This window comes from Pinus tabuliformis, chromosome X (genome assembly GCF_031772625.1).
Source record: "Pinus tabuliformis cultivar Carrire ecotype Pingquan chromosome X, CPIR1, whole genome shotgun sequence".
NCBI classification, from domain to species: domain Eukaryota; kingdom Viridiplantae; phylum Streptophyta; class Pinopsida; order Pinales; family Pinaceae; genus Pinus; species Pinus tabuliformis.
Window position 1 is genome coordinate 1,500,495,847 of NC_142308.1, and position 144,179 is coordinate 1,500,640,025.

At 39.5% G+C, this 144,179-nt stretch overlaps 2 protein-coding genes across 3 annotated transcripts; both read right to left on the bottom strand.

Moving 5' to 3' along the window:
- Positions 1-4,857: 4,857 nt before the first annotated feature.
- Positions 4,858-100,639, bottom strand: LOC149145724 (protein S-acyltransferase DHHC9-like). Of its 2 annotated transcripts, none has more exons than XM_089448008.1 (8): positions 100,531-100,639; positions 100,209-100,376; positions 100,022-100,083; positions 99,850-99,902; positions 5,862-5,953; positions 5,622-5,674; positions 5,372-5,497; positions 4,858-5,187 (listed from the first exon to the last, which is right to left on the bottom strand). In XM_089448008.1, exons 1-8 carry the CDS (start codon positions 100,547-100,549, stop codon positions 4,873-4,875), a joined length of 888 nt encoding a protein of 295 aa, XP_089304134.1. In that variant the 5' UTR covers positions 100,550-100,639; the 3' UTR covers positions 4,858-4,872. The 2 variants fall into 2 exon arrangements, with proteins under 2 accessions (XP_089304134.1, XP_089304135.1); XM_089448009.1 differs by having other exon boundaries at positions 4,953-5,187; positions 5,372-5,424.
- Positions 82,471-83,788, bottom strand: LOC149145725 (uncharacterized). Its single transcript, XM_089448682.1, has 3 exons — positions 82,968-83,788; positions 82,531-82,863; positions 82,471-82,483 (listed from the first exon to the last, which is right to left on the bottom strand). Exons 1-3 carry the CDS (start codon positions 83,759-83,761, stop codon positions 82,471-82,473), a joined length of 1,140 nt encoding a protein of 379 aa, XP_089304808.1. The 5' UTR covers positions 83,762-83,788.
- Positions 100,640-144,179: the final 43,540 nt, after the last annotated feature.

The following is a 144,179-nucleotide window of genomic DNA, read 5'->3' on the forward strand; positions in this document are numbered from 1 at the left end:
CAGTACGACTGCAGTGTTAGTAGTAGCAGTGCTAGCAGCATAGTAGATGTAGCATTTGAAAGGGAGTTTTAGTACAGATGCAGCAGTGGCAGTGGCAATGTCATGGGTAGTAGTACAGTTGTAGCAGAAGTACAGTGTTGGTGGCAGCAATAGTGCGGAAAGGAGATGCTTCAAAAACAGAGTAGCATGTAGTTGGACATTGTTGCTAGAGCACATTCCTTGCTAAGAGAGAGTGTTATTCTTTGGTAGCATTAGATGTGCTTTAGCAATGAAAATTGGTGGAGAGGCTAAGGCACATGAGTTCTAAAGAGCCCATAAACTATTTGGTGAAATTCCACTCGGATCATATTTTATTAAAATAATTGATATTTTTAATGGGGTTCCTAAGTCTAAACTTAGGAAAATTAAAATATTAATGGGCATTAATCAAAACATGGGTGAGAATGATCTAGAAGGCGGATCAAGTCATGTTTTAATCTTAGTCATTGATTAGAGACTTAATCTCAGTCGTTGAAGTCTCAACGAGAAAAGGATAAGGAGGCTTGGGGTTCATTTAGAAACACATAGAGAGAGAAGCACTTGAGCTAATTTGAAATTCTGGGGCATGGTTTGCTGAGAATTCCAGAGTGAGTTTTTAGTGCAAAGGAGTTGTTCGGCAGAGGGACTTCAGTCCAAGACTGAGAATACATAGCAGAGAGGCGGAGCAACACCAGGGAGAAATAGCACAACTCCAAAAAGGGTGACGCAGAGGCTAGAGGAGATGACGCAGTCACTTAGAGGTAGTGTTGGAGTTTCTGTGACGCAGATCGAGCAATAGTTCAACAAATCGATTTCTACGCCAGAAATGCTCACTGGGAGGGTGACGCAGCTCCTAGAAAAGGTGACACAGTTCCATCGTAGAGCTTGGAGCAGCCATCACTGCCCAGCACTGAGGACAACACAGTCACCTGTGGGGTTTGTTCATCCAATTGTTGGATTCGCCCAAATATTTGTCTCCATATAGAGATACTTCTGTCGGGTTTGTTCTTTGTTGGGTGAGCCAGATTTGGCATCCTAGTTGTATTCAGAAATCTGCTTAATAATAAAACGCTCATATCTGTTGCACCAGTTTTCCCACACTGGATTTTTCTAGGGAAATTTAGTCCAAAAATAAATGTGTCCTTTGTGTGGTTGTCTCATTTATTTTTCAGTACTTGATCTGTTTATTAGTGCGGGCTACAATGTATTTGCATTAATATTTTCTGAATAATTCTGAAAATAACTTGTTAAAATGAAGAGCACAAGTAAGTAATGCAAATCAATTTACTGCGGTGGGATTTCCAGTTTGTTAGATTCAGAAATTTTCACACCCCCTGGATGAAAACACCAGAGTCCATCCTAAATATGAAGCAAAAGTTTTTAACATTTTCCTACATGAAGAAAAAAATAACACTACAGGACATTACATTGAAATTAGTTTCAGTAACAACAGAAGACCTACGAGATATATCAATAGTATTTTTTTCAATTAAGTAAAAAAAACAATTCGAAATATACAAAGAAAAGTTGACAAAAATAAACACTGACAAAAATGAAAAAGTTTCTCAACTTAAAGACCATAGTGAAAAATTACTGACGCAAATTAAGAAGCTTAAGAAGGACAACAAGTTGGAAAACAAGTTACAACAGCTTATCGAGAAGGAAGTGTCAAAATCTTTAAATGTAGAAATTAAAATTGAAGAAAAATGAATGAATACCAATTTAGTGAATATCACAACTCAAGAAGACGACAAGCTAGTTGAAGTAAAAACATATTTCAATGTTGTAGTTCAGATAATGAAAAATCCAAATAAAGATTTTGTAACCAACTCAACAACATTGGTATTTGAAGTAAATCAAGAAATTGCCACAAACATGATAAGGGAAAATCAAACCACAAAAACTCCTTATCAACATCTGAATCACAAGAGAAGACAACTCAATCACTTTGCATACATGTATCACTGAGAACAAAAACTATGAACTTACGTGTTGAAGACTACTAATGTCAGTGCAATTTAGTCCTATGATAAAATATCACACGAAGTATCTCGTAATCGCAAGATTCCACAAAAGATCAATTTAGGATGGTCAGATCTCTTTTGACAATTTTATTTATCACTCCAAGAATCCTATCATCTAGTATCATCAAAGATGACTACTCAGACATTTCCAAAAGTTGCAAATAGATTACAAGACAAATAAACAAGATGACACACCTTGTTAGTTATAAGCTTTGAGGACAAAGCTTCTTTGAAGAGGAAGGCAATGTTATGAATATAAATTATTATTTTTAACTATGGTGAATCGTTAACTCCTTAGACTAATTTGGGTGAGGCCCAAGGTCAAACCTCGTGGCTACCTTATAACACCAAGAGTATATTGAGCAACCTACAAGCTAGATATACCAGATCTTATGATTTAGCAAGAGTCGTTACTCTCGGAAAGTGGGGAGTCTACTCCTTGAGCCGAGATCATAGCAAGGCATATACTCAATGGGATTTGAACCGCGGTCTCATTGGTTTCACCACCGGAACTTACCATTAAACAACATATCAATGTACGTTATGAATGTAAACTATTAATAATAAATAATTAACAATGATTAATACACTGCACAAACATGTCTCATAAGGACATGACCAATCATGAAGGGGCACCTGCCTAGGTATATAAACAAGCTCTCATTTGTAATAATTTCATCATCTCATACATTCTATATATTTCTATATAAATATATTACTTGTCCTATAATGAATATTTACATATTTCAGATCTTCTGAGTATTCTACTATATATATGAACTTTGTTAATAACATATAGCTATTTGTAAGTCATCCATCCTACATACGGCTACTGACTAGCAGACTGATCAATAGGAAAAAAGAAAATCTTGGGGGTTACCAACATGGATGGGTAACAACTCCCTCCAAATCACTAGATTCAATAGCTCGTTTCAAATTTATTTCTGCTCAACATTGAGAAATAAGATATAAGTTACATTATATATATCCTTCCATTTTTTAATATGCTTATATATATATATATATATATATATATATATATATAGCCAAGGGGAGACAACCTAGTGTCGTGCAATCTTGTAGTAAGTAATAAGAATGGCTCTACGGATATACTAGTGCAAAGTAGGATGATATGTGAACCTGTGTACGAATAGTTTCCTTATTTGAGTTTCAACTGGAACATCAACCTAAGGTTACTGGTAAAGAAAATTTTAAAGAATAATAATAACATAAAAAGACTATAAAATTGTCCCCTCTGGTATCATGTTTGTAGCTTCAGAATTAAAAGGTATTACAAAAGGAGAACCTAGTATCATGCAATCTTCGAGTAAGTAATAATAACGGCCCAACGGAAATACAAGAGCAAAGTATGGTGATATGTGAACCCAAGTATGAATAACTTCCACGTTCGAGTTTCAACTGGAATATCGACCTAAGGTTATTCGTAAAGAAAATTTGAAGAAAAAATAGTAATAACATAAAAAGATATATCACTGTGGTCATTCTGGTATCATGTTTGCAGCTTCGGAATTAAAAGGTGTTACGTGTGATTAACCATATGAGGTACTAGGTGTGATTAACCATGTATGGCTAAACTCACGTAGAAGTAATGAATCTAATACCTCATTCGTTAGAAGGAATATGTAGATTTATTGACTGCTGCCAGAATGTGTGAAATGCAAGGTGAAATACAGTAAAAATAAGGAAAATGAAGAAAATCATCAGTACAGGAAAAAGACTCTAATCATACTTGTAATGAATTAATCTTCACAGTAAAATCAGGATTTAAATGACAACAACTGTAAGATACAAAACCAAATCTGGAAGTTGAAAAGATTCATGCTGAGAAGTAGCAATTAAACAGATCAATTTCCTCGGATAATTATGAAAATATAATTCGCTCACCTCCACAAGAAAATATGGAATCAAACAAAAAAAATTGTAAAGGTGAGGTTTCAAGCTGAGAAGTACCAATCTATTTATTAGTACCCACAATCATGTTGCCATTTGTCATCAAATAGAATAATATGTTCTGACCGGAAGTGACCAGAAGGGTAAGGCGTTCACAGTCATAACAAAGCAAAAGAAAAAAGAAATGAACACCATTTTCTAGTTGTCATAAGAAAACCTAACCTGAAATAGATGTTTTATGACATAGAACGTAATGGTATATCCCACTTAAAAGTCTCAATCTTTACAAGTGCAATTACAAGCCTTTTTTCTTGCAAGAGAAAATCTGAATATTGAGACTGCCTTCTCAAATTCCACATAACTCTAAAAGCCAAGTAATTGGAGACAATTATTGAAATAAATATTAAATTCAATGAAATGGGCACATGTTAGAGTGCTCGCAATGCCAATGTTAATAAAGAAATGAAAAAGAACCTGCAACAGCTTCTCAATAGTAGACCAGTGGTTATGTTACAACAGCTACAAAAGGAGTTTAAATTACTTGTAAGGTCCCATGGGTTTTAATTCACATCATCGATGCATTACATTGTGACTAACACCAAATCTTCCAATTCTGATTACATATATGATATGATGCATTACATTGTGACTAACATCAAATCTTCCAATTCTGATTACATATATGATATGTCCAGTAACGACTTTGCCTTATTGGATCTCAAATATTCCTGCACCCCACCCATAGACCAGGTTTTGTGTGCCACCTATTCTGTGCAAGATATTTTTATGAAAAGAAATGGAACCTACGAATACAATACAACATCCTTTTGCTGATAAGTAATAGTAGCAGGGCAATCTTTCTACAAGCTTTAGATGATAATAAAGAACACATACAAGATACAGGTTAAATGGAGAGAGACTAATCTGATTTTGTCAAAGAAAAATATTTTCTACATGATAATGGATATATAGCTTCACTAATGTTATGGATCACTCCTCTATCATAAACATTGTTCTGCACAAAATCCTGCTTTTCTTTTCGCCACCTTGCAAATAATCCCTTGAAACTGAGGTAACAATTAAACAAACCACACTTTGAGTCATGGGTGTTTGCATCAGGGCTCATTTGCTTCCCTGCATAGTCAAGTTCAGCAGAGTGCTTCAGTGATTCACTAGCAGCTTTAACTTGAGCTAGACTAAGCTGCCACTTCTTGTAGCTGTCCCACTTGAAAGTCTGCAGATTCCAACATGATAAGGCATTATATTTCTTCCCACAAAAGTCACTTAACCTAGAAGAACCCAATCAAAATCCTAGGAAGAAAGAATGAGCAGTGAAACTACAAGAAAAGGATTTATTCAAGATGTGCAGAACCTCTCAAAATATAGCAGAAAATCTCCTGACATGCTTATAGCTTTACCTCATTGGTGGTGGTGTTAGTAATAACAAGGTAAACATGATAACCAAAGAATCCTGCTAGCAGTAAGGAAGTCACTATCATGAACAATATTAAAAGTACTTGGGTATTGTAGGAGTTTAAAAACCACTGCATAAAGAGAAAGTATCAGTCAAAACAAATTCAAACTCTCTCTCACATTTCACAGAGCATAAGTAAATAATTGCGTGGAAGAAAGACCACATTATATTCTACACCAAAACAATAATATTACCTGTACAATGTGGGGAGTCAATTTGGAAAATGAATTTTCAATACCATAGTAAACTGGAAAAATAGATCACAAAAAAATAATGAGATACATATCTGATATTCTTTGATTCACAACTATAAAAGGTAGCAATTTATTTATTTTCCAGATGACCAACAGTGAAAATCACTAGCTAAATAACACTAGTATATGCAAGACTATGGCATGAAGTCCTCAAATAAACCTCCACAAAATTTTCTGTACCAGTTAAAATACGAAACACCTTTCGTTCCTTTAATTCACCCGCTAGAATTGCAGCAAGGATAACCACTCCATATAAGCAAAGGAAAAAATGCCTACAACAAGCAATTATCACAGAAAAATGGCTATAGTGAGAGAACGTACAACAGTTTCAATGCACATATTGATCTGGTTGACAAAAACGATATGCTTTCTAAGAAGAAAATTTCAATGAGCTAAATGCATGAAACATTTTACATTAAAGCACAAAAATCATGCCAACAAGTGGTGCCATGATGGTATTTACGAACTTGTACTTTCAGCTTAACCAAATAGAACTCCAAATGTGTTAGGATGAAAAAAGGACATTATTAATGTCCAAAGATGGCCAAAAGCTCAAAGGTCAACAGAACCATTATGTACAGGATATGCAATATATCAAAGGATAGTGCATATGGCATCCATAACTAAAAGTAACAATAACACAGCAACAAACAAAGTAAAAAATATCTTACATGAAAGTACACTGTCAATATGATACAAATTTCACCTAAGTCGAATATTTTAACATGAACTTCTAAAATGCCTGTAAGATAATGTCATCTCACAAGGAGATGCCTACAGCAGGGCATCTGTTTCAGTCCCACTGTATGATACTCGAAGACCACCGACACCCTGCTTATCATTCTGCACTACATCTTATCTTTCAAAGTAAAATACCCCAAAGCCACTCTGGAAAAAACAGTGTCCCAAAGGATTAGAAATAGGAAAAGAAACAGCAGGAAACAAGCTTCCAAAACTGGAACAACTGGGATCCATTATGGATATAAAACTTGGCTAGAAACAACCAGGAAAAAGCAAAAATGCCAAGCATGTAAAGACAGAGAATGGCGCTGGTTGAGGAGGTGTCAGTCCATCTGGAAATCACATTCTTCTTTTAAGCACAAAGTTTAGCCCACAGGGGGTACTCAATTGGCAATTGCATCGCCTTGATAATGAAGTGCTATGTTCCTTGTGATTCCAGGTTCAAACCTCCCCGTGGTTCAGCCAACAAAAAAAAAAATTGGGGTTGGCTTCTGCTTCATCAAGGGTAGGCTGTCAAAGTATGCTTTATAAAACATGTGTGATAGATGCTACCTGTGTTTTTCTGTGGCAAGGATCAAACAGTTGAGCATGTCAGGCTGCTAAAGTGTTTTGGGCATGGTTTCAGGCTGAATTTCAGCCCCTCTTCACTGCCCCACTTTCATGGAAAGCTCCTCTGATAGGTGACATTTAAATGATTGGGGACAGCTGCAAAATTGCGTGGCACTCAGTACAGTTATCGTTATCGGCTTTTTTTAGAAGTGTCAATGTTTTAAAACATGGACAGAGTTGACTTGGGAATAATCAACTGGGACAAGTTGAGCCCTGACCACTTCAACTTGGCCAGCAGCTCAGTTTGGGGAGGCAGTTTCTTAATGAACTGGAAGGAATGACTTAGCCAGTTCAGTACTGTTGCCACAAAATCTAGCAGGACTTGTGAGGGTGTCTCACAAGGTAAGAGCTAGACCAGGGGACAACAATAGGAAGTGTGGCCCATTGTCACCATAGCCACTACCTCCTGCTCTTTTGTGGACTTTCACCACTAGGGAGCCTTCTCTATATTAGGTCACTTAAAGGATTTATCAAGAACTAGGGCTAAAGATGGCAAGGGTAGACCAAGGAGGGCTGTTCTTCTCAAGGACAAGGCTAAGCTAGCACAACAAGCCAATTCGCATCCTCCAAAAGGCCTAATTAGGGCACGCCGTATAACGTGACCTAGGGCTTGAGAATAATCAAGGTTATTAGGACCAATGTTGTCAAAATCGTGCTCAGGATTAAATCGGCGCGGGGAACAAATCGGAAAAAATCGGAATTATCGAGAAAAAATCGGAAAAAATGGGGAAAAAATCGTTTGGTACAAAAATATTCATTTTTTTCATTTTTTTTCAATTTTTTTAATATCTAAACCATCTACAACATAAAATAAATACATTGACACATAAATATGATAAAAAAAGCTAATATATAAGATGTTTAATATCATTTCTAGCGCTAAAATCACACATAACATTGAATCATGTCCTGAATAGTAAGTCCTGACTCCTGAGTCCCAACTCAGCCTCAAAATATCAACAAAAAATATGATAATGTATCTCATCATGTCATAATGTCATATACAATAAAATGAAAGTCTAATCCTATTGATTTCCTCTGCCCCTCTTGCGAGAAAATGCCACAGCTTTCCCTTTCCCTCTAGATGTAGATGCTGGTGCCTGTGCTGGTGGAGATGGCAGTGGAGTCTGATGTGCTCTAGAAGCTGAAGAACTAGAAGTAGGAGCTATAGGAGGTAGACCACGTCCTCTACTGGTGGCAGGGGTAGCCCGGGCAGGTGGTGTCACCTGGAAACATTACAATCTCCCAATCCTGAAAAACTGATAAGTCTGTTGGATTTTAAATGAAATCTAAAATTCTACTTTCTCCATATGAAATCCAATGAGGCTGGAACCACTCTCAAACATCCTGAGTCATTTCATGGTAATGTTAAAAATTTAAGTAAAAGGATGAAAATGAAGATTAAGGAGAATGTCACTTTTACTTTAAGAATTTAACATTACCATGAATAGCATATCCATACTAGGGCCTAGACTTGATCATTAAGCTGCCCCACTCAAAAATTATTTGTTTCTTTAAAAAAAATTGCATGAAAAAACCCAAAAAAACTTTATAAAACTACGCTATCGCGACCCCCGGCGATTTTTTAAGTTTTTATCGCGATTTTTTCGTTTTTATCGCAATTTTTTCATCAAATCGGGATTTTTTCATAAAATTGCGATTTTTTCAATAAAAATCGGCAAAAAAAAATCTGGCGATTTTTTCGTTTAATTATCGCGATTTTATCGGCAGAGGGAAAAAATCGCGATTTTCACAACACTGATTAGGACTACCTCGGATCACAAGGCCAAGAAAAGGCGTCCAATAGATGGATGCCTTCAATTTATGGAATAAGAAGCCTTCAACAAGCCCCAAGTTGAAGTCTAGCGCAAACTAGGGCATTTCTAGGGCACAATTTGTTGAGATACCAAGTGTTGAGTATATTAGGTTTGATTTCTCTTCTTGATAATTACTTGAGAATGTTATCAACTTTCTTATTACTTATTATGTTCTTCTTCATCAAGCAATTATAAAAATTTTCAAATCATAAAGATCACAAAGGGACAAGAGGCCCCAAAAATTAGGCTCCAAGCCAGGGCAAAACCCCACAAGGGGGAAAACCCAACAATCATTTTCTTATAGAATCAGATCAAAATGAGATATCCAAGACCAAGACCAAGACCAAAACTGCCACCAAAAATGCCAAGTCAAACCCTCCTCCAAGTCACCTCCAAGGTCAAAGTCAATGATGGTCAAACTGTCCCAAATCTGGTCACTCCTGAAATTTTGGTCCTGATATTTCGGCCCCTGAAATTTTGGGCCTACAGTAGCACAGAAAATTCAGCGTTCAAATCTGAAATTCGGTCAAGCAAAAAAAATATTCTTTTCTTCTTTGACTTCATTTCTCTCTCCTTTGACTTTTGTTTCTTGTCCTCTTTTGCATGGTTTAGATGTACATCTTGTGTGATAGAATGATCTCCAAGAGGGTCGAACTTCTTATATATAGTTGTCCAGGAGGTCGAACAAGTGTCTCTTGGAGGCCCAAGCCGACTTGACATTTTGTGGACTTATTGACTCAACATAAAATTCAAAATTCTTTTCTTACAAATGTCCAAATGGGACATGACTCAAGTACATTTTTTTTTGACTCATAATAGATTCTTTTTTACTCTATAAGCATGAAGAACATGCTTTGACCAAAAATAAATATAATAATGAATATAATAAATACATCAATGATAGTTTTACATTACATTATGAAGACCAACACTAGTTACAACTTCAACACAATTTACCTAGGGCACGGGACATTTGCCCTAAAATAGAGATACTAGCCACGGGAATGACTTGGTTTTGAGGAAAATACCTCACCTACACGTGTTGAATCCCTCTACCAAGGAACTTGTTGATTTGGGGTAGCATCAGATGTGCTCTAGCCATGAAAATTGGTGGAGAGGCTAAAGCACGTGAGATCTCCAATACCCAAAAATGGTTTGGGCAAATTCTAAATAGTTTGGGAGATATTAAAATAATTAATATTTTTTGGAATCCCTAAGTCTAACCTTAGGGAAAATAAAATATTAATGTGAATTAACATAAAATTGTGTTAGAAGGGTCCAAAATTCATGGATCAAGCCAGAGTTAATCTTAGCCATTGATTAGGGACTTAATCTCGGCCGTTGAATCGTCAACGAGAAAAGTATAAGAGGAGGCTTGAGGGTCACTTGGACAACACACCAAGTTGATCAAGAATTCGATTTTCTGGGGCAGGGCTTGCTGAGGAAATCAAACGAGTGATCAGAGTTGCAGCTGAGGGGCAGTGAATACAGAAGCAGAGAGGCAGAGAGGGTACCAGGAGCATCAGCGCAGAAGCCGGGAGAGAGGGACGCAGAGCTAGCTAGAGGCCACGCAAAGCCAGTCAGGGCCCACACAAAGGCAGCCAGGAGCTGTGCAGTGCCAGAGAGAGCCAGTGTGGGTGACGCAGAGGCTCTAGAGGCTGATGTAGTGCCTCCAGAGGCTGACGCAGGGCAAGTTGGGGTGACGTTGGGCTGATGCTAGGCCAGAGAGGCTGATGCAGTCCCTAGAGGCAGACGTTGGAGATTTCGTGGGGCAGATTGGAGCTGAGAGCTGTTGGATTATTCATCCAAGGGTTTAGCCGGAATATCTGTCTACGACTGAGAGGTACTACTACCGAGATCATTCTCTATTGGGTGAGCCGGTTTGGCACCCAGATTGTATTATGAAACTGCTTAATAATAAAACCCTCAGATAGCTACACCGGTTTTCCCGCATTGGGTTTTTCCGAGGATATTAGTCCAAAAACAATAGTGTCACTTGTGTGCTTGTTTTTTTCCTTCAGTTGATGATCTGTAATGTGTTGAGCATGTACTTGTAACTATTTTCAGTATTTACATGGTAAATAACTTGTTAATTAAATAGAACAAGTAGGCAGAAATAAATCAGAAAGTACATGAAGGATTTCTAACTGTTAGACTTAGAAATTCCAACATGGTATCAGAGCGTGGTTACAAATCATAGGAGAACTAAGGGCATCAGCCGAGCAGAGCAGCAACAGCAAAAAGAATTGTCCTAAGTGACAGAAGTTGTTCCTAGCGGAGAACCAGCAAGGGAGGGGTGATGCACTGCCTGCGTCATCAAGTTTGAGCCGAGAGGAGGATCAGCATAGTGGCAAAATGGAGCAGACCTGACCTACGCAGTGCCCGATCATCTTTCTCAGTCAGGAAGGATTGATGCCCGTGGCCAGGAGGTGCAGATTTTGCTGGCATCGAGATTGCACAAAGCCTAGAAGCTCTAACCTTTAGTTTGTTGAGGCATAGGAGGCTGTGGGTAAGTTGCGGAGTGAAGCTGGTGGGGTAATGTGGTTAGAACCAGTGTTGCACGAAGCGCCCCCCCCCCCCCCCCGGTTCCAAGCCCCGAAGCGCGTCCCGTACGGAAGCGCCTAGGAAGCTTGGCCGGAAGCGCGCTTCCGAAATTTTTAGACGCTTCCTGGAAATTTGGAAGCGTTGGCGCTTCCGAAGCGCCGAAGCGCGCTTCGTACGGCGCTTCCCAGACGCTTCCCGGACGCTTCCTGGACGCTTCCAGAAAAGCTTCCGGAAAAGCATTTAGAAAATCGTTTTTTTTTCAATTTTTTTTTAAATTTTAGGTGAGTTTGCTTGTTGGGGGTGGGTCCACCTTGGGTTAGGGTGACAAATGAAAGCAAAAAAGAATATAAATATAGCAGATGCTCCCTCATGGTAATGTTAAATTCTTAGATTACTCATTAGATTGTGAACTACTACTTTTTGTCATAGATTACTCATTAGACTTGTAGACTTGTGAATTTGAATTTTGAACCTTTTTGGCTTGGCGGTGACCAATCGACATATTTTGTAAACATTATTATTTGAATTTTGGACATGACAAATGTTGACAGTTGCTCACTTGCTAGATAAATCATAATATGCTCTATGTTTTATGTTTTATAATATGCTTAAATGTTTTATGTTTTATAATATGCTTAAAAATTTGATGTATGTTTGTAATAGCTAGAATATAGATGATTGTTGTACATACTAGTAACTACAATGGAATCATGGATGCCATATCTATCTTGATTTATGCAAAAATATGCATGTTTTCATGTCTTCTACAATTAATTTGGTATTTGGGATGTTTGTTTTGAGTATAAATGCAAAAAAATATAAAAATATATATATATATAGCAGACGCTTCCGCGGACGCTTCGCTTCCTAGATTTTTGGAAAATGACGCTTCCGCGCTTCCGCTTCGCTCCCGCTTCGTGCAACATTGGTTAGAACAATACCTAACAGGGCAAGACCAAGGAGGAGGGAGTTGCTCCCGAGGATTTCTAGCCAAGAAATCTGGATCAGTGGTGCAGCTACACTAACGATCGAAGTGGGGGCATCTCGACATTGGCAAAGGGGTTTCTAGGAGGGAAATCGAGGCTCAGAGGGAGTTACACCAAGAACTTCCAGAATGTTGAAGTTTCTAAGTCTACCAGTTAGAAACCCTCCATGCACTTTACTAATTTATTCCTACCTACTTGTTCTGTTAATTAACAAGTTATTTACCATATAAATACTGAAAATAAATACAAGTGCATGCTCAACACATTACAAATCATCAACTGAAGGAAACGGAAACAAGCATACAAATGACACTGTTGTTTTTGGACTAATGTCCCCGGAAAAACCCAATGCGGGAAAATCAATGCAGCTATCTAAGGGTTTTATTATTAAGCAGTTCTTTTTTGAGTACACTGGGTGCCAAACTGGCTATCCCGACAGAGATAAAAAATTTAGTAGCAATACCTCTCTTCAGAAACAGGTATTCAGGAAGCCTGCTCCATGAAATCCCTCTCTAGCACAATCTGAAGCTCAGCGTCTCCCTGAAACCCTCTGTGTCAGCCTACTAAGGCTTTGCGTAGCCTCTCTATCTCTCTGCGTCACTCCTGCAGCCTCTGCGTGGATGACGTAGGCCCTTCTGGCTCTGTGCAATCTCTGCTGCCTCTGTGTGGCTCCCTCTGGCTCTGCGCCTACCTCTCTCTGCTTCTGCATTGGTCTCTCGGCACTGTCCCTGCCTCTCTGCCTCGTACTCACTGCCCCTCGCTACAACTGATTACTAATTCTATCTCTCTGAGCAAACCCTGCTCTAGAGAATAGAATGATTGATCACTCTGGTGTATTCTCCAAGTGACCCTCAAGCCTCCTCTTATACTTTTCTCGTTGACAAATCAACGACCAAGATTAAGTCCCTAATCGACGGCTAAGATTAGTTCTGGCTTGATCCATGTCTTTTGGACCATTCAATAGTTTTATATTAATTCACATTAATATTTTGATTTCCCTAAGTTTAGACTTAGGGACTCCATTAAAAATAATTATTTTAATATCTCCCAAACTGTTTAGAATCTGCCCAAACCCTTTCTCGGTATTGGAGATCTCATGTGCCCTAACCTCTTCACCAAATTTCGTCGCTACAGCACATCCAATGCTACCCCAAATCAACACTCCCTCTTATCAAGGACTATGCTCTAGCAATACTCCTCACTGAGTATTACCCTGATCATCCAGCATTGGTCCCTGTGTTGATACTAGGTCTGCTGCCCAACATCCTCTGCACTGCTGCACAATGTTACTTGGGAGCGGGAGCGGGAGCGGGGAGCGGGAGCGAAAACGGGAGCGGGAGCGACCATTTTCAGAAGCTCCCGGTTTGGGAGCGAATCCCGGAGCGATTTTTTAAAAATATATATATTTTTATATTTTTTAATTTTTGATACATATATGTCAACAAAAACATGTAGAATGATGAATTAGATATAAAAAACATAAAAAAGCATAGATTGAACCATATAACAACAATCATCTAGAAGTTATAATCTTCATCAACCACGTCCGCAAGTTAGTAACATAGTAACATACAACATATTGAGTCTCATGATTCATCAATCTTAAAGTTTCAAGCTTTCAAAATTCAATATATAACATTTATCATCATTGATCACCAAAGTTGTACTTGTAAGCTAAGTGTAACCATTACAACAAATAATATCTAACATGAAATGAAATGTTATAAAATGAAATGAAATGAAACAACTTTCAACTTTCATGAAGCATCATATTCATAATTCATTACTAATGAGTTATAATTGCCAACTTCAAACTTAAATTGTCATATATTGTTTAAAAATATATCATAATAAATATGAAAGAGTCAATAGTTATAAAAGCTACTAGAAACTAGAAAAGAGAAGTAAATCTATTATCTATTTCTTATGCTTGGGCCTCTTGCCACCACGAGAAATGTCTAATTTTTTAGTCTTGTTGCAAAATCAGGATCTTTGTCATTAATATCACCCTCCAAGCATTAATATCCAGAGGTATCTTTGTCATTACCTTTGTATCTGTATAGGGATCTTTGTCATTAATATCACCCTCTAAGCATTAACATAAGATAGAAAAAGCATAGCATGTCAAGTCAAGATTTTGTTTGAGTGATGCGTACATTTTTAGAAGGGTCATGATAGAGGAGTTCGACAACCAATGTCACTAACATCAAGGTACATAGAGGGATTGGTACTCTTGATTAAATATGAGTTCCATACCCTAATACATGACAAAATTCAATGGAAACATTGCAATCCCCCAATCCTGAAATCCTGAAAAACTGATAAGTCTGCTGGATTTTGAATGAAATCTAAAATTCTACTTTCTCCATATGAAATCCAATGAGGACGAAACCACTCTCAAACATCCTGAGTCATTTCATGGTAATGTTAAAAATTTAAGTAAAAGGATGAAAATGAAAATTAAAGAAAATGTCACTTTTACTTTAAGAATTTAACATTACCATGAATAGCATATCAATACTAGGGCCTAGACTTGATCATTAAGTTGCCCCACTCAAAAACTATTTGTTTCTTTCAAAAAAAATTGCATTTCGAACATTACTACAAAAAAAAAATGCAAAAAAAGGCAAAACGCTCCCGAAAAGGCAGGGAGCGAAATTCTTTTTAGGGAGTGCGCTCCCGAAATCGCTCCCTTTTCGGGAGCGATTTCGGGAGCGCGCTCCCGACCCGCTCCCGAGTCGCTCCCGCCCGGAGCGCGGATCGGGAGCGGGAGCGAGAGGGGGGGGGGGCGCTCCCCCGCAACACTGCTGCTGCATCCTGTACTATTGCCCAAAGCTCTTCCACTGCCACTGCTACATCTATACGACAACTCCCTCTGCATTTGTGCTGCTGCCCATGGCCCTGCCACTACCACTACTGCGTCTGCACTGCGTCTCCTCTCATCATGCTGCATCGTGCTGCCCATAGCACCACCACTACTAACTGTTGCATTGCAACTCAGTTACTGAGAAGTATGTAACTGATCTCCCAACTCTGACCTCTCTGTCAGGCTAGAGTACTCCTAATGCTGAAGCTCCCTCTGCTGCTAACAAGTGCTCCCTCTTTGACCTCTGCGCTGCTGCAACAACTCCCTGCATCTCGCACCATTGCACACCTCTCTATGCCATCCTACACTGGAGCAACACTCTCGTGCCTCTCGCAATGTTGCAGCGTGCTAGCCTTGTGCTGTCTTAGGAGTCCTACACTGTAGCTCCCTCTGTTGCTCCATCCACATCCATCTCTACCAACATTCGCCAATCCTACTACTCCTCTTTGGGGCTCCCATAGCAAGGTCTAATCCAAGAGGTTGGGTACCTCGTAGATCCTACCCCTCATCATCTGTAGTCCGCCTGACTACAGCGCGATGTCTCCCCACTTCCGCTCAAGTGGCGTGTGTGCACTCATGGCACAGTCATCATCTGTCTCCACTTCCTTCTCTGGCCTTGCTGGCGCTGCCTTGGTCTCGGAGGCCTCTCCCTTGTTCTTCTTCCTTGGACACTGGGTCGCATAATGACTCAGCTCCCCACAATGGAAGAATTTGATCTTGGAGAGGTCCTTCTTCTTCCATTTCTCTTGCTTTCCCTCAGATGCTAGGGCAACATCCTCCTCCTCCTCCTTCTTGACTCTGATCCCCTTACCATTGCTTCTCGCCTTGCTTAGCCTTCTAATCCCTTCTTGGTGAAGAGGCACCCACATTTCCTCCCAATGTGGAAGGGTCACTTTGCCCATTATACTCTGGACAAATACCTCACAGTCTTCTAAGACTGTGTTCAGGGCTATTCTCACCATCAATTTCTGATTCGACGTGGCCCCTATGGAAGTCAGCTGATCCCGGATCTCATTCAGTCGACCAAGGAAGGTGTCGATCGATTCTCCCTTCTTCATCTGGTATAACCGCAACTGATTTTCTAGTAACATCCTTCTCTGCACAGAAGTATGTTGGTACAATTTCTTTAGGGCCTCCCACATCTCATTTGTCGTTTCCTTCTCGGCAATATGTGGTACTACATGGTCCTTGACCCCATCAAGGATGATGCTCTTGGCCCTCGCCATTGCCTCTTCGTACTTGTCGTTATCAGCTAGGTCAACTAGGATCGCTATCGTCCTCAAGGCAAAGTGCTTGACGCGATTTCTGTCAAGTACGGATAAGATTCTGGCCTTCCAAACTGCGAAGTTTGAGGCTCCATCTAGTCTATCCTGGTCTCTTACTCCGTGTAGTGCCATGCTGCGCTTCTATTTCCCTCCTGGAAGTTCTCAATTTGACTTCCTCTGAGCCTTGATTTCCCTCCTAGAAACCCCTTCTGTCAATGTCGAGATGCCTCCTACTCTGATCGTCTGCGCAACTGCACCACTGATCCAGATTTCTTGGCTATAAACCCTTAGTAGCAACTCCCTCCTCCTTGGCCCTGCCCTGTTAGGTACTATTCTGACTACAGCACCCCACCAGCTCCACTCTGCAACTTACCCACAGCCTCCTAAACCCTAGCAAGCTGAAAGTGAGATCTCCTAGGCTCTGCGCAGTTTAGGCACCAGCAAACTAGCTCCCTCAGCCAACTACGTCAGCCCTCCTGACCTTTGCGTGGCTCTGTGTGAGCCTATCTTTTCCTCCTTCAGCCTCTGCGGAACCTCTTCTTGGCTCGAACTTGATGACACAGGCACTGCGTCACCCCTTCCTTGCTGCTTTGCTGCTAGGAACAACTTCTGTCACTCGGGACAACTATTTTCTGTTGCTGTTGCTCTGCTCTGCTGATGTCCTCATTTCTCCTTTGAACTGCAACCACGCTCCGATACCATGTTGAAGTTTCTAAGTCTACCAATTAGAAACCCTCCATGCACTTTACTAATTTATTCCTACCTACTTGTTCTGTTAATTAACAAGTTATTTACCATATAAATAATGAAAATAAATACAAGTGCATGCTCAACACATTACAGATCATCAACTGAAGGAAACAGAAACAAGCACACAAATGACACCGTTGTTTTTGGACTAATGTCCCTGGAAAAACCCAATGCAAGAAAACTGGTGTAGCTATCTGAGGGTTTTATTATTAAGCAGTTCTTTTCTGAGTACACTGGATGCCAAATTGGCTAACCCAACAGAGATAAAAAAAACTGGCAGCAATACCTTTCTTCGAAAACACGTATTCGGAAAACCTGCGCCACGAAATCCCTCTCTAGCACAATCTGAAGCTCAGCGTCAGCCCTTCTGGCCTCTGCGTCAACCTGAAATCCTTTGTGCCAGCCTACCGAGGCTCTGCGTAGCCTCTCTGGCTCTCTACATCACTCCTGCAGCCTCTGCGTGGATGACGCAGGCCCTTCTGGCTCTGCACAGTCTCTGTTGCCTCTGCGTGGCTCCCTCTGGCTCTGCGTCTGCCTCTCTCTGCTTCTGCGCTGGTCTCTCAGCACTGTCCCTACCTCTCTACCTCGTACTCACTACCCCTCGCTGCAACTGATCACTAATTCTATCTCTCTTAGCAAACCCCGCTCTAGAGAATAGAATGACTGATCACTCTGGTGTATTCTCCAAGTGACCCTCAAGCCCAATGTTGCACGAAGCGGGAGCGAAGCGGAAGCGGGAGCGCGGAAGCGTCATTTTCCAAAAATCTAGGAAGCGAAGCGTCCGCGGAAGCGTCTGCTATATATATATATATATATTTTTATATTTTTTTGCATTTATACTCAAAACAAACATCCCAAATACCAAATTAATTGTAGAAGACATGAAAACATGCATATTTTTGCATAAATCAAGATAGATATGGCATCCATGATTCCATTGTAGTTACTAGTATGTACAACAATCATCTATATTCTAGCTATTACAAACATACATCAAATTTTTAAGCATATTATAAAACATAAAACATTTAAGCATATTATAAAACATAAAACATAGAGCATATTATGATTTATCTAGCAAGTGAGCAACTGTCAACATTTGTCATGTCCAAAATTCAAATAATAATGTTTACAAAATATGTCACTTGGTCACCGCCAAGCCAAAAAGGTTCAAAATTCAAATTCACAAGTCTACAAGTCTAATGAGTAATCTATGACAAAAAGTAGTAGATTGTGAATATATCTACTAATCTCTCCTCCTTCCACCACGAATAGAACGTGATGGCGGGCCTCCCCGTGGTGGCAATGAAGAAGATGGTCCCTGTGTAAGTCCTCCAAGCTCCTCCTCCTTCTCCTAGCTCCTCCTTCTTCACTCCTCCAAGCTCTCCTCTCTTCTCCTCTCCTTTCCTCTCTTCTCTTCTCCTCTCCTCTCTTCTCTTCTCCAACTCTCATAAACTCAAAGTGAGAAAATGAGGAATGAATGGGAGCTTTATGCTTTTCATTCCTCACCTAAACTCACCCTAAACTCACCCTAACCCACCCCCTCATTGCAAGTTAAGTTAACTTTTAAAAAAAATTAAAAAAAATTTAAGTTTAAAACCGAGCCCGCGCGGAAATTTCCGGAAGCGCTCCGAAGCGCTCGTGAAGCGTGCGCTTCCGGGCCCGAAGCGTGGCGCTTCCGGAGGCCCGAAGCGCCCTCCGAAGCGCGGATCGGGGGCAACGCAACCCAAAAACCAGGAATCGTTTTAAAAATTCGGAATCGCGCTTCATGAAAACTGGAATCGCGCTTCGGCTGGAGGTTCCGAAACGCTTCCGTACAGGACGCGATTCCGGCCTAGGATCCGGGGGGGGGGGGGGGTGCTTCCTGCAACCATAGTCACCAGGTTCGAGTTCGAGTTCGAGGACCATGAAATTCGAATAAAGTTCGACAACTCAAATTTTGTCGATAAAATTCGACATAAAATTCGACATATAGAAATTCGAAAAAAAAAATGTATATTAAAGATAGATATATCATATGCATATGAGAAATGGTATGGAGTGAATTTTATCATGATTATCCTTATAATCAGACTATTAAATGCTTAATATCAAATTTTATATCAGAATAGATCAATTTTTCAATAGCTGCACTCACCAATTGTTAGCTCAAAACCAAATATCAGACCTTTATGACTGCTGCAACCACAGTTTGTTAGCCCACATACACATGCCAATAACAGATCAGCCTTATAGAGAAATAACTAGCAGAGCTAGGGAATGAAAATTTGGAGATTTGACCACAAAAAAGTGATGTTTAATGCTTGATACTTGGTGACCAACCCTTGCAAGGTCTGAAAAACGCCGAATTTCGAATTTAATGCTTCAAATTCGGCGTATCTGGTGACTAAGCCTGCAACTATGCTCAAGCCTCTTCTTATACTTTTCTCGTTGACAAATCAATGGCCGCGATTAAGTCCCTAATAGACAGCTAAGATTAGATCTGGCTTGATCCATGTCTTTTAGACCATTCTAACACAGTTTTATATTAATTCACATTAATATTTTAATTTCCCTAAGTTTAGACTTAGGGACTCCATTAAAAATATTAATTATTTTACTATCTCCCAAACTATTTAGAATCTGCCCAAACCCTTTCTGGGTATTGGAGATCTCATGTGCCCTAACCTCTCCACCAAATTTCGTGTCTAGAGCACATCTGATGCTACCCCAAATCAACACAGAAGGGAAGTAGAGGAGCAGCGAAATGGCAGTGAATGGGGTAAGAGACCAGGACAGACTAGACGGAGCCTCAAACTTCATAGTCTAGAAGGCCAAAATCTTGTCTGTTCTAGACAAGAATCGTCTCAAGCACTTCGCCTTCAAGACGATAGCGATCCCAGTTGACCCAGTTGAGAATAAAAAGTACGAGGAGGCAATGGCGAGGGCCAAGAGCATCATCCTTGATGGGGTCAAGGACCATGTAGTACCACATATTGTCGAAAAGGAAATGGAAAATGCGATGTGGGAGGCCCTGACAAAATTGTATCAGCATACTACCATGTAGAGGAAGATGCTACTAGAAAATCAGTTGCGGTCATACCAGAGGCAAAAAGGAGAACAGATCGACACCTTCCTCAGTCGATTAAAGGAGATGTGGGATCAGCTGACTTCCAAAGGGGCCATGCCAGATCAAGAATTGATGGTGAGGACAACCCTGAACGCAGACTCATAAGACTGGGAGGTGTTTGTCCAGAGCATACTAGGCAGGTCGACCCTTCCAGAAAGGGAGGAACTGTGGGCGGCTCTTCACCAAGAAGAGATCAGAAGGCTGACCAAGGCGGGAAGCAGTGACAAGGGGGTTAGAATCAAGGAGGAAGAGGAGGATGCTACCCTAGCATCTGAGGGAAAGCAGGAGAAACGGAAGAAGGACCTCTCCAAGGTCAAATGCTTCCACTGTGGGGAACTGGGTCACTATGCAAGCCAGTGTTCGAGGAAGAAGAGCAAGGGAGAGGCTTTCGAGACCAAGGCTACGCCAACAAGGGCGGAGAAGGAAGTGGAGACAGATGATGACTAGGCCATGAGTGCTCACACACGACTTGAGAGGAAGTGGGGAGACATTGAGTTATAGTCAAATGGACTATAGGCGATGAGGGGCATGATCCTCCAGGTACCCAACCTCTTAGATTATACCTTTGCTACGGGAGCCCCGAAGAGGAGTAGTAGTATTGGTTGATGTCAATAGAGATAGATGCGAATGGAGTGACAGAGGAAGCTACAGTGCAAGATTCCCAGGACAGCGTGAGGCAGTAGTGCGAGATGCATGGAGTTGTTGCAGCAGTGCCGAGGTCAGAGAAGGGGCACTTGTCAGCAACAGAGGGAGTTTCAGCATTGAGGGTGTCTCTAGCCTGACAAAGATGTCAAAGGTGGGAGATCAGTTACTTACTTCTCAGTAACTGAGTTGCAGTGGTAGTGTTATGGGCAGCACGACGCAACATGATGAGAGGGGTTGCCATACGGATGCAGCAGTGGCAGTGGCAGGGCCATGGGTAGCAGTACATGATGTAGCAGTAGAGAGGTTGTTGGGTAGCAGACCTAGCATCAGCACCAGGACCGATGCCGGATGATTAGGGTGATGCTCAGTGAAGAGTATTACTAGAGCACAGTCCTCACTAAGAGGGAGTGTTGATTTGGGGTAGCATCAGATGTTCTCTAGCCACGAAAATTGGTGGAGGCTCAAGCACATGAGATCTCCAATACCCAGAAATGGTTTGGGCAGATTCTACATAGTTTGGGAGATATTAAAATAATTAATATTTTTTTAAGTCCTTATGTCTAAACTTAGGGAAAATAAAATATTAATGTGAACTAATATAAAACTGTGTTAGAAGGGTCCAAAATTCATGGATCAAGCCAGAGTTAATCTTAGTCGGTGATTAGGGACATAATCTCAGCGGTTGAATTGTCAATGAGAAAAGTATAAGAGGAGGCTTGAGGGTCACTTGGAGAACACACCGGGTTGATCAAGAATTTGATTTTCTGGGGCAGGGCTTGCTGAGGAAATCGAAGGAGTGATTAGAGTTGCAGCGGAGAGGCGGTGAATACAAAAGTAGAGAGGTAGAGAGGGTATCGGGAGCATCAGCGCAGAAGTGGGAGAGAGGGACGCAGAGCCAGCTAGAGGCCACGCAGAGCCAATCAAGGCCCACGCAGAGGCAGCCAAAAGTTGCGTAGTGCCAGAGAGAGCCAGCGTGGGTGACGCAGAGGCTCTAGAGGCCAATGCAGTGCCTCCAGAGGTTGACGCAGTGCCTCACGAGGCTGATGCAGGGCGAGTTGGGGTGACATTGGGCCAAAGAGGCTGACGCAGTCCCTAGAGGCAGACGCTAGAGATTTTGTGGGGTAGATTGGAGCTGAGAGCTGTGGGATTGTTCATCCAGGGTTTTAGTCGGAATATTTGTCTCTGACTAAGAGGTACTACTGTCGAGATCATTATCTGTTGGGTGAGCTGGTTTGGCACCCAGATTGTATTCTGAAACTGCTTAATAATAAAACCCTCAGATAGCTGCACCGGTTTTCCTGCATTGGGTTTTTCCAGGGACATTAGTCCAAAAACAACAGTGTCACTTGTGTGCTTGTTTTTTTCCTTCATTTGATGATCTGTAATGTGTTGAGAAGGTACTTGTATTTACTTTCAGTATTTACATGGTAAATAACTTGTTAATTAAACAGAACAAGTAGGCAGAAATAAATCAGAAAGTACATGAAGGATTTCTAACAGTTAGACTTAGAAATTCCAATAGAACTCTTCAAACCCGAGTCGAAAAAGATGCCCTAGCCCTCACAAGTGGCTTACCTTAAGAAGCTGAAATTCTAGGTTTAGGGTAGCGAAGAGTGATTTTATGAAATTTTTCAAGGTGATCAACCATGTAACCAGGGCCAGTGCCTTGACCTTGGGTGATGGAGTCTATGGGATGGTTAAAAATGACAAAACCTTGGTAAACAAGTAAGGGAAATATGAAACCCCAAGTATCAAACCCAACTATCACTTTTGTGAGGGACCAAAGTCAATGGGGAGAGCTAGTTGAAAGGCTCACCCATGAGATTTGTTGCCACAAAAGATAGTAAGCCTTGGAGAGGGGTATCCTACAAGGCTATTACTAGACCAAGAGACAACAACGGGGTAGTGGCCCACTGTCACCGCAGCCAAAACTCCCTGCTCTTTACGAAATTCCATCGATGGGAGGAGTCCCAGTATGTGTATGGTCACCTAATGGTATTCTAGATTTGAGGTGTGAGGTGACGGAAAAGGCCTCCGAGCGAAAGACTCAATTTTAGGTTCAAGGCCCCTTTATGAAGAGGAAGCAATTAGCTTTCCTTGTAGAGGCCTAGAATGGGGCACAAGACCTAGGGCTTGATTAGTAGGTTGAGTGTTGGGATGGCCAAAGGTCAAGGCAAGGAGAAAGGGTTTCCAACAATGATTTTCAACAAGAAAAAGGCACATGAAACCCTCAAATAAGCCCCCAAGTTGAAGCTAGAAACAAACTAGGGTTAGCTTAGGGCTAGTAACTAGGGCAAATAAATTTATGGATGAAATTGAAGTGAATGCCTACCAAAAGAAGGGATTTTGTGGCAACCACTATCCTCTTGGCATTTAGACTCTCCAACTCCAGAAATTCCTCTTCCCTAGGAATTCGCACCAAGCCCTAGCTTGACTACTTGGCCTTAAAGGGGCTAAATTAGGTAAGAGAGAAAGAAGAGAAAAAAATATGGATGAAGAATGATTTGATCACCACCAAAGGATGGCCAGTGCCTTGTTCCTTGGGAGAATGGAGTCTATGAGTTGATTGAATAGCTAAAAGTTGCTAAGGAGGAAGGATGATTGATGCCCTAGCATCAAAAACCCTAGTGATTACCTATGTAATGGATCAATAAGTTTCATGGGAGAGCTAATCAAAGTTCACCAATAAGATTATCATTCACATGTTATTCATGAGTAATGCATGCAATAATGATATCTAGAATCTACCAAATAGATTTTCAACAAGTTAGGGCACAATAGAAACCCTAGATATAATATATTCCATCCATTGGACACAAAGGAAAGATTTATCCTACAAAATGCTCACTTACAAGGTGACATGCATGAAATTCCATCCATTGATCCAAGACAATAGCTCCAAAGACAAACGACTAGCTCCAAATGTCAAAATGCATTCATAGATCCAATTTACTCCACAAGAGAAGGTCGAAATCTCAAGAGTTTGAAATTCCAAGTGTGTGTGATGATGATTTACAAATGATCCTCTCCTCTTATTTATATGAGGACTAATGTCTATTTTAGCCTAGAAGCCCATAAAACAACAAGTTATGCCATAATGACAACTTAGGTCACAAGCCAACCTACTAGCTTAGACAAAAAAAACATCAAACTTTGCCCACACGTTTGAGTCGTAGGGCTTATTACCCACCACCTGTGGGTAGTGTATATGGGAGAAAAAAAATTCTCCTAGATGGTCCTCAACCAGCTGCCCCTAGATAGCTCGATGTGCCATTTTCTTCGCCACCTAAGTCAGCCATGTGGTCCCTCGCCCATTTGTTATGAATGTATGTTTGAAGGTGGGCCTCCCGACCCCAAAGGTATGGCTTTTCATTGGTGTAGTTGAGTAGTTTTCCTTACTTGTCATGGGCACTTTCGGGCATGAATTGGTGGGGGGATTCGGCGGAAAGAGTGGGTTAGGTTTGTATTCTTGTCTCCATTGCTCGATTTCGTGGCTACCCTTGTATCCTAGTCCCATGGGATCTCCTTTACTGGCCATTAGCTTTAGGGTTGGCACTACATGGGAAATCTCGATTTTGGTTGCATGGTCCCGCCTCTCGACACCACCTACATTACTCCCTTTCCACTCATTTGAGCCCCATTCATCTCTTTTCCCGTTTGGGTCCACATGTGTCCACTAGGTCCACATAGGATTAGCCTCCCCCACCCCTTGTCCACACCTTGGATCGGGCCTGAAACGATGCCCCGAAGGTTGATGCAGCTAAAAAGAAAGTAAAAAGCATAATTTGGCAACTCTCAAGAGGAAATGTATCACAAAATGCAAAAGATGGTCAGGACATACAAATTTAGCACGTGGGAAAAAGTCAAACATGAGCTCTATCCCTTATGCATGGCCATCACCCGAATTCCTATGGGCCCTAGATGAGCCCCCTCCATCATTATGGAACCCATGATTGTCCCAACCCCTGGTGGGCGATGAACTGCCCCACCTCAAGGGGGTATCCTAGTGGGCGATGAACTGCCCCACCTCAAGGGGGTATCTATTGCTACATATTACACATCATGTTGTCCATCCCCTAGAGCGCCGAACAGTTATGAAGAAAAATCAATCAAAGGAAAAAGGCATATGAAGAAGGGTGGAAAAAAAAAGGTTGGGGTAGCTCATGTACCACGGATTTCCCCCTCCTACACTCATATTCCCAAGTGTGGGCTTCCCTTGTTATAGCTACCCAATGTACCTTGACATGTGGTCTGGATGATTCCCCTGATCCCCACTCCATTCCATCATTATATCATTTGCCACCTACCTCTTAAAGGATGTACTATGGACATGCCACCCCCTTTAGAGGTTGAAACCACCTAATAGGGTCCTTGGTTAACCCCCTTTTGAGCTTGGAGACACTTGTACTTGCCAAAGCCCACTATAGAAGGGCATGCCACCATGAAGTGCCCCATTGATCCCATAACTTGTAAGAATTATTACTTTATTATTCTAATAATTTGTTGTATTGGAGGGCAAGGGGACGCATTGGATCTTATGTAAGATTGCAGGTGGGTCTTCATTTAGGGCTTGGTCTTCCTATACGGGGTCCTAGCTCTCAGAGGGCCATATTAGCACTTGTAGGGTGAGCGTTGAGAGCCATGGCTCTCCACCATAGCAAATATTAATTCACGGATCCCTAGCAGTGTTCATTGATTATTTGTGTTCCACCTTTTGGATGAGGATGATGCACCTAGTCCACCATGCCCAGTCGGCTCCACAGTGCCACCATATACTTGGCAGATGTTCCAGGATGCCTCTCGCTACAAATGGAGGGTTTATGTCATCACTCCGACCCTTACAAATGGTTTACAGACATATTTGATCCATTTGGAAATCCATGAGGTTTTCCTTGTGCCCCCACACCCACTTGGGAGCACCACAGGTTCTTGATTGGATAACAAGGGGCCAAACCCTTGTCCACTATGTTTGGAGTCATTTTCTTCATCATGGCACCCCTTGGACTTCATCAAGCCTCTTCAAATGCTCAACGACATCACTTTGTTGATCATTTGAGCTTCGTGAGAGGCTTATCTTTATATTATTGAGTTATTTGGTGTGATTGTCACCAAATGTTATTGTTATTTTGCACATTATTTTATTATAGGGACCAATTAGGCCAAAATTAGCTAAGTCACCAAATGTTATTGTTATTTTGCACATTATTTTATTATAGGGGCCAATTAGGCCAAAATTAGCTAAATCGAATTCATTAGACATTGTATAAATAGATGATGAGTTGATTCATTCTCTCATCATCACTTGGATTGGATCAATCTCTCTTGTGAGATTTTTGCTATTCTTTTTGGAGGACGAAATTGGATGGAGGGATCAATTTTGATGTTTGGATCTCTTCACTTTTGTCTTGGAGCTTCTATATTTGCATATGATGATGATTGAATATACTTGTTCTCACATGTAAGTGCTCTTTCAATGCTATTTTGTCTTTTTCTTATGTCACTTGTATGTTGTTGGGGAATTTCGCTATACTAGGCTGAAATTTGCTGCTTTTCTTGTGTGAAATGGTGGAGAACTGTCTTTTTATAGTGTTGCATCATGTCATGGGCCATGTTTGAATAAGTGAATGTTCCTAGAAATATTTTGTTAAAATTTTATCTCGATAAGTCATCACATAAATTGCATATCGAAGTATAAAGGCCTTGAAGCAATTGTCCCATGCCCTAATTTCCATGCGAAATTGTTTTAGAGGCTGTTGAAAAAGCGTGACTAGGTTCAGTCTTCATAATGACATGTAATTGTGATTTTATGTATTTAATGTAAAGAAAAAAAATAAAATTATTATTGTAATGCTTGTCTCATGGGTTTCATGAGCAAGGAATTTTAGTTTTAGTTATGGCTCCCATTGTGAGCCCTAGGATTGGTCATAAATTCAAATTGAGTCAATGTCATATATGAAGGACCCTTCTTGGGCATGTTACATGTTTGTATCAGTCATTAAAAGAGTAATAAGGCCCTCCAAGACCAACCAAAAGCACCTCCAACAAGTCGGCCTTAAATTAAATAATGGAACTACACCAAAGGACGTGTCAGCTCACCCACAACTCAAGTCAACTTATTTGATGGAAAAACACTATATATAGGCAACTCCCCTCTCATTTGAACATAGAAGAATTCAGTCAAGCAAGTCTACAATAAGGAGTGCGAAAAACACTTGGAAAGGAACCTCATGACTAGCGAAGAGAAGGGAAGGAAGAGCAAAGTCTTTGGTGTTACTTTAGATCTGTTTTAGGGCTATTTCTTGTCACACATGCAAAGAAGAGAGGCATCATCTGTTGCAGGAAAGGCCGAGAGTGTTACTATCTGCTGCAAGGAAAGGTTGAGGTTGGTAACAATGTTGCACGACTCGTTATCATATAAGACTCAAGAACAACCCATATAAGACTTGTATAAGACTCGTCAAAATACAAAAATATGTTAAAATATGGTTAATTTTAAGCACAAAAAAGAAACTAATGAAAATTCCAATCCTTATAAGTTAAAAAAACCACAATATATGCAGTAATTCATAACATCATCTCATATCTATAAAAGTACAACATAACATATTCGATTTTTGTAAATAAAACATTTAGATACTGCATAAGAAAAGGACTCATGATTCCATAATTAAAATATAAAATGTTAGCAAGTTCAAAATTCAAATACATATGTCATAAATGATAAATGATTGTCTCATAACAATCTTGAGTCTCATCACTCATGGATGACTACGCTTACAATAAGCTCTTGTGGAGCTAGTGCTAACATCGGAACATTGAAGCAATTGTGAGGTAGGTGTATTTGGAGTCTCCATTTGAGATGACAAACTAGAGAGATCTTCGGTCTCTTTATCAAGCCAACTCAAATCAAGGGACTTCTCCACAACCCAATCAAACTCTAAATCAATAATATCAAATAAAATTGGATCTGTATCCTTTGGTTGCACTTGTTTTGTGAGCATTCGAAGGTTGTAGTAGATGAAAACCAACTTCGCCAACCTCTCATGCTCCAACATGTTTCTCGTTTTGCTATGGATGTGCTCAAACACTGACCAATTGTTCTCACAAGAAGAAGCACTGTAGGGTTGACTCAGAACTTTGATGGCAATCCTCTTCAGCCTGCAGGCCTTGTGGTTGAGTTTCTCAGCCATAGAGCGGCCCTGTGTCGCTGAGAAACTCAGCCACATGGCCAAAAAAAATTGCAAACTTCAAAAAAAATTGAAAAAAAAACTAAATTGAATACAAAAAATAAAAATAAAAAATACATGGAAAACATTCAAACAAGGTTCATGAAGCCTACCTAACGCTGGGTTTGATCTAATGAAGCCTCCTTTAGCCTCCTCCAAGAGCTTCTTCACTGTGAAATGGAGTCACTCAACACTCATAGAAATTAGCCAAACACTCAAATGACAAGTGAATGACAAATGAAAGGGAGAGAGGTGCTTATAGAGCATTTTCTTCCCTCCAATTTCCCTTTCCCTCCACCTCATTTCCAAAAAAGAAAAGAAAAAATTAAAAAAAAATTGCCTTTTGAGGGTCAACCAGTCTTATAAGGGTCCGATGCAGGTCTTTGTTGAAGAAAGTGTAACTAGGTTCGGTCTTCATAAATGTAATTTTGATCTTTGTACTTGTAAAAGAAAATAAATATTATTTTTGTAAATTAGGTCTAGCACATGTTAAAGTGCTATAGGAAAGTCAAAGAGTCAAAGTAAATGCTAAAGACCCTTAAGGGCATGTTACACCATGTAAATTTATGTATTAGAGTGCAAGAAAGACCTCCAAGCAAAGTCACAAGCCTCCTCCATATGTCGGCTTCATAAAAAGGACTAATTCAAATCTCCAAAGACAAGTCGGCCCAAAAAGAGGAGGACAGACCACTATATATAGGGTCACTCGTCCTCACCAAAGTGCAGCAAGTCACCTCTGAAATCAGCGAGGAAGAAGGAAGAGAAAAGGGTACGAAAAAGGACAAAGAAAGGTGTCTCTCTTACAGCGAAGGAGGGATAAAAGACCGAGTTCACAAAGCATATTTCAGGCCTAATTACAGTCACATGTGCAAAGAGAAGGAGGCTCAATCTGCTATCCTAGTACAGTCATGCGAAGAGGCTTGGTTGGGCTAGAAAAAGAGTGCCAATTAGGCCTTTTACTCAAGCGAAGGTAAGTGTTCAAATTGGCAACTAGGGCCAAACTTCATGTGGGTCATCTTATTCATGGCTGATAATATTTTTATTAGATTCCTCTCGTCGAGAGGTGTAGGATTGATATAAAGATCATCCGATTCCGATAAGTATTCATGGAGATATGAATTTATTTTGATTATGGAATTATTATCAAGCCGACCTACAACTCATGTAGGCTCAGAAGCCCAACAGTCGCATCTATTCAAACACCAACATTGTGTATAAATACAGGAGGACTTTTCCTCATTTGGACTCACTCATCTCATCACATCTCTCTCTCTCTACTGCACAAAAAAGAGTCTCTTCTCTACTGTGCAGAAAAGGGTCTCTCCCTCACACATGTGAAGCCAGAAGCTGCTGAAACTGAAGCTGCAACTGCAGAAGTAAAGATTGACTTGCGTGGACTAGAAGATCTCCTTATCTGAACTGCGTTGTAGGTTCATCTGAACCTCCTATGAAAGCCGCAACTTTTGGTGGTGAAATCAAGTCAATCTGACGGATGGTTTGCAAGATATCGACTACCCTAGTTTGAAGGAAGCTGCTGAAACTGCGATGTAGGTTCATCTGAACCTCCTCTGAACCTCCTCTGAAAGCCGCAACTTTTGGTGGTGGAATCAAGCCGATCCGACGTTCGGTTTGTGAGATATCCTCTGCCCTAGTTTGATGATGAAGCTGCTAATGCTAACACTGTTGATCTAGGGTTTGCTACTACTGATATGAATCAGATTTATTGTACTATTTCTCTCTGCTGAATTATTGAAGATAAAAGAAGATTTGATCAAAGGGTTTCCCCACACATTGTGGGGTTTGTCCCTGGCTAGCCGCCACATCTTGTGTCTCTTGTCTTGGCTTGTTTTCTGTCGATCGTTCAATGTTCTATCTGCACTTTACTTTATGTACATGTGATTGCTAATCTGTGGAATATAATAAGGAAAATAAGTAAACTGTTATAAGCATAGAACATACCATAACTTAACATGGTATAAGAGCTGAGGTGAAGACAAAGCCTGAGCAAGAGCATATGCAATCACCGAAGAGAAGATTGGCAAGGCTATCCTAAAAGAACGATGGGGTCCTCAACACTCTTTCCTGCCGAAGACAAGCTCTGTGAGAAAGCTGACTATCACGGATGGAAGATGTCTATCGATCTAACCCTTGAGAATCAAGGAGTGTTGGACCATGTAAGAGGCAATATTGTTGAGCCTCCATCAAATGCATTCGCTGATGCCTGAAACAAATGGAAAAACGGAGAAGTCAAAACAAAGAAGATCATTCGAGACTCGACAAGCACTTGGTGGCCACATCTCTGAACTGGACACCTCCAAGGAAATCTACGATACACTGGTGAGTTTATTTAAAGTTAATGATGCAAATCAAGTTTTGTTTCTTAGAAATAAGTTGAGGGAAATCAAGAAGGTTAAAGATGAGAGTATGCAAGCATACTTCTTAAGAATCACCGAGATCAAGAACGATCTCCTATCTATTGGGGAGACTATTACTGACAGAGAAATGGCACTCATGACTCTTGGAGGATTACCATCCGAATGGTACGTTTTCAGGACCGCTCTTCTGAACAATAATATAATTCCTGGTTTCAAGGAATTAAAGGCTAGATGCATTCAAGAAGAAACAAGGGTAGAAGAGCAAGAAATGCCCATACCTAAAGGTCCTCCTGCTGCCTTTTCTTCTCATGCTAAGAAAAGAAATAATTCCAGGACTAAATCGAAAAGAAAGACTGGACCTAAGGGTGGAAGAAAAGGACGATGTTACATTTGCAATAAAGCAGGTCACTATACTAGGGAGTGCCCAGATAGAAACAACTCTCACCGTGACGATGATCAAAATCCCTCTGATGGCAATCAAAGGAATGACAAATTCAATAGCAAAAGTAAAAGGAATGCTGGAAATCGAGGAAGAGGACAACCATTCAAGAAGGCTAGAAGTTCCAGGATGTATTAAATGCACCTGACCTCAAAAAGAACCTAGTGTCCATCTCGGCAAATGGAAGACAAAGGCTACAAGGTAACCTTCAGCAATGGCAAGGTACGTATATGGAAAGATAATGTTAAAGATGCCTTTACTCTTGGGTTTCCTGTTGATTCATTATATCGGGTCAGTGGAAGTCTGCTAGGTGTCATGTCTTATGACACATCTATTCAGTCCAAACTTTGGCATCAGAGGTTTTCCCACCTTCATTATAAAGCTCTACCTGATGTAAGACAGATGGTCACAGGGATGCCTGAATTCCGAGTAGAAAAAAAAGGTGTATGTTCGGGATGTGTCGAAGGAAAGCTCAAAACGGGCCCATTCCCCTCAAGCCAAAGCAAGACCTCCGATATATTATAGTTGGTTCACTCAGGCATACCTGAGGTTGGCATTAAGAGGGAGACTACTGCACCACATACTCCTGAGCAGAATGGTGTGGCACCGTAGGATTGTGGAAGCTATCTCTATGATGATGTAACAATGCCTGATGTGGAAGAACCGATGGATCCTATTTATCCACCTGAGCTTTCCTCTTCTAGGAAGAAGCCTTTATGGCTTAAGGGGCTACTTGATGATGCTGAAAGACATGCTGCACCCCGAGGAACCTTCCGTGAAAGTAAGAAACCTAACAAGTATCAGGGATACCTAACTATCATGAGCACGATTAGACAAAATGAGCCTTCATCATTCTCAGATGCCGTCAAGGATCAAGTATGGAAGGATGCTATGACGATTATGGAGAATGATGTCTGGGAAGTAGTTCCCAGACCCCAGGACAAGACAATTGTTACTTCAAAATCGCTTTACAAGATAAAGCTACAGTAGATGGAAGTACGGAATAGTATAAGGCTCGTTTTGTTGCTCGTGGTTTCTCCCAGAAGGAAGGTATAGACTATGATGTGATATTTGCACCTCTTGCCAGATATACAACCATCCGCTTGATCATAGCCCTTGTGGCTTCACAAGGGTGGAACCTACATTAGATGGATGACAAGACCGTGTTCTTGCACAGTTCGATCAAAGAAGAGGTCTATGTGGAGCAACCTGAAGGATTTGAGATTTATGATTGAAAATCTCATGTATGCAGGTTGAAGAAGGCTCCTTATCGGCTGAAGCAAGCACTCCGAGCATGGTATGAGAGGATCGATAGCTACTTGATGAAGATGGGATTCACTAGGAGTGAAGCCGATCCTAACCTTTACTTTAAGGTTGAAGATGACAAGCCTCTCATACTGGTGTTGTATGTAGATGACCTCTTTCTAACAGGTGCACACCCTCTCATTCAAAAATGTAAGAGGGAGTTGGCTTCTGAATTTGAAATGAAGGACCCAGGACTTGAAGTGTGGTAAAAGCCAAGGGAAATTTTCCTATCTCAAGGAAAATATGTGGTGAAGATTCTGGAAAGATTTGGTATGGTGGACTGCAAGCCTGTGACTACCTCGGGGATTTTAACTTTCAGAAGTTATATGGTAGTGACATCGGACCAGATTTGGGAAATGCCTCTGAGTCTCAAAAACTCATTCGCGTTGATGTTCTTGGTGAACCTCCGTCCGAACATATGTTTTGCAGTTAGCATTGTGAGCTCATATTTGGTTGAGCCTCACTAGATTGGTGTCAAGAATCTTCTAAGATGTCTTCAGGACACAATCTCTCATGGATTGAGATACACTGCCAGAAATATGAAATTGCATGATTATTCGAATGTTGATTAGGCAGGTAGTGTGGAGGATCACTGGAGCACTTTTTAGTGTTGTTTCTCTTTGGATTCTGCTTCGATATAATGAATGAGAAGGAAGCAGAAGTCGATTGCCATAAGCACCGCCGAGACCGGATACATATCTACGAGTATGATCTCGTTTGAAGCTGCCTGGTTGGGGAAGCTCTTCAGTGAGCTGTTTGAACACATACCACTGTGATCCTCTGTAACAACCAGAGGTGGGATTCGATTATTGAGGAATCCCGTATTCGTCGATTGATCCAGCAGAAAGACATCATCTAGGATATGGTAAGTCGATGAGCAAGGAGGCTCCATCGCATTAAGATGATGTACAGGTCGATACACCTTGTCAAAGCCCCGTGGAAAGATCTAATCTGTGATTTTCCCAAACGACTTGGAGTCGTCAAGAAACCCTTGTACAAGGGTCCTGCATGTTACATACATTGAGCTCTAGGATCTCTAAGGGCTTGCGGTTCTTACTGGAGCAACATACAACCACAGGGTGACTCACCCTCCCCTGGGGGTGCGCACTAGAACAAGATGATTCGCTCTCTTGTGGGACAAGATGATTCGCTCTCTTGTGGAACAGGATGATTCGCTCTCCTGTGTAGCAGGATGATTAGTTCTCCTGTGAGGCTTGGATTGATGTGTTCTCCATGGCGATTGTAGTAGGATTGATGTGTTCTCCTGTGAGGCCTGGATTGATTTGTTCTCCATGGTGGCTTGGATTGATGTGTTCTCCATGGTGATTGTAGCAGGATTGATTAGTTCTCCTGTTGAGGCATCCTACCCATGTAGTCTGGGACTCATGGGAAGTACCTCTCATCTGATCAATGAGCAGGAAAATGAAGCTAGGGACCATAGTAGTACCGATGGACGCATCGTTGTATCTACCGTACTCCCTACGCTAGGATGACCTCCATTGATCTGGGATCAATGAGACTAGTCTGGGACCAGTGGTACATACTCTGAGACTGACTTTGTGTCAATGCAGTACTGGTTTGGGACCAGTGAGAGTGGTACATACTATGATGCTGACTTCGGTCGGTTGAGACTGGTCTGGGACCAGTGGTACACTCTCTGAGACTGCAATACTGGTCTGGGACCAGCGGTATTTACTATGAAGCTGACTTCGGGTCGGTTGAGACTGGTCTGAGACCAATGGTACGCACTCTGAGACTGACTTTGAGTCGGTGGAGGATGATACTAGTCTGGGACCAGTGGAGTTGTACCATACTATGATGCTGACTTCGGGTTGGTTGAAACTAGTCTGGGACCAGTGGTACATACTCTAAGACTAACTTTGAGTCAGTATGATACATCCTCGATCATTTCTTCTTCTTCATAATTCGGACAAAAGCAGAGCAGAACAGAACAATGCAAGAGCAGAGCAGAACAGAGCAGATCAATACAGATCAGTACAGGGCAGAACAAGACAAAGCAGAACAGGCAGAATAGAGAAGAGCAGGGCAAGGTTCAGGCTGTACAGGGCAGTGCATTTGATGGATGAATAGTAGCGACCGATAGACAGATTGCAGATGAAGTTCTCCCTAGTTGAGAGGGAGTGAAAATTAGCAACTAGGGCCAAACTTCATGTGGGTCATCTTATTCATGGCTGATAATAATTTTATTAGATTCCTCTCGTCGAGAGGTGTAGGATTGATATAAAGATCATCCGATTCCGATAAGTATTTATGGAGATATGAATTTATTTTGATTATGGAATTATTAGCAAGCCGACCTACAACTCATGTAGGCTCAAAAGCCCAACAGTTGCATCTATTCAAATACCAACATTGTGTATAAATACAGGAGGACTTTTCCTCATTTGGACTCACTCATCTCATCACATCTCTCTCTCTCTACTGCGCAGAAAAGAGTCTCTTCTCTACTACGCAGAAAAGGGTCTCTCCCTCACACATGTGAAGCCGGAAGCTGTTGAAACTGAAGCTGCAACTGTAGAAGTAAAGATTGACCTGCGTGGACTAGCATATCTCCTCATCTGAACTGCATTGTAGGTTCATCTGAACCTCCTCTGAAAGCCGCAACTTTTGGTGGTGGAATCAAGTCAATCCGACAGACGGTTTGCAAGATATCGACTGCCCTAGTTTGAAGGAAGCTGCTGAAACTGAAGCTGTAACTACAGAAGTGAAGTTTGACCTGCGTGGACCAGAAGATCTCCTCATCTAAATTGCATTGTAGGTTCATCTGAACCTCCTCTGGAAGCCACAATTTTTGGTGGTGGAATCAAGCCGATCCGACGATCGATTTGTGAGATATCGTCTGCCCTAGTTTGATGATGAAGCTGTTAATGTTGATACTACTGATATGAATCAGATTTATTGTACTATTTCTCTCTACTGAATTATTGAAGATAAAAGAAGATTTGATCAAAGGGTTTCCCCACACATTGTGGGGTTTGTCCCTGGCTAGCCGCCACATCTTGTGTTTCTTGTCTTGGCTTGTTTTCTGTCGATTGTTTAATGTTCTATCTGCACTTTACTTTATGTACATGTGATTGCTAATTTGTGGAATATGATAAGGAAAATAAGTAAACTATTATAAGCATAGAACATACCATAACTTAACAGTAAGAGAGCATGCAAAGCTGCAATTCTTGAAGGTATCCTCCACACGTGCAAAGAAAGGGAAGACATACTGCTGTTGTTCCAGATTTGCAACCACAGTGAAGAAAAGAGAGCTCAGTTGGGTTAGTAACAAGGTCTTCTCCTTGATTAAGGAAGTCTCTATCTCAAGCAAAGGAAGAGAAGAAGTATATCTCTTCTAGGGCATACAAACTAGGGTTGTTGCAATAAAGTTGTCAGTTGCTGGAAGGAGGACGAGGTGCTGCAAGAGGAAGTGATCTCAGGAAAGGCTTGACTTGTGCTTGGAGGATCTTCTTGTCAAGGGTCTAGGGTTTGGCATTTCTCAATTGAAGCTTCAATAAGAGAAACTTGCAGAAGAGTTTTCCTCTCTAGGAGAGAGAGGTTTTGCCCTGGCTAAGAGCCAACATCTTGTGTTCTTGTCTCTTTTGTTTTGGTAACTATTTGATGAAGTAAGAGAACACACACTGATAATAATAAGACAAGATTGTGGTAATAAGAAAAATAAAAAGTACTTCACAAATTGTTATCATTACTAGAAGAATCTCATTATAACTCAAATGCCCTAGATTCTTCAACATGGTATCAGAGCTAAGGTGACACATCAAGGAAGGGCATCTCAAGAACACATAGAAGAGTGAAGCATCAAGATCAAGAAGCAAAGGCATACAAAGATTGAAGCATCAGATCTTCAAGCAAGGGTTCCAGATCCATCAAAGACAAGGAGAATTACCATCTCCTCTCCTAGATCCATCAAGAAGGACTACCATCCTGGGAACAAAGAAAGAAGAAAGCCTTCCATCTAAAGGCATCCACAAGAAGGCTCATTCAAGAAGAGTCTCCATCCTCGAAAAGAAAAGCACTCTAGATCAAGCTTCATCATTAAAGGCCTCTACACATTGGGAAGTCTTCATCACCAAGCAATCTCTCACAAGGCACCTTGAAGAAAGCATTTTGAAGATCTCTAAGATCCAAGAAGACAAATCATCAAATCCTCAAAGAAGTAGCAAGACCTCTTCATCACCAACACTCTCAAGTAAGTATTTGTATGTCCTCTTCTGAACATATCAAAATGTCTTTTTGCAAGGAAAGCAACAAATTGGTTGGGACTATTAATCTCCTTGCATGGAAAAAGAGGACTGATCTACTTCTCAAAGAAAATGAACTTTTGATGTAGGGAGTGTCACTGTTCCTCCTAAGGAACAAACTCAAGCCCTCAAAGCATGATAAGGATGAAACAAGGGCTCAAAGGATTCTGATAGAATCCATCAAAGACCCTCTCATTCCTTATGTTTCCAAACTTGAAACATATAAAGAAATCTATGATAAGCTGGTGGAGCTATTCTCAGTTAGTACAGCTGGAGAAGTGATATCATTGTGTAATGAATTGTATAAGATGAAGATATCCAAGGAAGAAGGAATAGCTCCCTACTTCATGAAAATCTTTGAGATGAGAGATCAACTACAAGAGCTAGGAGAAGTTATGTCTGACAAAGAAATGACAATTGTGGTACTCAATGCACTACCTGAGGAATGGGGCAACTTCACATCAAGTATATATGCCAAGAAGGAAGCTACCCCACTAAATGAACTTTGGTCTCTATGCAAAATTGAGGAGACTAGACTCAAAGCCAAAGATGATGTGGGATCAAAGGAGCAGGTATTTGCTACTATGGCCAAGAAAAGAGGGAAATTTGGCAAGTTTTGTCCACAGAGAAGGGGGTAAAAGAGATATGTCCACAATCCAATGCTTTGGCTATCAAGAGTATGGACACTATAAGAGGGATTGTCCCAAATTTAAGAAGGACAACAATAAGAGGAAACAAGAAGAAGCTCACATTACCCAAGAAGTGAAAGAAGAAGATAAGAAGCAGAAGAAGGAGGACCCTCTAGATCTCTACTATGATTGTAATCAACTTCTTCATAGGAACATGTAGTAGTAGGATAGAATGCATGGTTTATGAAAATGGCATCTTCAAGAATAGAGGAGCATTATGTAGAAATAACTCAGATAAAGATATTCATGTAGGAAGGATGTAGCCATTGAATGACCTCATCAATGCAGAAAGGAATGATCATGATCAAGAAGAATAATCTTAGAAGGCCACTATCATCAACAGGAAAGAGCATTTGCAGAATGAGGACTATAAGGATCCTCCAGTGGAATCTTCAATAAGAAGGTTCATGACTTTCACAAAAGGCAGATGTCTTGCTAGGAATCCCGCTTATGGGGATTCAAGAAAGGACAATAAGTAGGCTAAGAAAGATGTAGCAAAGCAAAGAAGATTGAGATTATCTCAATAAAGGAAGCTATCAAAGGAAGTTGAAATGATCAAAGAACTAAGATGAGGTATGTATGCATCTATGTTTTTAGTTTAAAAGGTCATGTCATCATATGTGTTAATGAGCATAGGGAATGGCTCTAAAAAGCATGGTCAAGAATAGGGAAGATCTCTTTCAATAAGGATATGCTCGAAGACATGATTCACACACAGATGAAGGTCAACATGAAGAAATGTCCTCATAAGGAGTATGAGGTGGTTGACTAAGCAATCTATAAAGAAGCATATGGGTAAAGAGATCAAAAATAAAAAGGACACCATGGACACTAGGAATCAACATCCGACAGATTTATTAGAGGCATCTCCTAGAAGAAGGCACAAGAACTCTGACAAAGGCGGAAAAAGATCAAAGGACCCTTGACACCTGAAAAAGCCTTGGAGATGTGAAAAAGCAGGATGTTGATGATTCAAGTCAACAAGATGTCATGATAGAAAGCCATCTCGCAAGGTACTATTTGATTTAATGTTATACTTCGAATTCTTGAACAATGTCTCGATAGGTTCATGCAGGGCTACTAGAACAAGAGTTGTAAGTACGAGAACAACTAAGCATTCATGTGATGGATGGAAACTCTTGAAAGAAACATGATGAGGAAGAAGTAGCCACATGATGAAGGTTCCAGACATTATCAAGAAGACCAATTTCCATAAAGATAAAATGACATGACAAACCAAGAAGGAAAGTGATCAATGGTTGCTGCCCTACAAGGAAGAAGCTTGAATGAACTTCATTCGGCCCAAAAAGAGGACATACCACTATATATAGGGTCACTCGTCCTCACCAAAGTGCAACAGGTCACCTCTGAAATCAACGAGGAAGAAGGAAGAGGAAGGGGTACGAAAAAGGACGAAGAAAGGTGTCTCTCTTACAGCAGAGGAGGGATAGAAGACCGAGTTCACAAGGCATATTTCAGGCCTAATTATAGTCACATGTGCAAAGAAAAGGAGGCTCAATCTGCTGTCATAACTAACCTCCTGGTACAGTCATATGAAGAGGCTTGGTTGGGCTAGAAAAAGTGCTAATTAGGCCTCTTACTCAAGCGAAGGAAGAGACTCTCAAGCGAAGGTAAGAGAGCATGCAAAGCTGTAATTCTTGAAGGTATCCTCCACACATGCGAAGAAAGGGAAGACATACAACTGTTGTTCCAGATTTCCAACCACAGTGAAGAAAAGAGAGCTCAGTTGGGTTAGGAACAAGGTCTTCTCCTTGATTAAGGAAGTCTCTATCTCAAGCAAAGGAAGAGAAGAAGTATATCTGTTCTAGGGCATACAAACTAGGGCTGTTGTAGTAAAGCTGTCAGTTGCAGGAAGGAGGAGGACGAAGTGTTGCAAGAGGAAGTGATCTCAGGAAAGGCTTGACTTGTGCTTGGAGGATCTTCTTGTCAAGGGTCTAGGGTTTGGCATTTCTCAATTGAAGCTTCAATAAGAGAAACTTCGAGAAGGGTTTTCCTCTCTAGGAGAGTGGTTTTTCCTTGGTTAAGAGCCAACATCTTGTGTTCTTGTCTCTTTTGTTTTGGTAACTGTTTGATGAAGTAAGAGAACACACATTGATAATAATAAGAGAAGATTGTGGTAATAAGAAAAATAAAAAGTACTTCACAAATTGTTATCATTGCTAGAAGAATCTCATTATAACTCAAATGCCCTAGATTCTTCAACAGTCTTATGGCAAACTCGTGAGTCTTATACAGGTAGTCGAGTTTAATAAAATACCCACAGAGTCTGGGTCTTAAGCACGGGTTCTATGCGAGTGACCCGGCTCGCTATAGAACCCACCAAGACCCGCAGGTACTCGTCGGTCATATACGGGTGGTGCTTCACTGGTTGGTAAGTCCACTCTAGAAGTCGAGTCAAGGAAAAGACATTACAACCATCAAGCCAAAGTGTAGAAGGAAGCCACCCTTTCAAGCAAAGTGGTAACAAGGTGTTGCAACTAGGGTTTCTGAAATAAGGCCAAGAATTGCAGTGTTGAAGCAAGAAACCAAAACACTTCAAGATAGCCGAGAAGGAGGAAGAAACAAGGAGTTTGACTATCGTTGACTTAAGGAAGAAGAGGAAGCTTTGTGTCTTGGTCTTGGAGAGGCAAATAGGTCAAGGGTCTTGGTCTTAGAATTTTCCAATTGAAGTCTCTATAAGAAGAACAATTTTTTTTGGGTTTTCCTCTCAAGTGGGAGAGGTTTTGGCCATGGTTGATCGCCTACATTCTATGTCTCTTGTCCCATTATTATTTATGCATTGGTAATTGTTTGATGAAGAAGAACACAATAATAATCTAAGTAAAGAAAAGATCTTAGTCTAAGAAGTAAAAATCAATGACTAACAATTATCTCTAGAAGAGAAATCTCCTATTTGCTATGCCCTAGATTTCTCAACATGGGATCAAAGGTAAGGTGACAATCTCAAGGAAGGGCATCTTAACAAGAGACACATAAGCACTCAAGGATCAAACCTCAAAGGACTTCAAAGCAAAGTCAAGATCTACAAAGAAGTGTCAAAGCCCTATATCGAAGAAGTCTTGGGATCATCATCAAGAAAAGAAGGCCATGACCCTACATCTACTCAAGTTGAAGAGATCTACAAATCCAAGCAACTTGAAATCTATTCATCCAAGAGAAGCACTTCAAGGACAAAGATCACATTATTATCTTGAAGAAAGTCAAAACCTTAATTCAATCAAAGAAGCATTCTTAGGATCCACACTCAATCATAACTTCAACAACTTTGAGTTGAAGTATCTTGAAGACTACTCATTCAGAGGAAGCAAGATCAAGGATGTCGTCATCATCGTCAAAAGGCAAATCTCCCTCTCATTGAAGTAAAAAATTCATCCTTGAAGAAGATCATCCAAGCATCAAGACATCATCAAGAAGTCATCATCATCAAAGGTCTAAGGTGATCTCTCTGCCTGTGGAGTCAAGGATCACTCTTGAAGATAATTGTCTTCATCAAGAAGAATCTTTCTATTATCTACCCCATCATCAAAGATCAAGGAGACAGCAAGTGGAAGAAGCATCTTCACAAGTAAGTATATTTATGTCTACATCTGAATCTGTCAAAATGTCTTTTTGCAAGGAAAACTTCTATTCCATCCTTTGAGAAAACGATTAACTCATCTAGATAAATTTCAATGATTTTCCCAATTAATCCCTTAAAGGCATAATCCATGGCCCTTTGAAATGCTCTCACATTTGACAAACCAAAAGGCATTCTTATATACTCAAATGTGCCCCATGGTGTCTTGAAAGTGGTTTTGTGTCAGTCTTCCTTCTTCACCATAACCCTAGGTTGCACGAAACGGGGAAACGGGTACGAGTTTCCGAAACGCGACCTCCCCAAATTTTGGAAACGGGAAAACGCGAATATATATATTAAGACATTTAAGAAATATGTGCAATCATAAAGCATATATGATACATTCTAATTTATTACATTATGATAAAATTGTCAATTGTCAATGCATAAACTATAAGTCTCTACATTTACATCACATTTACTCATGAATGTTCACATAATGAAAATAGAAATATCCAAAATAATCCACGAGAAATTTCTAATTTCTTGTCTCGTGCTTGATTGGGAGTCTCCTCCTACATAGTCAAACGACCTTAGTGCTCTCGATTAAATACAAGTTTCATACCCTAGTACCCTACATGCTCTTCATTATTGGGAGTCTCCCCTGCATAGAGGGATTGGTTCTCTTGATTAAATACAAGTTCCATACCCTAGTACATGATAAAATCCAATGGAAACATTACAATCCCCCCAATCTTGAAATCCTGAAAAACAGATAAGTCTGCTGGATTTTGAGTGAGATCTAAAATTCTACTTTCTCCATATGAAATCCAATGAGGGCAAAACCACTCTCAAACATCCTGAGTCATTTCATGGTAACGTTAAAAATTTAAGTAAAAGGAGGCAAAAGTTCACTTTTACAACTTTAGGCAGGCATCTAGAAGTAACTAGAAGTCACTAAGATAACCTAAAAATAAATTAGAAAACAAATTAAAAAAAAAAAAAAAACACAAATAAAAAGTTGAAACGTGAGTCGTACGGCCCTGAAACGTGTTTTAGGCCGTACTGTCACGAAAGTGAAACGTGGCAGTACGGCCTAAAACGTGTTTCAGGGCCGTACCATACGCGTTTTAGCATTTCGTACCCGTTTCTGTACAAAAATGCCCCCCTTGCCCTACGTTTCCTGCAACATAGCCATAACATAATTATACCCAGAGAAACCATCCAACATGGACAACATTCCTCACTTTGTTACCCTTTGCAGTGTTGAAGAATCTAGGGCAAATGAAGTTAATGAGGTTCTTCTCGCCGTGATAACTATTTGTAAGCTATTTTTAACTTTTCTTATTAACACAATCTTCTCTTGTTATTATTAGAGTGAGTCTTCTTAGTCCATCAAATAGTTACCACAACAAAAGAGACAAGAACACAAGAAGTTGGCTTTCTCCCAGGGCCAAAACCTCTCACTCTTTGAGAGTAAAACCTGCACAAAATTCTTCTTATAGAGATTCCAACTGACGAATACCAAGACCATGACCCTTGACCTATTAGGCCACTCCAAGACCAAGACACCAATCCTCTTCTTTGTCACTGTTGAGATCCTCATCATCGCTGCTGCTACACCGAGGCCATTACTAATGCACCATCGAGATCATTATTGTTGCAACACTGAGGCCATCACCAAGATTATCACTGATGCAATTCTATTTCACCTTCATCAAGATCTACACCAAAACAATGAGATTTGTGCACTAAGATATGTATGTATATATGAGAGCTGCACCTAGATTCACTGAGATTATGACCTTGTAGCTATGCCTCCATCAAGATCATGATTGAGTCTACATGATTACTTCTATGCCGAGATTATGACTGCATCTAGAATGTAGGCCGAGACAGAGAGTGTCACTTCAAGATCCTCCTCTTCACAAATATGTCGAGACTGTAATGCTGCTTCAGTGATGATTGTGATCACCGAAACTGTGAGGAGGCTGAGACTGTATTCATTAAGACAGTGAGTTGACCGAAAAAATCATCTCTGTGGTACCCATACAAAGAACAGAGATCTCTAAGATTTGCAAGGTCTTATGACTATAATTACTCACTGTAATTACCACCAAAGTTTCAAAGGCATCTGAGTTCCTGTTCTGCCTATAATGCGGATATTACACGCCTATTTATAGTGGTTAGTCATGCATATAAGCCGACATGAGAGAGTGAACTGTTATGTCTCCTTATATGAGCCGACATGACTTATTTTTATATCATTTGGAAACCAACTTCTTCAAGAGGGATTGTGCTTGTCTTTGGAGGGCTTCTACACATTTCTATACATTAAACATAGGCTCAAGAAGAGCTTCTTCATATGACATTGAGTCTTTGAATAAATCCTAAGGCTCTCAATGAGAGCCACTAACAAATAAACCTCTTGCTTATGAAGCCCATGTAGCAAGGCATACAAAAATAATTTTATTTCTTTTACTTCATCATTTACAAAGATCATGTCATTATGAAGACCGAACCTAGTTACACTTCTTCAACACTCCCTCTTAACTAGGAAGGTATTCATAATGGTACTTCGTCATTCTCAATCTAAAGAATTTCTCATAAGAAGAATCGGATTGGTAACCCATCTGTATAGCATCACAGTAACCAACATTGTTTCCACAGCAAGGCCTTCACTGACAGCTCTATCTCTCATCAGATCAGAGCACAATGTTGGCGAGACCAATGACTATAGACACCTTCATCATTGTCTCTCAAGGTACATACCCACTCGAGTGTTCACTGAGTATGATCTTCTAGGACTATTCTTATCTTGGGTTCCCAGCCTTCAAAGAATATCGGTCCTCTTCCCTACTATTATCTTGGATGCCCTACACATCCTCAAACAGCATCGGATGTCAGATGATTACCCAATCCTCCATTCTTTCTTCCCAAGTGAAGACAAGAATGTTGTATCTATCTCTCCCTCTCAACTAGGGAAGATATGCCCATTCTTGTAAAGGAATGTACCCAAGTTCCCTCTAACCAGGAACTTGCCCAAGCTCCCTCTCAATTAGGGACTTGTCAGAGCTCCCTCTTAACTAGGGACTCTCCTTTTCATCAGCAGCTTCTTCTTTGTGGGTCCTTCAGCTGCTTGATCAATTTCCTTCCTTGATGTCATGTAATTCAGTCGAGTTTCTTCCTTGTAGGGCATTAGTCATTGATCACTTTCCTTCTTGGTTCATCATGTCATTCCTTTCTTCATGGAAAGTGGCCTTCTTTATACATATTTGGAACCTTCGTCATATGGATACTTCTTCCTCATCATGTTTCTTTCAGGAATTTCCATCCACCACACGAATGCTAGTTGTACTTGTACTTACAACTTCTGTTCCAGTAGCCCTGCGTGAACTCATCGAGATATTATTCAAGAATCAAAACATAACATTAAATCAAATAGTACCTTACGAGGTGGCTCTTCATCATGACATCTTCCTGTGGGTATGAACATCCTGCATACATGTTAACACATCTCCAAAGATATCCATTGTCAAAGGTCTCCATCTTTTCTAGACTTCCATTAGAGTCTTCATATCTTTCCGAGAGATTTCCTAGTCAAATCTTCTTGGTCTTTTAGATGTTGATCGCCTTCATCATGGTTGCATATCTCACGATCTCTTCCTTCCTCACACATTCCATTCCCAGGAGCTTTGAATCAGAGTTTCTTAATTGTAGTCAACCACCTCATACTTCATATGAGAACATATTATGTTGACTTCATCTAGTGTGACTTATGCCTTCCTGCATTCTTTCAAAGGAGGAGATCCTTTTTCTCTTGATCATGCTTATCAAGATAGAAGTAGTGATCCATGTTACCTGCAACCATACGACATGACTTTGTATCCCCAGGGTGGAAATTATGGATTCCATAGAGGTGCGATGATTCTTCCAACAAACTTTATAATATTACATACAAGCATACATACCTCATTTTACCGTTAGGTCATCTAGGCTTCTTTTAGCAGTGTTGACCACTACGTGTCAATGACCCATAGCAATACACCCCCTTTTTTCGCAAAACGAATAGCACTTGATCGATCTGTCCGTGTCGTCCAGCTATCATCATTAGCTTGACTTCCCAGAGGTTATGTAAACCCTTTTTGCATGTGTATAATGTAAATAATCTCAGCAGATCCGTGTCATGTATGTAACAACCTAGGTAAACCTACTTTTCTAGTGACGATCTCCATTCTGGGAGGTTTTTTGTCTCACCAATCCATTCTCGGATGGTCAGCAGAGTTTTCCTCCAGTCTTACCCCAAAGTTGGAATGGATTTTGTCGCCAGGATTTTAGGCGAGTCCTAGTGTTCTATATCGAGTCTATGTAAACGTGATTTGGGAATAATCCTAACTATTTGGTTAGGTTATTTTATTACAAATTGCTTGGTCTGTAGGATTAATTGTGTCGCAGAAATGGGTAGTCTGTGAGGGTCTATTACAAATGGGTTTTCCCCCTTACGATGTAAAAAATATGAAAATCATGATGTAAGGTGTCTGGAGGGTTGGAAAAATAATTTATCCCCTCATATGTTAATTAATTAAATTTTCTAGCAAAAATTAATTAAAATCCTAGGCCAAAAATTTAATTAATTAAAGGTCCTAGGTAAATTTAAATTCTCCAAAGGCAAAATTCATTGGTACTAAAAAATTAAATTTTAAAAGGTCTCGAGACTAAGGTAAATTAATTATTTTGTTAAATTTTAAACCTTTGATCCCTAGGGGTTAAGTCTGTTGTCGCACAGATTGTCACGACAACGCTCAGACCGGGGGCTATCACCCTGATCCCCAATCTCTCAGTTTAAGCCTGTCTCCCGCGGCTAAGGGGGGTAGACCCTATGGAACAATGGATGACCAACTGTGGACCAGTTGGGTTGGGAGACATGAGAAAAAACAAACACTTATTTGATTTTATTAAGTTAATAGACCAGTGCCTTATAGAGTTAATGGCTGAATGATTATCTATCGAATGCTGCGGAAAGATGAACTCATTAACAATCATTTACCATCAGATAACTCAAGCAATGCAAGATATTCGATAAATGCACAATGCTTTAATAGTGATCCAACGATTAAAACTCAATAACGATATTCTAGCAATTAAAATTTCGAAAGATAAATGCTTTAAACAACCACATAACTCCAAATGTTAACCAGAGATTACATTCATATAGCTAACTTGTAAATAAACATTTAAGTGCATTTAGCTATAGAAAAATACCACAAAAAGACACCAAAATGATTTTTCAATTTTTAGCTAAGCTTTTTCAAAATATTTTTTAATTTATAATATATATATATATATATATATATTTTAAATGTTATTTGTTGAAGTCAAAATTCAAACCAAACAAAACTACCTAATCTATAAAACAATATAAAGTCTAAAAGTTAAATCTAAAAAAGAAACCTTTTATGGCATTTTTTAATTTTTAAATTTTTTATATTTTTAAAGGAAAACAAAAATTAAAAAAAAAAATTATGAAACCTAAATTAAAAAAAAAAAAAGCTAAACAAAAATATAACTAAACCTAAACTAAATAAAAACTAAAGATTAAACCTTTTTATATTTTTTATGAGATTTTTTTAATGTTAAAATCAAAATGAAACTAAACTTTAAAAAAAAAATTCTAATGGTCATAACTAAAAGCCTAACTAAGAAAAAACAAATATTAAACTAAACTAACTCAAATGAAAATCGAAATTTTTTATTTTTTATTTTTTTCAAATCTTTATATATTAACACATACAAAAAAAAAGGCTAACCTGAAACTAAATTAATCAAAAGCCAGACATAAATAAAATCTAACTTAACTAAAATCAAAATTTGAACCAAATCGAAATTTCTAAATGAACCTAATGAATCTTGAATATCATATTAATTTAACAAAAATTAAAACATGTATATCTAACACTAAATGAAAATAAAAAAATGAACTAGCCGTAAAAAAGGGAATACGCTAAACTAATTATACGCATACTTAACAAAGAAAAGAAAATCAGAAGTGTATTGCTGTTGTTTGCAGGTACGCTGGTGAGAATCATGCAAGAGCTGTGACGGTGGGGATTGCAGCGTTTTGTTTGCAAATGGAGCTGAACAATGGAATGCGGCGTGCAGAATGAAATCGCGTGGATGCTGGACGCTGCAGAGTTATAACGATGGACATTTACAGGTTTGGCAATGAGCAAGTGCGGATGAGGCAGCGTGAGGATGTGCAGCAGTAAGGGAAACGCAGAGGTGGGAAGAACAGCGTGGAAGGGTGAACAAGTTTGATGCGTTTTGCAGGTGGATTGGCTGCAGAAAACTGTACGCAGGGACAGCAGCGACAAGATTGCAAGTTAGCGTGGGGTCGGCTGCGTGAAGATGGAATGGATTGCAGCGGATGAGAGTGCCGGCCTTTTTTTTGTGTTTGCAGGTTTCTTTGTGTTTGCAGGTTTCTTTGTATTTGCAGGTGGAGATGAGGGAAGTGATGGCAAATTTAGAGTAAGGGATCGCTGAAGGCAGGGAAGGGAGCAGAGCTGCGGATGGCAGCAGTGTACAGGCAGTTGGCCAAGCGGCAAGGGCTTTGCCTAGGTCACAAAAATTTTCAAGAAATTTCTTCCTGCAATACAATTGAAACCCTCCAGATCTGAAAACAACTGAAATTTGAAACCCTTGGACAGCAAAAACAGAGACCCTGCAAAAACTAATTTTCCCACAAGATTTTATCTCAGACCTGCAACCTACAAATGGAAAACAAAAACCCAGAAAATATATGCAAGGATTAAAAATGAAACCCTACAAACCAGCTATGAATTTACAGATCTAAGGCTCTTTAGCAGCCAGATTTGTCAATAATCTATGGAGATATTATCAAAATATACTTCAAAAATTTCTCATGCAAATCAGAAAACAAACTTAAATGATAAACCCAGGATCGAAACTGGCTGGGCTCTGCAAGAGAATGCTTGCGGGAGTTGGCTGGTTCAGCTGAGAACTTCCCCAAACGCCCACTGATCTTCTTCAATAAGGGTTTCCAGCACAGCGCACTTCAACCATCAATAAAGAGAGAAAAACAGTACTAAATCTCAAATGCAATGGAGATACCTGCCATTACTTCAGAAATTCTAATACCATTCAATCCCTAGCAAGTGAACAAGATACCTGTGTTCAACAATACTCTACAATAAGCTGTTACTAATGGCTGAAAACTATGTTGCGGGGGAGCGCCCCCCCCCCCCCGAACCCGCTCCCGAATCGCGCTCCGGGCGGGAGCGCGCTCCCAAAATTGCTCCCGGACAGGAGCGATTTTCGGGAGCGCGCTCCCTCAAAAAAATTTGCACTCCCTGGTCTATTGGGAATCGTTATAGGGAGCGATCGCTCTGGCGCTCCCGGAGCAATTTTTAACGCCCGGGAGCGATCGCTCCCCGATCGCTCCCGGGCGTTAAAAATCGCTCCGGGAGCAGGTCGGCGGAAAAAAATTCCGCGGACCGGAAAAAATAAATTAAAAAAAAAAAAAATTGGTTTTAAAAGGCCAATGGGCCAAAAAAATATTCATTGTTACTTCATTGAGCTTGAGTTTGGAGCTGGAGCAAGAGCAAAGGAGCGAGGAGCAAGTGCTGAGGAGCGAGGAGCAAGTGCCAACGAGCGAGGAGCAAGCCTGCAGAGGTAATTAGCTTAGTAATTTAGTTAGTTTAGCTGATTAGGTAGTAATTTAGTTAATTTAATTTAGCTTATTGAGTTTAAAAATCATGTATTTAAATTAAATTAATAAACTAAATTAATTAATCCCAATAAATTAAATTAATTTGCAGATTCAAGAATCAAAACCCTACAAACATCAAACACCATGGACCTGGCTATATTTCTTGGCATTTTCCTCTTCCTGGTCCCTTTTATGGTTATTATGGTGCTGGAGAGTAGGAAACAGAGGGGCCAGCCCCAAACTGAAGAGGGGGATGAAGAAGCCGGAGAAAGTCAAATGGGTGAAAACCCCGGTGAGGAGCTGGAGGAGGGTGAACATGACCCTCAAAAAACTAAACAAGACCAAACTCCATTGTGGAAATATGTTAACAGGGCTGAAACAGGGAGAGGGGGTGGAACCACTAAATTTCATTGCCCCCATTGCAACACTGATTACACAGGTTCATACACCCGTGCTAGAAGACACCTCTGCGGGAAAAGGCCATGGGATGGAGAGAAACAAATAGGAATCAAAACTTGTACAGCGGTGTCAGCAGCGGAGAGAGCCAAATACATAAGGGAAGAGGAGGAAGCCCAATACAGAACAAAAAAATCAAGGGGATTCTTTGAACCAAGCTCACAATCACAAAGAACTCCTTCAGCATCCTCCCAAGGCAGTGGATATGGACATGGAGGCACAGGGTCATCATCTTTAAGGCGTAGAACCATATCAGATTTCCTTGATGAGGGGTGTAGGAATGATGTGGATTCAAAAGTTTACAGGTTTCTCTATGCATGTGGGATACCATTCAATGTTCTTCGCTCACCTTATTGGCACGAAATGGTTTCTGCCATAAATGATGCCCCTAAAGGATACAAGAGCCCTGGGTATGACAAGGCAAGAACCGTTGGCCTTGATCATGAAAAAGCAAAAATATCACATTCTTTGAATAAAATGACAAGTTCTTGGACTGACCATGGGGTGTCCATTGTATCTGATGGATGGACAAATGTAAAAGGCAAGCCATTGATAAGTGTTCTTGCTGTGTCTGTTAGTGGTCCCATCTTTCTAGCTGAACATGATTACTCAGACAAGTTCAATATTGCCATCAACATTGCAGAAGCATTACTTGAAACAATTGAGCGTATTGGCCCATACAATGTCATCCAAGTCATCACTGATAATGCTCCTAATTGTAAGGCAGCGGGAGCAATTATTGAGGATAAATACCCCAACATATTTTGGTCTGGATGTTTGGTTCACACATTGAACCTTCTGTTGCATGATATTGTCAAAAACAAAAATGAACAATACCAATGGATTGGTAATTTGTACAAGAAAGGCAAACAAATGATAAAATTTATTACAAATCATAGCAATACCCATGGCCTTTTCCGCAGTCACTCGAGATTGGAGTTGCTGAAGATTGCGAAGACTAGATTTGGTAGCTATTACCTCACCTTCAGGCGCCTTTTGAAGGTAAGAGAGGCATTAGCTAGCATGATATCAAGTCCACATTGGCAGGTGTTAAAGGAAAGGGCTACAAATGTCGCTGACATGGCAGGTTTTGAAATGGTGAAGGAGGCCGCTCTTGATGGGCAGTTTTGGACAAGTGTGAGGCAGGTATTGGATTTCACCAAGCCAATTTATCACATGATTCGGTTTGCAGATACAGACAAACCAGTGATTGGCGAGGTGTATGAGCAAATGGATACCATGTTGGGGGAAATAAAAGACATTGTTCATAATAGAGATCCCAACTTGTACAAACTGATTCATGATTGTGTGTGTGAATGGTGGAATAGGCTTAACCTTCCACTACATTGCTTGGCGTATATCCTTACGCCAAAATACTACTCTACATCTTGGTTGGGCCAACCTGCAGCAGGGGGTGGGGTTAGGACCAAACCCCATTTAGATCCAGAGGTAACTAAAGGATATTTGGAAGCATTAGAAAAGTTGGTACCTGACAGGGAGGAATGTGCAGCTGTGCGCCTTGAAATAGGCAGATACTTCAGTGGCACTGGTTTGTATGGTAACTTCCATGCAATGGATGACAAAGATAAATTTGAATCTCTCACATGGTGGGAAACATATGGCGGCCACGGACTTTTGCCAAAATTGGCAAAAAAAGTTCTTTCACAAGTTGTAAATTCTTCTTCTGCAGAGAGGTGTTGGAGCACCTACAGCTATATACATAATGTGAAAAGAAACAGACTCAATGAAAACCGAGCAGAAAGCTTGGTTTATGTGCACTACAACTTGAGGTTGTTGAGTCATTACTGTGATCGGGCTAATGAGGATCCCACATATAAAATTTAGGACAATCACCCAGAGGATGACAATTTGGAGGATGGCATTGTACATATTGAAGAACTAGAAGAGGAACTTGTAAGGGATGAAAATGAAGCAGCTGCAGCAGCCATGCCACCTCCACTTCCACCTCCACCATCCAGTAGCAGTGCTCAAGGTCCGAGTCTTGTTCCTTTGCTGTCGCCACCTCCATCTACACCCTCGCGTGGAGGTTCTAGTTCTGATCGTCAGTCTGTGCGGGAGACTCCTAGAAGACCACCACGACCTGCTTATACTCCTGGAGACTCTCGTGGCAAGGGCCACATGTAGATTTACAATTTACTTGTCTTTTTTAGTTTCTATTAGACTTTAGTTTTCACAACTGTTGAGTTTTGAGTCCTTGACTCTTGACTCTTGACTCTTTCATATCATAATGATATTTTTTGTAAACATTATATCACTGTGACAATGAAAATTTGAAGTTTGAAGTTGGGCCTTGGCAATTATAACTCATTGGTAATGATTGTGAATTATGAATATGATGCTTTGTGAAAGACTAAAGTTGTTTCATTTCATCTCATTATTTATGTTTCATTTTATAAATTTTTAACATTTCATATCATGTTAACAGTTAGAAGTTAGGACTTAGAAATATCTTCGATATTACTTCTTGTAATGGTTAAACTTAGCTTACAAGTACAACTTTGGTGATCAATGATGATAAATGTTATTGAATTTTCAATTCTGAAAGCTTGAAATTGAAACTTTAAGATTGAATTTGATGAATCATGATTTATAAGACTCAATATGTTGCAGTTGTAATATGTATTTTACTAACTTGTGGACATGGTTGATGACGATTATAATTTCTAGATGATTGATGTGATATGGTTCAATGATCAATCTATGTTTTTTTATGTTTTTTATGTCTAATTCATCATTCTACATGTTTTTGTTGACATATATGTATCAAAAATTAAAAAATATAAAAAAAATATATATATTTTTAAAAAATCGCTCCCGGATTCGCTCCCAAACCGGGAGCTTCTGAAAATGGTCGCTCCCGCTCCCGTTTTCACTCCCGCTCCCGCTCCCAAGTAACATTGGCTGAAAATCAAAATATGCAAAAAATAAAATATCTCACAGCACTTCAAGAGAGTAACACCAGCAAGATTTCAACCCCAAAGTCTTTCTTTATTAGCACCAGAAAAAAGTTTACAAGAGAGCTTCTTCAGCACAAGACTCACAAATCGAATCTGATCTCAAATGACCCCTAGCACCCTATTTAAAGGAAAAATTCCCAACGGCTAGTTCGAGTGATCCACGTCAAAATGATCTCGACCGTCGATGAGGATCAAGACATCTCTTAATCTCATCCATCGAATTTTTTAATGCATTAAAAATTGAAATTCTGCATTTATTTACTCAAAAATATTATTATTTTATTATTTTTAGGTTTTTACTTTATTTTATTATTTTTATTTAAATTTTTATTTATTTATTTTAATTTATTTTATAAATTTTATTATTTTTTATTTTTTTAAATTTTTATTTTTCAGTTATTTTTTTAATTTTTAATTTATTTTTAAATGGATCCTCGAACTTAGCCTTTGGAAAAATCACCTAGGACCTAGGACTTAGGACTTATGAGGGGATTAAAACATTTTCTAACCCTCAAGACACATGACTTTTACAATTTTACACCTCAAGGGGGAAAACCCATTTGACATAGACCCTCATAAACCATCCAGTTCTATGACACAACTATAATCTAGCATATCAACATACTAGGATTCTCCTAAGATTCTAATGACAAAATTCATTTCGGCTTTGGGGTTAGGCTGAAGGAAAACTCTGCCGATCATGGATCGGTGAGACAAAAAACCTTCCGAAACGTAGATTATCACTAGAAAATTAGGTTCACCTAGGCAATTTACATACATGACTCAACTCTGCTAAGATTATTTACAATTCACACATGCAGACTGGGTTTACAACATAAATTGATCAAGTCGACGATGATTGTCGAATGGCACGGACACGTCAATCAAGCGCTATCCCTTTTGCGAAGAAAATGGGGGGTACTGCTATGGGAAGTTGACACGTAGTGGTCAACAAAGTCAAGTCAAAATTTCGGGGAAATTAACTCAAAAATTTAATTTTTGAGTTAATTGAAATGCATTTAATTGAAAAAATCGAATTTCCTCAAGAAATAAATATGTCGACGGATTAAAAGTAATTTTAATCTTCATCAACGATCAAAATTGTTTTGACGAGGATCACTCAAACTAGCTGTTGGAGGATTTATCTTTAAATAGCAAGTCATTTGTCAGTCGATCCATCCAACCTTTGAGTCATGTGCTTAGCAAGAAGCTCTTGTGTAATCTTTTTTCTAGATAATAAAGAAAGACTTTGGGGTTAAATTTTGCTGGTGTTACTCTTCATGGGAATACTATACGATGTGTTGTTTTCATGCATAATTTTTTCTAAAACCATTGATGATAGCTTCTAAAGAGTGATTTGAGTACAAGTATCTTTCTCAGTCATTGGGGTTTGAATAATAATTTAAATTTTGAACGTAATAACCAATGTTCCACCAAGAGTCTGGGACGAGGAGACGCACAAGGGGGACGTGTGGGAGTACCCTCAAATTTTAGGGAAATTTAGGGGGGACAAGGGGACGTCAGGGTATATAATTTTTTTAATATATATATATATATATTTCAAATTCATATTCAATAATGAAAGCATAAATACAATGATACATACATAATTGAATTAAGTAATGAAATACATTGATCCATACTCATCACCTTACTAATACATAAATGATTCATCTGTAGACCACAAGATTCAATAATGAAATACTCTGATACATATTCATCATTCATTATTCACCATTCTAGAATCTACATTGATTTAAAAATTAAATTCATCCTTCATCATTCTAGATTCTAAATTGATATAAAATTAAAATTCATCATTCATCATTCATCATTCTAGAATCTAACTAGTACTAAGCAAAATAGACTATAATAGATACTGAAATCTAAAGACTAGAATAGTATTTTGATATAACTAAACTCAAAAACAGTGGAGTGATGAGTCTAAAAGTCACTCTAAAGTACACAGAGGGCTTGGTGCTCTTGATTAAGTACTAATTCCATACCCTTGTACATGACAAAATGCAATGGAAACATTGCAATCCATCAAATCCTAAATTCCTGAAAAACTGTTAAGTCTGCTGGATTTTGAGTGTGATCTAAAATTCTACTTTTTGCATATGAAATCCAAAGAGGTCGGAGCCACTCTCAAACATCCTGAGTCATTTCATGGTAATGTTAAAAATTTAAGTAAAAGGATGAAAATGAAAGATAAAGGAGAATGTCACTTTTACTTTAAGAATTTAACATTACCATGAATTGCATAGCATTAGTAGGGCAATATGATCAAATACTAGGTTTCCCCTGTCATAAATCATTGTTTACAAGCAAATTTAAGGGGCGTCCCCCCTTTTGGGGAGTCGCATCCCCCACACTGGGGAAACGTCCCCACTTGCGTCTCCCCATGTCTCCCCAAAAGGGGGAGGTGGGGAAACGTTTCCCCAGACGTCCCCCCATCCCGGGTGCGTGGGGTGCGAGGGGTGCGCGCACCCAACCCTGGGGGACGCGTCCCCGTGGAACACTGGTAATAACAGGTATCTCTATTTGTCTGAATTTTGTTATTATTTTCTCGCTCTATTTTTTATGGTTGGATTGCGTTTTGCAGGGAAATCTTGATTTTATAGATCCTCGAGCGTTAGGGGAAGTTTTTAGTTGAACCAGCCAATTCCTGATCTATGTTTTCTGAAGAGCCCAGCTAAATTAGCTCTGGGCTTATCATAAGATTTTGTTGGTGATACACAGAGGGTTTCGAGTTAGCACCTCTTTTTAAAATTTAAAAAATCTAATTTTTTGTGGAAATTTTGATAGATCTGACTATTAAGAACCTCAGATTATCAGATTTGGGAGCGGAGTTGGACTCATACTTCTTGGATCTGATAGATCCGTAAATTATTTGTATAGATTTGTAAATTATTTGTATAGATCTGTTATTTACTTATGTAGATCTAAAATTTTATAACATAATTTTGAATTTTAACACTTGGGTTTTTGGGATTTTCTCTATTTTTGTACATATTGGGTATTGAGTTTTTCTCTTTTCACTTGTGTAGAAATAGATCTGAAAAATTAGCCAAGGAAATATTCAGATCTGAGCCAGATCTAGAGCTCGGGGGGCAACATCTGGGCTCAAAGATTGTTTACAGGAATAGATCTGAGAAATCATCTAAGGAAATTTTCAGATCTGAGATTTTTTCAAGTTTTGGGGCTCCTAAGCCCAGATCTGTGTTCTCCTAACCCAACTCTAGCCTTATTGGGCTAGTGCTAGCCGTCATTGGCCCTAGATTCCCCTTGCACCATTTTTGATCTGAATATTTAATTTTCTGAAGTTGATCATTGGTGATTTTTTGCAAAAAAATTGGTAAAAATTTGTGTTTCAGGTATTGGAAATTTTTTTGGCAACTTGGGCAAGTGATCTTCAAGGCCTAAGGCCTAAGGGTTTGATCTTTAAACCCTCTTTTTCCTCACTGTTTGCTACAACAATCATATACCTTTCTAATGGTGACAAAATTTCATGTGGGTTAGCCTAAAATCATTTCCTAAGTTGTCTAATACATTAAGGAATTAATTTCTTGAGTTGGGAATCCATCATTAAGCCTATTTCATATTTTAATTGTTGACTGTAATAAGTATATCAGATCTGATATAATTTTGGAAATCACATCATAACAAGCTGAAATTTTTTGATAATTCATGTGGGCAAGTTTGGAAAATTTTCGGAAATTTTTTGGTATAAAGATAACATTGGTAGCTTATTGTTTTCATTTTCATATTGTTACTGTCATAACATTTGTTTGTTGCTGTCCTAAACAATTCACTGCTATCCTAAAAAACAATTCTCTGAAAGTTAGGAGTTTTAATATCGTTGTGGAAGTAACTACCATAAGAATCTAGAAGGGTGATCTTCTTGATTGCAGCAAGCATTTCCCTATTGTCATAAAGTCTTTTTTGCTACTCTTTTTTATCACTGAAACATATTGGCTGCCATAGATCAAATTCTGAAATTTCAAGTGATTTGAGTTCATAACACAATTCAGAATTTGTTTGACATGTTTGGCTTGGTTTGGCATTTTAATTTTACTGCTTTCATTAGAGAATTTGTTGCTGTCCTAAATCTAATCTTTGAAAATAAGTGTTTTTGGATGATTGTTTGCATAAGTTCAGGTCAACAAATTTTTGGTACAATTATTGGCAATAAAATCCAAGTTTAAACTCCTATTTTCTGAGTTTTTGAATCACATACACACAAGCTCATTGCCTAAAGGAAATTCATTTCACACACTTGGAACAAATAAGTCTAATATTTTAAATTGCCCAAAGGTTTTCTTGTTTGGTGAATGGTAAATATTTTGAAATCTATTGAGCTAAGTATCATTGAAAAGGTTTGCATTCGATTTGGATCTAATAGAAAACTTGGGCTATTTGAATATCTCTTAAGTAGTTTTGGAATTTTCAAGTAATTGTCATTGAAGCATAAATTGGATAAATGCTCTAGTTCTCTTTCTTGACATTAATATCATTATTGGCTTGTGGTTATTATAATTTTTTGGCGTATTAGTGATCTTTCTTTAAGAGCATATATCTTGTGTATCTTATTGGCACTTGAGATATTTGGCACTTTTTCTTGTATAAGATTGTCTCTTCATCTCATTAAGTACTCTTGTCATAAAGTTAATCAATACTAAGTACTTGAGTCTTAAACGATCTTACCTCAAGACTACTCACTCATCCCTTTGCTAATCGTATCTTGCATCTCTTTTCATCATAATAACATTTTCCTTAGCAGCAATTGTCCATCATGTACTTGGTCCTAAATTTCTTAGCAAGATAGTTGACTCCACAAGGCACTAGTATCAATTGTATAAATTGAATCATTTAAGTCTTGCTAGATCTAAACAAGTATTTGGTCGCTCAACTATGTCTCCCGAACTAGTTGGTTCCCAACTAGTCCTCCTTCATTCCATTTCCGTAGAGTCCAACCCCCTTAGTCTATTGTAGGGAGACAATTTAAAAGAAGAGATTGGGGATCAATGTGACAGCCCCCGATCTGAATTGTTGTCATGGTGCCTAGACATTCTGTGTGACAACAAGCAGCTTCCTTGATTGAAGTGTCTTCAACCCCTTGATCTACTTCTTCTATTATGTCACCATAACATCATCCATGAATTCCACAAGTTGGAGTTTCTGATGAAACACTTGCTTCCTCTCTAGATTAGTGAACCCTCCGATGAGAATTCCATCAGAGAATCTTGAGGATCTTGCATATCCCCATATGGCAAATGTTTCCTTTTTGACTTGATGTATGATGAGCCTTGTCCTGGATGACTTCTTCCTTTCCTTCAATGTCCAATGAGGTTCCCAAGAGCTATATCCTTCATGTTTGACTACCATGGATTTTGTCCTTCATGATTCCCATGGTGATGTCACGAGCTCTTGTTTCTAATGCTTCCATGATGCCACGATGCATCTTATTATCATGGCCATATCTAAAACAAAAGATTTAGGAGCTTATAATAAGACCCTTTTGTGAGGGATACCATCTCAATCATAGCATAGATCTGTTACTCCCTCTTTCCTTGGCCCTTTTCTTCAGCTTTCTCCATCTTTCCGGCGATATGAGCTTTCTTTTCATAATCTTTCTATAGCATTGAATCTTAGCTATATTGTTTTGTCTTGTTTGAGGACCAAATTTCCCTTTCCTTTCTGCAAATGTTTGAGTCCTTTAACCTTAACCACTTTTGCCCTCAACTTGTCTGTTTCTATCTAGCATAGAGACCACAAGTTGTCGAATGAGGCAACATTCTTGTTCATGGACATTTGTTACCTTGCTTATCAATTAGAACAATGATGATTATCTTCTTATCATTTCTCCCAGATCTCCCAATTGAGATCTCATGAAGATATTCCTTCATTCTTTGATACCTTCAATTTTGTGTAGATCAAGTCTAAGTGATATGACCTTCTTTATTGCATTTTCAGAGAATATATCTTCTAGTATTTTATATATCTCTATGATGTCTCCTCTCCTGCTACATAGGGATGAGAAGACCTTTTCATAAGAATTGTTAAATTGGCAACTAGGGCCAAACTCCATGTGGGTTATCTTATTTCTGGCAGCTGATATTTTTATTGGATCCCTCTCGTCGAGAGGTGTAGGATTGATCCAAAGATCATCCGATTCCGATAAGTATTTATGGAGATATGAATTTATTTTGTTTATGTAATTATAGTCAAGCCGACCAGCTCTTATGTAGGCTCTAGAAGCCCAACCGACGTGTCTATTCATCATCCTCATTTTGGTATAAATAGATGAGGATTTGATATCATTTGCACACACGTATTCTTGAGGTGATCTCCTCTCCACGTCTGGGTTTTTGGAGAAGGAGAGAACCAAAAGAATACGCTGGCCTTATGGTGATGCCCTAGCCGCAGGTTGATCTTTGCAGCAAACAGAGACTCCTAGTCATGCCCTAGCCGCAGTCAAGGGAGCTCCTATGTGGTTAAAGTGAGGCCTAATCTACGCTGTCTAGGAAGCCTCTATAACGCAGCTAAGAAAAGAATTATTGCTGAGAAGAACAGGCCCTAACACGCTGTCAAGAAGCCTTATACACTACGCTGTCCAGAAGTAAAATGCAGTCAATGTGATCCCTGGAACAGCCGCAGTCATAAAGTCATAACACGCAGATCATTCAACGTAATGCCCTAATTTGGATCCATTGTCATATGGAATCATTACACGCAGTTCATGGACAGTCAACATGATGCCTGGAACAGCCACAGTCATAAAGTCATAACACGCAGTTAATAAAGGGTCCATACGCAGTCATGAAGCTATCTTACACGCTGTTCTTGAAGACACATATATGCTGTTCATCATAAGGATATTCCAATATAAATAGAGACAGACACGCAGATATATGTAGCTGTAAATGGAGACATATACGCTGATATATATAGTCACCTATTCCGCTGTAAATAGTAACACCTTATACGCAGGCAGAGGAAAGATTGCTGTAGGTAACAGCATGACAAATTAGGTCTGTTGGCAGCATGATGTATGAATGACCTGTATGATGTATAATGATGGATGATGACATGGAGCATGGACAGCATCATGATGATGATGATGCATATTAGTACGGGCAGCATGATAAGATCATGAACATGAAGGGCAGCATGATAAGATCATGGACATGGGCAGCATGAAGTTGAATGAGAACATGGACATGATGGACAGCAGCATAATGATAATACACATCTGTAAGGACAGCAGCATGATGATGATGCACATTAGTATGGGCAGCATGATAAGATCATGAACATGAAGGGCAGCATGATAAGATCATGGACATGGGCAGCATGATGATTATCATGATTAGTGCAGCATGGTGCAATATGCAGTAGTGCAACTAGAGGACGAGATGCAGCGTGATGATAGGTATCAGTTGAAGCAGAATGTCTTCAACTGATCTCGTTGTTATAGGAGATGATCTATGCGTAGATCTAGACAAGTCAAAGTGTTGACTTCTGTTGTAATTGTACTCTCTCTCTCTCTCTCTCTTTCTCTGCTGAACTTTGAAGATAAAAGAAGATTTGATCAAAGGGTTTCCCCACACATTGTGGGGTTTGTCCCTGGCTCGCGCCATATCTTGTGTCCTCTTGTCTTGGCTTGTCTTCTGCATATTATATTTATGTTCTATCTGCAGTTTATCGTAATGCTGATGTGATTGCTAACTGTGAAAATTTAAATAAATTGCTCTAGCATAGAACATACCAAAATTTAACATGGTATCGGAGCTGAGGTGAAGACAATGCCCAAGCAAGAGTGAAAGAGCAATCACCGAAGACAGTTGGGACAAGACAGAAGGAACAATGGGTTCCTCATAATTCACCTAGGGTGAAGTCAAAGCAGATAATGTTATCAGAATGGCGCAGTGGAAGATTCTGATGGTCCATCTTAAGATCACTTCATTGGGAAGTTCGGATCTAAGGGTGGAAGGAAAGGCAGATGCCTTGTTGAAACAAGTTCGAGTGGCAGAGACACATCTCTTGATGAAGATAACTATCATCCCTGGGACATCTTCTATGATCAAAAGAATGACTGGGAATGCAGGTCATCAAGGAAATGGTCGACTCTTCCTCAAAAGCAAGGAACCCCTGAATCTCTTTTATGTACCTGATCGAACCTGATGTCCATCTCGGAAATGGAAGTCAAAGGTTGCAGGGTGGCACTTATCGATGGAAAGGTACGTGTTTGAAAATAGATTTTTTAAAGATGTTTTTGAGTTCAGGGTTGTATCAAGTTGCAGGAAGTCCACTGGGGACCATGTCCATTGACTCAGCTCTAGAGGTCTGTGAGTCAAATGGTGACTAGGATGCCTGAATTCAAAAGGAAGCATGAAGGTACGTGTCTGAAATGTACCAAAAGAAAAATATTATAAGGGTACCATTCCCCTCATGCAGCAGGTTCACAGGTTTGGAACAACCCGAGGAGTTTGATGGAAGAAAGCCCTCTATGGCTTGAAGAAAAACACCTCGGGCATAGTATGAGAGGATTGATAGCTGTCCAATGCAGCTGAGATTCACTAGGAGTGAAATCGATCCAAACCATTACTCGAAGGTTGTGGATGATGAACCTCTCGTACCGGCACCTATGTTTGACAGGTGCAGACCCTCTCATTTATAGGAGACAGAGGGAGTTGGATTCTGAATGTGAGAAGATAAGCTGCTAGCTTGTGACTGCCTCGAGGATCTTAACTTCCAGAAGTTATATGGTAATGATGTCGGACCAGATTTGGGAAATGCCTTTGAGCTTCATAAACTCATTCGCATTGATGTTCTTGGAGAATCTCCGTCCGGACATCTGTGTTGCAGTTAGCATGGTGAGCTCATATTTGGTTGAGCCTCACTTGATTGGTGCCAAGAATCTTCTAAGATATCTTCAGGGCACAATCTCTCATGAATTGAGATACACTGCCGAAAATATGAAACCACATGATTATTCGAATGATGAGTGGGCAGGAAGTATGGAGGATCACTAGAGCACTTCTCAGTGCTGTTTGGAATCTGCCTTGATATCCTGGATGAGCAGGAAGCAGAAGTCGGTGACTCTGAGCACCACCAAGGCAGAATACATTGCTGATAGTATGGCCTTCTGTGAGGCAGTCTGGTTGCTGAAGCTCTTCAGTGAGCTGTTTGTACACATGATGAATACCACTGTGAATCTCTGTGACAACCAGAGATGGGATTCGATTATTGAGGAATCCCGTATTTGACAATTGCTCCAACAGATAGACATCAATTACTGCCTTATCTGGGATATGGTAAGTTGATGATCAAGGAGGCTCCATCACACTGAGATGATGTACAGGACAGAGCCCTGAGGAAAGATCAAATTTGTGATTTTCCCGAACGACTTGGAGTCGTCGAGAGACCTTTGTAAAAGGGTCCTGCATGCTGCATACATTGAGCTCTAGGAGCTTTGGGGGGCTTGCAGTTCTATTGGAGCAACATACGACCACAGGGTGACTCACCCTCCCCTGGTGGTGCGCACTGAAACAAGATGATTTGCTCTCTTGTGGGACAAGATGATTCGCTCTCTTGTGGGACAAGATGATTCGCTCTCTTGTGTAGCAGGATTGATGTGTTCTCCTGTGAGGCCTGGATTGATGTGTTCTCCATGGCGATTGTAGCAGGATTGATGTGTTCTCCTGTGAGGCCTGGATTGATTTGTTCTCCATGGCGATTGTAGCAGGATTGATGTGTTCTCCTGTGAGGCCTGGATTGATGTGTTCTCCATGGCAGCCTGGATTGATGTGTTCTCCATGGCGATTGTAGCAGGATTGATGTGTTCTCCTGTGAGGACAGGATTGATTAAGTTCTCCTGTCGAGGCTTCCTACCCATGCAGTCTGGGACTCATGGGAAGTACCTCTCATCTGATCAATGAGCAGGGAAATGAAGTTAGGGACCATAGTAATACCGATGGACGCATCGTTGTATCTACCGTACTCCCTATGCTAGGATGTCCTCCATTGATCTGGGATCAATGATACTGGTCTGGGACCAGTGGTAGGAGTTGTACATGCTATGACGCTGACTTCGGGTCGGCTGAGACTGGTCTGGGACCAGTGGTACATACTCCGAGACTGACTTCGTGTCAGTGCAGTACTGGTCTAGGACCAGTGAGAGTGGTACATACTATGACACTGACTTCGGGTCGGTTGAGACCGGTCTGGGACCAGTGGTACACTCTCTGAGACTGCGATACTGGTCTGGGACCAGTGAGAGTCGTACATACTATGACACTGACTTCGGGTCGGTTGAGACTGGTCTGGGACCAGTGATACACTCTCTGAGACTGCGATACTGGTCTGGGACCAGTGAGAGTCGTACATACTATGACACTGACTTCGGGTCAGTTGAGACTGGTCTGGGACCAGTGGTACGCACTCTGAGACTAACTTCGAGTTAGTGGAGAATGATATGACTCATTCTCGATCAATTCTTCTTCTTCATAGTTCAGCAGAATTGAGCAGAGCAGAGCTAGCAGAGCCAGCAATGATGAGTAGAGCTGAGCAGAGCACAACTAGCAGAGCCAGCAGCGCTGAGCAGAGCAGAGCTAGCAGAGCCAGCAGCGCTGAGCAAAGCAGAGCTAGGAGAGCCAGCAGAGCTGGGTAGAATAGAGCAGAGCCAGCAGAGCTGAGCAAAGATGGGCAGAGCAGTGCAGGGCACTGATGGCAGAGATAGTACAGTCGTACATATGGATCAGCGGATGGAGTTCTCCCTAGTTGAGAGGGAGTGTTAAATTGGCAACTAGGGCCAAACTCCATGTGGGTTATCTTATTTCTGGCAGCTGATATTTTTATTGGATCCCTCTCGTCGAGAGGTGTAGGATTGATCCAAAGATCATCCGATTCCGATAAGTATTTATGGAGATATGAATTTATTTTGTTTATGTAATTATAGTCAAGCCGACCAGCTCTTATGTAGGCTCTAGAAGCCCAACCGACGTGTCTATTCATCATCCTCATTTTGGTATAAATAGATGAGGATTTGATATCATTTGCACACACGTATTCTTGAGGTGATCTCCTCTCCACGTCTGGGTTTTTGGAGAAGGAGAGAACCAAAAGAATACGCTGGCCTTATGGTGATGCCCTAGCCGCAGGTTGATCTTCGCAGCAAACAGAGACTCCTAGTCATGCCCTAGCCGCAGTCAAGGGAGCTCCTATGTGGTTAAAGTGAGGCCTAATCTACGCTGTCTAGGAAGCCTCTATAACGCAGCTAAGAAAAGAATTATTGCTGAGAAGAACAGGCCCTAACACGCTGTCAAGAAGCCTTATACACTACGCTGTCCAGAAGTAAAATGCAGTCAATGTGATCCCTGGAACAGCCGCAGTCATAAAGTCATAACACGCAGATCATTCAACGTAATGCCCTAATTTGGATCCATTGTCATATGGAATCATTACACGCAGTTCATGGACAGTCAACATGATGCCTGGAACAGCCGCAGTCATAAAGTCATAACACGCAGTTAATAAAGGGTCCATACGCAGTCATGAAGCTATCTTACACGCTGTTCTTGAAGACACATATATGCTGTTCATCATAAGGATATTCCAATATAAATAGAGACAGACACGCAGATATATGTAGCTGTAAATGGAGACATATACGCTGATATATATAGTCACCTATTCCGCTGTAAATAGTAACACCTTATACGCAGGCAGAGGAAAGATTGCTGTAGGTAACAGCATGACAAATTAGGTCTGTTGGCAGCATGATGTATGAATGACCTGTATGATGTATAATGATGGATGATGACATGGAGCATGGACAGCATCATGATGATGATGATGCATATTAGTACGGGCAGCATGATAAGATCATGAACATGAAGGGCAGCATGATAAGATCATGGACATGGGCAGCATGAAGTTGAATGAGAACATGGACATGATGGACAGCAGCATAATGATAATACACATCTGTAAGGACAGCAGCATGATGATGATGCACATTAGTATGGGCAGCATGATAAGATCATGAACATGAAGGGCAGCATGATAAGATCATGGACATGGGCAGCATGATGATTATCATGATTAGTGCAGCATGGTGCAATATGCAGTAGTGCAACTAGAGGACGAGATGCAGCATGATGATAGGTATCAGTTGAAGCAGAATGTCTTCAACTGATCTCGTCGTTATAGGAGATGATCTATGCGTAGATCTAGACAAGTCAAAGTGTTGACTTCTGTTGTAATTGTACTCTCTCTCTCTCTCTCTCTTTCTCTGCTGAACTTTGAAGATAAAAGAAGATTTGATCAAAGGGTTTCCCCACACATTGTGGGGTTTGTCCCTGGCTCGCGCCATATCTTGTGTCCTCTTGTCTTGGCTTGTCTTCTGCATATTATATTTATGTTCTATCTGCAGTTTATCGTAATGCTGATGTGATTGCTAACTGTGAAAATTTAAATAAATTGCTCTAGCATAGAACATACCAAAATTTAACAAGAATCCTATGAGTCCCTTGATCCTTTTACATGCATTCAAACAATGTTTGACCTTCAGAGACTTTTCCATAGACATCAATGACTTCTCTTCCGGGGATATCTATCCTCCTTTCTTATGCAAGGAATTTCAATGACCCAATTGATTTATAGATCTCCTTGCACACACGAAGTCATTTAACCAAACTTGATTATAAAAAATGAAAGATACTTACTTGACAAGTGAAGATGAACTCTTCCACTTGATCACTTTGATTATTAGAGCTTCCTCTTGGATGATCTTCTTTCAGATGAAAAAGCCTTTCTTCAATAGAAAAGGTTGCTCCTTGTGATGAGGATGATATGCTGCTTCTTCAGATAATCTTCTTCTAGGGTAAGGAGATGATCCTTGCTTGTGAAGATGACATTTCCTTTTCTTGTAGTGTAGATCAAGACTGCTTCTAGGGTTTCAACTTGATGAGAGTCTTGGTGGCCTTTTGAAGATGACTATGTAGACAAAAGTTATTGTTGTTGTAGACTGCTTTTTTGATCTAGGGTTTGATCCTTCAATGTAGATCTTGATCCTTTTGATATTCTTCAACTTGCTTTGATGCCCTTCTTGAAACTTGATCCTTGAATGTCTCTTTACTGCCCTTCCTTTGACTTCAGCACCTTAGCTCTGATACCATGTTGAAGAATATAGGGCAAATGAAGTTAATGAGATTCTTCTCGCCATGATAACTATTTGCGAGGTATTTTTAACTTTTATTATTAACACAATCTTCTCTTGTTATTATTAGAGTATGTCTTCTTAGTCCATCAAATAGTTACCAAAACAAAAGAGACAAGAACACAAGATGTTGGCTTTCTGCCAGGGCCAAAACCTCTCACTATTTAAGAGGAAAACCCACACAAAATTCTTCTTATAGATATTCCAATTGACGAATACCAAGACCGTGACCGTTGACCTATTAGGCCACTCCAAGACCAAGACACCAATCCTCTTCTTTGTCACCACTGAGATCATCATAATCATTGCTACTACATTGAGGCCATTACTAATGCACCATCGAGATCATTATTGCTGCAACACTGAGGCCATCACCAAGATCATCACTGCTGCAACTCTGCTACACCTTCATCGAGATCTACACCAAAACAACGAGATCTGTGCACTGAGAATCTGAGATATGTATGTATATACGAGAGTTGCGCCTAGATTCACTGAGATTATGACCTTGTAGCTATGAATCCATCAACATCATGACTGTGTCTACATGATTACTTCTATGCCGAGATTATGACTGCATCTAGAATGTAGTCTGAGACAGAGAGTCACTTCAAGATCATCCTCTTCACAAATATGTCGACACTGTAATGCTGCTTCAGTGATGACTGTGATCACCAAGACTGTGAGGAGGTCGAGACTGTATTCATTAAGACAGTGAAGACACCGAAAAATCATCTCTATGGTACCCTTCCGAAGAACAGAGATCACTGAGATTTGCGAGGTCTTAAGACTGTAATTACCATCGAAGTTTCAGAGGCGTCTGAGTTCCTGTTCTGCTTGTAATGTGGATCTTACACACCTATTTATAATGGTTAGTCATGCATATAAGCCAACATGGGAGAGTAAATTGTTGTCTCCTTATATGAGCTAACATGACTTCTTTCTATATCATTTGGAGGCCGACTTCTACAAGAGGGATTGTGCTTGTCTTTGGAGGGCTTCTACACATTTCTATACATTAAACATAGGCTCAAGAAGAGCTTCTTCATATGACATTGACTATTTGAATAAATCCTAAGGCTCTCAATGGGAACCACTAACAAATAAACCTCTTGCTTGTAATGTGGATCTTACACGCCTATTTATAGTGGTTAGTCATGCATATAAGCCGACATGGGAGAGTAAATTGTTGTCTCCTTATATGAGCTAACATGACTTCTTTTTATATCATTTGGAGGCCGACTTCTTCAAGAGGGATTGTGCTTGTCTTTGGAGGGCTTCTACACATTTCTATACATTAAACATAGGCTCAAGAAGAGCTTCTTCATATGACATTGACTATTTGAATAAATCCTAAGGCTCTCAATGGGAACCACTAACAAATAAACCTCTTGCTCATGAAACCCATGTAACAAGGCATACAAAAATAATTTTATTTCTTTTATTTCATCATTTACAAAGATCATGTCATTATGAAGACCGAACCTAGTTACACATGCAGTAAGGTTTACATATTAGGAAGGGGGTAATTATCCTTCTTACAAGCCATGTTCAAATTCCTGAAGTCAAAACATAACATTATAGCTCTATTCTTCTTCCGAACCACCACCTGTGAAAATTCGGTGACTTGAATTCCTACTGTAGCAACTGATAATATTTCTCCTACTTGTTAATTTACATGAACAAGTTATTTGCAGTTTCCTACGGCAAACATAGAAATACATACACTGCAGCCTACACCATTTAAAATAATATGCCGAAACAAGAAACTGAACAATAGAGAGATACAACACAATTAACACAGTTGTTTTTAGACAAACGTCCCTAGAAAAACCCAATGCGGGAAAACCGGTGCAGCAGATCTAAGGGTTTTATTATTAAGCAAAGGTTATTTCTGAATACAACCTCTAGATGCCTTCTAGGCAATCCAGTACAGACAATATCACTCGACAAAAGAAATTAGTGAGATTACCTCACTTTACACAGCAAATCCCAGTTGGTCCGGTAGCTGAACTAATGAGTCCACAACTACTTCTGTGTTGCCCCTATGCAATCACTGCGTGGGCGCATCATAGCCCCTAAGGCACTGTGTCACCTCTTTGCTGAATCAATTTGGTATTAAGACCTGACTCCAGCCCTCCTAGCTCAGAGCATCAAGCCCTCCAGCAAATTTTGGACCTCTGCATGGAAGGCTCTGCGCTGCTTTGCATGACCCCTTCCTAGCTCTATGTCACCCTCTCTAGGCACTGTGTTGCCTCCTCTGTGTGTCTCTCTGCCTCTCTGCTAAGTATTCTTGGATCCGGAGAAGACACTCCAGCTAAAACTCTCTCTGCCCCCTTTGCATGATCACTACGAAATCATTGATTTGCTCTAGCTTCAGCAATTCAATCTAACTGATCAACTCTCTGTGTGTCTTCCAAAATGACCCTTAAGCCTCCTTAAATAATCTTCTCATTGACATTCAACGGCCCAGATTAGAAGCTAATCAATGGCTAATATCATTTATGCTTGATCCTCGTCTTCTTCTAGAAGTTACACCCACAGTTAAATTAATACCCATTAATTATTTTAATTTCCTAAGTTTAGACATAGGGACCCATTAAAAATAATTAATTATTTTAATAAAATTGTCTGCGTGTGGAATTTCCCAAAATGCTTTCAAAGTTCTTTGGAATACATGTACCCAAGCCTCCTTGCAAAATTTGAGACTTAAAGCACATCCGATGCTACCAGAAATCAACACTCCCTCTTAGCGAGGAATGTGCTCTAGCAATGCCTCCCACTAAAGCATCACCCTGACTTCATAACATCATCCTCTGTGTTGCTGATGTATGACATGCTGTCCACCAACTAATATGTTGCTGACACTGCCACTGTCAACAATGCATCTGTACTACAACTCCCTCTGAATTTCTCCATTCGTGTTGTTGTTGGCACTGCCACTACCAACTGCTCCTGCTCTGCAAACTATTGCTGCTATTGCATCAGCAATGGAAAAATATCCCAAATTACTAAACAAGTGTTCAACATACATGCATCTCGATGTTGAAGATCTGACTGCTGCTAGTCCTACATTGTCCCTCTAAAGCCACTGCACTACTGCTACGACTGCATTGTGCCTCCTTGCACTGTTGCAACTCTACACTACGCTGCTCAGACTTGGCGTTCTAGCCACTGCATCTGTCATTCTAACACTCCTCTGCACCAACTGACACTGGTCCATCCTGCTACTTCTAATCTGGGCTCTCGTAGCAAGGAATTGATCCGAGAGGTGGGCTCCTTAAGGATCCTGCCCATCTGTAGGTTTTTCAAACTACAACTCCAAATCAGCCCACCTCCCTCCTGGAGGTATCTCAGCTATCATGGCGAACTCCTTCTCGATCTTCGCGGGTGCAGCCTTCAGATCATGCTTCTCATCTTTGCCTTTCTTCCTGAGAGGACACTATGCTGCGTAGTGACCCATTTCACCACACCTGAAGCATTCAATCTTCGAGACGTCCTTATTTCGCCTTCACTGCTCTTGCTACCCCTTGGATGTAAGAGCTGCATTCTCATCCTCTTCCTTGGGCTTCGATCCACTATTGCTGCTTCTGTCAAGCTTGCATTTGACTAGATCTCTCCTCAGCTCTTCCTTCTTGAGAGCTACCCACATACTATCCCAGTCTGGCAAGGCTACCCTACTACCTAGGATGATCTGGACAAAGACTTGCCACTCTTCTGAGACTAAGTTTAGGGCCAGTCTCACCATCTCGAAACCTTGAGGTGTAGACCCCATAGCTGCTAACTTATCTCAGGTCTCTTGAAGCTTCGTGAGAAACGGATCTATGCGCTCCCCCTTCTACATCTGCACAGATCTCAGTTTCTGCTATAAGTACATCTTCCGCTGCTCAAAAGATCCCTGATACAGTGTTGCCAAGGCATCCCACATCTCCTTAGTGGTCTCTCTGCTAGCGATGTGACAAACTACGTGATCCTTAACTCCATCAAGGATCATCCTCTTGGCCTTCGTCATTTCTGCCTTGTACTTCTTCAGCGGATCTGCATCTGCAGGCTCAGCCATCACGTTGTCGACATAGATCTTGAGATAATGCTCGTCTAGAAGGAACAACATCCTTGCCTTCCAAATGACATAGTTGGATGCCCCATCCAACCTGTCCTGATCTCTCAACCCACTGGTCGCCATCGCTACCACGAAAATGTCGAACTGCTCCTCTCTATTGCTTAGAGTTGCTACTCAGCCAATAAGAAAACGGACTGCAGAAAAATTCCCTCCGTGTGCTTCTCCTCTCTCTTCTGACGTCTTTCAGCCCAACAATCTTCCTCTAAAAAAACTGTCCCACCAACTCTTCCTCACACTGAGGCTCTATGCGGATCCCTCTGGCATAAAAAGATTTCGATTTGGAAGCCCTTCTTCTCTGTTGACTCACTTAGAGAGACTTTCCTCGAAAATTCAACCCTTCTGACTTGGACTGCACAATCCCTCTAGGGATTCAAACTGCTGCCTCCTGCAGCTATTTGACCTCCTTCTCTACTCAGCACTAGATTCTCTAGCGCTGTTCTTCTTGTCTCACCTGCATTGTGCTGATACCATGTGAAAATTCGGTGACCCGAATTCCTACTACAGCAACTGATAATATTTCTCCTACTTGTTAATTTACATGATCAAGTTATTTGCAATTTCCTACAGCAAACATTGAAATACATACACTGCAACCTACACCATTTAAAATAATACGTTGAAACAAGAAATTGAACAATATAGAGATACAACACAAATGACACAGTTGTTTTTGGACAAACGTCCCCAGAAAAACCCAATACGGGAAAACCGATGCAGCAAATCTGAGGGTTTTATTATTAAGCAGAAGTTATTTCTGAATACAACCTTTGGATGCCTTGCAGGCAATCCAGTACAGAGAATATCACTCGGCAAGCGAAATTAGTGAGATTACCTCACTGTACACTACAAGTCTCGGCTAATCCGGGAGCTGAACCAACGAGTCCCCGCTAACTTCTGTGCTGTCCCTATGCATTCACTGCGTGGGCCTGCATCACAGCCTCTAAGGCACTACGTCACCTCTTTTTTGAATTGATTTGCTCTCAAGAGCTGACTCTAGCCCTCCCGGCTCAGAACGTCAAGCCCTCTTTGGAATACATGTGCCCAAGCCTCCCTGCAAAATTTGAGACTTAGAGCACATCCGATTCTACCAGAAATCAACACCACCAAGTTATAACACCAAGATGAATGTCTAATTTGTATAATGATTCTAGCAACTAACATCTTTTGGAGTTCCATCTGTACTAAGGGGGCCAACTTGTGATTGATCTTCTAGGGTGGACTTGTCCAGGTATGGTCGACTTGGTCTTGTGGGGACAAAATTTACATTTTTGACTCAAATAAAATTATTTTTCCTCTTTCTCTTCAAAATCCAAATGGGACTTGATTTTAGAACAATAATTTGACTAATGACAGATATTCTTTTGACTCAGAGAATCTTAGAACCATGAAGAACATGCTTGACCTAATTAACAAATTGACTTGAGCATGAAACCCATGCTTGAGAAAATAATATTTCTTTTTCTTCTTTTGCTTTTTACATGAAATACATAATGATACAAATTATGAAGACTGAACCTAGTTAAATTTTTCAGCACTCCCTCTTAACCAGGGAGGTATTCATAATTCCACAATCAATACAAGGATACTCTCAAACTGAAATATTCTTATAAGGAGTCAGATTGATAAGCCAACCTCAAGAATTAACATCATAACCTGCATTGTCAAATTGCAACATAGCAAGGCTTTGACTTCACAAGCTCTAACTCTCCACAAGTTTAGAGCACAATGTTGGGAGGCATACATATGGACACCAACACCATAGCCTCTCAAGGCACATACCCCATCCAAATGTTCACCAAGTATATCCTTCCAAGACTATTCTTATCTTGGATTCCCAATCCTCAAAAAACATCAGTCCTCTTCGACCACTCTTATCTTGGATACCCTATTAGATCCTCAAAGAGTGTTGGTCCATGACACTACTTCCTATCTTGGATTGCCAATCCTCAAGGAGTACCAATCCCAGATGCTTATCCAATCTTTCATTCTCCCTTCCAGTGCCTTCACTAGACTTACGGTTGTTAGTCCTGGTCTAGTGCATGACACATGGGGAATATGGTGTCCCACATCACTCCATCTCAACCAGGGAGGAATTCCTCATTCCCTCTCAAACAAGTAGTTATTAGCTCCCTCTCAACCAGGGAGACATAACCATGAACTATATCTTGTCTCATATCTCATCAATACACTAACTCCTTGTTCTTCCGTGGAGATCTTAGTTGTAGTTGTCAAGGTTCCTTATCTCACAACAGAACATATCATACTTGAGCTTCGACCTTCCTGGATGTCATGCAACCAAACTCTTTCTCAATCTATCTTCATGATAGGGCCTTGCCATCAAATTTCTATATCACTTTCCATCAACCACAAATATCTAGTCAAACCAATCAATGTGGAGCTAATCATAGCTCCCTCTGTTCATCTGGGAAAGTGAATCAAATCTAACATGACCAACAGGCTATCGCATGACTTGCTACCTTTTCCGGTCTTTATAGTTTTCACATTCCTACCATATTATCTTCTAAGCCAATATTAGTGCTTTTCCACTCAATCCAAGAATTGAATTAGGCTAAACAGTTGTAGATACATCATAATATCTCAACTGTTATCTTTTCAATCTTGTACTTCTGCAATATGTTCTTCTCGGTAGCCAGATCATATCTCAAACAAATTATCAATATCAAATCATCAATATCAGAGTTACCCAGTCATGATAGCCATTTGTCAAGAGATCATGTTCTGCTACCTGCTCTTTTTGAGGTCAACATCCCTTTGCATGGTCTATCTTCATACTAGAATCCTTCTTCATGCTATTTGCTTTCCAATCATCAATTAATATGTTCATGGAATGAACCAATCAACAAGCTTCAATATCATATCCATCAGAGTCTTTACAACTTCCTCTGAAGTTGTCAATACTATCTTTCTTTCTTCAAGAGACCATATCGGATGTTGATCAATACCATATGTCCTGCCATCTATCATGCCTCTATGTATCGAATAACCAAATGGAAGAGTTCTGACTTTTCCAATCTAATCAAAGCATACCAAGCTCATGCTACCAAGTATGTTTGCATCCAACTCTTCCTACAATACTTTCTGAAGACATGAATCTAACTTTTAATGAAGAGCCACTTTCTAAAGATATGCATACCTCTACCTTCTATATAGCCATCTACTCATCTTTCCTTTGAACAAGTTGCTTCTTTCCTTGAAGATGAGACTCCTTTCTCAAGATGAGAAATGCTTCAATTATACCTTCATGTTGCAACTCGACTATCTTCATATCTGCAAGCTTCTTCAATGCTTGCTTCCATAATCTTCTAGTAGAAATATACTCTCGTCATGTAACAATGATTCTTGAAGAACGTTCTTATAATGATGGTTCATTTACTTGTCAAGGATCCTTGTGATCCTTTCCTACTAGAAGATTGTTTCTATAACATGATGCCACATAGTTCCTATTGGAATTTCTAAGTCTAACTATTAGAAATTGTCGGTATTTCTAAGTCTAATTGTTAGAAATCCTTCCAGTACTTTCTGATTTATTTCTTCCTACTTGTTTTGTTAATTAACAAGTTATTTACCATGTAAATACTGAAAAATAAATACAAGTACAGTCTCAACACATACAGATCATCAACTAAAGGAAAAACAAGCACACAAGTGACACCGTTATTTTTGGACTAATGTCCACGGGAAAACCCAATGCGGGAAAATCGGTGCAACGATCTAAGGGTTTTATTATTAGGCAGTTTCAGAATAAAATCTGGGTGCCAGAAATGGCTCACCCAAAAGAGAATGCCCTTGGCAGTAGTACCTCTCAGTCAGAGACAGATATCAGCCCCAATCTTCCCCACAAAATCTCCCAGCGTCAACCTCTAGGGTCTGTGTCAGCCTCTCTAGCCCAGCGTCTGCCCAGCATCAGCCTCTCAGGGCTCTGCGTCAGCCTCTGGAGCCTTTTGTCAACCACACTGGCCCTCCTCAAGCTTTACATAGCTCCTGGTTGCCTTTGTGTGGCCTCTGGCTACTTCTGCATGGCCTCTAGCTGGCTCTGCGTCAACCCTCTCCCGACTTCTGCGCTAATGGTCCTGGTACTATCTCTGCCTCTCTACTACTGCATCCACTGCCCCTCAGTTGCAACTCTAATCACTCCTTCAATTTCCTCCGTAAGCCCTGCCCCAGAAAAATCGAATTCTTGAACAACTCGGTGTATTCTCCAAGTGACCCTCAAACCTCCTCTTATACTTTTCTCGTTGACAATTTAACGACTGAGATTAAGTCCCTAATCAACGGCTAGGATTAGATCTAGCTTGATCCATGACTTTTGGACCATTCTAACTCAGTTTTATATTAATTCACATTAATATTTTATTTTCCCTAAGTTTAAACTTATGGACTCCATTAAAAATATTAATTATTTTAATATCTCCCAAACTTATTCTACCCAAACCTTTCTGGGTATTGGAGATCTCATGTGCATTAGCCTCTCCACCAATTTTTGTGGCTAGATCACATCCGATGCTACCCCAAATCAACACCCCCTCTTAGCGAGGATTGTGCTCTAGTAATACTCCTCACTGAGCATCACCTTGATCATCCGGCATTGGTCCCTGTGCTGATGCTAGGCCTGCTGCCCAACATCCTCTGCGTTGCTGCATCATGTACTGCTACCCATGGCCCTGCCACTGCCACTGCTGCATTCGAACTACAACCCCTCTCATCGTGTTGCCCATAGCATTGCCACTACTAATTGTTGCACTGCAACTCAGTTACTGAGAAGTAAGTAACTAATCTCCCAACTCTGACATCCGCCAGTCCTGCTACTCCTCTTCGAGGCTCCCGCCCCTCATTGCCTGTAGTCCATCTAACTACAGCTCGATGTCTCCCCACCTCTTCTCTTGAGGTTCATGAGCACTCATGGCACAGTCATCATCTGTCTCCACTTCTTTCTCCACCCTTGCTGGCGTAGCCTTGGTCTCAGAAGCCTCTCCCTTGCTCTTCTTCCTCGGACACTGGCTCGCATAGTGACCCAGTTCCCCATAGTGGAAGCATTTGACCTTGGAGAGGTCCTTCTTCTTTTGTTTCTCTTGCTTTTCCTCAGATGTTAGGGCAACATCCTCCTCTTCCTCCTCCTTAATTCTGACCCCCTTGCTGTTGCTTCCCGCCTTGGTTAGCCTTCTGATCTCTTCTTGACGAAGAGTCGCCCACAGTTCCTCCCAATCTGGAAGGGTCGACCTGCCCAGTATGCTCTGGACAAATACCTCCCAATCCTCTGAGACTGCGTTCAATGCGGTCCTCACCATCATCTCCTCATCCGGCGTGGCCCCTATGGAAGTCAGCTGATCCCGGATCTCCTTCAATCGACCGAGGAAGGTGTCTATCTGTTCTCCCTTCTGCATCTAGTATGACCGTAGCTGATTTTCCAGTAGCATCTTCCTCTGCACGGAAGTATGCTGATACAATTTCATCAGGGCCTCCCACATCACATTTATCGTGTCCTTTTCAGCAATATGTGGTACTACATGACCCTTGACCCCATCAAGGATGATGCTCTTGGCCCTCGCCATTGCCTCCTGGTACTTTTCGTTTTCATCCGGGTCAACTGGGACCGCTATCGTGTTCAAGACGAAGTGCTTGAGATGATTCAAGTCTAGAACGGACAAGATCCTGGCCTTCCAGACTACGAAGTTTGAGGCTCCGTCCAGTCTGTCTTGATCTTTACCCTGTTCACTGCAATTTCGCTGCTCCTCTTTCAACTCTTCCGAGTCTCTCTACTTCCCTCCTGGAGGTTCTCGGTGTGACTCCCTCTGAGCCTTGATTTCCCTCCTGGAAACCCCTCTACCAATGTCGAGATGCCCCCACTCCGATCGTTAGTGCAGTTGCACCACTGATCCAGATTTCTTGGCTAGAAATCCTCGACAGTAACTCCCTCCTCCTTGGTCTTGTCCTGTTAGGTACTATTCTAACCATAATACCCCACCAACTTCACTCCGCAACTTACCCACAACCTCCTATGCCCCAGCAAACTGAAGGTTAGAGCCTCTAGGCTCTGCACAATCCCAACACCAGCAAAATCCACACCTCCTGGCCACGGGCGTCAATCCTTCCTCACTAAAAAGGATGATCGAGCACTACATAGGTCAGGTCTGCTCCTCTCTGCCACTGCGTTGATCCTCTTCCCGACTCGAACTGATGACGCAGGCACTGCGTCACCCCTTCCTTGCTGCTTTTCCGCTAGGAACAACTTTTGTCACTCGGGATAGTTGTTTCTGTTGTTGCTGCTATGCTCGGCTGATGCCCTCAGTTATCCTGCGATCTGCAACCACACTCTGATACCATGTTGGAATTTCTAAGCCTAACTATTAGAAGTTGTTGGAATTTCTAAGTCTAACTATTAGAAATCCTTCCTGTACTTTCTGATTTATTTCTTCCTACTTGTTCTGTTAATTAACAAGTTATTTGCCATGTAAATACTAAAAAATAAATACAAGTACAGTCTCAACACATACAGATAATCAACTGAAGGAAAACCAAGCACACAGGTGACACCATTATTTTTGGACTAATGTCCCTCAAAAAACCCAATGCGGGAAAATCGATGCAGTTATCTAAGGGTTTTATTATTAAGCAGTTTCAGAATACAATCTAGGTTCCAGAATGGCTCACCCAACAGAGAATACCCTTGGCAGTAGTACGTCTCAGTCGGAGACAGATATCAACCCTGTTGACCATTACGTGTCAACTTCCCATAGCAAGTACACCCCCTTTTCCTCGCAAAAGGGATAGCACTTGATTGACATGTCCGTGCCATTCGACAGTGATCGTCGACTTGATCATATTATGTTGTAAACCCAATCTGCATGTCTGAATTGTAAATAATCTTAGCAGATATGAGTCATGTATGTTAATTGCCTAGGTGGACCTAATTTTCTAGTGATAATCTACGTTCTGGAAGGTTTTTTGTCTCACCGATCCATGATCGGCAGAGTTTTCCTTCAGCCTAACCCCAAAGCCGGAATGAATTTTGTCATTAGAATCTTAGAGGAATCCTAGTGTGTTAATCTGCCAAATTATAGTTGTGTCACAGAACTTGGTGGTTTATGAGGGTCTATGTCAAATGGGTTTTCCCCCTTGAGATGTACAATTGTAAAAGTCATGATGTAAAGTGTCTTGAGGGTTAGAAAATGTTTTAAACCCCTCATAAGTCCTAAGTCCTAGGTCCTAGGTGATTTTTCCAAAGGCTAAGTTCGAGGATCCATTTAAAAATAAATTAAAAAATTGAAAAGATACAAAAATAATAATAATAATAAGAATAAAAAATAAACAAATAAATAAAATAAAAACTTAAAAATGATAAAATAATAATATTTTTGAGAAAATAAATGCAGAATTTCAATTTTTTAATGCATTAAAAATTCGACGGATGAGATTAAGAGATATCTTGATCCTCATCGACGGTCGAGATCATTTTGACATAAATCACTCGAACTAGCCGTTGGGAATTTTTCCTTTAAATAGGGTGCTAGGGGTCATTTGAGATCATTCGATCTGTGAGTCTTGTGCTAAAGAAAGCTCTCTTGTAAATCGTGCTGGTGTTACTCTCCTGAAAGTGTTGTGAGCTATTTTATTTTCTGCATAATTTTATTTTCAGCCATTAGTAATAGCTTGATGTAGAGTATTGTTGAACACAGGTATCTTGTTCACTTACTAGGGTTTGAATGGTATTAGAATTTCTAAAATAATGGCAGGTATCTCCATTGCATCTGGGATCTAGTACTATTTTTTCTCTCTTTATTGATGGTTGAAGTGAGCTGTGCAGGAAACCCTTATTCAGAAAATCAGTGGGCATTTGGAGAAGTTCTTGGCTAAACCAGCCAACTCCCGCAAAGCACTCTCTTGTAGAGCCCAGCCAGTTTTGATTCTGGGTTTATCATTTAGAGTTTATTTCTGAGTTGCATGAGAGTTTTTTTTCTAAAGAATTTCATAGCAAATCTGAAGTTCTGAAAATATTATTGAAGGTTATTGACAAATCTGGCTGTTGTAGAGTCACAAAGCTGTAAATGATGTAATTGTTTAGTTGATCTAGGGTTTTAGTTTCGTTTTCTGCACATATTGTCTCTAGGTGTTTGTTCTATAGTTGCAGGTTGCAAATCTGAAGGTGAGCTTAAATCTTGAAGCCAGATCTAGGCCCTGGAGGGTAAGATCTGGCCTCAGAATCAGCGATTGCAGGAATACTTATTTCAGAGCTGGAAATCTTTGTAGGGTTTGATAACTGGAAGCGCTGAAGCAGAGGAATATCACTTTATTTGCAAATTTCTGAGGAATTTTAAAGGGTTTACCAGTTTCTGGCTGCATATTATATTTCTCTGGAAAATTTATACAAAAAAAATATATACATATATTTGTTTGCCCTCTGGGATCTGTTCAGCTCCAATCATTTTCACACAAGCCTTTTTTGCTGCTGCCTCACTCGAATCCATCTTTAAATCCTGCAAAAGGCACTGTCATTCAAAACTGCCCTGTGGATACAAATCGCAGTCCAAAAATCGTATCAGCAATCGCAGCCGCATTCTTGTTTGAGCCTGCATCTCCATTCCACATCACTCTCGCTGCACCTTCAAAAAACCTGCACGCTGTTGTGCCCACGTCCCTCAGAACTCACGCAGTAAAAGTCCTCCTCCACCCACACTGCTTCACGCTGTCAATCCTTTGCCCATCTGCGTGCTACATACTGCCTATCCGCTATCACGTTGTCATCGCTGCTGCCGTCACCTGCATATAACAAAACGCTGTCATCTGCAAAACCCTCATACTGCACACAGTCTCCACGCTGCCTACCCCTCGCTCCACCATCGATTTCTCACATCTGCAAATAAAAATATAAAACCCGTTGTTCATGCGTTAAGCTCTGCTCGAATCTTGCTAACAAAGCCTGCGTGCAAACCCATCAGATTAGCAAACGTCTGCTACTCCTCGCGCTGATCTGCATATCAATCTCTTTGTCGCCGTCCTATTTCCTTCTGCCAACGAGCATTCGAACCTGCAATCATGCGTTGAAACCTTTTGTTTTATTTATTTATGCGTTGGTATGGTTTGACTTAGGGTTAGTGTTTTTCAAAGATAATTTTTTTTTTTTTAGGACTTGATTTATCCGTTTTAGTTTTGAAGAAAAGAATTTCAATTTCAAATCTAGATTTAGATTAGATTTTAGTAATTTCAAGCTTTGTTACTTTAGTTTAGTTTAGACTAGGACTTTATTTTTTGCTTTAGTTCAGTTTTGTTTTATTTTTATTTTTTGAATAAATCAAAAATCAAATATATATATATATATATATATATAAAAGATCAAAAAGCTTTTCTTTTCTTAGACTGTAGTTTTAGATTTTAGATTCATAGTTTAAAATTTTAATTAGTTTTTTTCGATTTCATTCATATTTTTATTAGTTGTAGATTTCATCTTATTTGTATATATTTAATTTTCATTTAGAATAAGACCACCTTTTTTTTTTCCAGTTTTTAGCTTTGGACATATTTAAAGTTAAGTTTTATTTTGTGATTTAAATTTAGTTTTTGTTATAGTTTAGTTAAATTTTATTTTATTTTATAAAAAAAAAAAAAAATTAAAAAAAAAATCATAAAAATTATAAAACTTTAAAAAGCATAAAGAGTTTCTTTCCTTATAGTTTAGATTTTGATTTTTAGTTTAGACTTAATTTTGTTTGAAGTAAAAAAAAATAAAAAAAATAAAAAAAAAAATCATTAAAAATAAAATAAAATAATAAAAGGTTTCATTTTGTTTTAAATTTTGTTTTATCTGAAAAATATAAAAATATTTTGGGAAATTTTTTGCCAATTCCAGTCTTGGCTCAGGAATTTCTTATGTTTTATCTTTTATGCTGAGGCTAAAATTTTGATGCTTTAATGTTCATCTAAAGATTAACTACATGAATGTGATCTCTGGTTAGCATTTTACGTGGTTGTTTAAAGCACTTTATCTTTCGAAATTTTAATTGTTGGAGTATCATTAAGTCATTATCTCGCATTTGGTAAAAGTTAAACTTTATTTGAGTTGTTTGATGGTAAGCGATTGTTGGTGAGTTCATATTTCTGCAGCATTTGATAAATAATCGTTTAATCATTTCTTTCATAAGGCACTGGTCTATTAATCTTAGTAAAATCAATTAAGTGCTTGTTGCCCCTCGTGTCTCCCAAACCCAACTGGTCCCCAATTGGTCATCATTTTCCCATAGGGTCTACCCCCCTTAGCTGCGGGAGACAGGCTTAAACGGAGAGATCGGGAATCAAGGTGACAACCCCCGGTTTGAGCATTGTCGTGACAATCTGTGCGACAACATTTTTTGGCGCCGTTGTCGGGGACAGAGTTTTTTCTGTCCTTGGTCCTTTCATTTCGAGCTTTCTGTGTTTCACTTCCTGTCCGGGTGGCGACTCCACTTCATATATTATCTACAAGAGTGTATACTAGAAGACATCCAAGCAGTCTGTGCAATCCTGCTCCTGATCCTGAAAGGGCCCTCAGGGTACGATTACACAAACTCTCTTCTCGTACACTTCTTGTTAACCTCGGACAAGAAGCCCTCTCTGATATCCATTTACTTTTTACTAGTCCAGTCGAGCACGACATCATGGACATATTCGCCCCGTGTAACTTTGCTAATATTCAGGGTTATCCTAATGATACTCCAAAGCATGGAATGGATAAATTGCCTATCTTTCAGGGAGATAACGCAATCAGTGCTAATTCACATATGAAAGCTTTTAGTTCATGGCTAGGAAAGTACGCAAGGGCCGCTGATTTTAATCATGAAGATGTTAAAATGACCCTTTTTGTTCTAACCTTGGAGGGTGATGCTTTAGATTGGTTTACTGAAAAGCCTCAAAATTCATTTGATTCCTTACAATCGATTGTTAATGCCTTTAAGGAAAAGTATGGAGATAAGAGAGAAGGAAGACACCTTGTGAAAGCTATCAGCATAATCAAAAAGAGAGAAAATGAAACCGTTGAAGAATTTAATAAAAGGTTTAGCGATATTATTAAAGAATTACCTCAAGACTATAAACCTACCGACAAATCTCTTCGAGATTTTTATATTGATGCCTTTAGTCCTGAGCCATCTTATGAATTGAGGCGTGCTAGACTTGATGATTATAGGGAGTGCCAAGTTTTAGCTATCGAGCTTGAAAAGGACAAGGCGGCATCTGGGAAGTCTGAGATCCCAGGTTTTGATAGGGCTGCTACGAAACTAAAAGAACCTAAAGGAAAAGCAGTTCAAGAGCCTGAAAGCGAACTTGTTCTCAAATTACTCCAAAATATTGAAACCATGGAAATTAATCATAACAAGGAGATAGCCACTTTGCAAAATAGGTTGATTCAAATGGAAAGAACACAAACCCAAAACTTCCAACCTCGAAATAATAATAACAGAAATAACAATTGGCAAAAGAAGGGTCAGTCTAGTGAGCAGAGACCTCCTAATCCGATAACTAATTTGGTTGATAACGCTCCTCCTTATTGTCGGGTTTGTGATGCTCTTCATGAAGAGGCCACTTGCCCTATCGTTAGAAGAATCTTGGATAATGGAATGTTTGGGACAGGTGATCAAATAAATGTGGTAGGTAACAAGTTTCCTTTGTCTATGGATGATTGGATAGAGGTCAAGGAAAATAGTCGTGATGTTATGAATCCTTCATCAGCTTTTAGTATAAATAACCTTGAAAATGAAGATGACATTTTGGCTAGGTTATATGGTGAAAAACCCTCTCCCGAGCAAATCTTGGAAATTGCTAGAGATAAAGGTTTGACCTACCAGAGAAGGGATAAAGATCAAAGCGGGAATCAAATTCCCCCTCGAACCTTTAACCCTGGTTTAAACTCTGGATTAGATGTCGATTTGGGAAGTTGGTTTAACAATGCAAAAATCTGGGTTCCTGTCTCCGAGATTGCTAAAATCCCTTCCCAAAGAGATAAGTTACTAAAAGCTATCCAAGGTCCTCAAGTAAATATTTCTCAACAAAAGAATCGGGAAGTTGACTATCATGATCAATGTTACCAGACTCGGAATCGGCAATAAATCGGCGAGGCAAAAGAGCGAAGAGTTTTAATCGGATCGGGAAAAAATCGGGAAAAAATCGGCAAATTCATTAAATAAAAATATACACATATATTGAATTAAAAAAACCATTTTTCATTAATATTGGGTAAAGGTATGTCCAAACAATGCATAATATCAATAGATGTCCAAAATATCATGAATAAATAAGTATCTCATATATGTTATGAGTCCACACATGATCCAAAGCACTGAGTCTTGAGTCCTTAGAAGCATATGCTTCTAAAAGTTTACAAAAAAGTAAAAAACTGCATACTAATCAGAAAAAAATCAGCAACTAAGAGTCTAAGACTCTCAAGAGTGAGAACTAGAAGCAATTCCTCCCGCTCCTTCGCTTGCTTGACTCTCAAAGTTCTCCAAGTCATGAAGGCTGAAAAGAGGAGGCTCATCTAATTGAACCCATTCTGCCGCATTTGTAGCTTGCAAATCTAACTCTTCAAGGTCAATTGGTGAATGATCAATACCTGTCATTATCATGAGACATTGAAATGTGAATTAAAATTTCACTTTGAAGTTTGAACTTTAAACTTTTAAAGTACGAACTAGATTATGAAACCTTCAAATTCAAGCTCTCGAATCTCACCTTGTATTTGTTTGTTGCGAAGTCGTAGATTGTAATGGACAAATACAAGGTCATTCAAGCGCTTTTGTGTCAATCGGTTGCGCTTCTTAGAATGTATTTTCTCAAACATGCTCCAGTTGCGTTCACAACCTGAAGCACTGCATGCTTGGTTTAAGATTCGAATGGCAAATCTCTTCAAATCTGGCGTATCACTACCAAAGTTTTGCCACCAAAGACCTAGCAAGTGGTAAGGGTTTGTGAGTAGAAGACTAGAAGTACCAAATTAGTAAATAGTAAAAACTTAAAAAGAAAATAAAATTTAATAAAACATTTAACATACAAAATAAAGTTTAAACAAATTTAATGAATTGATGAAGCCTTCAAGCTGGGTACCTGGCAACATCTTTGACCTTTGTCTTATAGCACTGGTATAGGTAAACAATTTAGATGGTGTCCTATAATCTTGTAGTTGGGAAAAGACACGACTTTGTTGTTCTGGATCAGGGAAGCACCTTTCCAAGCATGTCATAAGTCCTCTGCCAACCTCCCCATCCTCATTAAATTTGCTCTTATCATAAAAATATTGTGGGTTTAAGAAGTACCCAGCAGCATGTAAGGGGGAATGCAATTGCCTATCCCAACGTGCATCTATAATGTCCCAAAGAGGCATATACTTTGTCTCATCATCCCCATATCTTCTTTTGATGGCCTCCTTTGCGAGATCCATCGCCTCATAAATGTAACCCATAGCGGGTTTGTCACCATCAACCATCCTGAAAGTTCAAGCATTCAAATTTAAAGAAATATGAAACATTGTAAATAAAAAGAAGCTTGAAATGAAATTTAAAAAATGAAAAAGTTAAAAGACTAAAAGTACCTGAGAACTCTAACAAGGGACTCCGTCACAGCAATAATCTCTTCAGCATCTTTCCAGAAGCCATCATTAAACACAAGTGCAGCAATTTCGATGCCTTCAGGGGTCTTGGAATGTTTAGATCCCATCCACTCAGGTCCCAAGAACATCCTCTTCAGATTTATCTTTTGCTCAACCACAGATTGCAAAGATATGAAATTTGTTGCAAATCTAGTCACTGCAGGTCGAACAATTTCTTTACCTTCAGTGTATATTCTCATAGTGTTTAGGACAATAGTGTGGTTGTATAGGTATTTGGTTATGGATTTTGCCTTCTCCACAACCTCATGTATCCAATGAAGCTTACCAATGTCCTCAAGCATTAAATCTATGCAATGGGCAGCACAAGAGGTCCAAAAAATAGTGGGGTGCCTCATCTCAAAAAGTCTACCAGCAGCCATATAATTCGCTGCATTATCGGTGACAATTTGTACAACATTTTCTTCTCCCACTTCTTGAACAACTTCCTCCATCATTTCACAGATAAGTTGGGCACTCTTAACCTTATCTGAAGCATCCACTGACTTGAGAAACATTGTGCCTGCGGGACAAGATACAAGGAAATTTATTAAAGTTCTATTCCTCTGATCTGTCCATCCATCACTCATGATGGTGCACCCTGTTTCTACCCATGATGAACGAAACTCAGCTAGCAGAAGCATGACATCTTCAACACTCTCTAACAACATATCTGTCCTAAGGCTCTCTGATGTAGGGGCTTTGAACCCTGGACCTGCATTAGCAATTGCATCAATCATAGCTTGCCAATAAGGACTTCTGGCACAGTGGAAAGGTATGTCAAAATAGAACCAAAAGTTAGCAATGGCCTTCCTTGCCTGAATATGGATATTTTTTTTCCAACCAGTGCCATCCAAGGTAGGTTGGGAACCGGGTTTTGTGCGGGGAGCAAAAAAGGCGTTTATGTTTCCACCTCCAGTGTTCAAGGAAGGAGTTGAAGCACTGGCATGGCTTTGAGGCATGTGTGGAAAACTTGGGAACGGCATTGAGGATTCAACAGATTGAGGTGACATGGGGCTAGTGACAGAAAAAGTATCAACTCCAACATTTCCTATTTCAGCAGTTTGCTTTGCTTTCTTGGCATTATGCTGCTCTAACATTTCAAGGGCCAAGGCTGCTTGGTGTTGGACATTCTCGTCAACCTTGGTGCAAATACCTATATCATGGCCAGGTATTTTTGCAAGGTGGAACTTGAATCTATAAATGCCTCCACTGCATTTTGTTTTGCAAAATTTACAAAGGAGCCTGGGGTCTCCGGGAATCCTGTCACAATAAGCCCAAGCAAAGTCCTTCTCTCTCGGCATTGTTGTTGCTTTGAACTTGTGTTTAATTTGTGGCTTCTGTTAAGAACTTAAGATGAGTCCTGTGAAAGACAAGAAAAAATCAAATTTAAAAATCATCCAAAAATTTAAAATAGCCTAGCCAGTCTGTAAAGTTGGAATATCTCTTTCAACAAATCATAACACAAGATGACAGGGCTAGTACTGTACTCCAATCTGTAGGAAATTGGAATATCTCCTTCAGGCTTCCACTGTATATGTGTGTTCCATGAAAGTTTGGCCTCAGCTAGACCTGTATGGCAGCTCTGCAGTAAGAAATCTGAAATACAGCAGGAACTATGTCTCAGCCTTTATTAAAAGTAAATAGTACCCACATAACAGACTCCAGACTCTTGACTGTGTTATGGTTAGAATGGTCAATGCTGAAAAAGAAATGGCAATCCAGCATGAGATGGCTTGCAGTATTCAACTTCCGGTTCCTTTGTGTACACTGTAAACCAAAACTAGAATGCATTCATGCAATGATTGAACAGAAGAATCATGCAAAGCTACTGTATTGGGTTAGTGTTTTATTCTACACAGGAGCAGAGGAGACGTCGAGTTATACATCTGTATAAGAACAAGCTAATTTTCCGAGTGCTTTTTTTATTGTCAAATATTTTTTTTATATGGCTGATAGCTTTAGTTTTCCGGGAGGAAAGATGCATACAAAACTACCACTTTTAGGTGTGCTTTATTCCTGTATGAGATCAAGTACGTGTAGAATTAGATGGCTATAACGCTACAGATTTGAACGCATGGTGTTTGATATTGTATTCTTTTTATTTCAGATATCTTCATCGGGCAGGAACTTGTTCAAGCACTGTCTACCCAAATTCTTGTTTCCTGAACTCATTTTTAAGTTTGAACCAGTTGCATGCAATCTAAAGTGGGTCCCCAAAAAGTCTCGGGGGGCATCTGTTACAGGGGTCAACAGCTCCTATTCTATCCAGAATCCACGGATATAGAGGGGAATATCATGCGCAATAATTCACGGGTGTTTCCTCCAGCACCTTGGTGAGGGTGTGCAAAAGATGAACTCAGGTCCACACCCCTTGTAGATGCGTGCACCCAAGTGCTACTGCACAGTCACAAATGGTTACTGTTTCTGGTGAATTTAACCATAATAATAAAATTAACGATGAATACAGTACTTTCCTCCTCGACTAAAGAATATCAATCACGAAATATATATCCTGTGTAACTTATCACATACATGCGATGTAAAAAGCAGGTCCTCTATAGATTGAAATCACTCACAGGTTCACGCAGGTTCACCGTTCATCAACCACGCAGGTTCGGGCTCACGCAGGTTCACCGTTCAGCGATCGGTCGAATCTCTGCGTCGATACTCGATAGTGAACTGTGTAATCTCCGGCGGCGTCGAAGACTGAATCTCAGTCGATAGCAAACCCGAAATACAAGGCGTCGATAGCGAACTGTGAAGCCCGAAATACCTCGGCCCGATAGCGAACTGTGAAACCCGAAATCCGATTTACCCGCCATTCCGAAACCCGAGAAAAAATAAAACTGGCGGGACTCGCCAAAAAAACGCAGAACCGGCGATTTTTTTCAGAATCGCGAGTCAAACTCGCGTTGACCACGATTCAAAATCGGTCAACGCGAGTTGACTCGGAACGTTTTGAATCGGATCGTTTAGCCGCCGCGTCGATTAAAACTCGCGATTTTGCCGATTTTTTACCGATTCCTGTTTCACTGATCATGATGCTCCCATATATTTGCAAAGCTTAGATGCAGATAACAAAGATCACCAGCTTTCTTTATCACCTTGTTAGTTAATGGATATAAATTGAATAATTGCATGTTGGATTCTGGTGCATCAGCTTGTGTAATGACTAAAAGGGTCATGGAACAGCTTAACTTAAGAGTTTCTAGACCCTACTATAACATATGTGCCATGGATTCTAAGAAAATTGAAGTGCATGGTTTGATCAAAGATTTGCAAGTTCATCTATCAGTTTACCCAAACATCATGATTGTCATGGATATTGTTGTTGTGGATGTGCCTGATGCCTGGGGTATGCTTTTATCCAGAAAGTGGGCCTCTGATCTAGGAGGGAGTATTCAAATGAATTGGTCATATGCTATGATTCCTTCTCCTAGGGGTGATGGTTTTGTAAGACTAAATAGAGAGCCCAAAAGAAAATTTCATGTCGAAGATCCTAAGAAACCTCACAACGAGATAATCAAAGAGCAATCTGACATTGGGAACTATGCCATCATGTCTAATTTCATAGTTCCTCCCAATGATAAGATTAAGGACCTCAATGATAAAGTTTGGTACATGTACTTCGATGGTGCATCGTCTAGGCATGGTAAAGGTGTTGGAATAGTGCTTAAATCTCCCCTTGATCACATTTTCAAGTTTGCCTATCGATTAGAATTTGAAGCAACCAACAATGTCGCTGAATATGAGGCTATATTGTTGGGTCTTGAATTGGCAAAATCTTTGAAGATTAAGTTGCTTAGCATTAAGGGGGATTCTGATTTAATTATCATGCAGCTTAAAAATAAATTCACATGCAAAAATCAAAGACTAAGGAATTATCGAAATGTTGTGTGGGATACTATGGAGCACTTTGATGCCCTTGACCTCAAAGCTATCCCAAGAGAGCAAAATAGTTTGGCAGATGAACTTGCCATAGCTGCTACTACTTTCCAGTTATCTGATGAGCTAATTAATGATAAGATCAAAATGGAAGTAATATTTAGACCATCTGTTCCAGATAACTCAGAGCATTGGCAGGTCTTTAATGATGAAAAACAGGTCATTCGTTTTCTTAATAGTCTGGATGAGTTTGAAGATTTCCGAATTGATTCTCAGGAGGATGGATCTTTAAATTATGAGCATATCATAAATCCTACTCCTAGGAATGTGGTTGCCTTAGAGCAACATTTTAATCGGCATGATGCCACGAAGTTGAGAGAAGAAAATAAGATGGACCCAGGCGAATATCTCGAGAGAAACATTGGTACTTCTGAAAACCCAAAGATTGTTAAAATTGGTAGAGGTACTAGTGTGGAGGAAAGAAAAAAGTTAACTAATTTACTTCGCGAATATCGCGATGTTTTAGCTTTCTCTTATGATGAATTAAAGGGCTATAGGGAAGATGTCATGGAACATACTATCCCCTTAAAAGATGAAAATGCTAAACCCTTTCGCCAGAAACTTAGGCAAATTAATCCTAAATTAGCCCCTTTGGTTCAAAAAGAGCTTGCGAAAATGCTTGCAGCAGGAATTATCGCTCAAACCAGGCATTCGACATGTTGTTCAAATCTGGTGATTGTTAGGAAAAAGAATGGTACGATAAGGCTTTGTGTCGATTTTTGAAACCTTAATCTAGCATGCAAGAAAGATAATTACCCTTTGCCAAACATGGAGACTTTGTTGCAAAGAGTAACCGGTTCTGGAATGATGTCACTGCTAGATGGTTTTTCTGGATACAATCAGGTATGGGTTAAAAAGGAAGATCGTCATAAAACCACATTCACCACACCATGGGGTACCTTTGAATACATCAGAATGTCGTTTGGATTAACAAATGCTGGGGCTACATTCCAAAGGGCTATGGATTATGCCTTCAAGGGGTTAATCGGGAAATTTATTGAGATTTACCAAGATGATCTTATTGTTTTTTCTAAAGATGGTATCAGTCATGTAAATCATCTTAGGCAGGTTTTCGATAGATGTAGAGAATACGGGATTTCTTTGAATCCAGCTAAGTCTGTTTTTGGAGTAACAGAAGGGAAATTACTTGGCCATATCATTTCTAAGGATGGAATCAAGATTGATCCTGAAAGAATTGAAGCAATCCAAAATATTCCTCTTCCTCATAATCTTAAATCCCTTTAGTCTTTCCTTGGAAAGACAAATTTTATTAGAAGGTTTATTCCAAATTACGCAGAAATAGCTAAGCCTATTCAAAGTCTTCTAAAGAAAGATGCAAAATTTGTTTGGCAAGAAGACGGCAAAAAGGCTTTTCAAGAAATCAAATGTGCTATTGCAAGAGCTCCTATCTTAGTTAGTCCCGATTATTCCAAGGATTTCATGATTTTTTCTTTCGCTTCCGAAGATACCATTGCTGGTGTCCTGCTACAAAAGAATAAAGATGGTCACGAGCAGCCTATTGCTTTCATGAGTAGAGCGCTTCAAAATTCTGAATTGAAGTACAATACCATGGAAAAGCAAGCTTATGCCCTGGTCAAGTCTCTTAAGCACTTCAAAACATATGTGTGTTATTCTAAAATCATTGCTTTCGTCCCACATTCTGCTGTTAAAGATATATTAACTCAGACCAATTGCTTAGGGACTCGTGCTAGGTGGGTTAGTAAAATACAAGAATATGATTTAGAGATCAGACCCACCAAGCTAGTCAAAGGCCAAGGTTTGGCTCAAATGTTGACTGAAGGTAACAAAAAGACTCTTGGTTTATTTTGTCTTAGCAATCTATCTTCGCCTGAGTTGCAAAGATTAGGAGAGCATGAGTGGTACAAGGACATAGTTTATTACTTGATGAATCTTGCATGTCCTAACCATTTAGTTGCTCATAAGAGAAGGGCTCTTAGACTAAAAGCCACTAAGTATTGCCTTATGAAGGATGGCCTTGGATGGAGAAATCCTGAGGGCATAGTGCTTAGGTGTGTTGATGACATTGAGTCGAAGAAATTAATCTCTGAGTTTCATTCAGGATTTTGTGGTGGTCATTATTCTGCTAGAACTACCGCCCACAAAATCTTGAGAGCTGGTTATTATTGCCCTTCAATTTTTTCTGATGTGCATAAGTTTGTTAGAAATTGTCAAGCCTGTCAACTATTCACTGGGAAACAAAAGCTTGCTGCCCTGCCCCTACATCCTTTCATTGTAGAGGCACCTTTTCAGCATTGGGGTTTGGACTTCATAGGGAAGTTCCATGAAAATTTTAGCAATGGCTACTCATGGATTTTGACTGCTACGGATTATTTCACTAAATGGGTTGAAGCCATTCCTGCTAAAAATGCCACTGAAAAGGTTATAATGGATTTCATTGAAAATAATATCATTACTAGATTTGGTGTCCCCGCTAAGATCACTACTGACAATGCCAAAGCTTTTAGTTCCTCAGAGTTTTCATCTTTTTGTTTCAAGTATGGCATTGTCTTATCTCATTCGTCAAATTACTATCCTCAGGGTAATGGTCTGGCTGAATCAAGTAACAAGAATCTCATAACCATTATCAAGAAGATAGTAGGAGATAATAAGAGATCATGGGATAGCAAAATCAAGTATGCTTTATGGGCAGATAGAATCACTAAGAAGAAAGCTACTAGTAAATCTCCCTTTGAATTAGTTTATGGCTTGGATGTAACTTTACCTGTGCACCTAAAATTGCCAGCTTATCAGCTCCTACAGAATTTTTCTACTAATAAAGATGTTGTTCAGAATAGAATAGATCAGATTGTGGAGTTAGATGAAGCTCGTAGGACAGCTTTTGATGCTATATGTAAAAATCAATCTAACATTAAGAAAAGCTTTGATAAATTCTCTCGATCTAGATCTTTGCAGGTGGGAGATATGGTACTGCTTTGGGACCGCAAGAATGAAAAACCAGGAAAACATAAGAAGTTTGACAGTTTGTGGCTGGGACCATACATCATTCGAGACGTAGCTGGACCAAACTCATTCCACTTGAGCAGATTGGATGGCGAACCACTTGATCTACCTGCGAATGGCCAAATGCTCAAGCTGTTCTTCAAAGATGATATCTGATGCCATAGGGCATCCTTTGTATTGTATTTCTAACCCTACTCCTTGTTATTTCAGCATTTTATTTCTGATTTAGGATTAGATTTACTTTCCTTGTTAATAAATGAAGAGCTTCTATCTTTCATGTGCTTAAATGTTATATGATGATTTTTGAATGGACGCTACTTATTTCTGTTGTGTGTTGCGTGGATGCAGATTCTGGATTCTCACATTCCTGCAGTGCAGCAACGTGTCCCCAAGTAGAGCCAGATGTTGACCACTACGTGTCAACTTCCCATAGCAAGTACACCCCCTTTTCTTCGCAAAAGGGATAGCGCTTGATTGACATGTCCGTGCCATTCGACAGTCATCGTCGACTTGATCATATTATGTTGTAAACCCAGTCTGCATGTGTGAATTGTAAATAATCTTAGCAGATATGAGTCATGTATGTTAATTTCCTAAGTGGACCTAATTTTCTAGTGATAATCTACGTTCTGGAAGGTCTTTTGTCTCACTGATCCATGATCGGCAGAGTTTTCCTTCAGCCTAACCCCAAAGCCGGAATGAATTTTGTCATTAGAATCTTAGAGGAATCCTAGTGTGTTAATCTGCCAGATTATAGTTGTGTCGCAGAACTGGGTGGTTTATGAGGGTCTATGTCAAATGGGTTTTCCCCCTTGAGATGTACAATTGTAAAAGTCATGATGTAAAGTGTCTTGAGGGTTAGAAAATGTTTTAATCCCCTCATAAGTCCTAAGTCCTAAGTCCTAGGTGATTTTTCCAAAGGCTAAGTTCGAGCATCCATTTAAAAATAAATTAAAAATTGAAAGATATTAAAAAAATAATAATAATAATAATAAATAAATAAAATAAAAACTTAAAAATAATAAAATAATAATATTTTTGAGAAAATAAATGCAGAATTTCAATTTTTTAATGCATTAAAAATTCGACGGATGAGATTAAGAGATATCTTGATCTTCATCGACGGTCGAGATCATTTTGACATGGATCACTCGAACTAGCCGTTGGGAATTTTTCCTTTAAATAGGGTGCTAGGGGTCATTTGAGATCATTCGATCTGTGAGTCTTGTGCTGAAGAAATCTCTCTTGTAAACTGTTTCTGGTGCAAACAAAGAAAGACTTTGGGGTTGAAATCTTGCTGGTGTTACTCTCCTGAAAGTGCTGTGAGCTATTTTATTTTCTGCATAATTTTATTTTCAGCCATTAGTAATAGCTTGATGTAGAGTATTGTTGAACACAGGTATCTTGTTCACTTACTAGGGTTTGAATGGTATTAGAATTTCTGAAATAATGGCAGGTATCTCCATTGCATCTGGGATCTAGTACTGTTTTTTCTCTCTTTATTGATGGTTGAAGTGAGCTGTGCAGGAAACCCTTATTCAAAAAATCAGTGGGCGTTTGGGGAAGTTCTCGGCTGAACCAGCCAACTCCCGCAAAGCACTCTCTTGTAGAGCCCAGCCAGTTTTGATTCTGGGTTTATCATTTAGAGTTTATTTCTGAGTTGCATGAGAGTTTTTTCTAAAGCATTTCATAGCAAATCTGAAGTTCTGAAAATATTATTGAAGGTTATTGACAAATCTGGCTGTTGTAGAGTCACAAAGCTGTAAATGATGTAATTGTTTAGTTGATCTAGGGTTTTAGTTTCGTTTTCTGCACATATTGTCTCTAGGTGTTTGTTCTGCCGTTGCAGGTTGCAGATCTGAAGGTGAGCTTAAATCTTGAAGCCAGATCTAGGCCCTGGAGGGTAAGATCTGGCCTCAGAATCAGCTATTGCAGGAATACTTATTTCAGAGCTGGAAATCTTTGTAGGGTTTGATAATTGGAAGCGCTAAAGCGGAGGAATATCACTTTATTTGCAAATTTCTGAGGAATTTCAAAGGGTTTACCAGTTTCTGGCTACATATTATATTTCTCTGGAAAATTTATGCAAAAAAAAATATATACATATATTTGTTTGCCCTCTGGGATCTGTTCAGCTCCAATCATTTTCACGCAGGCCTTTTTTGCTGCTGCCTCACTCGAATCCATCTTTAAATCCTGCAAAAGGCACTGTCATTCAAAATTGCCCTGTGGATACAAATTGCAGTCCAAAAATCGTATCAGCAATCGCAGCCACATTCTTGTTTGAGCCTGCGTCTCCATTCCACATCACTCTCGCTGCACCTTCAAAAAACCTACACGCTGTTGTGCCCATGTCCCTCAGATCTCATGCAGTAAAAGTCCTCCACCCACCCTGCTTCACGCTGTCAATCCTTTGTCCATCTGCGTGCTACATATTGCCTGTCCGTTGTCACGTTGTCATCGTTGCTGCCGTCACCTGCATATAACAAAACACTGTCATCTGCAAAACCCTCATACTGCACACAGTCTCCACGCTGCCTGCCCCTCGCTCCATCATCAATTTCTCACATCTGCAAATAAAAATATAAAACCCGTTGTTCATGCGTTAAGCTCTGCTCGAATCTTGCTAACAAAGCCTGCGTGCAAACCCATCAGATCAGCAAATGTCCGCTGCTCCTCGCGCTGATCTGCATATCAATCTCTCTGCCGCCATCCTATTTCCTTCTGTCGGCGAGCATTCGAACCTGCAATCATACGTTGAAACCTTTTGTTTTATTTATTTATGCGTTGGTATGGTTTGACTTAGGGTTAAGTGTTTTTCAAAGATTTTTTTTTATTTTTTTTTTTTTTTTTTTTTTTTTAGGACTTGATTTATCCGTTTTAGTTTTGAATAAAAGAATTTCAATTTTAAATCTAGATTTATATTAGATTTTAGTAATTTCAAGCTTTGTTACTTTAGTTTAGTTTAGACTAGGACTTTATTTTTTGCTTTATTGCAATCTTTTAAAAAATAAAATAAAATAAAATAAAAATAAAAAATAAAAAAGAAATATAAAAAAATAAAAATATTTTCATTTTCTTGTGTTAGATTAGAGTTAAGTTTCATTTTGAGATTTAGATCTAATTTTCATTATAGTTATAATTCTAGTGTGGCTTTTAGGTTTTTTTTATTTCATTTTTTAATTGTATGTATTCATTTAGTTTAGTTTAAAAATTTTAAAAGTTTCATTTAGAATTCAGTTTTTTTTTGTTTTTATTTTTTGAATAAATCAAAAATCAAATAATATATATATATATATATTCATAAAAGATCAAAAAGCTTTTCTTTTCTTAGACTGTAGTTTTAGATTTTAGATTCATAGATTAAAATTTTAATTAGTTTTGTTTCGATTTCATTCATATTTTTATTAGTTGTAGATTTCATCTTATTTGTATATAGTTAATTTTCATTTAGAATAAGACCACCTTTTTTTTTCCAGTTTTTAGCTTTGGACATATTTAAAGTTAAGTTTTATTTTGTGATTTAAATTTAGTTTTTGTTATAGTTTAGTTAAATTTTATTTTATTTTATAAAAAAAAAAAAAAAAAAAAAAATCATAAAAATTATAAAACTTTAAAAAGCATAAAGAGTTTCTTTCCTTATAGTTTAGATTTTGATTTTTAGTTTAGATTTAATTTTGTTTGAAGTAAAAAAATAAATAAATAAAACAAAATAATAAAAGGTTTCATTTAGTTTTAAATTTTGTTTTATCTGAAAAATATAAAAATATTTTGGGAAATTTTTTGCCAATTCCAGTCTCCGCTTAGGAATTTCTTATGTTTTATCTTTTATGCTGAGGCTAAAATTTTGATGCTTTAATGTTCATCTGAAGATTAACTACATGAATGTGATCTCTGGTTAGCATTTTACGTGGTTGTTTAAAGCACTTTATCTTTCGAAATTTTAATTGCTGGAGTATCATTAAGTCATTATCTCGCATTTGGTAAAAGTTAAACTTTATTTGAGTTGTTTGATGGTAAACGATTGTTGGTGAGTTCATATTTCTGCAGCATTTGATAAATAATCGTTTAATCATTTCTTTCATAAGGCACTGGTCTATTAATCTTAGTAAAATCAATTAAGTGCTTGTTGCCCCTCGTGTCTCCCAAACCCAACTGGTCCCCAGTTGGTCATCATTTTCCCATAGGGTCTACCCCCTTTAGCCGCGGGAGACAGGCTTAAACGGAGAGATCGGGGATCAAGGTGAAGCCCCCGATCTAAGCGTTGTCGTGACAATCTGTGCGACAACAAACCCTAATCTGCCCCACGAAATCTCCCAGCGTCAACCTCTAGGATCTGCGACAACCTCTCTAGCCCAACGTCAGCCTTCCTGGCCCAGCATCAGCCTCTCGGGGCTCTACATCAGCCTCTAGAGCCTCTACGTCAACCATGCTAGCCCTCCTCAAGCTCTGCACAGCTCCTGGTTGCCTCTGTGTGGCCTTTGGCTGCTTCTGGGTGGCCTCTAGCTGGCTTTGCATCAACCCTCTCTCGACTTCTGCGTTGATGCTCCCGGTACTATCTTTGCCTCTCTGCTACTGCATTCACTGCTCCTCAGCTACAACTTTGATCACTCCTTCAATTTCCTCAGCAAGCCCTACCCTTGGAAAATCGAATTCTTTATCAACTCGATGTATTCTCCAAGTGACCCTCAAGTCTCCTCTTATACTTTTCTCGTTGATACTTCAACGGTCGAGATTAAGTCCCTAATCAACGGATAGGATTAGATCTGGCTTGATCCATGACTTTTGGACCATTCTAACTCAGTTTTATATTAATTCACATTAATATTTTACTTTCTCCAAGTTTAGACTTACGGACTCCATTAAAAATATTAATTATTTTAATATCTCCCAAACTGGTTAGATTCTACCCAAACCATTTCTGGGTATTGGATATCTCATGTGCTTTAGCCTCTCCACCAAATTTTCGTGGCTAGAGCACATCTGATGCTACCCCAAATCAACAATTCCTGCATGAACTGTGAAGTGCTAGATGGTCCAAATCTTTTTATCCTTGCTAGATGACTGCTAATAATGAGATGCAACTAACTGTGCAGACTCTAATCCTCTCCATGCTATATGCTTCTTTCCATGATGCCATAACTTTTCAAAATCCAAGACTCTTCAACAAATGTAATTGCATATGCTACTCTAACTGCCATCTTCTAAGGAAAAAAAGAAACTTCGAGTAAACCTAGTAGTGGTAGATTTCTTCAATAATAAAGATCCTTAAGATCTTCATTCTTTGGCTTCTTTTCAGGTTCCTCATTTTCTTCAACTATGTGAGCTCCTCTCCTTTCATTCCTCTTATTATTCTTTTGGTTTTGAGGATCCTTGGGTCAATCTCTTTTAAAATGTCCATATTCATTGCATCCAAAGCATTGTACTTTGGACATAGCTTGTCTTCTACGTGGTTGATTATTATTGTTCCTTTAATGAGGTTCAAACTTTCCAAACTTTCCTTTCTTCTTCAATTTAGCAGCAAAATCTTGAGACTTTTCATTTGGTTCAGTGTCATCTTTTGCCTTCAATCTTGTTTCTTCTAACATACACAAAGACCACAACTCATCGAAGTTTGGAGTGTCCTTTCTAGGATAGATGCTTGTCACAAAATAACTCCAATTTGAAGGTAAACCATTGAGTATACAAGTTGTTAATTCAAAATCAGAAACCACTTCTCCAAGCACTTGTAATTGATCCTTCAAGTCTTCATCCTTTGATAACTTTACCTTGTAAAGTTTATTCCTCAAAGATATTTTCTAGCTTGTCGTCCTCACAAAGTATAGTTTTACCAACTTGTCATAGATTGCTTTAGATGTACCCAAATCTGCAACAAATGGAATAATATTATCTTTGATGGATTCAATGAGAATCCTTTGATCCCTAACTTCTCCTTTAGTGTACTTGGCCCATTCTTGAGTCTTATCCTTCTCTGGGTTTGTAACTTTGCCTAGAACGTAACCCATGACTTCATTTTCTACGACTATCAAGTCTATTCTCTTCTTTCATGCTTGGAAGTTTGTTGATCAATTGAGCTTATTTCCTTCCTTGCAAAATGAAGTCATTTGATTTGAAGATTGAGACATAGAGAATAATGTAGTACTTACTTGTCAAAAGATTGACTTGTTTGATGGTAATGTCTTCTTGATGCTTCCAAAGATTTTGATTGTTAGTTTTTGGTAGCATCTGAAGTGCTCTAGGCTTGAAAATTAGTGTAGAGGCTAAGACACATGAGTTCTAAAGATCCCAAAAAATTTTGGTGAAATTCCACCCGGATTGTATTTTATTAAAATAATTAATATTTTTAATAGAGTTCCTAAGTCTAAAATTAGAGAAATTAAAATATTAATGGGTATTAATCAAAATATGGGTGAGAACGATCTAGAAGGCGGATCAAGTCATGTCTTAATCTTAGCCGTTGATTAGAGACTTAATCTCAGTCGTTGAAGACTCAACAAGAAAAGTATAAAATGGAGGTTTGGGGTTCATTTGGAAATACACACACAGAGAGATTAAGGAAATCGATTTTCGGAGGTGAGAAAATCTCAGGAGGAAAATCAATTGGGGAGATCTTGCAGCTAAGGGGCAAAGATAATCCGGGAGGACTTTCCGGAGAAAACTGACAGAGGCGGAGAAAGCTTATAGAGACGCAGTGCAGTAGCCGAAAGAGTTGACGCAGAGGCAGCGTAGTAGCCGGGAGAGCTGACGCAGAAAAGCTACCTGTCACGCAGATCCAGAACTGTTGGAACATCCGAAATTGTCGGGAACTGCCGAAACTACCGAGAACTGCACGAACTGCCAAGAACTACCGGAACAACCGGGAGAGCTAACGCAGAGGGCAAAGAAGGTGACGCAGGGCGACACAAAGTCAGCGCAGAAATATTTAGGGTTAGCCAGTCTGGTGTCGGATTAGCTAGAATCAGTGTTGCGAAAATCGCAATATTATTGCGATAATATCGGAAAATCGCGATTTTTTGAGTTTGGTGATATTATCACCCGATTTTTACGCTAATTTTTTTCACAAAAAATAGCAATAACTTGAAAAAATCGCGATTTTTTGGGAAAAAATCATTGGGAAAAAAATAAATAAATAAATTTTTTTTTCTCCGAATTTTTTGATGAGGAGGAGGAGCAACAGGAGGAGGAGGTGACATAACCTACCCAGGCTACCCCTGTCACCAGTAGAGGATGTGTTCTACCTCCTGTAGCTCCTAGTTCTTCAGCTTCTAGAGCACAACAGAGTCCATTGCCAACTCCACTGGCATCTCCATATAGAGGGGCAGAGGAAATCAGTAGTATTAGACTTTAGTTATTTGGTTCATTTCATTGTATATGACATTATGACTCATGATATGAGATACATTATTATATTTTTTGTTGATATTTTGAGGCTGAGTTGGGACTCAGGAGTCGGGACTTACTATTCAGGACATGATTCACTATTATGTGTGATGTAGCACTAGAAATGATATTACGCATCTTATATATTATTTCTTTTATCATATTTATGTGTCAATGTATTTATTTTATGTTCTAGATGCTTTAGATATTAAAAAAATTGAAAAAAAAAAAATATTTTTGTACGTTATGATTTTTTCCCGATTTTTACCGATTTTTTTCCGATTTTTACGATTTTTTCCCCTCGCCGATAATATCCCGATAATGATTACTGCAACATTGGTTGGAATTCTACAAGGTGAAGTGAGGTAAAACTCAGTCAAATTTTCCGCCAGTATTTTCTTTGTAAAGGATTGCTAGATGAGCATCCTAGATTTGTATTCAGATATTTCTCCTGCATAATAATAAACCCTTAGATCTGCTGCACCAGTTTTCCCGCATTGGGTTTCTCCGGGGACTATTGTGTCCAAAAATAAGTGTGTCCTATGTATCTTGTTCTTTGCGTTGTTTTATGTTTCATGAGATCAAATATTTAATTAGTGTAGGCTACAAAAGTAATTTGATTCAGTATTCAGAAGAATAACTTGGTTAATGTATATTAAAAATCAAGTGGGTGAAGTAGATTCAGATTTGCTGCAGTAGAGGTTCTTTTGAGTCTAGGAATTTTCACATTGATGATCCCAAGAGTTCTTCAAAGATGCCCTTGACTGATGATCCAAAGCATTATTCAAGAGTGTAGATGATGTTCCCAAGATTCTTGGTGCTTCTTTAGTTGATGATCCAAAGAGTTCTTCAAGAGTGTAGATGATGTTCCCAGGATTCTTGATGCTTCTTTAGTGATGATTTCTATAGAGATGCTTTCCAAAATAAATGATGATCAAAGAGCTTCCAAAAGAGAGATGTCCTTCCAGATGACAATGTGTAATCAAGAGCCTTCAATGATGGAGAGAGAGACAGATGATAGCTTAATGTAGTAGCCTTTCTTCAAGGTGAATTATGAACTTTGAGACTTCTTCCTTGTGCCCTTCCTTATAAACTCTTGCAAATAATGTCCTTCAAAGTAACTTGTATGAGTTTCTTCCCCTTATGCAAACAAGAGTGATCTTCAAGCTGCCTTCTTCTTCACCTTAGCTCTAATACCATGTTGAGAAATCAATAGGGCAGCAATTACGGTGATTTCTCTTTACTTGATAATTGTTTGTGAAGATATGTTGGCTTATTATTACTTTTATTATGTTCTTTTCATCAAACAATTACCAAAACCATAAACCATGAAGATCACAAAAAGACAATGAACACAAGATATAGGCTCCAAGCCAAGGCAAAACCCCTCCAAGGGGAAAACCCAGTAAAATCTTCTCTTCTTATAGAATCAGATCAAATGAGAAATCCAAAACCCAAACACCAAGACCGAGACTTCCCACAAGGCCCAAGTCAGCCCTCCTTCCAAGCTCTTCCAACAAGTCAAAGGCTTTCAAATCTGGTCAAATCTGAATTTTCGGCCCCCGCAACAAAATTTCAGACCTACAGTAGCAACTTCGTCCCCTGCTCTTACCCTGTAATTTTGCACATGTGAGAGATTTAGGGCAGAAAGTTCGATTCTTCTTCCTTCTTGATCTACACTCTCTCTCTCTTGACTTCTTGCTCTTCTTCACTTGTATATTGCTCTTTTTGGCACAGAAATCGAAATTTGCTTAAGATACTCCAAATGAGGTCAAACTGTCCACTATTTATACACATCCAGGGGGTTGGATGGGTCCCTTCCAAGGCCAACTTGTCCAGGCAGGGCTGACTTGGTCTTGTGCAAACAAAATTTACATTTTTGACTTGAATAATTTTTTTTTCCACTTTTTCTTCAAAGTCCAAATGGGACTTGATTCTAGAACAATAACTTGGCTCATGACAAATATTCTTTTGACTCAGAAAGCCCTAGAACCATGAAGAACATGCTTGACCTAATTAATAAATTGACTTGAGCATGAAACCCATGCTTGAAAAAATAATATTTCTTTTTCTTTTTACATGAAATACATAATAACACAAATTGTGAAGACCGAACCTAGTTACATTTTTCAACAACACATCATCCACATACTTCTATAGTTTATCTCATATTTTACTTAGTGAACCCACCTTCTGCTAGAGGAGAGCCAGCCTAAAGCAAGAAGATGAGCTTCTGTGGTGACAGTGGGCAGCCCTCCTTAGTTCCCTTGGGTTGCACTTGTGTTTCAGGGCTTATTGCAACTTTAAAAATAACATTATGAACTATTGTAAGTCTTTATTATAGTTTACTATTCATCATTTTTTTTTTAAACTAATTATGAAGTCAAGCCTGCCTAAAAAGCAACTTTAAAGGGGTTAACAATTACTACATGCATTAAAAGCTGGGTAGCAACCAAGCTCTGAAGATCCATTTAAGTAATTATCAAACTGGAAAGTCAAGAAGACAAAGGGAGCTTACCAAAGCAAAAATGCCAAGAAGTACCGAAGATTCTTCTCTCCAATGCAATTGTTCTGCCAAAACAAAAAAGTAATTTCAGAAACATTCATAACGGAATCCATCCATATCATTTTACACTATTTTTCTCAAAAAGCAAAGTGGCTATGAAAATGTAGACAGACCATCCACCCACAATGATGGTCAAAGCGCGCAACACAGCGATCACAGATGCTGCAATGCTTGGCTCTTGCAGGTCTGAATGCACCAACAAGAGAAGCAATAAGCAAGTGGAAGCCAGATAAGTTACAACAGTCTAAAAACAGTATTAGCACTTCTTATATTTACTACTCAAGGCTAACACACAGGCAGGAAAGGACAACCTTGGAATGTTGCATGTCGTACATTGTTTTTCGAAGTATATGATACCATCATAAGGGTATGCTGAGATGTATCTCGAAACATTCTCAGAATTGATGGTACCTGGATCAGAAAAACTGGTAAGAATGAAAAGGATAATCCCCACAAGCCCTGCAACAATGCTTGTATACCTGCATAAGCAACACTATATTATACAAGGATTATTACCAAGCACATGTTACAATGGATATACACTAATCAGAGTGACATCGATAATCTAATTCTGTCGAAACTGTTGTGCAAAGTACAAGCAACTTGAAGGAAGAGCTTTAAAATAAGTCTTACCAATGCACTCCTGGGACATAGTAACCAGGAATGTAGTTTGACGAAGACTTCAAGGCAAAATAGTAAATCACTCCAATGGTTGCTAAGTACAAAAGCTACAAAATAGACAAAGGCAACAATGACGTTAGCCATCATGAATGATAGCATTGCTCCCCCACAAAATGGTGTTCGTAGGTACCAAGATCAATGGAAAAAGTGAAAGTAATTTTCTTTAAAAAATCACCAAATTTTCACTAAACAAGGAATTCTCAGAAACGTATGAAGTATAGTTCTAATGGGAAAATATCAGTATAAATACTAAGTGTGGATGGTGCGGCAATTGATGGTAAAATCAGAACTCTGAGAGCTATTACACCGAAGTACAAGATTCCAAGTTCGAACTTCTAACAGAACAAAAAATGCAGGCAGCCTTGTCAAAACTGCCATCCAGAAGCTGTCATGCCTAAGTGCATTTACTGGAAAACTAATGAAAGATAAATTATCATGTGTTCTTGGTGGTAGAATTTCTCCAGATGAATGTAAGATGTGGACCTGATCTTCACCAACATAGGAAACTTAATTTGAACCGTAAATGACCTTTACAGCGAAACATATTGGTCAACTTGTCTACTGCAAACCTGTGACACCCAGAGTAGCCTAAGACATTGCTAGGTTAATTTTAAATGTTTCTTCAATGATTAGATGTCATTTTTCCCATGACCTGGGATATAGCAGTTTAATATAAAACTTCCATTAGCAACTTCATACTTTGACCTTCCAGTTTCACTTGCAAAGATGTCACAATAAATTTCAAACAACAAAGTTGGTAGTGAAAAAAGATTTTATTTTGGTATTGTGTTTGGAACCTGTTACCAGAAAATCCAGAAGGCCTATTGCAAAGCCCCACTAGGCAACCTAGGTCTTATGCCGGCGAGAGATCATTCACCACTACCACCTGAGTGGCTTCTCTCCAGCTGTTTAGTGGTGAAATCAACCCCACAAGGGAGGCTTCGCTAAAGAAGATCACCAGAAAGGTATTCAATTAAAGGGCTCAATGGTGATGCGAGGTCTAATGATAGGAGGAAAGGTATTGGTAGAGCCTTGAAAGGTTGAGTTAAGAGTTGCCTAAAGTCATTCACCACTACCCCCTGAGTGGCTTCTCTCAAGCTGTTTAGTGGTGAAATCAAACCCACAAGGGAGGCTTCGCTAAAGAAGATCACCGGAAAGGTACTAAATTAAAGGGCTCAATGGTGATGCAAGGTCTAATGATAGGAGGAAAGGTATTGGTAGAGCCTTGAAAGGTTGAGTTAAGAGTTGCCTAAAGTTCAATAACACTTTCCTAAGACTTTTACAATTCAGAAGAGAGCTATTATAAGTTAGGGGTTGTAAGATATGCAGATTTAACACACATGATGGCATATAACAGCTCTAGAAAATAGCCAATGAAGGATAGGATCAACCAAAGACCAATAGGCTATGAGGGAGGCAAGTTAGGGTTAAGCAAACAATAGTTTTAAACGGTTGAAATAAATACCAAGATGTCAACCCTAATTTTAATGTTAACGGATGCAATTAATGCCAGGTTTTACCTTTTATTACTTATTAAGTGTAACCCCTTCCAATTGGGCAATAACATATGGATATAAAATTGCTATAAAATGAAGATTTTAAGCTAACCCTAACCCTAGTTACCATAAATTAAGGAAGAAAGAGAAATTTATAATGATCAACACCTACTAGACTAGTGCCTTTATCTGGTTGGGCAATGGAGTCAATTAGGGCAAGGTCAATGATAGAGGGCCTTGGATGAAGAGGGTGGAAGAATGAATTTCCTCACTTACAAAACTCTAGCGACTTCTCTAGATAGGAGACTTTAAAATCAAAGGATGCATGAACCAAGTTCCTTCATTGAATTCCTACAAGACAAATTTTACATACCATAGAGAATCAAGATTTCAAGAAAAGATATTGCACTTTTTAATATGGCACACATAGAAACCCTAATTTCAGAAATATAACATGCAAAATGGAAGAAAATGACAATAAACTTACACAATTCCAACAAGAATCACTTCAATCAATCCCAAAAGTCTCTCCATGCAAAATCCTCCCTCCCAAGGCAATTTGCTCCAAAAAAGATCACAATGCATCCAAGAGGAAAGACGAGCTATTGAGCACTCCTTTGCAGAAGGAGTGAGTGAATGATGATAATGAATAATGGAAAGTGATTCCCCTCTATTTATATGAGGGCAACCAAGTCACTTTTCCAAAATTTCACAACAAAATCCCTAAGAAGTTTGGTTGAAGCATTCAGCTAGGCCATATGTCACAAGTTGACCTTGAAATAGCTCTAAAATATAATAAAAATGCCAATATCTCCCACACATGGGAATAAAACTCTCCACTATGACATCATCATCCAAGAACGAAGACCCCCCATCAAGTGATATAATGGTTGGAGTAATGATCAAGCCAAGAATTCATCAAAAGTGCATGCCTAGATCTCCAAATGGCACCTCCTCCACCACAATGTCATCCTCAAAAGGGCATATATCACCCTTTTGGGGCACATACGGATGATGTGGCATCATCTGGATCAAGCATTGGCATCAAGGAATGGTGTGCTAGCCCTCCCAAATAATCTCAGTGATCTCCATCATCATCTCTCTAGAACAAGGAACCATCCATCAAACAAGGTCAACAACAACCTGGGGGCATTCTGGGTCCATTTAAGCACATCATCAAGTAAGTCAATGCCTTGCCTCTCTAGGTCAGCGTTTTAGCATCAGGAGTACACCAAGAGGTATGAAACCATGTCAAAGCTACTCAAGGCCCAACTCTCATCTCTGGAGGCGCAATGGTGGGGATACAAGGTCACATCTACTCTCAGAATGGGGCAAAACTTCCTCGTCAATGTTTTGGAAAGGATTCAAGCCATTCCTCAAGGGATCTCTATTGTATATATGTTACCACCTTAAACACAACTCTAAAGATCAAGTGAGATCAATATCATTAGGGATAAAAACCATTTAAGAATCATTGTGGATCATATCTAATGCTAGGGGCCTAGGAATACTTCACACAAGAATTACCTTCAAATGTCTTACTAGCTCAAGATTTGTAAACAAGATACCTCACTTATATTAGGTATGATTAAGTAAACAACCCTATTAGGTGTTTCCAACCCCCAAGGGAAGTGACATGTCCTAGGTAGACCCATCAATCCATATGCGCATATGATAATGTGGTCATAGAGTGGCAAAGACTTCAAAGAAGATACCATAGCCATGAGACCAGTTAATGGAGGTCCAACATCTTGAGTATAATGATGTAAGGAGGGAGCAATCATGGAGGCATGAGTTACCCCCTTTCTTAGCCTACATTTTCCACCCTTCAGGTACGTCTTTTGATTTAATGATTTATCTTTCTTTTGTGCATAGCTTAGGAGACCAAGCTTGCTTTGTGCTTTTCCAATACCCCTTAAAGATGTAGTAGTTTCTCGCTCATCAAAGGTTTGGACATTCAAGAGTTCCTTTATTTTAGATGAAGCATTAAATGCTTGAGGAACTAGGTGATGGCTAATGAGGGGGTAGAGCTCATGCTAGGCTTTTGCCCACATGCTAAACAAGTCCCAACCATCTTTTGCATTTTACATTTTCTTTTTATTGTGACTTTATATGCTTTTATCATTCTTTCAGCTACATCAACCTCCAGGACCAAAGTTTCAGGCCCTAACTCAAGGATGTGGATAGAGGGTGCCAATCCCAATGGCCAATGAAAATCAATCCTGAAGAATGGATATGAATAATAGGAAAGGATGGAAAGTGGTAGAAATCATCATGGACACACTATATCAACAGTGCCCCCTATTAGTTTCCTTCCTAAACCATAAGGCCTTAAAGGAGGTCCCACTAGACTAGAGTCAAAAGCTAACCTCCCAAATGAAATGAGGGAACAATGATACAATCAAAAGTGATCAATCATCCAGTTTTCCCTAGGATTCATATTAATATGCCCTTGACATTAAACAAAAGTGCATGATTGCTAAAATTGTTAAAGTACCTATTGATAATATAGCCTACATTCCTTCAAGAAGGATGCTAGATGGAAGAGAGCAATAGGTTGGCAGCTCTGACATAAATCTATCTGAAAACCATTATAGGGCTGCTGGTTGGCTGGCTGTCAAATGACGAGAAAAACTCTCCTATGGGTTACCCACTTTTGGTGGGTAACAGGACCAAAATTACCTATGTTGATCTAAAGATGATCTGAGGTTGTCATTGATGTCAACCCAAGCAGCACCAAGGATGACCCTGAACTTCCATGGCACATTGGGCATCATCATTCATGGTTTCTCATCTCATAACCATTATAGGAATACTGTACTCAAAAATATCTTTCTATCGGTATATAGCTCTCCTCGTAATTCCTCACGATTTGTAAGTTATTCAAGATTGAAATTAGTAACCACAATTAGTGGGCTAAAACCCCATGGGGTTGTGGCATGGCATTTATCATTGATTTTGATCATTGAATAGTCAATAATTAATAATTTTTTAAGTTCCTAAAATTCCTCCAACATTCTCTATAGAAGCCTCTCTCAACTCTATAAAAAGAAATCTCATATATCCTCCAAAAGGAGTGATCGTGGCATTTTAGCTATAACTTTATTTCTGCGAAGTCTTAGATGCTGAAATTAAAACCCATTTGATTCGAAATCCTGATGAACGTCGTGACCGAATTTCTGATCTTGGTTCACTATATTTTCGGAGATATGATATGTGGAAGTTAGGGTTTTTGCAGGCTCTCGAATTTCATCTCAAAGAGGTGACCTTGGGAAAATCATCATAACTCTCTCTCTGAGAAATGGATTGGAATTCTATAAAAATTGGTGGATAGTGCACGGACTGTAGTTTTTTGTGTATCAATTTCAGAGCCGAAAGAGGAAACAGTGACACATGGCACACCGTACAAGTTTGCTCTACTGAACTAGTCCATAATTAGGTCATTGTGAGAGATTGGGCATAACTTTGCCTTGAAGAATCCAAATCAGGTCAGACCTGTGGCATTGGAAAGAAGACTCAGAGGGCTACTACAGGACCAAAGATCACATATTGGGGATCTGAAATCACAGAGATACATCAGATTCAATATCATGCTCCTAGAAGGCAAGTAAAAAAACTAGATCAAGTGCTGTCAAAGGGTTACAAAGGACCAAACTTTCTAGGGCAGCAAAGAGCAAGGTGCAGCAAAATGATGCAGCAGAGGTAAGCTCCAGGTAAGTATCTTCTGTATATGCATGTTCATCTCTTAATTGCATTAGGTTCTTTGTATTCTAATTTGTTGTTTTTGTTTAGCACTGACATATGCTCTGCAGGATGAGGTAAGTTTTGCTATTATCATGTCATGGGTATTTCCTTGAAGACTTTTTGCAGGTATTATATATTCATCAAGAGAAGACTCAATGCATAATCTAATGTTCTGAAGAGTGAGAAAGGGTAGCATGACAAGAGCAGCAATCAAGGTGTAGAACAGCAACAAGAAGTTCACCACATGAAGTCTTCAAGTGGGCAGCACTACATACAGTCATTGTAAAAGTATCATTGTATAGAGTCATTGTAAAATTTGTACAAGTGTTTATCTGCCAAGAGTTGAAGAGGCAATGTCGAGAGGTCTAGGATCATCATTAGGTGGTTGTGTCATAGTTGGGGTTATGGTCTAGTGTGTCTTCTTCTTCTACATCATTCTATATCATTGTAAAGTGGACCATTTTCGCTGGTACGGGAGTCCATTCTTCCTTTATTCTTCTTTAGGGTGTTACGGTGGTGCTAGGCTAGTGCATGAAGTCACCAACAGGTTCAAGCCTGTGAAAACTTCAGGGTGGTAGGGTGGTGCTAGGGTGAATTGTAGCTCATTAGGTGTTGGGGCATCCGTTCAGTTGACTACTGAAGAATCTCGGGTGTTGGAGCATCCATCCAGTGGGAGCTGGAGAAGAATGCTTTTCTAGATTCTAGGAAGTTGGAGCTTTCTTTTCAATTGGAGTTGAAGATTAAAGAATTATTAGAAAAGCGTTCAGGTGGTTTTTGTCCCGAAGGGGGTTTCCACCTTAAAAACTATGTGCATTTGTGTTCCTTTTGTTTACTGCTATCATTGTACAAACACTGATAATAATTGAAGATTAACTAATGCTCTAAAAGATTAATAATAATACTAATTGAAAGGAATATTGATTCACCCCCCCTCCCGCCTCAGTATTTCCAACAACCTATACAATTATTGATCAACTACTTATCACCATTTTTTTATTATCAATGAAAACAATATTACCAGTTCCAAACCTGCTCTATGAAGAAGTAGATTGCAATTATCCTACTTCACGTATAAGACTTTGGTACTGAGAATTGAACTTTGCAACTAACTTTATATCCACTAGCAACCATCAAACAATTTGCTACCACTGAAATGGCCAGTGTTCAACTCTTTTATCACCCTAACGGAAATCTCTTCATCTATATTCCGCATCAACTCTCTTCAAAATGTCTTATTAGTTGTTAATCCTTATTATCCAGATTCAACTTTAAAATCTTCAATAAAATCACAGATATTGTTCATTGTTCTTTCTTTAATTCTAAGCAACCGGCCTTCGACATTCATTCACTAATCTAGGTGGATGTTGGTGGCCACCCACCTGTCCCGCTTGGACCCCCACAACTGTCTCTTTCATTTTTTCAATTTCCTTAATTGTAGCACAATTTACTATTTTTAGCAGTTTTTTAGGTCCCGAACTTCCGGAGCCGTTTTGAGGCCCTAAACGACGTTTTTTGGGAAAACTGGGAGCAACATGGGTCAATGGACCGATGTTGCTTTTCCCAAAGTTGTAGTCCTCAGTTAGATCTTTCTAACGAGCTATGGTGCGCATCAAACAGACATCGTATGCCAAAGTTACGACCCCGGGAAGTTGATGTACCAATTTACCCAAAACGGGGCCCATAGTTTGGTGCTTCATCTCCTAGGGTTAGGTTTTTGGATGTTTAGGGTTTTCCATTGTTTCTCAACAATAAATAGGCCTTCGAGCCTAATTGTAACTTAGTTCAGAGACATGTAGTCGCCACATCTCTTCTTAGAGATAAGCTACCATCGCCCTAGATGATTTATTTCTATTTCTGTTTGTAAGCATATTTCAATATTTTACATTAATGAAATGAAGTATTATTTCTGCTGCATCTCTATATTTCTGGTTATTTATGTACTTTATTGCATTCTTGTTTAAATCCAGATCAGTGGTATCAGAGCGGTCTGCTTTTTCTCTATTTTTCTTTGCATGTCCCCAACGAGGTTGGGATATAAGGAGCTAGGGCTCGATCTGGTTGAACCTTTGCAAGATCAATGTTGCAAATCCCGACGGCCTCCCATGGCGAATAAAAAGACAGACGAGGGGGCAGGAGATCCTATCAAAATCTTTTTCGAAGAAGCCCTCGAGCGACAAAGGAACGCGATGATGGACAACTTTGCCCAGATCCTTCAACGGCTACCCAGGGGCGACGCATCGGCTTCCAACAGCTACTCTAGAAACGCCACACCCTTTAAGGTACAAGTTAACATTGAAATCCCCATATTCGAGGGTCAGATAGATGCAGATGCCATAGATAAATGGTTAAATCTGCTAGAAGGGTATTTTTCTGTTCATGATTTTTCCAGTCGGGAAAAGATTATTTTCGCTCTTCTCAAAGCAGCCCCCACGTCAAGGACTGGTGGGAAACCTACTGCGAGCAAAAGGATGAAAGTACGGGCTCACTATTTTCAGCCGCACCCACTTGGAATTCATTCCGGGATGCCATCAAGGAGCAGTACTACCCTATCAAAAGCTATGAGGACAAATACATAAAGTGGACCACGCTGCGGCAGGGAAGGGACCAAGATGTGCCAGAGTTCACAAACATTTTTCATACCCTTCGCACACAATTGGGTATCAAGGACTCTAAGCTGCATTTGGTACTCAAATACCGGGGCTGCCTACATAGGTATATCCAGGACAAGATGGAGTTCCTGAACATCTCGCTCAGCACGGCATACCGATATACTATCGAAATCGAGCAGAAGTTTAAACAGAAGAAGCGAGACTTTGGATCCGCGAATCTGGAGCAAGGGAAAGGCTTCCCCAAACCGCAGAACCAAGGACAAAGCCAATATGGGGTGACCCAAGACAACCCGTCGAAGCCGCAAGAAAAGAACAACACCACAAAGTCAAATAAGGACACAGGGAAGTGGTGCAAGTTCCATAAGAGCCCCACTCACAACACAAGTGAGTGTCGGACCAAGCAGTCGTTGGTGGCCGAGTTGAAGGCTTTCAGAATCAGATGCATGTTGCGACCCTGAGTCAGAACCAAAGGGAAGCAGATCATTGACGCGCAGCCTAGTGCCACTGTTGCCACCGCCAAGATCCATAAGAATGATCCCGAAGATCCAGAGGAGGGAGAGCGTCTTTTCAACTCACAAATGTGGGTTAAGGGTTCGCCACTGCAATTCATTGTTGACAGTCGGAGCCAAAAGAACCTCATTTCAGCAGAGGTCGTGAAGCAGTTGGGCCTACCGGCTACACCACACCCGCAACCGTACAGTATCGAGTGGCTTCACCAAGGACGAGATCTCCAAGTCCGCCAGCAGTGCCGCCTTCCCTACAGCATCAAGCCCTTCACAGATGAGGTATTGTGTGATGTTGCACCTCTTGATGTTTGTGATGTATTATTAGGCCAACCATACTTGTGGAGGCGACATGCTGTGTATGAGTCAAGGCCTCGCATTGTTATTATTTCTTTGGGTAATTCATTATATAGGATACTGGAGGTAGCCCCACCTACCGCCACCTCTTTGATCACTGCTAAGAAAGGCAACAAGCTCATCTCCCAGACTAGGAAATTTATTTTCTGTCTGATTCACTCTCAAAGTGAGGGGAAGATCGTCGCCACATCGAGGACCCCCGCGAAGGGTTCCTCCACGCAGTAGCAACAGTAGATGGATATGGTCATGAAAGCAAACAGGAACATCTTCTCCTCATCCACAGGGGAACCATCACACTATTAGGTCAAGCATTCATTCGATTTGACTCCTAGAGCACCTCTACCCAATGCGTCGACATATCATCGCTCCATTCTAGAAAATGTCAAGTACAAGCAGCGACATGATCAGCATCAGGTACCACACAAGTTTTGGGTGGGCGACAAAGTTTGGTTACATCTACAGAAAGAACGCCTTACAAGAGCCCATACTAAGGGTGTGGGAAACAATGCTTTGGAGCACAAAATTTCCCCATTCCTTCGCTTGCATCGAGTGTTCAATGTGGACAGCCCTCAACCATGCTTCCCACCATTACTGGACACATCAAAGGTTGCAGAACATCTCACCAGGGACCCAACTCAACAGAAGCTTCCTCATCTCAGGGAGGAACTCAACGGAATGGGGACCATTGCTTCCTAAGGTGGGAGGAATGATCCAATTGGGTGTTGGTGGCCACCCACCTATCCCACTTGAACCCCCACAACTGTCTCTTTCAGTTTTTCAGTTTCCTTAATTGTAGCAAAATTTACTATTTTTAGCAGTTTTTCGGGTCCTGAACTTCCGGAGCTGTTTTGAGGCCCTAAACGACGTTTTTTGGGAAAAATGGGAGCAATGTTGGTCCATGGACCGATGTTGCTCTTCCCAAAGTTGTAATCCTCATATAGATCTTTCTAACGAGCTATGGTGCGCGTCAAATGGAGATCGTATGCCAAAGTTACAACCCCTTGAAGTTGATGTACCAATTTACCCAAAATGGGGCCCATAGTTTGGCGCTTCATCTCCTAGGGTTAGGTTTTTGGATGTTTAGGGTTTTCCATTGTTTCTCAACAATAAATAGGCCTTTGAGCCTCATTGTAACTCAGTTCAGAGGAATATAGCCGCCACATCTCCTCTCAGAGATAAGCTACCATCGCCCTAGCTGGTTTATTTCCATTTCTGTTTGTAAGCATATTTCAATATTTTACATTAATGAAATGAAGTATTATTTATGTTGCATCTTTGTATTTCTGGTTATTTCTGTACTTTATTATGTTCCTGTTTAAATCCAGATCATTCACTGATGCCTCTTTTTCAATTTAAAATATATTTTTACAACACCTGACCTCCTATGACTACAAAAGTGGGAGATATTTAATAGATACAACATTCAAGAAGAATATCTCTTATTGTTCAAAAAGGGAATCAAGGAAAATTTGGGAGCTACATAATATCTATTTTGTGGCTACAGGTGTGGAGGTTAATGCACATAAATCAGCCATCCATTTCAATTGATTAAGTGAGGACATGATAGCACATTTGAAAGTTATTTTTCTTTTTAGGCATTTTGATATTCATGATGGTTTTAAATACCTAGGGTTAATTCTCAAACACAATGGCTACAAAAAGGGTGACGAAGGATGGTTGTTGAGCAAGATAGAGAAAAGGATTCCCTTCCAGTGTAATATGTGTCACTCAAGAGAGGGAAGATTAACACTTGTGCTGGAAACTATTCGGGTGTATTATCATTCTCTAGCTTGTGTTCTGGAAGGTGTTTTAGAAAAGATTTGAAAGCTTTTTTTCAATATTTATAGGGTGGTAAAGGTGAAGGTGGTATCCTGTAGGCCAGATGGCAGTCTATAGTTGTTCCAAAAAGTAAGGGGTGAATCCAGATGCAACAAATGTAAGGCAACATGGTTGCAATCTACACAGTCAATTGAACTAGATGAGACCTGGAAAGATTATATGAACGAGCCAAAAAGAATAAATGTAAGAATAAGGGATGCTGAGGATTCTTTGATGTGGGAAAAAAATAAAGTCACAGGAATGTCCATTGCAAACAATGGATATGAAGTATCAACGGATCCTACTAGTGAAGAAGATGTGTGGTGGTCATTTAAAATCCAGAAAAGAAAGGCCTTGAGAAATTGAGAATCTTCCTTTGGCTAGCACTGAGAAACAAGGTCCTAACATGGGAAGACTCACAGAAGAGAAGGCAGAGTCCCAGACTCTACATGTTATATATAAGGGATGATAAAACAATATCACATTTAGTAATACCTCGCTCATATCTATGTTGCAGAAAACATTGGACCTGAGCCCGTTTCTGGGCAGAAACGATACAGAAACGCGAAAACGTGTTTGGTACGACCTGGAAAAGTGTTTCAGGTCGTACTACCACGTTTCATGTGGGGAAACGTGGCCTAGTACTACCTAAAACGTGTTTCCAGGTCGTACAGCCACATTTCAGCAATAAAGTGACCTTTTTTTTTTTTCTTTTTTCTTTTTTTCCGCTCCCTGCCAATTCAAGAGTAATAGAGGGAGCTATTGAAGATTGGAAACAAAATCGTTTGAGTGGGGCAGCCTAATGTTCAAGCCTATGGCCCTAGTATTGATATGTTGTTCATGGTAATGTTAAATTCTTGAAGTAAAAGGATGAAAATGAAAGTTAAAGAAGAATGACTCAGGATGTTTGAGAGTGGTTTCGCCCTCATTGGATCTCATATGGAGAAAGTAGAATTTTAGATCTCACTCAAAACCCAGCAAACTTATCCTTTTTTCAGGATTTCAGGATTGGGGGATTGCAATGTTTCCAATGGATTTTGACATGTACTAGGGTATGGAACTTGTATTTAATCAAGAGAACCAAGCCCTCTATGCAGAGGAGACTCCCAATAATAAATAGCACCTAGGGTAATAGGATATGAAACTTGTATTTAATCAAGAACACTAAGGTTGTTCGACTATGCAAGAGGAGACTCCCAATCAAGCACGAGACAAGAAATTAGAAATTTATCGTGGCTGATTTTGGATATTGCTATTTTCATTATGTCTCTCATACAATAACATAATCTCAATTTATGAAGATGTCTTTGTCTCGGCTATGCTATGTGTTGTCGCGCGAATTGACACGACAACGCTCAGACCGGGGGCTGTCACTCTGATCCCCGATCCCTCCGTTTAAGCCTGTCTCCCGCGGCTAAGGGGGGTAGTCCCTGTGAGATGATGAGACCAACTGTCGACCAGTTGGTCGGGAGACACGAGATACGCTATAAAAAGGACGCGATGGATTTGATTAATTGAGCAGACCAGTGCCTTAAGAGATTGATGTAGAAACGATTACTTGTTAAATGATATAGGAACATGGACCATGGACAGCAACCATCTATCATCAGCTAAATCACATGACCAAAACGATATCCAGCGATTAAAAAAAAAAACTTCGAAAAGATGAATGTGCTAAAATGAAACCAAAAAAAAAAAAAAACCCTAAACCCTAATAAAAAACTGCATAAAGCAAAAATTAAAACCCTAGATCAGCTAATTAATTTACAGATTTGGCCCCTTAACAGCCAGATTCAGCAATAAGCACGGAAAACATTTTAAAGAACAGAAATTTCAGATCGTCACTGTGAAGAACTTCAGAAAATCTCTCATGCAAACTTAGAAAAATAAACCAAATGATAGACCCAGGATCAAGTCCAACTGGGCTCAGCAAAAAAAATGCTTGCGGGAGTTGGCTGGTTCAGCCGAGAACTTCCCCGAATGCCCACAAATTTCCTTCAGAAAATGTTTTCTGCACAGCTCAAAACAACCGTCAACAAAGAGGGCAAAAATGTTGTTAGATCTCAAACAGTAATGGAGATACCTGCCATTACTTCAGAAACCCTAACAGCACCCAAACCCCAGCAAGTGAACAAGATACCTGTGCTCACAATACTCTACGAAAAGCTATTATTAATGGCTGAAAATAACATATGCAGAAAATGAAATGATCTCACAACATTCCAAGAGAGTAACACCAGCAAGATATGGACCCCAAAGTCTTCCTTTATTAACCAGAAACAGATTTACAAGAGAGCTTCTTCAGTATCTGACTCACAAATCGAATGAATCTGAAATGACCACTTAAGACCCTATATAAAGGAAATGATCCCAACGGCTAGTTCGAATGATCCATGTAGAAATGATCTCGACCGTTGATGAGGATCAAGACATCTCTTGATCTCATCCGTCGATTTATTCACTTAAATATTATTTTATTTTATTTTTTAAATTTTTAAATTTTTTTATTATTTATTATTTTATTATTATTTTTTAAATTTTTAAAATTTTTTATTATTTTTTATTTATTTCATTTTTTAAATTTTTAAATTTTTTAAATTTTTAAATTTTTTAAATTTTTTATTATTTATTATTTTATTTTATTTTTTTAAATTTTTAAATTTCTTAATTTTTATTTATTTTATTATTTTATTTCATTTTTTAAATGGATCATCGAACTAAGCCTTTGGAAACATCACCTAGGACCTAGGACTTAGGACTCACGAGGGGATTTAAAACATTTTCAACCCTCAAGACACATTTCATGATGACTTTTTACAATTTACATCTCAAGGGGACAAACCCACTTAATACAGACCCTCACAAAACACCCAGTTCTGCGACACAACTATAATCTAGCAGATCAACACACTAGGATTCTCCTAAAGTTCTAATGACAAAATCCATCCCGGCTTTGGGGTCAGGTTTGAAGGAAAACTCTGCCGATCGGTGGATCGGTGAGACGAAAAACCTTCCGGGACGTAGATTACCACTAGAAAGTTAGGTCCACCTAGGCAATACACATACACGACTCATGTCTGCTAAGATTATTTACAATTCATACATGCAGACTGGGTTTACAATCAAAATGATCAAGCTGCTGATGACTGCAGGATGGCACGGAAACGCTGATCAGGTGCTGCCCCTTTTTGCAAAGAAAAGGGGGGTGTACTGCATGGGTAGTTGACCAGTAGTGGTCAACACTATGAATGTATGTCCAAAATTTATTTAGCTCGCAGTGCATGTTGGTAGCACAAGGATCTGTTTGGTTGAGTTCTTATTACATGATCTACCAAATCTAGTAACAATAATCCATCAATACGAGCCAGCATGCCATGATCATTCATGAGTAAATGTGATGTAAATTTACAGATTTATAGTTTATGCATTGACATTAGACAATTTAATCATAATGTAATAAATTATATTGTATCATGTATGCTTTATGATTGGACATATTTCTTAAATGTCCTAATATATATATATATATATATATATATATATATATATATATTGTGTTTCCCAGTTTCCAAAATTTAGGGGGGTCCTGTTTCGGAAACTCGTACTCATTTCCCCGTATCGTGCAACTTAGGCTCATATGCACAAAATCAATGAAAAGATACTAAAATGCTAACTCGAATTGAAAATGCCTAGAGGGGATCTTCAATAGAAGAATGTCTTCGAGCCTGGTTTCTAAAAAATAAATTAAAAGAATATAGAGCAATACCATGTCTCACTTTATGGGGTATCTGGTTGTCTCAAAATCCACAGGTTTTCAAAGGTAAACAATTCCCACTTTTCAGGTATATAATCAAATATTTGTTATTTTACAAGCCTACAAGATGCTCAAAAAGGTAAGACAACAAAGGCAGTTTGGTGAGTTATTTAAAAACAAATCATTTTCTTGGGAGTTCTTTGAAGGTGTTTTGTTTCTCTCTAATGAACACTTCATTAAATTCAAGGCTGGCCTTAAATTTGGATCAAACAATTATGTTGAAAAGGTGGCCCTGTACACCTCTTGTCACTAGGGGTACATACATTTTTTCAGTGTAGCATTCATCGCCAGTGTTATCCCAAGGTCACATGTCAAAATCCATGTAAAAACCATGTGAGGCCCGGTATTAGGCATCCTAGACCTCTATAGTGTCTGAGTCTGCACCCAGTTGTTTGGTCGAACCATGCCCTATCCCTTCAAAGTTCCACCTAAGTCACTCTCATCCCTAATTAGATTGGCGAGCTTCAGATGGACTCTCATGAGGACTCATGGTTTTATGGGGGCCCACATTTGTAGGGGTGATCACTATTGTATGGGCTAGTCCAACCCATGTCAAGGTGCACCTGTGTCATACCACATGGTTAGAGCCTATCGAGTTTGTATATGACCTTGGCCTTGGTGCAGTATGCCTCATTACAGCTCTCACAACATAACAGTCTAATTGAGATAACTTTCACATTTCCCGAGGTAGTTCAAGGTTTCCAATGCAAAGTGGTTTCGACAAAAAATAAACCTAGTCTCATATTATAGAGCATGATGAGAGGATTCCATTCCATGTGGAATTTCCCTAATTTGAGCATACGGTGGCTAGTTATATCTTGGTCAAACTTGGTCAAAAGCACAAGAAAGGTTTCCAAGGGACATTTCAGGTAGAGCATTAGACAAAATACGGCATGCAATACATCAAAAGTGATCAGCATGGAAAGATGAAGAATACCTAGGTGTCATATTTTGCAAAGCAGTTGAGACATTACAGAACCAGCATAGGGGCATGATGATGTGGCATATAGGGTGATGATGTGTCAATGCCCCTAAGTGATGTGGCAATGCCAGGGACAAATCCAATACTAATCAGGACATGCAGAGCAAGACCCAGGTTTCGAAATTGCCAAATCAGCTAGGATCTTGGAGATCCAGTGACAAGGGGGAAAAGTAAAAAAAAAGTCAACTCTAATTGACTGTTGGGATGACTTGACTAGGTGTTATAGTAAAAAATTAACCGAGAAGTTGGATCATGGAACAAAGAAGTAACTGTTATAACAAATTCCTCTCTTGAAGGACCAATTTGAGCCACCAAAGCAATTTGCACGACTTTCTAGAGCAATTCGAGTTGGAATATTGACCAACCAAAGTGTGAAATTAGAGGAATAAAGGTACTATATTGACCATTAACCACTAAAACTCACTTTCAAGTGGAACTTGTGGCCTTTGTTAATTTTCTTAGGGCTACATTGTTCTATGCTTTAGATAATTGCATTTCATCATTTTCATATTACACTTACCCATAGCATTTAAACATTATTAGTGTTGATTTTGAGTAGCATTGGATGTGATCTAGCCTTAAAATTTGGAGCAGAGGCTAAGGCACATGAGATTTCCAAGACCCAGAAATCGTTTTGAGAAATTCCACCCGGATGAGGAGTTATTAAAATAATTAATATTTTTAATGGGTCCCTAAGTCTAAACTTAGGAAAATAAAAATATTAATGGGTATTAATAAAGATAAGGGTGAGAAGCTTCTAAGAGACGAGGATCAAGTCTGTTTTAATCTTAGCCGTTGATTAGAGACTTAATCTCAGTCATTGAGTCATCAATAGGAAAAGTATAAGAGAAGACTTGAGGATCATTTGGAGACAGACCTGCAGATACTCAGTATCTCAAGGAAAATCGATTCTCAAGAGAAGGAGATCGATTTTAGAGAGAGAGTTGCAGGGTGGAGGAAGAGGTGGGCATCAGCAACAGTTAGTGACTGAGGAGGAGGTGACTCAGGTACATTGAGAGACAGCGCAGAGGAAGACGTAGTCCAAAGGAGAGACGTAGCCCCCACGCAGACTGACGCAAAGCCACTCAGAGCCACGTTGAGCCATGCAGAGGTGACGCAGAAGTGGGAGAAGGGTCTCCACAGTGTCAGAAAGTTTCCAGGGGAAATTCTCAGGTGTTTTCTTTCAGTTTCTCTGTAAAATCATTCCTTGTAAAAGTGATTTTTGCTGAAGATTAATAAAACCCTCATCTGTTGCATCGGTTTTCCCACATTGGGTTTTTCTGGGGACAATTGTCCAAAAACAACTGTGTTGATGTGATTGGTTCTTATGTATGTAATTTCTCTGTGTAATTATGTGGTAACTGCAATAGAATTTATTTTAATATTTGCTGAAGGGATTTCGTAGTGAAGAATAAGTAGGTGAAACAAATCAGTTGCTGCAGTAGAATTTCAGATTAGAAATTTTCACATGGTATCAGAGCAGAGATCCGGCAATAGGAGAGAAGAATCGACTATGGGTCAAGAGCATGATGCAGAGGCATCAACTCAAAGGGACTCACGTAGATTTCCAGAAGAAGGCACAAGGGACATGGATCACGATTATTCTATGTTAGCTTCCAAATTGGAAGAAGAAGTCGCTTGCCTAGCAAGCTCTGCCTCTTCTGAGGTTTGGTAGATAGATAGTGGAGCTTCATGGCATATGATAGGAATTCGAGAATGTTTTTCAGATTATCAGGAAGAAAGAATGAATTTTCAGATCACCATGGGAAATAAGGCAAAGTGCACCCCAGTAGGAAAAGGTATTGTAGTCTTTCAAACCGAAGCAGGAGAGTGACTTCGAGCAACCAATGTGTTGCATGTGCCAGGATTGGGGATGAACTTACTCTCCATGTCTCAACTTCAAAATGAGGGCTATGACATTTTCTTCATTAAGGAGAAAGTATATGTCAAACACTCGAGTTGGAAAAGGAAGGCCCAGATTGGAATCAGAAGTAACAGGTTGTATAGATTACAGCTAGAATCATCAATGGTACTGATAGGCAGCAATGGAGACAAAGATTTGAATGAACTATGGCACAGGAGGATGGGACACTTACACTATGGGACTCTGAGAATTCTCAAGAAAACAGTATCAGGAGTTCCAAAACTAAGTACCGAACGAGATGATGTATGCAAAGGGTGTGCTCTGGGCAAGTATGCCAAAGCAGGGTTTTCCAGAAGTAACAATAGAGCTAAGAGTGTTCTAGGATTGATACACTTAGACATTTGCGGACTGAAGTCCACAAAAGCTCTTAATGGTGCCAAATACTTCATCACCTTCATTGATGACCATTCCAGGAAGACTTGGATCTACTTTCTGAAAACCAAGGATGAGGTTTTTGGTCAATTCAAAGAGTTCAAGGCTCTAGTGGAGAATCTGACAAGAAAGAAGATAAAAGTGTTGCGCTCAAACAATGGTGGAGAGTATGTTGACAAGGACTTCACCGATTTTTGCACTAAGGAAGGCATCAGAAGGGAGTGGACAACTCCCTACAATCCGGAGCAGAATGGAGTAGCAGAAAGGAAAAACAGGACTATTGTGGAAGCAGCTAAGGCAATGTTGTATGATCAGGATATGCCCAAATTCCTATGGGCAGAAGCATGCAGCACGACAGTTTATGTCCAGAACAGGACTCTGGAAAGGGTCTTCACCGAGAAGACACCTAAAGTCAACCATTTCAAGATATTTTGGAGCTTAACGTATTTCCGTGTACCTGAAGAAAAGAGAAAGAAATTAGATCAAACAACTGAGAAAGGATATCTTGTGGGATATAGCGAGAATGCTAAGGCATATAGAGTCTATCTTCCAAGGAGTAGGAAGGTAGTAGTTCGGCGGGATGTAAAGTTCATGGAGGACAGAGCTTTCAGGAAATCCCGAGAAACGCCTTCCGAGGAGCAGTCAAAAGACGATTTGATGGTCTAACCACTTCAACCAACAGAAACTAATACCAGAAATTCTCCTAAAGGCAAGGCTTCAAACAGGAGGAATCTCAGGAAGAGGAAGAGCTGATGGATGTACCCACTACCAGTGGAAGAATGAGCCGAGAACTCCGACAGATTCTACAGGATGCAGAGGACTTCATTGGTGCAACCAGGAATGATAAAAGGGAGCGAAGACAGCTAGACAAATACCAATCCCTAGTAGCTTAGGTTGGGGAACCTTCTAGTTTTCAGAAGGTCATTCAACATCAAGTATGGGTAGATGCTATGGTGGAGGAATACAGTTCTATAATGGTCAATGATGTCTGGGAAGTGGTACCTAGGCCTCAGAACAGGTCAGTGGTAAGTTCGAGATGGATCTACAAAGTCAAATATGTTGCAGGCGACAGTGTGGAGAAGTACAAAACCAGGTTTGTGGCTAAGGGGTGGGAGATTCACTAAATGGATGTTAAGACGGCATTCTTGAACGGGGTAATAGAAGAGGAAGTATACATTGAATAGCCAGAGGGTTTTGAGACACATGAGAATAAATCTCATGTATGCAGATTAAAAAAAGCCTTGTATGGGCTTAAACAGTCACCTAGAGCATGGTATGGTCGAATTGATGGCTACTTGCAGAAGATGGGGTTTGTCAAGAGTGACGCAGACCCTAATCTCTACTATCTTATCATAGAGAATGAGCCTCTAATCCTAGTGTTATATGTGGATGATCTTTTCCTGACAGGATCATCCAGGCTCATCAAAGACTGCAAGAAGAACCTAGCCACAGAATTCGACATGAAGGATTTGGGACAAATGCATTATTTCCTGGGGTTGGAAGTTTGGCAGCAGAAGGGTGAGATCTTCCTTGGACAAGGGAGATATGTTACAGAGATCTTGAAGAGATTCAGGATGCAGGACTGTAGACCTATGGCTACTCCAATGATCACCAATTAGAAGAAGACTGATGCATTAGAAGATAAAAATGTTAATCCCACCTTGTACAGGCAGCTTATAGGGTCCCTGACGTATCTGGTCAATGGCAGGCCAGACATTTGTTACGCTGTCAACACCCTCAGTCAGTTCATGGTGGAGCCCAAGAGGGCACACTAGGTAGCAGCCAAACATTTTCTCAAGTATATACAAGGAACAGTCGAGCATGGACTATTGTACACCCAAGGCAATGACATCAGGCTGAGTGGGTTCACTGACGCAGATTGGGCTGGAAGTTCAGTAGATCGGAAAAGTACAACTGGGTACTGTTTCAACATTGGATCAGGAATGACCTCCTAGTGTAGTAGGAAACAAAAATTCGTGGCTCTGAGCTCAGTTGAAGCAGAATATATGGCAGTTAGCACAGCGTCGTGTGAAGCCATATCGCTTAGGAAATTGCTTGTGAATCTATTCAGGAGAAGGATGGAAACAACCAGGATTTTGTGTGATAATCAGAGTTGCATCAAGCTCTCTGAGAATCCAGTATTTCATGATCGGTCGAAGCACACTGATATCAAGTGTCACTTTGTCAGAGACTGTGTCCAACGAGGGGCAGTACAATTGAAGTACACTCCTACAGGAGAACAGGTTGTAGACATCCTCACCAAGGCTCTAGGAAGAACAAAGTATGTTTATTTCAAGGAGAAGATGGGGATGGTGAAAAATCCATTTCCATAGCAGAAATAGATAAGTGTCGGGAGTTGCAGTGCAGCAGTTAGCAGTGGCAATGCTATGGGCAGCATGTTGAGAGGGCGCTTCAGTACAAATGTAGCAGTGGCACTGGCAGTGTCATGGGCAGTAGTACATGAAGCAACAGTGCAGTGGATGTGGGGCAACAGGCCAAGCATTAGCACAGAGGACCGATGCAAAGGATCAGTGTGATCCTTCTATGGTGAAGCATTGTTAGAGCACATTCCTCGCTAAGAGGGAGTGTTGATTTTGGGTAGAATCGAATGTGCTCTAGCCTTGAAATTTGGAGGAGAGGCTAAGGCACATGAGATCTCCAAGAACCAGAAATCGTTTTGAGAAATTCCACCCGGATGAGGAGTTATTAAAATAATTAATATTTTTAATGGGTTCGTAGGTCTAAACTTAGGAAAATAAAAATATTAATGGGTCGTAATAAAGATAAGGGTGAGAAGCTTCTAAAAGATGAGGATCAAGTTTCTTTTAATCTTAGCCATTGATTAGAGACTTAATCTCGGCCGTTCAGTCATCAACAGGGAAAGTATAAGAGAAGACTTGAGGATCATTTGGAGACAGACCTGCAGATACTTAGTTTCTCAAGGAAAAACGATTCTCAAGAAAAGGAGACCGATTTCAGAGGGAGAGTTGTAGGGTGGAGGAAGAGGAGGGTATCAGCAGCAGTCAGTGACTGAGGAGGAGGTGACGCAGGGAAATTGAGAGACAGCAGAGGGAGACGCAGTCCAAAGGAGAGACGTAGCCCCCATGTAGGCTGACGCAGAGGGATGCAAAGCCACTCAAAGCCACACTGAGCCACGCAGAGTGACACAGAAGTGGGAGAAGGGTCTCCAAAGTGCCAGAAAGTTTCCAAGGGAAAGTCTCAGGTGTTTTCTTTCAATTTCTCTATAAAATCATTCCTTGTAAAAGTGATTGTTGTTGAAGATAATAAAACCCTCATCTGTTGCACCGGTTTTCCCGCATTGGGTTTTTTCAGGGACAATTGTCCAAAAACAACTGTGTTGATGTGATTGATTCTTGTGTATGTAATTTCTCTATGTAATTATGTGATACTTGCAGTAGAATTTATTTTAATATTTGCTGAAGGGATTTCGTAAATAACTTATTGTGAAGAATAAGTAGGTGAAATAAATATGGATATTATTTATTAAGTTCCAATTGATGTCATATGCAAGTCTTTCATTATGAGAATTATACCATTTGAACAAAATCATTTGTTGAACCTCAATGGGAAGTAATTTGATCTTAGTGACTAGACATTCCCAACATAATTCATGCCTGCGATCTGAACAAAGTTCAATCTGGAATCTTTGTTTCCTGGATTTAGAGCTTTCCCCTGTTTCAAAAACTTTGATTTCTCGGTTAGGATTACTACCTTCTCTTGTAGGCATGTGTGCAAGGTTGTTTTCTTTACCAGATTTGTATATGATTTCAAAATCAAATCCATCAAACCATTATGCCCATCTCAGAATCCTCGAATTTCCTTGTTCTAACAAACATTTGTTGGCAAGCATTCCTTTCATATGCTTTAGATCTGTTTTTTACTGTAAAATGGACACTTTTCAAGAAAAGATGGAATCTCTTGATACCTCTCTTGACTGCTAAAATTTCTGTGTGAGGAAGGATATTTTAATTTAGTATCTGAAAATGTCCCTGATGTGTAGGCACATACTTCTTCCTTTTTATGTTGTCTTTGTAGTAGTACTGTAGCCCATACATGATTAGAAGCATCTGTTTCTAAAATGAAGGGAAAATTATCTTGGGGTAATGCAAGAGGAGGAAGAGATCTGATTTTGTCCTTGATGGCTCTGACTGCTTTTGTCATGGCTTCTGTCCATATTGCATTCTGCTTGAGCCTTTGTTGTATGACCTTTGTGTCTACTGACTGTTTTGCATAGAAATTTCTGATATAGTTTAAACATCCAAGAAACCGTGGAGTAGTCTTGATATCTGGAAACTGGTCTGGAAATTTTAACAAATTTTGCAAAACATGATCCTGTAACATGATCTTTCCCTGTGAAATGACAAGACCAAGATAGTTTATCTTGGTTTGGGCAATGACAAATTTGTCTAGTCCGGAGGACAATACTAAACCATGCTTATATACAAGATCATAGAAAGCTTCAAGATGAAGTTTATGTTCTTGGAGATCTCTACTGAAAACTAATAAATCATCTATATATACAATGACAAAATTTAAATGTCTGAATATATCTTCCATTCTTTTCTGAAATTCAGACAGTGCATTCTTTAAGCCAAAGGGTAGAACTGTCCACTGATATTGTCCGTTTGGGACAACAAACGCTATTTTGAACCTGTCACTTGGAACAATTCCTATTTGCCAAAATCCACTCTTCAGATCAAATTTGCTAAAAACGTTAGCTTGGGAGATTTTTGTTAGCAAGATTTCTTTGTTTGGAAGAGGATATCTGATAGAACAAAGAGCATCATTGAGAGCTTTATAATTGATGACTAACCTCTTCTTTCCGCGTTTTTGTTCTGAATGCTTGTTCACATAAAAAGTTGGGCATGCCCATGGGCTTTTTGATGGTTCAATGAGACCTCTGTCAAGCAACTGTTGAATTTCTTGTCTGCATAGCTCCTGCTCAGAAGGGCTCATGTGATTTGCTGATGCCTTTTGTGGGGTTTGTTTCATACCTTCTTTATATGGAAGTGTGATGAAATATTTTTCTCTGAACCAGAATGCATCAGGGTGTTCTGACATGCAATTCTACTTGAGTTTCTCAAGCACTTCTTTCAAGATTTCCGGTGCATGGAGATCTGCATTTTTGATAATTTTCTGAATTTTTGTGAGATCTTTGAGAGAAACTTCCATATCTTCTGATTTTTTGTCAGGATCAATTTTTATGATAAAACTGCTTTTAGTTGCAACCTGAACTTTTGAAAGCTGGACTGTGAAAGTTATACTTTTCTTATCTACAATAATTGGCATATATTTCTGTACAAAATCTTGTCCTAACAAAATATCAACACCTGCATCATAATTGTATAATGTAACATATGTTACCAAATTATTCAAAAGAATAGGAAAATCTGGAGCAACAAAATAGATCTTCATGATCTATTGGTTGACCGCTCTAAATTGGATTTGTGTTGGCTGCTAATAGTATGATGGAATTGCTTTGTATTTGTAGTAACTGCTCATTGCACCTGTGTCGATTTGAGCATCTAGATGATAAAGTTTATACCCTGGGATTTTGATGCCAATTTGGATGACTAATATATCTCCAATTCCACTAATGTCTTTTAATTCAGATTCTTCAAATTCTTTTTATGAATCTGAGGTTTTTAGATATTCAATTTCATAATTGGGTTCAAGTGGAAGATCTACTACTTTTGTCATCATAGTGACAAACTGAGAGTTCAGTTCATCAAGCATTTGGATGTCTTGCTTAATGTCATTGGTTGTTGTGGATATTAAATTTCTGTTTTTCCTTATTCTACTCTCAACCTGACTGATTTTGTCTTCTAGAGTTCCTCTAAGAGAAGTATAATTAGGAGGTAAATCTTCTCTTTCTTCAACTGGTAAAAGGGTTCTGACAGGAGGAACACTCTTTTGTAATTCATTTATCCTTTTCTGAAGCCTTCTTCTTGGGACAACCAAGTTAGGAGACAATTTATCAATCTGTTGTTGAAGATGACTAATTTCATTTGAAATGTTATATCCTGAGAACATTTTACAATCTGATATGAATGTACAATCATCACTGTTATCATCATCACTGATATTTACATCTAATCTCTGAAAATGTTGTGTTAAATCTTCATCATCTGAACTGGAACTATATACTGAAAAACATTCTGCTGAAGAATCATAGTCTGAAACTAGTTCCCATTCGGCTGGATTGTATGATGAAGAAAACAAGTTGAAAAGTTTGACTTGTGTCTTTTGCTTCCTGGATGGACATTTATTAGCCCAATGGCCTTTTTGTCCGCATATAAAACATTTGCTTTTATCAGCAGTAGCAGGTTTCCTTTTCTTTCTGAAAATATACCTGGATCTTCTTTCATTTTCAGATGATGGCATAAATTGTTTCTTCTTACCTTTCCATTTGGGTTTAGAGCAGTTGCAAGTTTGAGATTTCTGCTAAGGCTTTCTTTTTGGAGTTTTATAACACCCAAATCTATATGTTTCTAAAAACAGATCACAAAGCTGAGGACTAAAGACTAACTGCTTTTTTAGATTTCTTTTGTTCTTATATGTTGCGCATTCATTTCTAAGAATGGTGAGGATATGCTGATGAAGGGCTGCCAGGGAAAGAGAATCAATAGAAATCTTTTGCTTAGCTAATTCTTGTGTAACTAGCTCTGGAATTCTTCCTGGCATAGAAGCAATATAGTGTCGCAAATATGCCACATTCTCATGGTCTGGAATCTTGTAATAAAGTCCTTGCATAATGCAATAATACTCAGTGAGTAAGTCAAGATCACACAATCTTTGACTCATGAATAACTGAGCATAATGAGACTCATCTGAAGGTATAATTCCAAGGAATTCATGCGACAGTGCTAAGAGTATGGCTTCTAAAGGATCATCTTTATTTAAGATATCCATTTGTTCTGATTTATCTAGATGCTCCCACCATAGGCGAGCATTTCCTGTTAGTGCCCAAGTGATGCTGCAATCAAGGCATAAGCCTTGTTGTTCTTATTTTCCCAAATGGTGAATTCCTTGTCTGAGGTAGGTTGTTTTGGTTCTTTGTCTCCGTCTCCAACACACACTCCTTTCCACAGCTCATTAAAAATGAGAGTGTGTTTGATTTTCCGTGACCATTCTGGATAGTTCTCCTTGCCGGTGAGAACCACTCCCACAATAGATATCAATGAATGCATTTAAAAAAAAAAAAACTATGCACTGTAAAAAAAATATACTTTTGCTGCCAATATATAAAATATTTTCACTTCTGGTGTTAAAGAAAAAAACTGCACTATAATAGCAATATTCTAAAAAAAAATGCAATTCTGGTCAAGAATGCAGTTCTGGTCAAAAATGCAGTATGGAGGGAGTAGCGTACTGGAGGGAGGAGCGACAGCATGGGAGGAAGAGCAGCAAAAGCTACCTCTATCAAGTTTTGTATCGATATTTGATTAGGTTTTAATAACATCTGCGGAATATAATGGCGAGCATGCCAGTGATTACTGCTGATACAATTGCATTGACTGAGAAAAAGATGGATATGACACTAGATGAAGCAGCAAAGATGTCCAAGAAAACGAGTCAAAAGACAAGGAAGCAACAAACTTCGAATAAGAGCCAGCGCACAATTGCAAACAAGTAGCAATGGTGGTGGGTATTACATAGAGTAGCGACAGCGCATTTATATGGATGTGCATCCTAATGAGGATAACAATGCAAAACACGAATAAAACTTTGCAAATGAGCAGAAGGAAGACGAACAATGCTACTTCTAGAGAGGATTCCAGTCCAGGAAAAAATCTTTATCCGCGGTCTTTCAAATAGTACGACTATAGCTGCAAGAATGCCTATATGGGCCAGATCGCGCACCAAGAGATGGGAGCTGCAAGGGGAGGTACAACAAGCATTACACCAAGTGTTACACCAGTTATCACGCAAAGGGCAGAGAACTGAAGAATATGGTAGACTATAGGACAAATTTATGAAAAATGGCAGAAGGGAGTTACAATGGCAGACTGCAATGCCAAAAATGGAGCTGGCTTTTGAATGTTAAAGCTCATGTATGAATTCTAGGATTTTGCACAAAATCCTAGTAGGAAGTCTAACATATGAATTCTAAAGTTGTTAGATGCATTGTAGATCTATACTTGTTTAAATTTCTTCTAGGGTTTGCAATATGTTGTAGTAGGGTATGTCATACCTATGGAAGAAACATTGAAACCCTAGATGTAATGAAGGTTGTCATGTTTTCTTGATGATATAGTCTAGGGTTTATGACAAAAACCCTAGCAAGAAGTTGAAGAGTATGTGTCTCTTGTTTGTAACTAAGTTTGGATATCTGATGTATAAAATTGAATGCTTCCATTATTATATGATTTTGATATGGTTAACTTCATGCTTCTATAGATTTGGTTGTACTTGCTATCTAAGTAGTGCAGGTACATAATCTTCAAGATGGTGAAGATGCTCGTAAAGTAAAAGCATGATGAAGAAAGTTATAATGATCATGATAACTCTGATGAGAAGGATGGAAGCCATAAAAGATTCTCCAATATCGTAGAAAAGAAGTTGAGCCCCCTAAGTCAAGAGGGAGCTTGGGTGAAAGGAATGATTAGATCCTCCTTGGTTAAGAGGGACTGATGGATATGGTTCTCCACTTCATGTGTCATACACTAGACTAGGACTAACAACCATAAGTCTTAGTGAAGGCCATGAGTGAGAGAAGAAAATTGGAGAATGTATTTTGAGGGGCTGCTGAGATAAGAAAAGTCGGATCTATTTGTAGAACATGTTGTTGCATGTGAAGTGGGAAAGGAAGATGTATGATTAAGGAATCTTTTGTCAAGATTCGTTTAGAAATCCTACTATGATAAACTGAGAAGCAACATCAGTTGTTTGGAAGACCCCAGAGATTTGTATTTATTTACATTTGAAAGGTTGTTACTAATTGGGGTTGTGTTTGTATAGGTAAATCTCTCTGAGGTTTGATAGCTTGCAGGTTACATGAGAGAGATTTCTTACCGATTTGTTTGATCAGGGAGAATTTGTTACCGATTGGAATAATTAGGAGTGTTGAGGCTTTGTGTATAAGACACATTGCCCGGGAGGACATTTGGCCGGCACTTTGTGTTGATGTCTAGTTCCCGAAGTAGGAAGGGTGGCATTGGTCATGGAGCTCTGACCTCGGATACGCACCTAGATCCCTGGGTTGATGGTTAGCAAGTAAGCCTGATGGTACCTAGAGAGGCTGAAAGCTTTAGTCCATCTTAGTCCCACCTGGATAGATTGCCCTAGTCAGGAATCTAGTCCATGGCATTGCGGTGCCTAAACTGTTGGAGGACCTTGGATAGATTGCCTAGTCAGGAATCTAGTCCATGGCATTGCAGTGCCTAAATTCTTCATGGTTCATTTGTTCTGAGCAATTTGATCGAAAACGAACCGGTCATCAAACCGGAAAACCTTGTGGACTGAGAACCAGACCAAAACTAGAAAAATACTAGAAAATAAATAAATAAATGAAAATCGATTTACCAAAAACACATAAAATATTCATATTTAAAAAAACAGATATGTTCATGTGCATCCATATGAATCCAAACCATTTATACACAAATATGCAAAAGTTCTCATTTATATAGCAAGTAATAGTGCATATAACCAAAATAGCACTTAGTGCAAAACATCAATGAAACAAAAATGTTACAAACATCAAGAAGTATGCTCTAAAAGGCCTTTATAGTCCAAAATAACATGATAGATCATAGTATTATACTACAGCCTACAATACTACAAGCTACAACTACAACAAATCAATGATCAAATTATCAATCATCATCAAAATCACCATCCAATTCCTGATTATCCTCCTCATCCTCATTTGAAGAATGAATAGCATCCAAGTATGCAATGGGATTATGGCTTGATTCCCCTAGGCCTGAAGCTGCTACTGGTGCTTCTGATATATCTGTCTCTGCATCCTATGGAGGTGGGTCCAAGTCCAACCAAGAAATCAGCAATGTAGCAGCCCCAACAAAATAAAAATAAAAATCTTCCTCCAGCTCCAAAACCACTGAAGAAAATCCAAAGATCTCTGGAAAAAAAAAAAAAAAAATTTACCTAACTCGAAAATCTTCCAACCCAACAGCTCTCCAAGACTCAAATCAACTCTTCAAATCTGCAAAAAATCTCCCTCAGAACAACCCTGCAAAAAAATATTTGAATTCTCCTCACCAAACTCAGCTCAAGAATTACAAGAGACTTGAATGAATAGCGTGAGTGAAATAGAGGGGTGGGGGTGTTTAAAAGGATTTGGGGGGGCTAGATTAGGTTAGAAATTAGGATTAGTTATTAGAAAAAATTTATTAAAAAATGATTTTTTTATTGCCCAGGTCGCACGATCATGGACCCCGCAGACCGGCGGAACCGGTCTTTTTTTATTCACACTGGTTTTGCCTTCAAACTGGTTGAACAGACCAGTTTTGTCAGAACCAGTTCTGAGATCTTCTTTATACTTGTGAATACCTCCCTAGTTAAGAGAGAGTGTTGAGATATGTAACTAGGTTCGGTCTACATAAATGTATTTGAGTCACAATGAAATGTATTTATCAAAAGAATAAAGAAAATATTTTTATTATTCTAATATGACTTATTAAAGCATGGGTTTCATGCTTAGGTCATCTTGTTTTAGGTCAAAGTCCGTCCCCATTGAGGACTTCTAGAATTTATTCTGAGTCATTAGAGTCATTATCCATTAAAAGAGACCCTTCTTGGGCTTTCAAATTATGTAAAAGGAATTATTTTTGAGTCGAAAATGAATTTAGTCTCTTCCACACCAAGTCGACCTCAAGAAGGGTAATTCGACCTCACTGGAAGGCTATATATACAAGGTAGTTCGAATTCATTTGGAGCAATTCATTCTCTCTCACATAGTTCGATATCCTAAAGCTGGAAGCTGGGAAGTGCGAAGTTGGAAAAGAGTTGGAAGGAGGCTGGAAAGGAGTGCGAGTTTTTGGAGGAAGATAGAAGACACCAAGATCGAAATTTTGGGCCATCTCTCTCTCACTTCTGAGGAGTATCAAGGGAGATCGAAGTTTTCTTTGTCTAGTCGAAGTTGTTGTTGCTGCTACTGGGTCAAAGCTACTACTGCAAGTTGATGCTGCTAGGTCGAAGTTGCTTTTGAAGGGTTATCATCTGCAAGAAGGATTGAGGGTTGACTTGGTGTGGAGGAAGTCTTTGTCTAGGTCTAGAGTCTTGGATTATCTCGAGAAACTATTGAAGGAAGAATTGTTGATTGGATTTTCCCCTAGATAGGGTTTTTGCCCTAGCTATCCACCTACATCTATTATCCTTGTGCTATTGTTTTGATAATTACTTGATGAACTAAAAGATAAAAGAAGAACATAAAGATAAGAGAATCACAAGTAATTATCTATATAAGAAAATATTTCTCCCTTTCTGATTTTCTAACACAGGGGTCAGCCAAGTGTGGAAAAGACAGGCCACAGGTATAGCCAATAAGAGAAGGCACAAATTCGAAGCTCGGGTAGAGGATTTGGCCACGATCAGCCAATGACCAAACTTCCAGTGGCAGCAGTGCAACAAGATCTGGCTATGATCGTAGGGACACAACGAACATGACAGTGAATCGCAACAAGGCCACCAAGCACCAGCAGCCAGTGGAAGTTGTTGACCTAAGCTCACAGAGTAAAATTCGTGAGCGGAAGGTCGATGTGTAGCAGGGCGCGCACAGGGAAAGTTTTTAGCAAGGGACTCAATAGCCATGCCATTGGAGTTAGGGAGAGCAACCTATATAGGTTAAAGGACCAACTTATCTGAGCAACAGTAGGAAGCAAAGTCATGATAGAGAACAAGAAGCAGCCAGCTTTGAAGGTTGAACGGCTCAGAGGGAGTTAGCCTTCAGGTTCAAGAGGGGAGAAGCAGTTGGAAAATTCCTCCCAATCTGTCAAGAAGTTCTCTTGGTATGAAATGACCTTACAAGATGTTCATGAGTAAGAGGCTTCTAGGAACAAATTCACAGGGAGTGGGTATTTGAGGATGATGGCAAGGAAGTCTTCCAGCTCAGAGCGAGCACCCATGGCAAGAGATGCAGGTCTAAGATCAGAGCCAATTCCAAGTGGTAGAAGTACCTCCCTCCAATGTTCCACGGGGACTCACCCCCACCCCTAGGGGTCTAGTTTCCTCGATCCCCCGCGCTTCGGGGACTTGGGGACAAGTAGGGGACGTTTCCCCACGTTCCCAAAAATGAGGAAACTCAGGGGGACGTGCCAGGGAGTCGTTTCCCTTTCTTGAGGGGGCGTTTCCGAAAAGGGGGACAAGGGGGGACGTGCGGGGATGTGGGGGGCGAGGGGGGACGAGAGGGGACGAGGGGGGACGTGAGGGGACGTGGGGGGGCGAGGGGGGACGAGAGGGGACGTGGGGGGACGTGGCACACGTTTATGCAAAAAAAACGATTTTAATTAACTTAACGCTAAAACTAATCTTTAATTAACAGTTAAACTAAGCGTAGGGTTTTGGAATTTAGTTGTTTCATGTTATAAAAACCACAGCGTGAACACAGAACAACACACTCGCAGCCTTCACTGAGCGCTCCGATTTCACTGTTCAGATTCCAGAACTCCTCCCTTCCTCCGGTCGAGCATTGTGCGAGCAGCACCTCTCGTCGAGCATCGTGCGAGCAGCACGTCCCGTCAAGCATCGTGCGAGCAGCACTGCGTGCAAGGAGCGGACTGCTACAGCGTAACAGGGAAGTAACAGTTCATGAGCATTTGCGTAACTGCGTTTACATCTCTACATTCACTTGATTTGATCAAGGATCGAGCTTCTTATTTTAATCGTTATACTCAAAAATTTTAGATGACCGAGACCATCAGATGCAAACAGGCTGCAGAGAGGTAATGCATTGTATTCACTTGCTCAATCCCATCCGCATGACACCGAGACCTTTTCTATAATCAACCTCAACGTGTATTGAGTTGCTATGCTTCAAAGGGGATGAATATGTTTGCAAGTATTAGCTAGTCTGAAGTGCAAAAGTATGTAGCCTTAATGCCACCGAAAATTAGAGTGATCCACCTGTAATACGAAACTTAAGCCCTGATTTGGTGCTTCAGTAGAGAACAGAGAAATTCACTTCTTATTTCTGGAATTCGAGCTAACAAAAATTGAGCTCTAACTTCAGAGTTCAAGGCTGAAAGCTTGGGACAGACCTTCATCGTTCAAATGCTATTCTAGTAGACCTGTAATCAACCAAACAACAAGAATGAAGCCCTAACCCTTAAAAGATTCCTTCATTTTGCTCCTGTAGGGTGATCAAACAATTCAAATGATAATTTGTTAATATCTTCACATCTTTTTATATTTTCATCAAGATACATCACATCTCAATTTATATTCTAAGTAGGAGCAAAGGATTTCTCATATGAACGTTGGAAGGGATTTCAATTTTCATGAACGTTGGAGGTAATACTTCCTTGTGAATGAAGAAAGAACCATGACTTTAGACTCCCATGTCGCTTATCCAAATGTAATCTTGTACTGTAGGAACCTGATATCTGCTATTGAATTTTCCTGATTTAGGCTGCTGTTTTTTTTTCATTTTTTTTAATTTCTTTTTTATCATTATGTTTTGAGTGTTCACTGTGTTTTAAAAAAAAATGAAACTATTTTTGAAATTGTTTTTGTTTATAATTTGAAACTGTTTTTGTTTATAATTAGAATTTTAAATTTATTATTTTATATGATATTAGAAATTTAGATAATGATATTCATATCAATGATCATGCTTTGCAGCGTTTCAATTCAAACCGAATTGTCATAGTGGACTCAATTAATAAATTATATTTTATATTTATAAGTTTTTAAGACCCTGACGTTCCCCCACATTTCCTAAAAAATGGTGGGGAGCTTTTGCATAGGCCGCTCCCGCGCCCCCTCGCTCCCTCGCCCCCTCGTCCCGGAACCTTGGTGGAACATTGCCTCCCTCGCTAAGAGGGAGTGTTGATGTTTGTAGCTCGGGCAAGTACTTATGCACAGGCCTATGTGTCTAGCCATGCAAAATTCACCCACAGTCTCCTTAAGTGCTTGCTCTACTATGAACAAGTTGCTAATGTAACTTAGCCTAAGTCTAACTTAGGAAAAAACACATATTATTATGTTGGTTTATTGAGCTAAAGAAACTTAGGAAAAGTAAAGTAAATTACTTTAGTGAATATGTTTTAATCTCAATCATTGATCTCAAGTGAGGCAAGATTTAATCTTGATCGTCAATCACTTTGGAGATTAGGGTTAGTGAAATACCTCAATGTCAAGCTATAAAAGCAAGGCTAGGGAGATGGGAAAGACACTACGATAGCACAAGATTGAGAGAGGCATCTAAGTGAGCAGTTTGTTGGGTCTATGGCTGGAGATCCAAATTTGCAAAGAAGATCAAGCACTGATCTAAGGCAGATCTGATGGATTAGATCCAGTTTTATTTTGTATTCTGTATTTCTTCAATTGGGCCATTATCCCAGGTTAGAAGCCCAAGTAAGTTTGGATTATTAATGAAAAACTTTGATTGGGAAGAATTCATGTGTCATGTTTTATGAGATTGGTTATTTTATTCTTTTGCTAACTAAGTTAAGAACCTAGTTGTGTAAGTTTTTCAGTAGATCTTGCTTCTACTAGGTTAATAATTTACTGGGTGCATAGGTTTAATGGAATTTAACAATAAAATGCTCCAAAGGGGGTGACACCTTCAAAATAGTTCCAATAAAACCTCAAACAAAGCTTACTAACCTTCAATGTATGCCTCAAATGCTTACTATCCTTCAAAGTATGCCTCAAATGAAGGCCCATGCCCATACCACAAGTCAAGGCATTCCATGAAGCATGTGAATGACTTTCCAAGTCCAAAAATGGGTCACAAAATCCCTAAAAAGCAAAGTGACGTCATAGAAGGAGGGATAATTTGGCTTGAGTGCGCAACATTCCCTTAAAAGATAGCTTGAATTGACTTGGAGGAAAATTAGGAGGCCTTAGGAACCCAACCATTTGGTTTTCTTTGCTCAACATTTGCTTGGGATGGAATTTATGATCTCCAACTAGGAAAAGTTGAATAATGAAACCTCAAATAATGCTTATTAACCTTCAAAATATGCCTCAAATGAAAGCCCATGCCCATCCACAATTCCAAGCAATTCCATGAATTAGGTAAATGGCTTTCTAAGTCCAAAAATGGGTCACAAACCCCCCCCCCCCCCAAAAGAAACAATGACATCACATATAGGAGGGATGATTTAGCTTTAGTGTGCAACGTTCCCTTGAAAGATGGCATGAATTGATTTGGAGGAAAATTAGGAGGCCTTAGGAGGCCCAATGACTTGCTTCCCTTGCTCAACGTTTGCTTGGGATGGACTTTATGACCTACAATGACAAGGAAAAGGTGAATGGTTCCTTCTCTTGGTCCAAACTTTGCTTGATTTTGTGATTTAAGGCTTGACTTTGCTTGCTTTTGTCTTGATTTTGGTCCATTGGAGTGACCTTCACTTGATTTAACCATTAATTTGCTCAAATTAAGTGCCACATTGTCTCTTTTGCCCCTCATGGTTGCCCCAAGAGAAGTCGGCCCCCATTCAATGAAGAAATAACGCTTGAAATCATGTTTTGAGAAGGGTATTTTGAGTTTGTTTACTTGGAGATGATTTGGCATGCTTTAAAGAGTGCAATGGACATTCTCCTTGACTTGGAGAATGTGGGATGTTGCCTTGGGGAGTGCAAATGCATCATGTATTGTGAGACTACCAAGAAGAATGATGTCCATGGCCAACGAGGTGCACATACATAGAAAAACAATCCATGTGGGCAAATGAAATATAGGTGCGATAGGATATAATGATATGGGTGTTTCCAAACTTACATAGTGCCATTGCCTTTACAAGGCCAAAACATAAGTGTTCCTATAAATCATGTGTAAAAATAGATCCAACCTCACTATCTCCAAAGCCTACCGGGGACATTAGTGTAATGAACCTTTATTTAATTTGCAAGCACTTCAAGGGTTTAATTTAGAAAATTATGACATGGAAAAATTTTAACACAATAAATCCATAAATGCACACAATTCTCACAAACAGAAAGCACCAGTAATTAATAAATGTTCAAGCCGTAGGAATGAATATTCCAACATTACTTTTATTGCAGGAATTTGTGGGAATAATTTTACATAAAATTATAGATGGAACCTGGTAGTGTGCCCTAGAGAGATTGCTTGCCAAAATGTGTTGAACCCACGTGCCCCTTTCACTGAGAAATTCAATCAGGTAAAATCGCGTAGGAATATTACTTACTTGGCCACTAATTCGATCTCTTGCTCCAGCAATTTGTTGGCCTCAGGAAAACTGACAATTCGGCCCCTCAAACTAAATCACCCCCGGGAAATATTGATCCCAACCTCCACAGTTGTCAACTCATCGTTTGATCTTTGGATTGGCTTACTTGCACCAAATTGAACTCGATTTCCTTCACTGGTATATTGAGGTTGCTTCCCACTGATTTGAATTGCTTGAAGATAGTACTTGGCCCAGCAATTGTGAAGTATTCGGTCCCTGCCAAACAATGCACATGACCCTTTTGCAAACGTCCTTGAATTCGACCCAGTTATGAATTCGACTAAAGCAATACATGCCCTCTGAGATTGTTCTATGAGATTTAAATCAACCCCCCTGATAGATAATAAAGCAGCCCTTCTGAGACAATGGAGGAACTTCAAATTGGTTGCCCGGTAATGTTCAACTTCGCCCTGAGTGATAGAAGATCAACGTAATTTGGCCCATGCTCATACAATATTGCGGCCCTTTTGAGACAGTGGATTTATCTTCAAATCGGCCACCTTATTAAATTCACTTTGGCTCGTGAGAGAGAGAGATAATCAGCTTCCTTTATGGGTACAATTTCAGCCCTCGGATATGCACTTGACTAGTAGAGCTCGGCCCCTTAATATTGGTCTTAATGCTAATTTTACCTATTTCTCGTGCTACCAATTATGCCTCTATGGAATCAATTTGCAAATTGAAGTAATTGGCTAGTGTGGCTTTGCAACCACTGAAACCAATGCCACGGCTAGGGTGTATATTTCAACACCGAAACTAGGTTTCAAACGAGAGCTTGCAAACCCTCTCAGATAGCTATTAGAACAAATTCTCAGTTAATCATCCACACTCCTCCTTCAATCTCTTCTCCTCTTTTAATAATGACTTCCTCCTTTGAAAACTATGGGTAATACCATGGGCAATACCATGGATCACTTTATTTCAAAAAGCGACTTTCTCTCCTTTTATTTATTTATTATTTATTTTATTATGATAACCCATTTATTTTTCTTGTCAATAGTCCATGGGATCTATTGCTGCCTCAATCCACACCTAGGATTATTGTGGAGAAAATATTTAACTCCACTTGGTGTGGCCTTGGGGGCAAGTCTCGAGTTGCGATTGTCACTCAATTCTCAACTCCTTCATCTAGGCTCACTCCTAGTTGAAGCCAAGTGGGGTGGACCCTACAAGAAAAACTGAGGCTTAACTAATTAGGTTAAGTTCTAGGATTTAGTGAAAGATGACCAAGATACGATTCATTATATAGAACAATAAAAAAATGTAAACATATTCATGGGTTTAGTGAACATATACCTGCACAAGTATAGAAATTGAAAGATGAAACAAAGAGACCAGTGCCAAATTACAAGTGCTTGCTAGATAAATGATCCAAGTAAAGATGGTAACTGTGAAAAGCAGTGCTTGATAAGAAATGCTTAAAATAAATATGCCATAAAAGTTAATTCCTTTAAAAGTGAAAGTGGCAAGTAAGATACTAGCAAGTACGATGAATTGAAAATACTTGAAAATGTAATAAAATGCTCAACAAAAAAAATTTGAAATGATGATGATTGCTCAAAATGAATAAGTCTTTGCCAAATAAGAGAGCCAATAAAGCATAAATCCAAGTACCAACCCTGCTTTGTAATGTAATGAATTAATCTTGGTAAATTTTAAATTAAGTTAGTAAGTTAGTCTTAGGATATAGAGCAAGTTCCAAAGCAAGGTTGCTTGGAAGTGGGAGCAGAGGCGGGGAGCAACAATTTTCACAAGCTTCCAGGTCGAGAGCGATTTTGGGAGTGTTTTTATATAATATATATTTTTATATATTTTGATGCATATATGTCAACAAAAGCATGAAGAATGATGAATCAGTTATAAAAAGCATAAAAATATGGATTAAACCATATAACATCAATCATCTAGTAGTTATAATATTCATCAACCACGGGTTCACAAGTTACAATATCTTGATTCTCATCATGTTGGGTGTGGAGCTTGATTATCTTCCTGATTCATAAATCTTGTTTTGGTCACGTTTGGATCTTACTCCCTAACGGGGGGTGTGGGGTTGCCCCCCACTACCATTGCAGGTGGGTCCACGGTGTTGAAAAATCTATAGGGAAATAGATAGGATGATTTCTCCTTCCTTGATAACTGCTTGTGATGTCTTTTTATTTTTTCTTACTTACTAGCTTCTTTACTTATTATTATGTTTGAATATCATCAAACAATGACCAAAACAAGAAGAAAAATAGTACATAGGAACACAAAATGTTGGTTGCAAGTGAGGACCAAAACCTCTCCACTTGATAGGAAAACCCGCAAATTTCTTCTCTTCTTATAGATTCTTCAATTGACGAATTCCAAGATCTCTAGACCAAGACCAATACCCTCCAAGTCCAAGTCCAACCTTTCCATATGATGTGCTTCCTTTGTCCAAGTAAAACCCAGTCAAATTTCTTCCAACAACACAACTTTGCCCCCAGCTTTAGAATTTCGACCTCTATTGCAGGTCTGAAATTTTCGACCCTCCCAGCAACAGTTGCTGCCACACGTGTGAGCTTATTTTGGCCTCCCAAGGCTTCTTCAGACCTTCGCTTGGCTTTCTCCTTCTTCTAGTGCTTGAGGATGACCTAATGTGACCTTCGTTGACCTTCTTTCTCTTCTTTCTTCAAGATCGAACCAGCAGCAGAAAAACCCTAGTCCAGCAGCAAAAACCCTAGCCTTCCTTTGCACATGTGAGAGAGAAATAGCCCAGAAACAAGTCTTCTTTGTCCTCTTCCTTCTTCATTGCCTTCTTGCTCTTCTTCTTCACTTGGATGAGTGAGTGAATGAATGCCTTCCAAGGAGGTCGAGTTCCCTCCTTTATATAGGCTTCTATAGGTGGACATGGCTCCTCAAATTAGGTAGACTTCCCAGCTGCCAAGTTGACATGGCCTTGAAGGGTATTTTGACACTTTTAATGACGAAAATAATTTTCTTTACAATTTACAATGTGCCCGAAGGGGTCTTCAACATATGACAATGACTCTTTTGACTTCTTGACCTAGGACAAATCCTAGAAGCAGATAATGGGTGCTTGACCTCTAAAATAAAAGACCTTAAGCATGACACCCATGCTCCAAAAATAATAATGATAGTTTTCTTTTATTTTACAATATACAAGAATCAAAAGTACATTTCATATTTATGAAGACCGAACCTAGTTACACATTTTTCAACACGTGGGGAGGCAGCAACAGCCTTTGAGCCTCCCCCCCCCCGGTAGGTGTTTGGGGGCAATGCCCCCGAAAGAAAAATTTGAGAAAATTGCCTTTTACAATATTGTAATTTTGTAGTCAATTTGGACCGTTCATTAGGTGGATGATCTGACGGTAGAAGTTATGTTAATTTAGGGGTTTTTGCCCTAGAAGGAAACCCTATGTTTGTATGAGGGAACTGTATTGTGGCTGGGTATTATTCTATATCTATTCCTATCTTTTGCTAGCACTTGATCACAAGTTTTGACTCATACAGTCTTATTTTCATCACATGGCATAATCTTGTAGAGATGCTTTCTTACACAAGTATATGAATCAGTGAAGGTTGTTTTACAATGGGAGTGTGTAAAATTTATTATTCCAGAATCCAACCCTTTTCCTTCTCACTAGCTTTGTCACATACTTTTACAAGGTTGTTGAACAATAGAGCAGAAAAAAAATTACGAAGAAAAGCTAGGGAGCAAAAAAAAATTGCAGGAGGAGTGCGCTCCTGAAAATTGCTCCCAAATGGGAGCGATTCGGGAGCGTGCTCTGAGGGTCTCTCCCTAAGCACTTCCATTCAGAGCGTGCTTTGGGGATGGGAGCGACGGGGGCAAGGGGCACTCCCTCGCAGCACTGTTCCAAAGTAACTCCCTTCCCTAGACATTACCCTCGCCTGGGCATGGATCTCAAAGTAAGAAGACAATAGGGGATGGAGCGTCCCTAATTACTACTTCAACCAACCTAAGTTAGAGGTAAATTGTGATTGCAAGAATTGACAAGTTACAAATGAGAGATTGCTTGCAAAAGTAGAAAATGCTTGAAAAGCAAAGGCAAAGCAACCCAACTAGAGATTAATGGAATGAGATATGCATAAAAGTGAATCCACAAGATAAACCAATTGCATGGAAACAAAAGTTGCACAAAGAAATTGCATGTAAAATGGAATTGGCAAGTCAAGGAAACTAGAAATAAAATTGCATAACTAAAGAGATTGCATAGCAAGTAAAAACTAAATGCATGAAAAACAACTTAAAAAGGAGGTTAGATGTCTTAGCTCATGGATCTATTCTACTCTAGTTAAGTAAATCAATACAAGAATAGAACCACTCAAGCAACACAAGGGTCTTCCCCAAATGGGGAAAGGGATGCCTAGAGAGAAAACCCCCTAACTCCTAGAACAAAATTTTCCTTTTATCAGATTAGATCCCTCTACTTAAAGTGAGGGATAAAGAGTGTTGTTGGAAAGAGCTTACAAATGAGTCCCTCAAAAGGGGAATGTTGCTCTTTTCCAAATGTTATAAGCTAGAAAATAGTTACAAAATGAATGCTACAAGTGATCACCTCTTGAAGAGGAATAGCAAGTGTTAGAAAACCAAATTTACAATAAGTCTCCTAAAACTCCCTTATAGCAAATGGGAGATACAAAATGTTACAAAAAAAGAGAATCCTTGAAGGATTTTATAATGGAGAAAGAGATTCAAAGAGGAGAATAATGGTGGAGATTTGGTGACCTTTCAAAGTGTGTATGGTAGGTGCCCAAAGGAAAAATCTATCACTGTCTCTTCCTTGTAAAAATCTGCCCAAAAGGATAGTCCAACTATCTACAAATTATGGCCCCAAGGCCACACCAAGTGGACTTAAAGATTTTCTCCATGATAATCCCAGGTGTGGATTAAGGCAACAACATTTTTTTCATGGTTTTAATGAGCATGTACATTAACAAGTATAGAAATTGCAAGATGAAACAAAGAGACCAGTGCCAAATTACAAGTGCTTGCTAGACAAATGATGCAAGTAAAGATGATAACTTTGGAAAGCAATGTTTGGAAAGAAATGCTTAAAATAAATATGCCATAAAAGATAATGCCTTTAAAAGTGAAAGTGGCAAATGAGATACTATCAAGTACAATGAATTGAAAATACTTGAAAATGTAAATAAATGCTCAACAAAGGATACTTGAAATGATGATGATTGCTCAAAATAAATAAGACTTAATTAGTTGAGCCTTATATAACTTGTAGGGCCCAAAACCTTGGCTTCACTAAGAGTAAGCTTAGATAGAGGAGTTAAGAATTAAGCGACAACCTCAACTCGAGACTTGCCCCCAAGGCCACACCAAGTGGAGTTAAAGATTTTCTCCATGATAATCCAAGGTCCAGATTAAGGCGGCAACAAGATCTAGATAGGCTATGACTCCATCTCTTTTGTTACTAATGATCAAAAGGGGACATTACAATCCTCCCTTCCTGAGTTTTCTTGTCCCCAAGCAACTGCATCACCTGCTCTCCTTCCCACGTAGCATCTTCTACCGGTATGCCTTTCCATCGAATCAAATATTCTCGGATTATCCTGTGCCTTAACGTTTTCTCCCTTATGCCCATGACTTCTTCTGGAATTAGAATTAGTTGTCCCTCCTACTCCAATGGCGGTAGCTCCTTTGTTGCCTCAACTTGTTGTCCAAGTACCTGCTTAAGACAAGATACATGGAAAACATTGTGGATCTTGCTATCTTTAGGAAAGTATAATTCAAAAACCACCTCCTCGACTCTCTTAACCACCCTGTAGGGCTCATAGAAGCATACTTCAATTTCTCAAAACTGCTCTTCTTCAAGGTTGATTCTTTGTAAGGCTGGAGCCTTAGGAAATACAACGTATCCTTGCTAAAAATTGCACTCCACCCTATGGCAATCTGCATTCATCTTTTGCTAGTTTTGAGCTACCTAGAGATATTCTTTGAAGAGTCTAAGAAGATCATGACTCTCCTGCAACCAATCCTTGGCCAAGGCTTCCTTGCTATCTCCCAAAACCATCTCTAGAAATGTGGGAGCATCGTACTAATACAATGCTTTAAATGGAGTCATCCTAATATACATATGATAGGTAGTGTTATAGCAATATTCCCCCAAATGCAACCACTTGATCCAGGACCTTTGTTGCCCTGCCACATAATTCCTTAAATATCCTTCCACCCATTTATTAACGATCTCTATCCGGCCATCTGTCTATGGGTGATAACTGGTGCTCAGGGTTAGCTCCATACTTGTCATTTTGAAAAGATCCTGCCAAAACGCACTAAAAAATCTGTTATCTTGATCGATGACAATGTGCTTCGGAATTCCATGCAATTTGAAGACCTCCTGAAAAAATGTCTTTGTCACCTATGCTACTAAATAGTTGGATGTTATGGCATAAAATGGGTGAATTTTGTCAATCAATCAATTGCCACGAAGATGCAGTCTCTCCCTTGTGTTGAAGTCAATGGAAGTGTTGTCGCGCAGATTGGCACGACAACGCTCAGACCGGGGGCTGTCACTCTGATCCCCGATCCCTCTGTTTAAGCCTGCCTCCCACGGCTAAGGGGGGTAGTCCCTGTGAGGTGATGAAGACCAACTGTCGACCAGTTGGGTGGGAGACACGATGCACGATATGATAGAAGCACTAAAATGGATTTAGAAATGAAAAGACCAGTGCTTTGTGGAGTCAATTTTTTAAATGATTACTTTTTAAATGATAAAGACACATATGGACCATGAACAGCAATCATCTATCATCAGTGAAATTACAATGCTCTTAGAATGACCACAACGATATCCAGCAACTGAAAATTTTAACAGATAAATGCCTTAAAATACCACGAAAATTATAAACCATTAATCAGATATCAATTTCGCATCTCAGCCTGAAAACTTAGATCCCAGCATGAAAGATATATCGTGAAACCACTGAGACTTGTAAAAATAATTTCCCACAATTTTTTTTTTTTTTTTTTTCAAAATTTTTTAAATCTTTTTTCAATTTTTATTTTTCAATGTTATAAAAATTAAAAATGCTAAAAGGTTAAAATTCTGAAACTAAATTCTAATCATTAAAAATAAAACTAAAAAAAAATATATTTTTTTTTTCATTTTTCATTTTTTATTCAAAAATCAAAAAATTAAAATTAAAATCTAATTAAAGCTAAATCCTAAAAAAAAAAAAAATCTAAAATCTATATACTATACAAATTGCTAAACTAAACAAAAAAAAATAAATTGAAATTAAAATCTAACTAAAATTAAAACTAATATACATCAAAATTCCTAAAATCTAAAATCGTAACCTACCCTAAAACAAAAACAAAGGGTCGAATTTTTTTTAAATTTTTTGTTTATTTGAAAACGGATACAGCGTAAATCGAAAGGGTCGAGCTGCCAGTCCGAAATACGCAACCCTAGGGCACGTAAATAAAAGAGAATCAAATGTTGGAAGGCAATACCTGGCCCGTGGACGACAACAGCGTACCTCTGCGGGAGATATGGATGCAGACTTCTGAATACGCCAAACGCATCTAGCCCGCAAATGAAACTGACGGATTTCAGTTATCACCTGAGGCGCGTGACAGGGTTCGAAGGAGGGAACTGTGTAACACAATCTGCCCTGGCTGCCGACGTGATGATCTCTTGATACGCATTTGTTGAACGCAGATAGTCCACAGTGACACGATGTGCAGGATCGAAGGTGATGAAAATGAACGCCAAAAGACCAGCGCATTCAACCTGATGCCCACGCTGAGCACGCAGTCTCCTAGGCTGGCTTTCACGTCGATGAATGTTGAAGATGCCCTTTCGATGCGTTCATAGTTTCTTCTGTCGGCGGAAATGACTTACGCTTATGCAAATCACCTGTTGGCAGCTTAAGATGGATTCATAATCGCTTTGCAGGGTTATCTCGCTTGGCTCATATCTTTTGATCACGTGGAGCTGCATGAAGTGCACTCGTTTTCTTTTGATAGCGGCTCTGATAAGCTTTGCATTTGTGCTGGCTTTTGCTTACACTACCGTCTTGATACACGCAACCTCCAGCAATCCAACAGAAGTTTAAAAGAAAAATGTGTGGTCACGGCAGCATCAATGGAGGCGGACAGCGCGTGAATAAACCTCAGAGCTCGTCCAAAGCTCGGCAACTTTTTAATACTCACCATCCAGCAAAAGTCGAAAAATTTGAATCATGCTTGAGCTGAATAAATCTCACTGGAACAAATAAATCATCAGCTGGTAGAGCGATTTGCCCCCAAAAAGAAAAAACCCAGAGTATGCTTTCGGAACCTGCACCTGTAACCTGCAAAGGAAGGAAAAAGACCCAATAATATGTGCACAAAATCAAAATCAAAACCCTATACCTGCAACAGAAAAAACAGGACCCTAATGAAAACTGTAAAAAAAATTGAAACCCTAGATCAGCTAGTTAATTTACAGATTTGGCCCCTGAAATAGCCAGATTCAGCAAATAAGAGCAGAAATACTTTCAGAATATCAGAAATTTTGAACTTCACTGTGAACAGAAAGAAAAATCTCTCAATGTAAAACACAAAATAAAACTTAAAAGATTAACCCAGGGCACAATCAGCTGGGCTCTGCACAGAAAAGCCTGTGGGAGTCGGCTGGTTCAGCCTAGAACTTCCCCAAACGCCCACCTGTACCTTTTACCTAAAGATCTCCTGCACACCTCAAGCAAACATCAGCAAAAAAGGGCAAGAAATGCCGCTAGATTTCAAGAGAAAATGGAGATACCTGCCATTTTCCAGAAACCCTACAACATTCAGACCCTAGCACGTGAGCAAGATACCTGTACTCACAGTGCTCTAAAAAAATCAGCTATTTTAACTGTTGAAAACTGAAATATGCAGAAAAGCAAACACCTCACAGCAATTCCAGAGAGTAACACTAGCCAGTTTGAACCCCAAAGTCTTCTTTATTTATCAGAAATCAGATTACAAGAGAGCTTTCAGTACAGACTCACAGATCAGATGATCTGAAATGACCCCCTAAGACCCTATATAAAGGAAATGATCCCAACGGCTAGTTTTGGGTGATCCATGTAGAACTGATCTCGACCGTTGATGAGGATCAAGACATCTCTTGATCTCATCCGTCGATTTAAAATATTATTATTTTATTAGTTAGGGCTTTTGCTTCATTTTTTAATTTTTTATTATTTTTATTCATTTTTTTAATTTTTTAATTCATTTTAAGATGGATCATCAAACTAAGCCGTTGGAAACATCACCTAGGACCTAGGACTCAGGACTCATGAGGGGATTTAAAACATTTCTCGACCCTCAGGACACATTACATCATGACTTTTACAAAATTACATCTTAAGGGACAAGCCCATTTAAAACAGACCCTCACAAAACACCCAGCTCTGCGACACAACGATAATCTAGCAGATCAACACACTAGGATTCTCCTAAAGTTCTAATGACAAAATCAATCCCGGCTTTGGGGTCAGGTTTGAAGGAAAACTCTGCCGATCCGTGGATCGGTGAGACAAAAAACCTTCCGGGACGTAGATTGTCATCAGAAAGTTAGG

Coding starts and splice junctions, on each gene's coding strand:
- LOC149145725 (XM_089448682.1), bottom strand. CDS start 83,761: ATGATTGATGCAATTGCTAATGCAGGTCCAGGGTTCAAAGCCCCTACA. Junction 82,864..82,967: donor TCCCTTGTTAGAGTTCTCAG/GTACTTTTAGTC, acceptor TTGAACTTTCAG/GATGGTTGATGGTGACAAAC.
- LOC149145724 (XM_089448008.1), bottom strand. Junction 5,498..5,621: donor TGACTCCCCACATTGTACAG/GTAATATTATTG, acceptor CTCTTTATGCAG/TGGTTTTTAAACTCCTACAA. Junction 5,188..5,371: donor CTAACACCACCACCAATGAG/GTAAAGCTATAA, acceptor TGGAATCTGCAG/ACTTTCAAGTGGGACAGCTA.